The sequence below is a fragment of the Somniosus microcephalus genome, unplaced genomic scaffold (assembly GCF_052327205.1).
Source record: "Somniosus microcephalus isolate GS21.2 unplaced genomic scaffold, FLI_Smic_1.0 scaffold185, whole genome shotgun sequence".
Lineage (NCBI taxonomy): Eukaryota > Metazoa > Chordata > Chondrichthyes > Squaliformes > Somniosidae > Somniosus > Somniosus microcephalus.
Window position 1 is genome coordinate 267,620 of NW_028225372.1, and position 143,756 is coordinate 411,375.

Here is a 143,756-nt window from a genome sequence, read left to right on the forward strand (position 1 = left end):
TCTTATGTTTACGGGATGGTTTCCTGGACCAATATGTCGAGGAACCAACCAGAGATCAGGCCATCTTAGACTGCGTATTATGTAACGAGAAAGGATTAATTAGCAATCTTGTTGTACGAGGCCCCTTGGGTCGGAGTGATCATAATATGATCGAATTCTTAATTAAGATGGAGAATGAAATTGTTGACTCAGAGACTAGGGTCTTAAATTTAAATAAAGGAAACTACAATGGTCTGAGGAACGAGTTGGGTAGCATTGATTGGGGAATGTCACTCAAAGGGTTGACGGTGGATAGGCAATGGCAAACATTCAAAGACCGCATGGATGAACTACAGAATTTGTTCATCCCAGTTTGGCATAAAAATAAAACAAAAAAGGTGACTCAACCGTGGCTAACAAGGGAAATTAGGGATAGCATAAGATCCAAGGAGAGGACATATAAATTGGCCAGAAAAAGCAGTAAACCTGAGGATTGGGAGCAGCTTAGGATTCAACAAAGGAGTACAAAGGGATTAATTAAGAAGGGGAAAATAGAATATGAGAGTAAGCTTGCAAGGAACATAAAAACTGACTGTAAAAGCTTGTATAGATATGTGAAGAGAAAAAGAACATAAGAACATAAGAAGTAGGAGCAGAAGTAGACCATACGGCCCCTCGGGCCTGCTCCGCCATTCAATAGGATTGTGGCTGATCCGAACCTTAGCCCTGCCGAGGACGCCTGGCCGGCGAACTGGCAAGAGTTGGAGGCCAAAGTCACCACTCGCTTAGGACGCTGGACAGGACTGCTCCGAGTGTTGTCCTACAGGGGTCAAGCGCTGGTCATAAACCAGCTGGTGGCCGCCATGTTGTGGTACCGGTTGGTCACTTTGATCCCTCCCCCTGCGCTTGTCGCCAAGATGCAGAAGAAGCTCATCGACTTCTTCTGGGACAAAAGGAAGCACTGGGTCTCTGCCGTGGTTCTGAGTCTCCCGCTTAGGGAGGACGGTCAGGCGCTGGTGTGCCTTCGCACCCAGGCTGCGACTTTCCATCTTCAGACGCTGCAGAGGTACCTGTACGTCGAGAATCCTCCGAGATGGTGTGCGCTGGCGACGTCTTTTTTCCGCCAGCTGCACGGCCTCAATTACGACATGCAGCTCCTGTTTGTGAAAGTGGGCGGCACGCGTGCCAGCCTGCAGGAGCTGCCTGTCTTTTACCAGGAACTGCTATGGGTTTGGAACTACGTCGCTTCCAGGCGGAGCTCTCCCCCATCAGGAATGGCGGCTGTCCTTCGGGAGCCGCTGCTCAGGAATCCGCACCTCCACGACCGCGGGTTCAGGCGGCTGGCGGAGGGCAGGGCTGTGCCTGGCAAGGTGACCAGAGTCGGGGACCTGCTCGATGGTGGAGGAGCGGGCTGGATGGCGCCGGAGGAGTTGGTGCGGCGCATGTCTTGGGCCAACGTCCAGCTCGCGGTCAAAGCCATCGTTGAAAGCGACACTGCGCCCCGGTGCCACAAGGTGTATCGAGGCGGCTCAAGCACGTGGGGCAATCCCGTCCGAGCTTTCCCCCGTTCGGACGGAATTCCTCATCGGCGCCCGGCCCCGAAACTCCCCTCGGGAACCGGCGCCTCACAACTTGAGCCGTCTCGAGGAAATACCCTCCGTGCCTTTTTCATTCCACACGGAGGTGTTTCCTGTACGGGCTGCTCCTGCACACTCTCCACTTTGCCATCTTCGCCTGCCGTCCGGACACGCCTTGGCGTGCCGTCTTGCCTTGAGGCGGAGGTCCCCAATGGAGGGCTCTCTATGCGGGAGTCCTCCCTTGTTCTATTGGGGACTTGACCTGGAGGGTGTTGCACGGAGCAGTCCCGTGCAATATATTTTTAAATAGGTTCACGGACTCCCAGGCCGCCTGTTTTTTCTGCGGCCTGGAGGAGTCCATTTTTCATATATATACGGAGTGTGAGAGGTTGCAGCCCCTCTTCCATCACTTGAAGGGGCTGCTCCTCGATTTTTGGGTGCACTTCAGTCCCACGCTCTTGATCTACGGTCACCCGGTGCGGAGGGGAGCGGGCAGGTTGGAGGACCTCCTCGTGGGTCTATTCCTGGGCCTGGCTAAAAAAGCCATCAATTGGTCCAGGTAGCGGGCGCTCGAGGGGGTCGTCCAGCCGGATTGCCTGCCTCTCTTCCGCGGCCATGTTCGTGCCCGGGTGGCCCTGGAGATGGAGCACCCGGTGTCCGCCGGCACGCTCGAGTATTTCCGCAACCGGTGGGCGCCGCGGGGACTGGAGTGCATAATTGATTTGTACAACCAAATTTTAATTTGACTTGTTAAGGTTTATTTAAAGTTTTATTAGTTACAGTCTATTTGTTTATGTTTGGTTCAACCAAAAGAGTGCCCCTCTGGATCCTTTGGATTGGTGGGAGTCTTACTTATAAGAGCTGGGTTTTACTCATAAGGGCTGTGTCGGTGATGAATGATGGTTGCCCTGTGTTAATATTATGTTCTGTTCTTACTTAATAAAAGCCTTGAATTTTAAGCCTTAACCTCTTGGATTCAGACCATTGTTCGGCACTTCAATTTTATTAAGTAACAACTTTTGGAAGATGGATCGATTATTGAAACCAGAGCGTTTGGATATCGCTCCCCATTCGGCAGATGCGTCGAAGAAATTTACGCATTGGCTTCGATGTTTTGAACACTTCATCGCATCATTCACTGATCCGACGGTTAACAAGTTGGGTCTTTTAACCAACTTGGTAAGTCATCAAACTTACTTCATAATTGAAGATATTACTACTTATGAAGAGGCCCTGGCAGCCCTTAAAGCCCAGTACCTTAAGTCGGTCAACGAAGTATACGCCAGGTATCTTTTGTCTACTCGCAGGCAATTACCCGAGGAATCTCTGGACGATTTCCTGCAGGACCTTAAGGCTTTGGCTAAGGATTGCAACTACAAGGCTGTCTCTGCCATAGTGTATCAGGAAGAAGCCATCCGTGATTCTTTCATACCTGGTCTCCGATCTAGTTATATTAGACAGAGATTTCTCGAGAATGACTCGTTAGTTTTAAAAACGGTCGTCGCTACTGCTCGATCATTAGAGGTAGCCCAGAAGAATTTAGAAGTGTATGCATCAGCCCATGCGTCTCTTTCAGCCTCGTGTGCTCCGAGTATGGAGGCATCCATAACACCAAAGGAGCCTCCACTTAATCCTATTGTTGCGGCTGTACCCCATGGGTCTAAGTGTTATTTTTGTGGCCAATCTAAACATCCCAGGCAAAGATGACCAGCCAGAGAGGCTACCTGTTTTAAATGTAAGAAACGGGGACATTTTAGTAAAGTGTGTAAGGGTAATCCTGTACCCGATGTTTTCTCTGCTGTTGCCTCGGTTACGGTTGACCAGCCCATACCGAGTTCCTTGTCGAAATCTATGATGGACATCAAGATTAATGGTCGTCCTACTGGGTGTTTGATAAACTGTGGCAGTACTGAAAGTTTTATACACCCCAACCTTGTTAACTCCTGTTCATTGAAGGTGTATCCTACTCGAAGTGAAATCGTGATGGCGTCTATGTCCCTTACTTCGGAGGTAACTGGACATTGTAAAGTCACATTGACCATTAAGGATACGGAGTATAAGGACTTTAAACTCCTCATATTACCTCAGTTGTGTGTGAACTTAATTTTAGGCTTGGACTTCCAGTGTCAGCATGAGAGCGTCACCCTTAAGTATGGTGGATCCCAGCCTCCGCTCACAGTCTGCGGCCTTTCTACTTTAAAAATAAGTCTGCCTTCTTTGTTCATGAACCTTGCTCCTAATTGTAGACCTATAGCGACTAAGAGTCGACGGTATCATTCAGAAGATAAAAAATTTATAAAAGAGGAAGTGGAAAGGCTTCAACGGGAGGGAATCATCGAACACAGTAATAGCCCGTGGTGTGCCCAGGTGGTGGTGGTTAAAACTAATGAAAAGAAAAGACTTGTGGTTGATTATAGCCAGACTATAAACTTGTATACCCAATTAGACGCCTATCCTTTGCCTCGTATTTCTGAGATGGTGAACCAGATAGCTCAGTACCGCGTGTTCTCCACCATTGATTTAAAGTCTGCCTACCATCAACTCCCCATTAAAATAGAAGACCGACCTTATACGGCCTTCGAAGCTAATGGGCGCCTGTACCAATTCCTTAGGGCGCCCTTTGGAGTGACGAATGGGGTATCCATCTTCCAACGGGAGATGGATTGTATGGTGGATGAATACGCATTGGAAGCAACATTCCCGTACCTGGACAATGTTACTATCTGTGGGCGCGACCAATGGGAGCATGATCAAAATCTCACGAAGTTCCTAGAGACTGCAAAGAGGTTAAACCTGACCTACAACGAAAACAAGTGTACCTTCAATACTACACGTTTGTGTATTCTTGGTTGCGTTGTGGAGAATGGGGTAATTGGGCCGGATCCTGAAAGATTACGCTGTAGGAGTCTACGTACTCCTAGCAAAAAACACTGAACTCGGAGAGGTTCAACAGAAAAGGTTTAATTGTTGAGACTGCATGTTGAACACAAAAATGGCGTCAGAGACTACACCAAGTCCGACTGCCTTTCATCAGTCCACAGCTTCGACTGCTCCTCCCCCGCTCTGGGCTTAACTATGTTGCAGATCGAGTTTCTTAAAGGTGTGATCCTTCTTAAAGGCATGACGCCTGATTTATAGTCTACAGACCGAAAAGCGGATTGTGTCCTTTCTGTGATCGGTACGCCACACAGCTCCCCCAGAATCCGCTAGTAGGGAGTGTACGAACCGGCATGGCGGCTTGATAGCACGTCCGGAACGGCTCTTGGCGGTTGGTGTCGGGAGCGGGGCGGTCGGACGCGTCGGGCTCTTAGGCAGTCTGCCCCGCGGTGGGGGTTGGCCCACTTGAACGGGTTCGTCGGGTTCTAGGTGCGCCAGCTTGAGCCGGTCAAACGACACCTTGTCAGTTCTGCCGCCCACTTCGAGGAGGAAGAACTTGTTCCCCGTCTGGAGTACCTTGTAGGGTCCGTCGTATGGGGGCCATAGAGGTCCTCGGTGGGCATCATGGCGCATGAAAACAAATTTGGCCATGTGCAGGCTAGGTGGTACATAAGAACATAAGAACATAAGAAATAGGAGCAGGAGTAGGCCAATCGGCCCCTCGAGCCTGCTCCGCCATTCAATAAGATCATGGCTGATTTGATCCTAACCGCCAATCCCCTATCACAGAACCATCTCCTGAATCTAACAGTATTAGACACACAAAATAGGAGCAGGATCAGGCTACACGGCCCCTGGGCCCGCTCCGCTACCCACAGTGCCATGACCAATCCGAACCTAGACTCATGTCCAAATTCCTGCCCGCTCCCCGGAACCCTTAATTCCCTTGACTTCTAGGAATCTGTCTATTTCTGTTTTAAATTTATGTAATGATGTAGCTTCTACAGCTTTTTGGGGCAGCATATTCCATGGACCTACCACCCTCTGAGTGAAGTAGTTCCTCCTCATCTCAGTTTTGAAAGAGCAGCCCCTTATTCTAAGACTATGCCCCCTAGTTCTAGTTTCACCCATCATCGGGAACATCTTCCCCGCATCCACCCGATCCAACCCCTTCACAATCTTATATGTTTCAATAAGATCGCCTCTCATTCTTCTGAACTCCAATGAGTAGAGTCCCAATCTACTCAACCTCTCCTCATATGTCCATCCCCTCATCCCCGGGATTAACCGAGTGAACCTTCTTTGTGCTGACTCGAGAGCAAATATGTCCTTTCTTAAGTATGGACACCAAAACTGTACGCAGTATTCCAGGTGCGGTCTCACCAATACCTTGTACAACTGAAGCAATACCTCCCTATTTTTATATTCTATCCCCCTAGCAATGAAAGCCAACATTCCATTGGCCTTCTTAATCACTTGCTGCACCTGCATACTAACCTTTTGAGTTTCGTGCACCAGGACCCCCAGATCCCTTTGTACTTCAGTACTTTCCAGTTTCTTGCCATTAAGATAATAACTTGCTCTACGATTTTTCCTGCCAAAGTGCATAACCTCACACTTTCCAGTATTGTATTCCATCTGCCAAATCTCTGCCCACTTACTTAGCCTGTCGATGTCCCCTTACAGGTTTTTTATGTCCTCCTCACTCACTACTTTCCCTCCCATCTTAGTATCATCTGCAAACTTTGATATGTTACACTCGGTCCCCTCCTCCAAATCGTTAATATAGATTGTAAAGAGTTGGGGACCCAGCACTGACCCCTGCGGAACACCACTAGTTACTGATTGCCAGTCTGAGAATGAACCATTTATCCCAACTCTCTGCCTTCTGTTAGATAGCCAATCCTCTATCCATGCCAGAATATTACCCCCAATCCCGTGATTTTTTATCTTAAGCAATAATCTTTTGTGTGGCACCTTGTCAAATGCCTTTTGGAAGTCTAAATACACTACGTCCACTGGTTCCCCTTTATCCACCCTATACGTTACTTCCTCAAAGAACTCCAGCAAATTTGTCAAACATGACTTCCCCTTCATAAAACCATGCTGACTTTGTCTTATTAAATTATGATTATCCAAATGTCCTGTTACTGTCTCCTTAATAATGGACTCCAAAATTTTACCTACCACAGATGTTAGGCTAACCGGTCTATAGTTTCCAGTCTTCTGTCTACTGCCCTTTTTAAACAAGGGTGTTACATTAGCAGTTTTCCAGTCTGCCGGGACCTTTGCTGAGTCCAGGGAGTTTTGGAAAATTATTACCAATGCATCCACAATCCCTACCGCCACTTCCCTCAAGACCCTAGGATGTAAGCCATCAGGTCCAGGTGATTTATCCGCCTTGAGTCCCATTATTTTACCGAGTACCACTTCCTTAGTGATTTTGATCGCGTCTAGCTCCTCCCCTCCTTTAGCCCCCTGTTTGTCCAGTGTTGGGATATTCTTAGTGTCTTCTACTGTAAAGACTGATGTAAAATATTCATTCAGTGTTTTTGCCATCTCCATATTTCCCACCATTAATTTCCCGGTCTCATCCTCTAAGGGACCAACATTTACTTTAGCCACCCTTTTTCTTTTTATATAACTATAAAAACTCTTACTATCTGTTTTTATATTTTTTGCTAATTTACTTTCATAATCTATCTTCCCTTTCTTAATCAATCTTTTTGTTATTTTTTGCTGTCTTTTAAAGTTTTCCCAATCCTCTATCCTCCCACTAGATTTGGCTACCTTATATACCCTTGTTTTTAGTCGAATACTATCCTTAATTTCTTTAGAAACATAGAAACATAGAGATAGGAACAGGAGTAGGTCATTCGGCCCTTCGAGCCTGCTCCGCCATTCAATGAGATCATGGCTGATCTTCGTCTGAGATCATAGCTGATCTTACCAGTTCAGTACCCCGTCCCCGCCTTTTCTCCGTAACCCTTAATCCCCTTAGCCTTCAGAAATATATCCAATTCTCTCTTGAAAATATTTATTGAATTAGCCTTCACAGCCCTCTGTGGCAGGGAATTCCACAGGCTCACCACTCTTTGAGTGAAGAAATTCTTCCTCATCTCTGTTTTAAATGATTTGCCCGCTATTTTTAGACTGTGGCCCCTCGTTCTGTGCTCCCCTGCCATTGGAAACATTCTCTCTGAATTCAGCCTGTCCAGGCCTGCCATAATTTTATATGTTTCGATGAGATCCCCTCTCAATCTTCTAAACTCCAGTGAGTACAAGCCCAAACTATTCAATCTCTCCTCGTAGGTCATTCCCGCCATTCCAGGTATCAGCCTGGTGAATCGCCGCTGCACTCTTTCCATGGCAAGAACATCCTTCCGCAGATGGGGCGACCAAAACTGTACACAATACTCCAGATGCGGTCTCACCAGCACCTTGTACAGCTGTAGTAAGGTATCCCTATTCCTATACTCGAACCCCCTTGATATGAAGGCCAACATACCATTTGCCTTCTTAATCGCCTGTTGCACCTGCATGCTCTCCTTCAGTGACTGGTGCACAAGAACACCCAGGTCCCTCTGCACTTCCCCATCTCCCAAGCTATTGCCATTTAGATAATAATCCACCCTCCTGTTTTTACCCCCAAAGTGGATAACCTCGCATTTATCCACATTATAGTGCATCTGCCACGTATCCGCCCATTCCCCCAACCTGTCCAAATCGCACTGTAGCCTCCTGACATCCTCATCAGAGCCCACCCCTCCTCCTAGTTTAGTGTCGTCAGCGAATTTGGAAATATTGCATCCAATTCCCTGATCCAGATCATTTATATATATTGTGAACAGCTGGGGTCCCAGGACAGATCCTTGCGGCACCCCGCTGGTCACAGCCTGCCACTCCGAAAACGAGCCGTTTATTCCAACTCTCTGTTTTCTATCCGCCAGCCAGTTCTCTATCCACGTTAATACTTTGCCCCCAATCCCATGAGCCTTAATTTTGCATGATAATCTTTTGTGTGGAACCTTATCGAAGGCTTTCTGGAAGTCAAGGTACACCACATCCACTGGCTCTCCCCCATCTATTTTACCAGTTACTTCCTCAAAAAATTCCAGCAGATTAGTCAAACACGATTTACCCTTTGTAAATCCATGTTGACTCTGTCCGATCCTTTCCCCATTTGTCAAGTGCTCCGCTATTTTATCCTTAATAATGGACTCTAGCATTTTGCCCACAACCGATGTAAGGCTTACTGGTCTATAATTCCCTGCTTTCTCTCTACCCCCCTTTTTAAATATTGGGGTAACATTAGCTACCCTCCAATCCACGGGTACTGTTCCCGAGTCAATGGAGTTCCGGAAGATGATCCTTAGAGCATCTGCTATCTCCAGGGCCACCTCCTTAAGTACCCTAGGATGTAGTTTATCAGGCCCCGGGGATTTGTCGGCCTTCAGTCCCCTCAACTTACCCAACACCATATCCCTAGAGATACTAATTTCTGTCAGCTCCTCCCTCTCATTAGTCCCTATGCTTGTCGATATTCCTGGGAGGTTATTTGTGTCCTCCTTTGTGAATACAGAACCAAAGTATGAGTTTAATTGGTCTGCCATTTCCTTATTCTCCATTATATATTCTCCCGAATCGGACTGCAAGGGACCGACTTGGGATTTTACCAGTCTTTTCCTCCTGATATACCGATAAAAGCTTTTGCAGTCTGTCTTTATGTTTGCTGCAAGTTTACTTTCGTATTCTATTTTCCCCTTCCTGATTAATCCCTTTGTCCTCTTTTGCTGTATTCTGTACTGCCCCCAATCTTCCGGTCTGGTGCTTTTTTTTGCCAGTTGATATGCCCTTTTTTTTGATTTTATGCTGTCCCTAATTTCCCTCGTTATCCACGGTTGAGTCACCTTTTTAGGTTTATTTTTATGCCAAACCGGTATAAACATGTTCTGGAATTCTTCCATTCTATCTTTGAATGCTTGCCATTGTCTATCCACTGTCAATCCCCCCAGAAACACCACCCAATCAATCTTACCCAATTCCCGTCTCATACCCTCGTAATTCCCTTTATTTAAGTTCTGGACCTTAGTCTCTGATTCAATTTCCTCACTCTCCATCTCGACTGAGAGCTCGATCATATTATGATCGCTCTGACCCAAGGGGCCTCGTACAAGAAGATTGCTGATAAGTCCCTTCTCATTGCACAATACCCAGTCTAAAATGGCCTGATCTCGAGTCGGCTCCTCGACATATTGGTCCAGATAACCGTCCCGAAAACATTCCAGGAATTCCTCCTCCTCAGAATTTTTACTAATTTGGGTAGTCCAATCAATATGTAAATTAAAGTCACCCATGATGACAGCTGTGCTCTTATCGCACGCTTCTCTAATTTCCCTTTTTATGCCTTCCCTCACCTCCATATTACTATTTGGAGGCCTATATATCACACCCACTAACGTTTTCCTCCCCTTGCTATTTCTCATTTCTACCCATACAGATTCCATTTCATCCGAGTTAATATCCTTCCTTTCCATTGCATTAATCCCCTCCTTTACCAGCAATGCTACCCCACCTCCCCTACCTTTTTGCCGATCCTTCCTAAATATTGTATATCCCTGGATGTTAAGTTCCCAGCCTTGCCCACCCTGCAGCCACGTTTCTGTAATCCCAATCAAATCATACTTGTTTACCTCTATTTCCACAACTAATTCATCCACCTTGTTCCTAATGCTTCTAGCATTAAGATACAAAGCCTTCAGGCTTGCTTTTTTCACACTCTCATTATGAATTAGTTTGGCCCTTTGTGTTTCTCTCCTTTGCTTATTGCTTCTCACCTTTCTACCATCTATTTCTAACTTCATATGACTTCCCTCTTTTCCACTACCTAGGTTCCCATCCCCCTGCCAAATTAGTTTAAATCCTCCCGAACCGCCCTAGAAAATATTACCCCGAGGACATCGGCTCCCTCACAGTTCAGGTGTAGACTGTCCCCTTGGTACAGGTCACTCCTCCCCAAGAACTGGTTCCAATGCCTCAAGAATTTAAATCCCTCTCCCTTGCACCACTGCTCAAGCCACGTATTTAGCTTATCTATCTTACTCTCTCTAAACTTACTTAGCCACGGATGGCTGTCTTTTCTTTTACACCCTTTTCTTCTCAGTGGAATATATTTTTTTGGGAAGTTGTAAAATAACTCCTTAAATGTACACCACTGATCATGTATCGTCTTACCCTTTAATCTATTTTCCCAATCCACTCTACTCAATTCCGCTCTCATACCTTCATAGTTTCCTTTATTCAAGCTTAGCACGCTTGTTTGAGATCCAACCTTCTCACCCTCTAATTGAATATGGAATTCAACCATGTTATGGTCACTCATTCCAAGGGGATCCTTTACTAGGACATTTTTAATTAATCCTGTCTCATTACACAGGACCAGATCTAAGGTTGCTTGTCCCCTGGTCGGTTCAGTTACATACTGCTCAAGAAACCCATCCCTAATACACTCAATGAACTCATCCTCAAGGCTGCCCTGCCCAATTTGATTTGTCCAATTAATATGATAGTTGAAATCCCCCATAATTATGGATGTTCCCTTATTACAAGCCTCAACTATTTCCTGATTGATACTCCGTCCAACAGAGTTGCCACTGTTCGGAGGCCTATAGACTACGCCCACTCGTGTTTTTTTCCCCTTATTATTCCTTACCTCCACCCAAACTGTTTCATTATCCTAATCTTTTGACTCAATATCATTTCTCTGTATTGCAGTGATTCCTTCCTTTATTAACATAGCCACCCCACCTCCCCTTCCTTCCTGCCTGTCCTTCCTGATCGTTAAATAACCTGGTATGTTTAATTCCCAGGCATTGTCACCCTGCAGCCATGTTTCTGTAATGGCCACAAGATCATACCCATATGTAGTTATTTATGCCATTAACTCATCTATTTTGTTATGAATGCTACGTGCATTCAGATAGAGAACTTTCAAAGATGTTTTGTGACACTTAGTTCCTGCTTTTGCCCTTTTTATTTCTTTACCTTTTACTCCATACCTTCTGCCCCTTCCTGACACGCTCTGGTTTTTAATTTCCCCACTGCTACCTAAGTCTGTGACCTTCTCTGGGTTGCTGGTTCGCCGTGGCGGCCGGTGGGTACCGGAGCGAACTGTTGTGCTCGGTTGGCGAAAGCGCGGCATTGCTGGTCAGCCGACCAGGGGGTCGTGGCGGTGGGCAGGAACTCTCCAGGTACGCGCAGCGGCTGGCCGTACACGAGTTCCGCCGCCGAGGCTTGCAGGTCTTCCTTGACCGCGGAGCATAGGCCAAGTAGCACCCACGGGAGGCGGTCGACCCAAGCCTCGTCCTCGAGGCTGGCGCGGAGGGACGCCTTCATGGACCTGTGGAATCGCTCGCACAGTCCGTTGGCTTGGGGGTGGTAAGCCGTGGTGTGGTGAACGGCCACCCCGAGGTTTCGGGCGATGGCAGCCCACAGATCAGAGGTGAACTGCGGGCCTCTATCCGACGTCATCACAGAATCACAGAAACCCCACAATGCAGATAGAGGCCATTTCGGCCCATCGAGCCTGCACTGACACATATCCCACCCGATCCCCGTAACCCCTACACCAACACATATCCCACCCTATCCCCGTAACCCCACGTATTTAATCCCCCTAACGCTAAGGGTCAATCTATCATAGCCAATCAACCTAACCCGCACATCTTTGGACTGTGGGAGGAAACCGGAGCACCCGGAGGAAACCCACGCAAACACGGGGAGGATGTCTGTGTGGAGTTTGCACAGTCACCCAAGGCCGGATTCGAACCCGGCTCCCTGGCGCTGGTCATGTCGGAGGGGACGCCGAACCGAGCGACCCAGGTACCGATGAACGCCCTCGCGATGTCGGCGGTGGTGGTGGACGTCAGTGGAATGGCCTCGGGCCAGCGGGTGGTACGGTCCACGATTGTCAGCAGGTGCGTGTGACCTTGTGATGGCGGCAGGGGACCGACGAGGTCGATGTGGACGTGGTCAAACCTTCTTTCTGGCACGGTGAACTCCTCGAGTGGGGCTTTGATGTGCTGGTGGATTTTGGCACGCTGGCAAGCTATGCAGGATCTGGACCAGACGCGCACATCTTTGCGCAGGCCGCGCCAGACAAATCGGTTGGCCACCAGTCTAATGGACGTGCGGGTGCTGGGGTGTGAGAGGCCGTGGACGATGTCGAACACCCGTTTTCACCAGGACGCCGGGACTACGGGGCGGAGTTGCGCCAAGGAGGTGTCGCATTTGACTGTGACGGCGGACGGGCCGCAGGCGACATCGGTCAGTCGCAGCCTGGGAGGGTTGTGGGCGCGGAGAGCAGATCGGGGTCGGTGCGTTGCTCCGCTGCCAGTTGAGCATAGTCCACTGCCAGGTGGGCGCCGTGGATGGCGAGGCGGGATAGGCAGTCGGCCACCACGTTGTCTCGACCGGAGACGTGCCGGATGTTCGTGGTGAATTCGGACACCGCGGCGAGCTGGCGTTGTTGCCTGGCTGACCACGGGTCCGCAGATTTTGCCATCGCGAATGTCAGGGGTTTGTGGTCGACAAACGCGGTGAAGGGGCGGCCCTCCAGAAGAAATCTAAAATGGCGGACTGCCAGGTACAGTGCGAGGAGCTCGCGGTCAAAGGTGCTGTATTTGGCCTCCGGGGGGCGCAGTTGGTGGCTGAAAAAGGCCAGCGGTTGCCAGGCCCCGTCGACCCACTGTTCGTACACGGCGCCGACCGCGTGGTCGGAGGCGTCCGTGGTGAGGGCCACCCTGGCGTTGGGCTGTGGGTGAGCGAGCATGGTGGTGTCGGCGAGCGCCTTTTTGGTCGAGTCGAAAGCGGTCAACATGTCCGCCGACCACTCGATCGTCATTCTGTCTTTCTTACCCTGGAGGGCTTCGTATAGGGGCCGCATGAGGGAGGCCGCTCCGGAAATGAAGCGGTTGTAAAAGTTGATCATCCCCAAGAACTCCTGGAGGCCTTTGATGGTGGTGGGCCGGGGGAACTGCTGGACAGCTTGCACCTTGGCGGGCAGGGGAATGGCTCTGTCCTGCGTGATGTGGTGGCCGAGGAATTCGATCCTGCTGAGGCCGAATTGGCACTTGGCTGGGCTGATGATGAGCCCGTGCTCACTGACCGCTGGAACAGGGTGCGGAGGTGCTCGATGTGAAGCTGCTTGGAGGAACTAGCTACCAGGATGCCATCCAGGTAGACAAAGAGGAACTTCAGGTCCTGGAGGACCGAGTCCATGAGCCGCTGGAAGGCCTGGGCCGCGTTTTTGAGGCCGAAGGGCATTCGGAGGAACTCTAATAGCCCAAAAGGGGTGATTATGGCCGTTTTGGGAATGTCCGTGGGGTGGACTTGCACCTGATGGTAACCGCGCACCAGTTCGACTTTGGAGAAGACTGAGCGGCCGGCCAGTCTAGCCAAGAAGTCTTGAATGTGCGGTATGGGGTACCAGTCCGGCATGGTGGCGTCGTTTAGGCGCCGGTAGTCCCCGCAGGGGCGCCATCCCCCATCGGGTTTGGTGACGATGTGGAGTGGGGAGGCCCAGGGGCTGTTGGAGCGGCGGATGATGCTGAGCGGTTCCATTGTGGCGAACTCGGCCCGCGCGATCTCCAGCTTGGCTGGGTCCAGCCTGCGGGCGTGGGCATACACCGGTGTGCCTGTGATGGGGATGAAGTGTTCTAACCCGTGCTTAGCAACTTTCGCGGAGAAGGTCGGGTTGGTGAGGGCTGGGAACTCAGACAGGAGTGCTGAGTAGTTGTCCGTTGAGCGGGCGCGGCACTGCCACGCCATTTCGGCGGGTTGGGAGGGGGCCATAGCGCCCGGGATAGGTGACATGGTGTTCATGTCCACGAAGCGGCGCCGAGGCTTGTTGACCAACAGGCCGTGGGCGCACAGGAAATCCGCACCGAGGAGCGGGGAGAGCACCTTGGCGGTGATAAACTCCCAGTGGTAGCGGCGGCCTGCGAGGTCGATGGTGACGGTGCGGGTGCCGTACGTCCGGATGTCGGTGCCGTTGGCGACAGCCAGCGCAGGGCCGCAGCCGCCTCACTGGATCTCGAGGGTGGACGTGGGGATGATGCTGCGCTGCACACCCGTGTCGCATAGGAAACGGCGTCCGGAGGCGCTGTCCGTAACGTACAGCAGCGCGCCTGCTTGCCCCACGGCCATAGTGTAGGCCAATGTGGGGGCAGTTGGAAACGTGCAGGGATGGCTGCAGCGGCGTGCCCGTGCACCAAACCGGGTATGGAAGTAGCAGTAGCCCTGGGTCGGAGGGCTTGGGGGACGTGGGGGCCTCGTGGCCGAGATGTGTGGCCACGCGATAGAGGGTGGAGCGCGCGCCGACGCTGCGGAGGCCAGGTCAGGGGTGACGGCGTGGTTGGAGCCGGCGGACAGGAGATTATCGGCTTCATCGGCCAGGGCCTCAAGGTCCATGAGGCTGGACGCCACAATCGCCGGGCGGATGCTGGGAGGTAGTTGGCGGATAAAGAGCGTGCGGAAGAGGGAGCCGGGCGGTTTCTCGTCGGTCAGAGCAAGCATGTGTGAGAGCAAGTCTGATGGCGTGGAGTCACCGAGGCCCGGGAGGTCGAGGAGGTGGCAGTTGCGCAAAAATTGGGAGGCTGTGAATTTTTTAAGGAGCGCGGCCTTGAGATGTGCGTACTTGCCTTCCTCCGAAGGGTTTTGTAGTGTTGTCCAGACTTTCGTGATTGTGGAGCTGCTCAGGGAGGTGAGGAGGTAGTCGTACATCGTTGCGTCGGCGGTGATGCCGCGGAGTCGGAATTGCGATTCGGCTTGAAGGAACCAGGCGGTGGCTAGGTTCTCCCAGAACTCCGGCAGCTTCACAGAAACTGCGTTTGTGTCAGCCATGGTTACGCTTAGGAGTCGTCCTGAGCGTCGGGGTCACCAATGTAGGAGTCTACGTACTCCTAGCAAAAAATACTGAACTCAGAGAGGTTCAACAGAAAAGGTTTAATTGTTGAGACTGCATTTTGAACTCAAAAATGGCGTCAGAGACTACACCAAGTCCGACTGCCTTTCATCAGTCCACAGCTTCGACTGCTCCTCCCCCGCTCTGGGCTTAACTATGTTGCAGATCAAGTTTCTTAAAGGTGTGATCCTTCTTAAAGGCATGATGCCCGATTTATAGTCTACGGACCGAAAAGCGGATTGTGTCCTTTCTGTGATCGGTACGCCACAACGCCCACTTAAGGAATTACCTTTACCTCACACTGTAAAAGCTTTAAGAAGGTGTCTGGGATTCTTCTCGTACTATGCCCAGTGGGTGGCTAACTACTCAGATAAAGTCCGACCTCTTATTAAGTCGACGTCTTTTCCGCTGTCGGCGGAAGCTCAGGAGGCTTTTTTTAATATCAAACGGGACATTGAGAAGGCAGTGGTATGTGCCGTGGATGAGAAGATCCCTTTTCAAGTGGAAAGTGATGCATCTGATTTTGCGTTGGCAGCAACTCTTAACCAAGCTGGTAGACCAGTAGCTTTCTTCTCTCGTACATTGCAAGGACCAGAAGTTCGACATTCTTCAGTGGAAAAGGAGGCACAGGCAATTATTGAAGCAGTCAGGTATTGGAGGCATTATCTCGCTGGCCGACGTTTTACTCTCATTACTGACCAGCGATCTGTGGCCTTTATGTTCAATACTAAGCAGAGAGGCAAGATCAAAAATGATAAGATTTTAAGATGGCGAATAGAACTGTCAACATATGACTATGATATTCAGTACAGGCCTGGAGTATTCAATGAGCCATCGGATGCTTCGTCACGAGGAGTATGTGCTAGTCTGGGTATAGATAAGCTTCAAAGTCTCCACGACGCACTCTGCCACCCTGGGGTTACCAGAATGAACCACTTCATTAAGTCTCACAATCTACACTACTCTATTGAGGAGGTCCGGACAATGACCAGAACCTGTCGTGTTTGTGCTGAATGCAAACCCCGCTTCTATAAGCCGTCCGAGCCAGCTCATCTTATTAAAGCAACTCGACCATTTGAGCGTTTGAGTCTCGATTTTAAAGGTCCCCTTCCATCGAGCGACCGTAATGTCTATTTTCTTAATATTATAGACGAGTACTCTCGGTTCCCTTTTGTTATCCCCTGTCCGGATGTGACCAGTGCTGTTGTAATTAAATGCCTCTGCCAACTGTTTTCTTTGTTTGGCATGCCTAACTATATATATAGTGATAGGGGTTCTGCCTTTATGAGCGAAGAATTGCGACAGTTTTTGCTATCGAAAGGGATTGCAATGAGTAGAACTACCAGCTATAACCCTCGTGGTAATGGGCAGGTCGAGAAAGAAAATGCGACAGTGTGGAAGGCTATCGTACTGTCTCTGAAGTCGCGAGGCCTGCCGACCTCTCGCTGGCAGGATGTCCTGCCAGACATGCTGCATTCCATAAGGTCTCTTTTGTGTACAGCGACGAATGCCACCCCTCATGAAAGGATGTTTAGCTTTCCAAGAAAAGCTACCAATGGAGTATCGTTACCCACATGGTTGACGACCACGGGCCCTGTGCTGTTGCGCAGACATGTGAGAGGCCACAAGACTGATCCACTGGTGGAGGAAGTACAACTCCTTCATGCTAATCCCCAGTATGCGTATATTCAATATCTGGATGGGCGAGAGGATACGGTCTCTATTAAAGATCTTGCACCCGCTGGAGCTCAAAAAGAGTTTGACTCTGAGAGTAGTTTTTAATCATGGTATTGGACCTTTAGAGACACAAACTCTCAGTGTGGAAAACACTGATCATTCTGGGACTTTGAATGAACCGGAGTTAGTACCCTGGGAGGAGCCTCAGCAAGAGTTACGTCGTTCCCAGAGGACTATTAGACCTCCTGACAGACTGAATCTATAGCAGGGGGTGAATGTGATGAAATAACTGTGTTCTGGCATTTGTATTGGCTGTTGTGTTGTACTTGTTAATGTCTGGAATGTTTTACAGGTGTAATCACTAATGCTCTTCCCTAGCCCGGCCCCTCTGGATTGGTGTGAGTCTTACTTATAAGAGCTGGGTTGTACTCATAAGGGCTGGGTCGGTGATGAATGATGGTTGCCCTGTGTTAATATTATGTTATGTCCTTACTTAATAAAAGCCTTAACCTCTTGGATTCAGACCGTTGTTTGGCACTTCAGTAAGGGTAAACCGGGAGAGCTTCTTCTCCCCTCTGATATAAAGGGTTGACGTCCGCCTTATTCCCTATCAATCACTCAGAGTCCTGCGAGGCCTCCCGCCTGATCCATTACACCAAACGCCAGACCATCTCCTCCCGGGAGATCCAGACCGCCGTCCGCCTCCTGCTGCCCGGGGGAACTGGCCAAGCACGCCGTCTCGGAGGGGACGAAAGCAGTCACCAAATACACCAGCTGCAAATAAAGCCTCTCGTTCCTCCCACCTTAAAAACTCAACCCAAAGGCTCTTTTCAGAGCCACTCACGAGATCCAGAAGGGACTATTTATTTTCATTTGACTAATGACATTTGAAATATGGACAGCATAAAGAATGAAACTCTTTTAAAAAATGTTTTATCATCCTTTCTTTATTTAACCCTCACTTTCATTTTTTGTCGTATGTTCAGATTTTGCTGGTGTGTTTTCGTAATACAGTATATCGTTAATTTAAAATAGATTGAAATTTAACAAATATATAACAAAATGATGCATTGTCACTGCCCTGTTTTGTACAAAGCACTCATTTATAAGCAGGTCGCTGAAAAGCTCAAATGAAATTAAATCTGTCAATTCAGGAACCAGTCATTTTAAAGGATCAATTTGCCATAATTCAAATTTAATAATGAATTATTCAGTCTCACAGATGCCATTTTAATGATTATTCAGTCCCACAGACGCTATAATTTTAATTAAAATGATTATTCAATCCCACAGATGACAATCTTTAGCAGTAATGATTATTATTTAGTCTCACAAATGCCATAGTTTTAATTATTCAGTCCCAGATACCATAATTTTAACGATTATTATTCAATCCCACAGATGCAATAATTTAAACAATAATGATTATTATTCAATCCACATGCAATAATTTAAACAATAATGATTATTATTCAATCCCACAGATGCAATGATTTTAATAACTGGCTAATATTCAGTCCCACAGATGCAATGTTTTTAATAACTGGTTAATATCCAGTCCCACAGATGCAATAATTTTAACAATAATGATTATTATTCAGTCCTACAGATGCAATGATTGTAATGACTGGTTAATATTCAGTCCCACAGAGGGCCATCACTTTAACAATAACCAGTCTGATTCACAGACGAGCTCTTATTCTATAAGCCGCCTTTTCCGTTGGTGTCCGAGGTTGGAGCGGATTGAAAAACGCGCCAATCAGAGGCGGAGATTTGCCGTGTTTTCAGCCAATCAGAAAGCGCGGCTGGGCGGGGCCGGCGGCTGCTATAAAAGCCGCAGCCCGGAGTGGGAAGGAGTAGTTGGAGACCAGAGTTAGAGAGGAGTCCCCCCCCCCCCCCGGGGGAAGGACAGCCCGGAGTGGGGAGGAGTAGTTGGAGACCAGAGTTAGAGAGGAGTCCCCCCCCGGGGGAAGGACAGCCCGGAGTGGGGAGGAGTAGTTGGAGACCAGAGTTAGAGAGGAGTCCCCCCCCGGGGGAAGGACAGCCCGGAGTGGGGAGGAGTAGTTGGAGACCAGAGTTAGAGAGGAGTCCGCCCCCCGGGGGAAGGACAGCCCGGAGTGGGGAGGAGTAGTTGGAGACCAGAGTTAGAGAGGAGTCCCCCCCCCCCCGGGGGAAGGACAGCCCGGAGCGGGGAGGAGTAGTTGGAGACCAGAGTTAGAGAGGAGTCCGCCCCCCCGGGGGGAAGGACAGCCCGGAGTGGGGAGGAGTAGTTGGAGACCAGAGTTAGAGAGGAGTCCCCCCCCCCCGGGGGAAGGACAGCCCGGAGTGGGGAGGAGTAGTTGGAGACCAGAGTTAGAGAGGAGTCCCCCCCCCCCGGGGGAAGGACAGCCCGGAGTGGGGAGGAGTAGTTGGAGACCAGAGTTAGAGAGGAGTCCCCCCCCCGGGGGGAGGACAGCCCGGAGTGGGGAGGAGTAGTTGGAGACCAGAGTTAGAGAGGAGTCCGCCCCCCCCCCCCGGGGGAAGGACAGCCCGGAGTGGGGAGGAGTAGTTGGAGACCAGAGTTAGAGAGGAGTCCCCCCCCCCGGGGGAAGGACAGCCCGGAGTGGGGAGGAGTAGTTGGAGACCAGAGTTAGAGAGGAGTCCGCCCCCCCGGGGGAAGGACAGCCCGGAGTGGGGAGGAGTAGTTGGAGACCAGAGTTAGAGAGGAGTCCCCCCCCCCCCCCCGGGGGAAGGACAGCCCGGAGTGGGGAGGAGTAGTTGGAGACCAGAGTTAGAGAGGAGTCCCCCCCCCCGGGGGAAGGACAGCCCGGAGTGGGGAGGAGTAGTTGGAGACCAGAGTTAGAGAGGAGTCCCCCCCCCCGGGGGAAGGACAGCCCGGAGTGGGGAGGAGTAGTTGGAGACCAGAGTTAGAGAGGAGTCCCCCCCCCCGGGGGAAGGACAGCCCGGAGTGGGGAGGAGTAGTTGGAGACCAGAGTTAGAGAGGAGTCCCCCCCCCGGGGGAAGGACAGCCCGGAGTGGGGAGGAGTAGTTGGAGACCAGAGTTAGAGAGGAGTCCGCCCCCCCCCGGGGGGAAGGACAGCCCGGAGTGGGGAGGAGTAGTTGGAGACCAGAGTTAGAGAGGAGTCCGCCCCCCCCCGGGGGAAGGACAGCCCGGAGTGGGGAGGAGTAGTTGGAGACCAGAGTTAGAGAGGAGTCCCCCCCCGGGGGAAGGACAGCCCGGAGCGGGGAGGAGTAGTTGGAGACCAGAGTTAGAGAGGAGTCCCCCCCCCCCGGGGGAAGGACAGCCCGGAGCGGGGAGGAGTAGTTGGAGACCAGAGTTAGAGAGGAGTCCCCCCCCCCGGGGGAAGGACAGCCCGGAGTGGGGAGGAGTAGTTGGAGACCAGAGTTAGAGAGGAGTCCGCCCCCCCGGGGGAAGGACAGCCCGGAGTGGGGAGGAGTAGTTGGAGACCAGAGTTAGAGAGGAGTCCCCCCCCCCCCGGGGGAAGGACAGCCCGGAGTGGGGAGGAGTAGTTGGAGACCAGAGTTAGAGAGGAGTCCGCCCCCCCGGGGGAAGGACAGCCCGGAGTGGGGAGGAGTAGTTGGAGACCAGAGTTAGAGAGGAGTCCCCCCCCCCGGGGGAAGGACAGCCCGGAGTGGGGAGGAGTAGTTGGAGACCAGAGTTAGAGAGGAGTCCCCCCCCCCCGGGGGAAGGACAGCCCGGAGCGGGGAGGAGTAGTTGGAGACCAGAGTTAGAGAGGAGTCCCCCCCCCCGGGGGAAGGACAGCCCGGAGTGGGGAGGAGTAGTTGGAGACCAGAGTTAGAGAGGAGTCCGCCCCCCCGGGGGAAGGACAGCCCGGAGTGGGGAGGAGTAGTTGGAGACCAGAGTTAGAGAGGAGTCCCCCCCCCCCCGGGGGAAGGACAGCCCGGAGTGGGGAGGAGCAGTTGGAGACCAGAGTTAGAGAGGAGTCCCCCCCCCCCCCCCGGGGGAAGGACAGCCCGGAGTGGGGAGGAGTAGTTGGAGACCAGAGTTAGAGAGGAGTCCCCCCCCCCCCCCCGGGGGAAGGACAGCCCGGAGTGGGGAGGAGTAGTTGGAGACCAGAGTTAGAGAGGAGTCCCCCCCCCCCCCGGGGGAAGGACAGCCCGGAGCGGGGAGGAGTAGTTGGAGACCAGAGTTAGAGAGGAGTCCCCCCCCCCCGGGGGAAGGACAGCCCGGAGTGGGGAGGAGTAGTTGGAGACCAGAGTTAGAGAGGAGCCCCCCCCCCCGGGGGAAGGACAGCCCGGAGTGGGGAGGAGTAGTTGGAGACCAGAGTTAGAGAGGAGTCCCCCCCCCGGGGGAAGGACAGCCCGGAGTGGGGAGGAGTAGTTGGAGACCAGAGTTAGAGAGGAGTCCCCCCCCGGGGGAAGGACAGCCCGGAGTGGGGAGGAGTAGTTGGAGACCAGAGTTAGAGAGGAGTCCCCCCCCCCGGGGGAAGGACAGCCCGGAGCGGGGAGGAGTAGTTGGAGACCAGAGTTAGAGAGGAGTCCCCCCCCCGGGGGAAGGACAGCCCGGAGTGGGGAGGAGTAGTTGGAGACCAGAGTTAGAGAGGAGTCCCCCCCCGGGGGAAGGACAGCCCGGAGTGGGGAGGAGTAGTTGGAGACCAGAGTTAGAGAGGAGTCCCCCCCCCCCCCCGGGGGAAGGACAGCCCGGAGTGGGGAGGAGTAGTTGGAGACCAGAGTTAGAGAGGAGTCCCCCCCCGGGGGAAGGACAGCCCGGAGTGGGGAGGAGTAGTTGGAGACCAGAGTTAGAGAGGAGTCCCCCCCCCGGGGGAAGGACAGCCCGGAGCGGGGAGGAGTAGTTGGAGACCAGAGTTAGAGAGGAGTCCGCCCCCCCCCGGGGGAAGGACAGCCCGGAGTGGGGAGGAGTAGTTGGAGACCAGAGTTAGAGAGGAGTCCCCCCCCCCGGGGGAAGGACAGCCCGGAGCGGGGAGGAGTAGTTGGAGACCAGAGTTAGAGAGGAGTCCCCCCCCCCCGGGGGAAGGACAGCCCGGAGTGGGGAGGAGTAGTTGGAGACCAGAGTTAGAGAGGAGTCCCCCCCCGGGGGAAGGACAGCCCGGAGTGGGGAGGAGTAGTTGGAGACCAGAGTTAGAGAGGAGTCCGCCCCCCGGGGGAAGGACAGCCCGGAGTGGGGAGGAGTAGTTGGAGACCAGAGTTAGATAGGAGTCCCCCCCCGGGGGAAGGACAGCCCGGAGTGGGGAGGAGTAGTTGGAGACCAGAGTTAGAGAGGAGTCCGCCCCCCGGGGGAAGGACAGCCCGGAGTGGGGAGGAGTAGTTGGAGACCAGAGTTAGAGAGGAGTCCCCCCCCCCGGGGGAAGGACAGCCCGGAGTGGGGAGGAGTAGTTGGAGACCAGAGTTAGAGAGGAGTCCGCCCCCCCCCCCCCCCCCCGGGGGAAGGACAGCCCGGAGTGGGGAGGAGTAGTTGGAGACCAGAGTTAGAGCGGAGTCCCCCCCCCGGGGGAAGGACAGCCCGGAGTGGGGAGGAGTAGTTGGAGACCAGAGTTAGAGAGGAGTCCCCCCCCCCCGGGGGAAGGACAGCCCGGAGTGGGGAGGAGTAGTTGGAGACCAGAGTTAGAGAGGAGTCCCCCCCCCGGGGGAAGGACAGCCCGGAGTGGGGAGGAGTAGTTGGAGACCAGAGTTAGAGAGGAGTCCCCCCCCCGGGGGAAGGACAGCCCGGAGCGGGGAGGAGTAGTTGGAGACCAGAGTTAGAGAGGAGTCCCCCCCCGGGGGAAGGACAGCCCGGAGTGGGGAGGAGTAGTTGGAGACCAGAGTTAGAGAGGAGTCCCCCCCCCGGGGGAAGGACAGCCCGGAGCGGGGAGGAGTAGTTGGAGACCAGAGTTAGAGAGGAGTCCCCCCCCCCCGGGGGAAGGACAGCCGCCGCCCGGGGGAAGGACAACCGCCGGCCGGCACGTTGGGCAACAAGGGCTCGCGGGTGGGCGGGGCTATGACCTCACCCGCGCGCTGAGGCGGTTGAACGGCCGATCAGGAGCCACGTGACCCCGGAGCTGGCGGCGGTCTTTCAACACAGTGGGCGGGGCCCCGAGGCGTTGCGATTGGTGAGCGCAGCTGTCAATCTACGAGTCGCAGCCAATAGAAGAGACGGACTTAGTGAGGAACTTTAAGCGTGGGCTGCGTGCCCGCAGTGCGCATGCTCGGTGCTGCTCGCAGTCCCCGGATGAGGCTCCGGTTTGAGGAAGGAGATAAAATGGCGGCGGGACTGAGGAGCGGCGGATGGTGCGGTGAGTGTGGATCAGAGAATCTCCGGCATTTACAGCAGCGCCGGCGTCTCTCCGGCAATCTCTGGGAACCTGGGGGCGAAGCGGGCGCGGGGCGCGGGGCCCGGGGGGGGGGGTGGAAGCGGGCACCTGGTTGGGGGGGGAGCGGGCTGTGTGGGGTGTTTGGGTTGACGTGCGCTCCTTGCGCTGCCTGCGTTTGTCTTCCGATTGCTCCCGCGAGGAGACTCGGTGTTTGGTGCCTTCCCGGATGCTTCTTCTCCACTTTGTGCGGTCTTGGGCCAGGGATTCCCAGGTGTCAGTGGGGATGTTACACTTTTTCAAGGAGTCTTTGAGGGTGTCCTTGAAGCGTTTCCTCTGCCCACCTGGGGCTCTCTTGCCGTGTCGGAGCTCCGAGTAGAGCGCTTGTTTTGGGAGTCTCGTATCGGGCATGTGGACAATGTGACCCGTCCATCGGAGCTGATCGAGCGCGGTCAAAGCTTTGCTGCTGGGGATGTTGGCCTGAGCGAGAACACCAACGTTGGTGCGTCTATCCTGCCAATAGATTTGCAGGATCTTGCGGAGGCAGCGTTGGTGGTACCTCTCCAGTGCTTTGAGGTGCCTGCTGTACATGGTCCATGTCTCTGAGGCATACAGCAGGGCGGGTATCACTGCTGCTCTGTAGACCATGAGCTTAGTGCAGGGTTTGAGGTCCTGGTCTTCAAACACTCTCTTCCTTAGGCGACCGAAGGCTGCACTGGCACACTGAAGGCGGTGTTGGACATCGTCATCGCCGTCTGTCCTTGTTGACAGTAGGCTCCCGAGGTATGGAAAGTGGTCCACGTTGTGAGACTATGCCCCGAGACTATGCCCCCTAGTTCTAGACACTCCAGCCCGGGGAAACAACCTCTCGGCATCTACCCTGTCAATCCCCTTCAGAATCTTACATGTTTCAATGAGATCACCTCTCATTCTTCTAAACTCCAGAGAGTATCGGCCCATTCTACACAATCTCTCCTCGTAGGACAGCCCTCTCATCCCAGGAATCAATCTAGTGAACCTTCGTTGCACCGCCTCCAAGGCAAGTATATCCTTCCTTAGATAAGGAGACTAAAACTGTGCACAGTACTCCAGGTGTGGTCTCACGAAGGCCCTGTACAATTGTAGCAAGACTTCCTTACTCTTATACTCCAACCCCCTTGCAATAAACGTCAATATGTCACTTGCCTTCCTTATTGCTTGCTGTACCTGCATGCTAGCGTTCTGTGTTTCTTGCACGAGGACACCCAAATCTTTCTGAACACCAACATTTGAAAGTTTCTCACCATTTAAAAAATATTCTGTTTTTCTATTCTTCCTACCAAAGTGAATAACCTCACACTTCCCCACGTTACATTCCATCTGCCACCTTACTGCCCACTCACAGTCTTATCTATATCCCTTTGCAGAGTCTTTGTGTTCTCCTCACCTCCTACCGTCCCACCTAGATTTGTATCGTTGGATACATTACACATTGTCCCTTCATCTAGGTCATTAATGTAGATTGTAAATAGCTGAGGCCCCAACACTGATCCTTGTGGCACCCCACTAGTTACAGCCTGCCAACCTGAAAAAGATCCATTTATCCCTACTCTGTTTTCTGTCTGGTAACCAATCCTTGATCCATGCTACTGTATTACCCCAACCCCATGAGCCCTAATCTTATGCAATAACCTTTTATGTGACACCTTATCGACTGCCTTTTGGAAATCTAAATATACTACATCCACTGGTTCCCCTTTATCTACCCTGCTAGTAACATCATCAAAAAACTCTAAATTTGTCAAAAACTATTTCCCTTTCATAAAACCATGTTGACTCTGCCTAATCATGTTATGATTTTTCTAAGTGCCTGGATACCACTTCCTTAACAATGGATTCCAGTGTTTTCCGAATGACTGATGTCGGGCTAACTGGCCTGTCGTTCCCTGTTTTTTCTCTCCCTCCTTTCTTGAATAGCGGTGTTACATTTGCGACCTTCCAATCCGCTGGGACCATTCCAGAATCTTGGGAATTTTGGAAGATCAAAACCAATGCATCCACTATCTCTTCAGCCACCTCTTTTACAACCCTAGGATGTAGGCCGTCGGGTCCAGGGGATTTGTCGGTTTTCAGTCCTATTAGTTTCTCAAGTACTTTTTCGCTACTCATATGAATTACGTTAAGTTCCTCACCCTCATTAGACCCTTGGTTCCCCACCATTTTTGATATGCTTTTTGTGTCTTCTACTGTGAAGACAGATACAAAATATTTGTTTAACGTTTCTGCCATTTCCTTATTCCCCATAATCATTTCTCCTGTCTCAGCCTCTAAGGGACCAATGTTTACTTTTGCTACTCTCTTCCTTCCTACATACTTGTAGACAATCTTACAATCTGCTTTTAGATTTCTTGCTCGTTTTCTGTCATTGCATTTTTCCCCTTTTTTATCAATTTTTGGTCACTCTTTGCTGGTTTCTGAAACTCTCTCAATCCTCAGGCTTACTATTATTCTTTGCAACATTATAAGCTTCTGTCAATCTAATGCTATCCTTACCTTTAGTTAGCCATGGTTGGATCACTTCCCGTGGAGTTTTTGTGTTTCAATGGAATGTATTTTAGTTGAGAATTATGAAATATTTCTTTAAATGCTAGCCACTGCTTATCTACCGCCATACCTTTTTAATCTATTTTTCCAATCTACCTCAGCCAACTTGCCCCTCACACCTATGTAATTGGCTTTATTTAAGTTTAAGACACTAGTTTCGGACTTAGGCAAGTCACTCTCTCAAAATTAATGTGAAGTTCTAACATTATGATCACTCTGCCCCAGTGGATCGTTTACTATGAGATTGCTAATTAACCCGGTCTTATTACACAATACAAGTTCTAACATTGTTGGTTCCATGACATTTTGTTCCAGGAAAATGTCCCGAATGGATTCCATGAACCCGTCCTGCAGACTCTTGCTCCACAGCCCTGTAGGTTACGGCTCTTCAAGTGTACACCCAAGTACTTTTTAAATGTGCTGAGGGTCTCTGCCTCTACCACCCTTTCAGGCAGTGAGTTCCAGACCCCTATCACCCTCTGGGTGAAAAAAATTACATCTGCTCTGCACCCTGTAGTGGATGGACTGGGGAGAAAGGTCTTTACTAGCCGAGGCATAGAATATAAGAGCTGGGAGGTAATGAGTGAACTGTATGGCTAGGCCGCAGCTAGAATACTGCGTGCAGTTCTGGTCACCACATTACAGGAAGGATGTGATTGCACCAGAGGGTGCAGAGGAGATTTATGGGGATTTTGCCTGGGCTGGGGAATTTTTGCTATGTGGAAAGATTGGATAGGCTGGGGTTCTTTTCTTTGGAACAGAGAAGGCCAAGGGGAGACTCGATTTGAGGTGCATCAATTTATTAGGGGCCTAGATTGAGTGGATAGGAAGGACCTATTTCCCTTAGTGGAGAGGTCAATAGCCAGGGGGCATAGATTTAAAGCAGATGGTCAAAGGATTAGAGGGGTTTTAAGGTGAGTTTTTTACACCCAGAGGGTGGTGGAGGTCTGGAACTCACTGCCTGAAAGGGTGGTCGAGGCAGAGAACCTCATCACATTTAAAAACTGCTTGAAGTGCCGTAAGCTACACGGCTACGGACCAAGTGCTGGAAAGTGCGATTAGAGTGGATAGATCTTTGTCAGCCGGCTCGGACAAGATGGGCCGAATGGCGGCCTTCTGTGCAGTAAGTTTCTATGATTGTGTAACCCGGGGAGGATGGGTCCAGTGAGATCAGACAGTGTGTAACCCGGGGAGGATGGGCCCAGTGAGATCAGACAGTGTGTAACCTGGGGAGGATGGGCCCAGTGAGATCAGACAGAGTGTAACCCGGGGAGGATGGGCCCAGTGAGATCAGACAGTGTGTAACCTGGGGAGGATGGGCCCAGTGAGATCAGACAGAGTGTAACCCGGGGAGGATGGGCCCAGTGAGATCAGACAGTGTGTAACCCGGGGAGGATGGGCCCAGTGCAGACTGTGTGTAATCCGGGGAGGATGGGCCCAGTGAGATCAGTCAGTGTGTAACCCGGGGAGGATGGGCCCAGTGAGATCAGTCAGTGTGTTACCTGGGAAAGATTGCCCCAGCTTCGGTTTGCCTAAAGCACAGGGAAATTGTACATTTCTATCCAGAACCTTGGTGATTTGCTGGAAGCCCAGGCGGGCATGGCGGGGATCTGAGAAAAGGGACAACATCAGACCGAAGGACTCTGACCCCAAACTTTTATTTTTATGAAGCAGAAGAAATGTCTATATTACATTACTTCACACTGTTGATATTGTTCTTTTCTGTCCTGCCATAATTAGATTTCCTGGTGAAAGACTGAGTGATTGAGAGGTTCACAGCGGAGAGTAAACCGGGATTGTAGACTGAGGAACGACAGCAGGTGAACCAACACAGGATTGTGAGCACCAACCGGAGAGAACTCTTCCGATTCAGAGATCGATTGGGGAAAAAGGTCAGAGAGTGTCCCATTGACTCAGATACACACTGGTCCTGGAGATGGACTGGGGAGAAAGGTCAGAGTGTCCCATTGACTCAGATACACACTGGTCCTGGAGATGGACTGGGGAGAAAGGTCAGAGTCCCATTGACTCAGATATTGAAATAAAGAGTTAATTATTTACAACTAAAACAATACAAATATAATATTTCAACAATTTTAAAACATTACTACCAATTTAAAAGTCCATTTTCAGTCGGTCGACCGGATATCTTGTTCGTGTCGACCTTGTTAACTCTGGTGAAATTCCTTGCCCTCCCACACCAGGAGACACTGAAGTATCTTCTGCAGGAAGGCTATCCATATCCCGATTATCAACGGTTTCCGGATTGGAAATCCCATCAGGAGGTAAACTGGGACGGTCATGAACATCCATCGAAGGCTGACTAATAGAAGTATAATTATCTGCAATAGGATTGGAAATATTTGTAGTATCTGTAACGACATCCACATTATCTGAATCATGACTATTGTTAATATCCTCAGAAGAGGGCTGGCCACCACAAGGAGCCAAGTCTTTAATTGAAACAGTACTTTCTTTCCCATCTTGGAATCGAATATGAACATATTGGGAATTTGCCTCCAACAGCTCCACCTCCTCCACTAAAGGATCATATTTTGGCAATCTAACATTGTGTCGAAGCAGCACAGGTCCCTGCATAGTAAGCCATGAAGGTACCGAATATCCCGTAGTAGATCTCCGCGGATAATTAAAGAGCCTTTCATGGGGGGGTCACATTAGTAGCCGTTGAAAGCAATGATCTAATGGAATGCAGGGCATCAGGCAGTACCATTTCTCACTGTGTATTCTTAAGGTTCCGGGATGTCAAAGCCAACATAACTGCCTTCCAGATCACCCCATTGTATCGTTCGCACTGTCCATTACCCTGGGGATTATACGGGGTAGTTCTGCTAGTAGAAATTCCCCGACTCTGAAGGTATTCCTTCAACTGGGAAGACATAAAAGAACTTCCCTGATCCAAATGGATATACGCAGGCATCCCAAAGATGACAAAAAGTTGAGTCAGACATTTGATAACTGTAGCAGCTGATACATCTGCGCAAGGAAAAGCAAAAGGGAACCTTGAAAACTCATCCACAACAGTAAATATATATCGATTTTGAGTCGTTGAAGGAAGAGGCCCCTTAAAATTGACGCTCAAACGTTCAAAAGGAGAAGTAGCCTTTATAAGATGAGCTCGTTGAGGCTTAAAGAAATTCGGTTTACACCGAGCACAGATAGAACATGATGAAGCCATCCGCTTGACGTCTTCAACTGAAAAGGGCAAATTCTTACCGCGTACGAAGTGTATCATCCTCGTAACCCCAGGATGGCATAAGGCATTGTGAAGATTAATAAGCGTATCTCCGTGAATCACAGAACAATAAGCCCTCGACAGCGCATCAGCAGCAACATTATCCTTCCCCGGACGATAAACTATATCAAAATGGTAGCATGCCAACTCAATCCTCCACCTCATTATTTTATCATTCTTGATCTTTCCAAAATGTTTGACATCAAACATAAAGGACACAGATTTTTGGTCAGTTACCAACGTAAAATGTCGCCCCGATAAATAATGTCTCCATTTACGCAGTGCTTCTACTGTTGCATACGCTTCTTTCTCTATTGAAGAATGTCTTTTTTCACTATTGTTCAAGGTACGTGAGAAAAAGGCCACAGGTCTTCCATTTTGGTTCAGAGTAGCCCCAATTGCAAAATCAGAAGCGTCCGTCTCAATCACAAAGGGAACCTGCTCATCAATAGAATGCACAACTGCTCCAAGGATATCCTTTTTAAAATTATCAAAACACGTCCTGGCCTCCCATGATAGAGGATATGTCGTAACCCGAATAAGGGGCTGGATCTTCTGTGAAAAGTTTGCAATCCAATTAGAATAATAAGAAAACAGTCTAACAACTCGTTGCAAAGCCTTAGAATTAGTAGGACAAGGTAAATCAATCAATGGTCGCAGACGTTCTGGGTCTGGTTTAATCTTGTTTCCCGAGATAATATACCCCAGTAGATTTACCTCAGTGGTCGAAAAGATACACTTCTCTTTATTGAAAGTTAAACCAACTTTTTCCGCAGCTTGAAGGAATCTTTCTAAATTAGAATCATGCTCCACCCTTGATTTGCCACACACCGTGATGTCATCTAAGTATGAAAAGGTGTCGGAGAGAGAGTTATCACTTATAAAAGCATCCATTGCCCGTTGAAAACAAGCAACACCATTAGTAACACCAAATGGTATTTGGCAAAACTGATACAGCTTTCCGCCAGCCTCAAAGGCCGTATATGGTTGGTCCCTCTTAACAATAGGAATCTGATAAGCACTCTTTAAATCAATAGTGCTAAAAACCTTATACTGAGATACTTTGTTGATAAGCTCATCAATCTTAGGCAAAGGGTACGCATCTAATTGAGTATACCTATTAATAGTTTGGGAGTAGTCTATCACCATTCGTTTCTTATGTCTCTCGTTAGTGGTGACAACTACCTGTGCCCGCCAAGGCGAACAACTAGGTTCAATGATCCCTTCCAATAAAAGACGTTGAACTTCAGAATGAATAAATTCTCTATCCTGACTGCTATACCTTCTTGACTTGGTAGCAATTGGCTTACAATCCGGCATCAAATTGGAAAAAAGTGATAATGGAGAAATGGAAGAGGTTAATCCACAAATAGATAAAGGTGGCTTAGTCCCTCCAAACGAAAGACTGAGAGACTCGTGTAATTGAAGCACATCATGACCAATCAAAATATCCGCACAGAGATTAGGCAGAACAGATAGGCGTATATCAGTATACGTATTACCTAGAAGAATCAATTTCACAAGGCAACAACCAGCTACTTGTGAAGTGAGAGTCGTCTGAGCCATACACACCTGATAAGTAACAGGCGAAATTTTCAAACGCTTCTCCTTCACAAACTGAAGACTTATAGATACGGGCAGTACCGAGAGTTTTGTAAGGGCCTTCACTTCTAACCCATTAACTTGGGCCGTAACTATAGCTTTGTTTAGGCCATGAGCAAATGCAGCAGAAATTGATGCAATAAACGCCCTATCTAAAGGCTGAATAGTCGCAGAGGAGGTAATTGAACCTGATGATTTACAAACACGTGCATAATGACCTCTCTTGCCGCATTTACTACACACAGCCTCCCGAGCAGGACACTTCAGACAAGGGTGCCGGACGTTCCCACAAAAATAACACTTCTGAATCCTAGAGGCAACAGCCGCCGAAGTAGAAACTGTTTCAGAATCTAGTAAACCACTCCTATTAAGTGCACATAATTCCTTTTCATCCGGAACTGCCGAAACCACAGTCGCAGGCCGTTTAAAAAGAGCATAAGAATCCAAACTTCTCTGAGCCACATCCAATGTAGAGGCTTGCTCGAAAGCACTCTTACGATCCAAAGTCTTCTTTTCTAACAACCGCTGATGAATTGATCTAGACAGTAATCCATTAATAAGAGCATCCCGTACCGATTCTTCCTTATATTCTTCAGCCGTCACGGTCTTATAATTACAGTTAGCACTAAGGTGCCGAAGTGCTTGTAAATAAGTATCCAAAGATTCTCCCACCTGCTGCCTACGGGCAGATAGAAGGTGACGTGCAAATACCTCATTCTTTGGTTTAACAAAAATCTTTTCCAATGTAGAAATAGCCAATTCGTAAGTTTCACAGTCCAAAATATACTTATACACATCCGCAGCAATGTAGTTGATCAGCATATTCAGCTTATTTAGAGACTCTTGATCCAACACACCCAAAAGGTTTTTTAATGTACGATACCAGTGTTTCCATTTATCATCCACTCCTGCAGAATTAGGGTCAGCATTGAATCGTTCCGGTTGAAGATATCGCTCCATTCTGACTTAAAGTTAATAAATTGAAATAAAGAGTAGATTTGCCTTTCTAAATCTAGGCTTTATTAACTTTAAAAATCCAGTAGCAGATCTTTCAACACCCAGTCCCAACCAAGGCTGTAGAGAACTGAATTTAAGATGGCCACCACAAATCACATGACATCAACTACCAATGAGTTTACAGCATATATCTCAAGGCAGGAAAGAAACAACCAATTACAATACTTCTTACTAAACATAAAGAATAATCACCACAGATACACACTGGTCCTGGAGATGGACTGGGGAGAAAGTTCAGAGAGAGTCCCATTGACTCAGATACACTCTGGTCCTGGAGATGGACTGGGGAGAAAGGTCAGAGAGAGTCCCATTGACTCAGATACACACTGGTCCTGGAGATGGACTGGGGAGAAAGGTCAGAGAGAGTCCCATTGACTCAGATACACACTGGTCCTGGAGATGGACTGGGGAGGAAGGTCAGAGAGAGTCCCATTGACTCAGATACACACTGGTCCTGGAGATGGACCGGGGAGAAAGGTCAGAGAGAGTCCCATTGACTCAGATACACACTGGTCCTGGAGATAGACTGGGGAGAAAGGTCAGAGAGAGTCCCATTGACTCAGATACACACTGGTCCTGGAGATGGACTGGTGAGAAAGGTCAGAGAGTCCCATTGACTCAGATACACACTGGCCCTGGAGATGGACTGGGGAGAAAGGTCAGAGAGTCCCATTGACTCAGATACACACTGGTCCTGGAGATGGACCGGGGAGAAAGATCAGAGAGAGTCCCATTGACTCAGATACACACTGGCCCTGGAGATGGACTGGGGAGAAAGGTCAGAGAGTCCCATTGACTCAGATGATGTCCCCACACTATTACTGCAGATTTGGTTTCCCCAATCCATACATAGCTTAAAATCCCCCATGATTACTATATTACCCTTGCTACATGCACCTCTAGTTCCCTGAATTATACGCCGCCCTACATTACAACTACAGTTTGGGGGCCTATAATCACCTCCAACCAATGTTTTCTGCCCCTTGCTGTTTCTTGGCTCCACCCAAACTGATTTATTTACTTTATTTTTGGAGCTAAGATCATTTCTCCCTACTGTCTTTATCCCATCCTTTATCGATATGAGACCAAAACTGTGCCCGGTACTCCGGTGTTGTTTCACCAAAGCCCTGTCCAATTGTAGCAAGACTTCCTCACTGTTGTATTCCAACCCCTTGTAATAAAGGCCAACATGCCATCCGCCTGCCCAATTGCTCGCGGTACCTGCATGCTAACTTTGTTTCCTGTACGAGAACACCTAAATCTCTCTGAACACCAACATTTAATCATTTTTCACCATTTAAAAAAGGTTCTGTTTTTCCTACTAAAGTGAATACGCACACATTTCCCCACATTATGTTCCATCTGTCACCTTACTGCCCGCACACTTAGACTGCCCATATCCCTTTGCAGGCTCTGTGTCCCCATAGCTTACTGTCCCACCTAGCTTTGTATCAGCAGCAAACTTGGATCCATTGCACTCGGTCCCTTCATCTAAGTCAGTAATATAGATTGTAAATAGCAGAGGCCCCAGCACTGATCCTTGTGGCACCCCACTAGCCTGCCAAGCTGAAAATGTCCTGTTTATCCCTACTCTCTGTTTTCTGTCAGTTAACCAATCCTCTATCAATGCTAATAGTCATAACGGCACAGAAGGAGGCCATTCGGCCCATCCAGTCCGTGCCAGCTCTCTGTAGAGCAATCCAGTCAGTCCCATTCCCCCGCTCTATCCCCGTAGCCCTGCAAGTTTATTTCCCTCAAGTGCCTGTCCAGTCTCCCCTTGAAAACATCGAGTGTCTCCACTTCCGTCGGCAGCGAGTTCCAGGTCCTCACCACTCGCTGTGTAAAAAGGTTTTTACTCACATTCGCCCCCTGTACCTCTTGCCCAAAACCTTAAATCTGTGTCCCCTAGTCCTCGTACCATCCATTAGTGGGAACAGCCTTTCCCTGTCTAGCCTATCCAAACCCATCATAATCTTGTACACCTCGATCAAATCACCCCTCAACCTCCTTTGCTCTAATGAAAACAGATCCAGCTTCTCCAACCTGTCCTTGTAACTAATATATTCCCCTCACCCCATGAGTCCTTATCTTGCACAGCAACCTTTTATGTGGCACCTTATCAAATGCCTTTTGGCAATCCAAATATTTGACATCCACCAGTTCCCCATTATCTATCCAGCTAGTTGCATCCTCAAAAAACACTAATAGCATAAAACCATGTTGACTCCGCCTGATCATATGATTTTCTAAGTGCCCTCTTACCCCTCCCTTAATAATGGATTCCAGCATTTTCCTGACGCCAGGCTCACTGGCCTGTAGTTCCCTGCTTTCTCTCTTCCCCCTTTCTAGAATAGCGGGGTTACTTTTTCTGCCTTCTAATCCGCTGGGACTGATCCAGAATCTAGGGAATTTTGGAAGATCACAACCAATGCATCCACTCTCTCTTCAGCCACCTCTTGTCGAACCCTAGGATGTAGGCCATCAGGTCCTGGGGATTTGTCGGTTTTTAGTCCCATTAGTTTCTCAAGTACTTTTTTTCTCGCAGGAACTGAAAGTAATTGATGTCAGTCCTTTCATTAGTCCCTTGGTTCCCTGCCATTTTTGGTGCGTTATTTGTGTTTTCTACTGTGAAGACAGATACAAAATATTTGTTTAAAATCTGCCATTTCCTTATTTCCCATTATAATTTCTCCTGTCTCAGCCTCTAAGGGACCAATGCTTACTTTTGCTACTCTTCATGTTTACTTACTTTCAGAAGCTCCTACAATTTTTAAATGTTTCTTGCTGATATACTCAGTCGATTTTTCTCCCTTTTTATCAACTTTTGGTCATCGTTTGCTGGTTAACAGAATTAAACTTCCCAATGCAATTTCACACGCTAAAGATCTGCTTCTGTAAATAGCATTCAGGTACATTTATCGTTTATTACTCGCTCAGGAACAAAGAGTTCGAGGTTGATACCATAGAAACTTGGGACCAGACAGCCCAGAATGAGGCCATTGGGCACAACGTGCCTGTACCGGCTCTTTGAAAGAGCAGACCAATGTGTCCCACTCCCCTGCTCTGTGCCCAGAGCACTGCTAATGTTCTCCCCTTCGTGTGTTTCACTAATTCAGGTTTAAAAGTTACTATTGCCTCTGCTCCCATCACTCATTCAGACATTGCATTCCAGATCATAACACGATGCCTAAAAACAATCTTATCTTACCTCCCCTCTGGCGTTTTGTCAATTACATTAAATCCGTCTCCTCTGTTTACCGACCCTTCTGTCAGTGGGTACAGTTGCTCCTTATTTACTCTATGGAAACACCTTCATGATTTTGAGCACCTCTATTAAATCTCCCAATTAACATTTTTCTGCTCTAAAGAGAACCTGCGAGGAGTTGGCAGCAGCAGCGAGGAGGCATAAATACAGCGGGAGGCCGAGGACAGCGTGGACCTGCGAGGAGTCGGCAGCAGCAGCGAGGAGGCATAAATAGAGCGGGAGGCCGAGGATAGCGCGGACCTGCGAGGAGTCGGCGGCAGCAGCAGCGAGGAGGCATAAATACAGCGTGAGGCCGAGGACAGCGCGGACCTGCGAGGAGTCGGCAGCAGCAGCGAGGAGGCATAAATAGAGCGGGAGGCTGAGGACAGCGCGGACCTTCAAGGAGTCGGCAGCAGTGAGGAGGCAGATACAAGTCTGGCGAATTCCAAAAGTACAACAAAATCGAGGAGAGACGTCACAGGACTGCAGGAAAGAGTCTGAGAGCGGGAGCAGTCAAACTACAACTGCAAAACCGCTAAAGTGACGTCGCAACCAGGGAAGGAGCTGATTGGGAAGTAGGACCTGATGAATATTTCTACAGTCCTGTCGTTAAAGTAAAAGTAAGGTTTCTAGTTTAGCGTAAGTAGTGTTTAAAGGGAAGTAAGGTCCCTAGTGTATTTAATATTCTTTAAAGGGAGTAAATTAAGGGTAGGACATGGCAGGGCAGCTCGGCAGTGTGGAGTGCTCCTCCTGTGCTATGAGAAGTCGGGGACACTTTCGGTGTCCAGGGCGAACATGTGTGCAGGAAGTGTCTCCAGCTGCAGCTACTCGAAATCCACGTTTCTGAGCTGGAGCTGCGGCTGGAGTCACTGTGGAGCATCTGCGAAGCTGAGATCTTCATAGCTCGTCTAACGAAGTGGTCAGACGGAGTAAAAGAATTGGAAGGTAGTGCAGGGTCTATCTCCCTCGCCAACAGATTTTCCGTTTTGGATACTGCTGGGGGAGATGCTTTCTTGGGAATGCAGCAAGAGCCCAGTCCGTGGCACTACGAGTGGCTCAGCTGCACAGGAGGGGAGGAAAAAGAGTGGGAGAGCAATAGTGATAGAGGATTCTATCGTAAGGGGAACAGATAGACGTTTCTGTGGCCGCAGATGTGACTCCAGGATGGTATGTTGCCTCCCTGGTGCCAGGGTCAAGGATGTCACTGAACGGCTGCAGGGTATTCTGAAGGGGGAGGGCGAACAGTCAGAGGTCGTGGTTCACATTGGTACCAAGGACATAGATAGAAGCGGGATGAGGTCCTGCAACAAGAATTTAGGGAGCTAGGTAGCAGATTAAAAAGCAGGACCTCAAAGACTGTAATCTCTGGATTACTCCCAGTGCCATGTGCTAGTGAGTATAGGAATAGGAGGATAGAGCAGATGAATGCGTGGCTAAAGAGTTGGTGCAGGAGGGAGGGCTTTAGTTTCTTTGATCACTGGCTCTGTTTCTGGGGAAGGTGGGACCTGTACAAGTCGGACGGTTTGCACCTGAACCGGAACGGGACCAACATCCTTGCAGGGAGGTTTGTTAGTACTGTTGGGAGTTTAAACTAACTTGGCAGGGGGATGGGATACGGAGTGGAGCTACAGTAGAGGGTGATGCACAGCCAAATATAGAGGAAAAAACAAGTCAGCCTGGAAGGCAGAGCAAATATGTAACGGCACAAGGGAGCATGGCAAGGCTGGATGGCATTTATTTTAATGCAAGGAGTCTTGCGAGTAAGGCAGATGAATTCAAGGTGTTGATGAACACATGGGAGTATGATATTGTTATCACAGAGACATGGTTGCGGGAGGGGCAGGACTGGCAGCTCAGTATTCCAGGGTATAGAATCTTCAGGCAAGACAGGGGTGTAAAAGAGGAGTGTGTGTTGCAATATTAATCAAGGAGTCAATTACTGCTGTAAGGAGAGATGATATCTTAGCAGGTTCTCAATGATTTATCTCCAGAAGGTTCCTGAACACCGGCGCTAGACTGATTCGCCTGTCGTTCATTGGTTTACCACACGCTCCATTTTTAAACGAGGGGGTAACATTTGCAAATCCCCAGTCCTGTGGCACCACTCCCCTATCCAAGGAGGATTCAAAGATTGTGGCCAGAGCCTTCCTTCTCTCAGTAACCCAGGATGTATCCCATCCAGACCATGACACTTCCACTTTGAGCGCTGTCAACTGTTTCACTACATCCTCTTGGTCTATTTATATCCTGTCCAATTTCACTACCACCCTCTCCTTCACTGTAACATTAGCAGCATCCTCTTCTTTAGTGAAGGCAGATGCAAAGTACTCATTCAGTACCTCAGCCATGCCCACTGCATCCACCAGAAGATTGCCCTTTTGCTCCTTAATCATCGCACCTTTCCATTGACTCTCCTTTTAGGCTTTACATGTTTAAGAAAGATTTTAATGTTCCCTATTCTATTCCCACTAATCTTTCCTCAGTTTTTCCGTGCCCCTCTTAGTTTGTTTTTGATTTCTCCTCTGTACTTTCTGTATTCAGCTTGATTCCCTACGGTGCTGCTGTTGTTGTCGTGTGTTTATTATACCAGAGTCTGCGTGTGTCAAACAGCAGAAAACTCCATCTTACAAGGTCTCAAATTGGGTTATAACTTAATGCCGGCGAATAACATCAACTTAAGTTTGGAGAAATTACTGATCCGGGACTGAATCACTTTCACATTTCCCCAGTGGGGAAAGGGAAGGACGCTGACTGAGAGTTTGTTAGACACACAGCGGGACACGTGCACACGTGGAGAATTATAATTGTAAAACAGCAGTCAGATCAAACCAGTTATGTATTTAAGACGTTTGCAGATATTGTAAGACCCCTAAAGATATTACGTCACCAATCTGCTTAAAGTGACCCCACTGTTAATATTAGTGGAGCAGTGGTGAATGTCCTCCCCTCCTACAGTGCTCATTAGTCAAGTGCTGACACCATGAGCCATGTCCTCGGCTTTATTACAGGAGGAATAGCGAATAACAGCAAGGAAGTGATGTTCAACTGTTAGAACAGACTGGTTAGGCCTCAGCTGGAGTCTGGTTTTCAATTCTGGGCACCACACTTTAGGGAGGATATCAAGGCCTTGGAGACAGTGCAGAAGAGATTTGAGAGAATTGCACTAAGGATCAGGGACTTCAGTTCTGGGGAGAGGCTGGTTTGTTCTCTTTAGAGCAGAGTTGGTTAAACGAAGATTTTATAGAGCTGTTGAAACTCATGATTGGTTTTGATGAGTAAATAAGGAGGAACTGTTTCCATTGGCAGAAGGGTCAGTAACCAGACGATGCAGATTTAAAGTGAGTGGAGAAAGAGCCACAGGCGAGGTGAGGTAACATTGTTACACAGCGAGTTAGTGTGATCTGGAATGCATTGCCCGAGAGGGTGGTGAGGTAACATTGTGTTACACAGCGAGTTAGTGAGATCTGGAATGCATTGCCCGAAAGGGTGGTGAGGTAACATTGTGTTACACAGTGAGTTAGTGAGATCTGGAATGCATTGCCCGAAAGGGTGGTGAGGTAACATTGTGTTACACAGCGAGTTAGTGTGATCTGGAATGCATTGCCCGAAAGGGTGGTGAGGAAACATTGTGTTACACAGCGAGTTAGTGTGATCTGGAATGCATTGCCCGAAAGGGTGGTGAGGTAACATTGTGTTACACAGCGAGTTAGTGTGATCTGGAATGCATTGCCCGAAAGGGCGGTGAGGTAACATTGTGATACACAGCGAGTTAGTGAGATCTGGAATGCATTGTCCGAAAGGGTGGTGAGGTAACATTGTGTTGCACAGCGAGTTAGTGTGATCTGGAATGCATTGTCCGAAAGGGTGGTGAGGTAACATTGTGTTACACAGCGAGTTAGTGTGATCTGGAATGCATTGCCCGAAAGGGTGGTGAGGTAACATTGTGTTACACAGCGAGTTAGTGTGATCTGGAATGCATTGCCTGAAAGGGTGGTGAGGTAACATTGTGTTACACAGCGAGTTAGTGTGATCTGGAATGCATTGCCCGAAAGGGTGGTGAGGTAACATTGTGTTACACAGCGAGTTAGTGAGATCTGGAATGCATTGTCCGAAAGGGTGGTGAGGTAACATTGTGTTACACAGCGAGTTAGTGTGATCTGGAATGCATTGCCCGAGAGGGTGGTGAGGTAACATTGTGTTACACAGCGAGTTAGTGTGATCTGGAATGCATTGCCCGAAAGGGTGGTGAGGTAACATTGTGTTACACAGCGAGTTAGTGAGATCTGGAATGCATTGTCCGAAAGGGTGGTGAGGTAACATTGTGTTACACAGCGAGTTAGTGTGATCGGGAATGCATTGTCCGAAAGGGTGGTGAGGTAACATTGTGTTACACAGCGAGTTAGTGAGATCTGGAATGCATTGCCCGAAAGGGTGGTGAGGTAACATTGTGTTACACAGCGAGTTAGTGAGATCTGGAATGCATTGTCCGAAAGGGTGGTGAGGTAACATTGTGTTACACAGCGAGTTAGTGTGATCTGGAATGCATTGTCCGAAAGGGTGGTGAGGTAACATTGTGTTACACAGCGAGTTAGTGAGATCTGGAATGCATTGTCCGAAAGGGTGGTGAGGTAACATTGTGTTACACAGCGAGTTAGTGTGATCGGGAATGCATTGTCCGAAAGGGTGGTGAGGTAACATTGTGTTACACAGCGAGTTAGTGAGATCTGGAATGCATTGTCCGAAAGGGTGGTGAGGTAACATTGTGTTACACAGCGAGTTAGTGTGATCTGGAATGCATTGTCCGAAAGGGTGGTGAGGTAACATTGTGTTACACAGCGAGTTAGTGAGATCTGGAATGCATTGCCCGAAAGGGTGGTGAGGTAACATTGTGTTACACAGTGAGTTAGTGAGATCTGGAATGCATTGTCCGAGAGGGTGGTGAGGTAACATTGTGTTACACAGCGAGTTAGTGAGATCTGGAATGCATTGCCCGAAAGGGTGGTGAGGTAACATTGTGTTACACAGCGAGTTAGTGAGATCTGGAATGCATTGTCCGAAAGGGTGGTGAGGTAACATTGTGTTACACAGTGAGTTAGTGTGATCTGGAATGCATTGCCCGAAAGGGTGGTGAGGTAACATTGTGTTACACAGCGAGTTAGTGAGATCTGGAATGCATTGTCCGAGAGGGTGGTGAGGTAACATTGTGTTACACAGCGAGTTAGTGTGATCTGGAATGCATTGCCCGAAAGGCTGGTGAGGTAACATTGTGTTACACAGCGAGTTAGTGAGATCTGGAATGCATTGTTTGAAAGGGTGGTGAGGTAACATTGTGTTACACAGCGAGTTAGTGTGATCTGGAATGCATTGCCCGAAAGGGTGGTGAGGTAACATTGTGTTACACAGTGAGTTAGTGAGATCTGGAATGCATTGTCCGAAAGGGTGGTGAGGTAACATTGTGTTACACAGTGAGTTAGTGAGATCTGGAATGCATTGTCCGAAAGGGTGGTGAGGTAACATTGTGTTACACAGCGAGTTAGTGTGATCTGGAATGCATTGTCCGAAAGGGTGGTGAGGTAACATTGTGTTACACAGCGAGTTAGTGTGATCTGGAATGCATTGCCCGAAAGGGTGGTGAGGTAACATTGTGTTACACAGCGAGTTAGTGTGATCTGGAATGCATTGCCCGAAAGGGTGGTGAGGTAACATTGTGTTACACAGCGAGTTAGTGAGATCTGGAATGCATTGCCCGAAAGGGTGGTGAGGTAACATTGTGTTACACAGCGAGTTAGTGAGATCTGGAATGCATTGCCCGAAAGGGTGGTGAGGTAACATTGTGTTACACAGCGAGTTAGTGTGATCTGGAATGCATTGCCCGAAAGGGTGGTGAGGTAACATTGTGTGACACAGCGAGTTAGTGAGATCTGGAATGCATTGTCCGAAAGGGTGGTGAGGTAACATTGTGTTACACAGCGAGTTAGTGAGATCTGGAATGCATTGCCCGAAAGGGTGGTGAGGTAACATTGTGTTACACAGCGAGTTAGTGTGATCTGGAATGCATTGTCCGAAAGGGTGGTGAGGTAACATTGTGTTACACAGTGAGTTAGTGAGATCTGGAATGCATTGCCCGAAAGGGTGGTGAGGTAACATTGTGTTACACAGCGAGTTAGTGAGATCTGGAATGCATTGTCCGAAAGGGTGGTGAGGTAACATTGTGTTACACAGCGAGTTAGTGTGATCTGGAATGCATTGTCTGAAAGGGTGGTGAGGTAACATTGTGTTACACAGCGAGTTAGTGTGATCTGGAATGCATTGTCCGAAAGGGTGGTGAGGTAACATTGTGTTACACAGCGAGTTAGTGTGATCTGGAATGCATTGTCCGAAAGGGTGGTGAGGTAACATTGTGTTACACAGCGAGTTAGTGAGATCGGGAATGCATTGTCCGAAAGGGTGGTGAGGTAACATTGTGTTACACAGCGAGTTAGTGAGATCTGGAATGCATTGTCCGAAAGGGTGGTGAGGTAACATTGTGTTACACAGCGAGTTAGTGAGATCTGGAATGCATTGTCCGAAAGGGTGGTGAGGTAACATTGTGTTACACAGCGAGTTAGTGAGATCTGGAATGCATTGTCCGAAAGGGTGGTGAGGTAACATTGTGTTACACAGCGAGTTAGTGTGATCTGGAATGCATTGTCCGAAAGGGTGGTGAGGTAACATTGTGTTACACAGCGAGTTAGTGAGATCTGGAATGCATTGCCCGAAAGGGTGGTGAGGTAACATTGTGTTACACAGCGAGTTAGTGAGATCTGGAATGCATTGCCCGAAAGGGTGGTGAGGTAACATTGTGTTACACAGTGAGTTAGTGAGATCTGGAATGCATTGTCCGAGAGGGTGGTGAGGTAACATTGTGTTACACAGCGAGTTAGTGAGATCTGGAATGCATTGCCCGAAAGGGTGGTGAGGTAACATTGTGTTACACAGCGAGTTAGTGAGACCTGGAATGCATTGTCCGAAAGGGTGGTGAGGTAACATTGTGTTACACAGTGAGTTAGTGAGATCTGGAATGCATTGTCCGAGAGGGTGGTGAGGTAACATTGTGTTACACAGCGAGTTAGTGTGATCTGGAATGCATTGCCCGAAAGGGTGGTGAGGTAACATTGTGTTACACAGCGAGTTAGTGTGATCTGGAATGCATTGCCTGAAAGGGTGGTGAGGTAACATTGTGTTACACAGCGAGTTAGTGAGATCTGGAATGCATTGTCCGAAAGGGTGGTGAGGTAACATTGTGTTACACAGCGAGTTAGTGAGATCTGGAATGCATTGTCTGAAAGGGTGGTGAGGTAACATTGTGTTACACAGCGAGTTAGTGTGATCTGGAATGCATTGCCCGAAAGGGTGGTGAGGTAACATTGTGTTACACAGTGAGTTAGTGAGATCTGGAATGCATTGTCCGAAAGGGTGGTGAGGTAACATTGTGTTACACAGCGAGTTAGTGTGATCTGGAATGCATTGCCTGAAAGGGTGGTGAGGTAACATTGTGTTACACAGCGAGTTAGTGAGATCTGGAATGCATTGTCCGAAAGGGTGGTGAGGTAACATTGTGTTACACAGCGAGTTAGTGTGATCTGGAATGCATTGTCCGAAAGGGTGGTGAGGTAACATTGTGTTACACAGCGAGTTAGTGTGATCTGGAATGCATTGCCCGAAAGGGTGGTGAGGTAACATTGTGTTACACAGCGAGTTAGTGTGATCTGGAATGCATTGTCCGAAAGGGTGGTGAGGTAACATTGTGTTACACAGCGAGTTAGTGTGATCTGGAATGCATTGCCCGAAAGGGTGGTGAGGTAACATTGTGTTACACAGCGAGTTAGTGTGATCTGGAATGCATTGTCCGAAAGGGTGGTGAGGTAACATTGTGTTACACAGCGAGTTAGTGAGATCTGGAATGCATTGTCCGAAAGGGTGGTGAGGTAACATTGTGTTACACAGCGAGTTAGTGAGATCTGGAATGCATTGTCCGAAAGGGTGGTGAGGTAACATTGTGTTACACAGCGAGTTAGTGTGATCTGGAATGCATTGCCCGAAAGGGTGGAGGAAGCAGATTCTGTTGTAACATTGAAAAGAGAATTGGATAAATACTTGAAGGGAAAACATTTACAGGGCTATGGGGAAAGAGAGGGACAGTGGTAATAATGGGATAGCTCTTCCAAAGAGTCAGCACCGGTGTGATGGGCTGAATGACCTCCTTCTGTGCTGTATCATATTATGGGTCTATGATGTAGCCTCGCCCAGTCAATGGAGGTGCCTGATGGGCTGAATGACCTCCTGTGCTGTATCATATTATGGGTCTATGATGTAGCCTCACCTGGTCAATGGAGGTGCCTGATGGGCTGAATGACCTTCTGTGCTGTATCATATTATGGGTCTATGATGCAGCCTCGCCCAGTCAATGGAGGTGCCTGATGGGCTGAATGACCTTCTGTGCTGTATCATATTATGGGTCTATGATGCAGCCTCGCCTAGTCAATGGAGGTGCCTGATGAGGCGATCTCAGCACAGAGATTTCAATCCACCAGCATATCCCAAGAAGCAGATATTGAAACAATCCAATCTGCCTCCAGCGCTACAGTAATCGGTCACTATGCACCAGAAGCAGCATCATCGGTTCAATATTGGCCAACAATATATGTGTTGATAGAAAGACAAAAGTTAACCCATTGCTGGAGGTTTGCGATCTGCGATCAGGGAGCTAGGACAGAAAGCACACGAGGATCAGTTTTATGGGATGGACAGTGGAGGCCATGACATGGAAAAGAATGCCAGATGAGACTATATCGAATGCTGTGGGAAGGTGAATGATGGACAAGGAAGGGTTACACACCATGGTCACAGTCACAGAGATTGGAGTTTGTGACAGTTCGGGGCAGATTAGATTTACATCGAAACTGCAGCAGAGAAACAGTCCATTCGGCTCTAGTGGTCTATGCTGTGTTTATACTCCACGGGAGCCTCCTCCCACTCTCATTGTATCTTGACACCGTATCCACATATACGTTCGAGGGCGTTAGACTCGCGACACCAATATTAAATAACATTCAGAACGCTGGAGAACCCACCCTCCTGGAGTGGATTGAGCGAGTTTGTCGCACTCCCCTCACTTCAGAAAGAAATGAGCTCATTCACGTTGGACCTAAAAAGGATCGATCAGAGAATGTTCTAAATGGTTAGAAGTTAGGAACTGTGGATGGGCAGAGAGAACTAGGGGTCCACGTAACCTTAACCGCAGAGCGAGGCCGTTCGGGGTGATGTTAGAAGTTAGGAACTGTGGATGGGCAGAGAGAACGAGGGGTCCACGTAACCTTAACCGCAGAGCGAGGCCGTTCAGGGGTGATGTTAGAAGTTAGGAACTGTGGATGAGCAGAGAGAACGAGGGGTCCACGTAACCTTAACCGCAGAGCGAGGCCGTTCAGGGGTGATGTTAGAAGTTAGGAACTGTGGATGGGCAGAGAGAACGAGGGGTCCACGTAACCTTAACCGCAGAGCGAGGCCGTTCAGGGGTGATGTTAGAAGTTAGGAACTGTGGATGGGCAGAGAGAACGAGGGGTCCACGTAACCTTAACCGCAGAGCGAGGCCGTTCAGGGGTGATGTTAGAAGTTAGGAACTGTGGATGGGCAGAGAGAACGAGGGGTCCACGTAACCTTAACCGCAGAGCGAGGCCGTTCAGGGGTGATGTTAGAAGTTAGGAACTGTGGATGGGCAGAGAGAACGAGGGGTCCACGTAACCTTAACCACAGAGCGAGGCCGTTCAGGGGTGATGTTAGAAGTTAGGAACTGTGGATGGGCAGAGAGAACGAGGGGTCCACGTAACCTTAACCGCAGAGCGAGGCCGTTCAGGGGTGATGTTAGAAGTTAGGAACTGTGGATGGGCAGAGAGAACGAGGGGTCCACGTAACCTTAACCGCAGAGCGAGGCCGTTCAGGGGTGATGTTAGAAGTTAGGAACTGTGGATGGGCAGAGAGAACTAGGGGTCCACGTAACCTTAACCGCAGAGCGAGGCCGTTCAGGGGTGATGTTAGAAGTTAGGAACTGTGGATGGGCAGAGAGAACGAGGGGTCCACGTAACCTTAACCGCAGAGCGAGGCCGTTCAGGGGTGATGTTAGAAGTTAGGAACTGTGGATGGGCAGAGAGAACGAGGGGTCCACATAACCTTAACCGCAGAGCGAGGCCGTTCAGGGGTGATGTTAGAAGTTAGGAACTGTGGATGAGCAGAGAGAACGAGGGGTCCACGTAACCTTAACCGCAGAGCGAGGCCGTTCAGGGGTGATGTTAGAAGTTAGGAACTGTGGATGAGCAGAGAGAACGAGGGGTCCACGTAACCTTAACCGCAGAGCGAGGCCGTTCAGGGGTGATGTTAGAAGTTAGGAACTGTGGATGGGCAGAGAGAACGAGGGGTCCACGTAACCTTAACCGCAGAGCGAGGCCGTTCAGGGGTGATGTTAGAAGTTAGGAACTGTGGATGAGCAGAGAGAACGAGGGGTCCACGTAACCTTAACCGCAGAGCGAGGCCGTTCAGGGGTGATGTTAGAAGTTAGGAACTGTGGATGGGCAGAGAGAACGAGGGGTCCACGTAACCTTAACCGCAGAGCGAGGCCGTTCAGGGGTGATGTTAGAAGTTAGGAACTGTGGATGGGCAGAGAGAACGAGGGGTCCACGTAACCTTAACCGCAGAGCGAGGCCGTTCAGGGGTGATGTTAGAAGTTAGGAACTGTGGATGGGCAGAGAGAACTAGGGGTCCACGTAACCTTAACCGCAGAGCGAGGCCGTTCAGGGGTGATGTTAGAAGTTAGGAACTGTGGATGGGCAGAGAGAACTAGGGGTCCACGTAACCTTAACCGCAGAGCGAGGCCGTTCAGGGGTGATGTTAGAAGTTAGGAACTGTGGATGGGCAGAGAGAACGAGGGGTCCACGTAACCTTAACCACAGAGCGAGGCCGTTCAGGGGTGATGTTAGAAGTTAGGAACTGTGGATGGGCAGAGAGAATGAGGGGTCCACGTAACCTTAACCACAGAGCGAGGCCGTCCAGGGGTGATGTTAGAAGTTAGGAACTGCGGATGAGCAGAGAGAACTAGGGGTCCACGTAACCTTAACCGCAGAGCTCGGCCGTTCAGGGGTGATGTTAGAAGTTAGGAACTGTGGATGGGCAGAGAGAACTAGGGGTCCACGTAACCTTAACCGCAGAGCGAGGCCGTTCAGGGGTGATGTTACAAAGCATTTCTTGAGACACCATGTAGTGGAAATCTGGAACACTCGCCCTCAAGAAGCTGTTGAGGTTCGGTCAATTGAAAATGACAAAACTGTGATTGATAGATTTGTGTTAGCCAATGGTATTTAGGGATATGGAACCAAGGCGGGGAGATGGAGTTAAGATACAGCTCAGCCATGATCGAATTGAATGGAGGAACAAGCTGGAACGAATCAATGGCCTACTCCTGTTCCGATGTTCCTGTGCCTCTATTTATAAAGCCAATGCTCCCATATACGTTTCTAAAAGCCTTATCGTCCTGTCCTGCCACCATCAAAGATTTCTGTATCTATACCCCCAAGTTTTACTGTTCCTGCAACCCCTTTAAATTGTACCAGTTGGTTTAAATTGCATCGCCTCATTCTTCCTTCCAAAATGCAGCATTTCACACTTCTCTGCATTAAACTTCACCGGCCATATGTCTGCCCATTTCACCAGTGTCTCTATTTCCTCCTGAAGTCTTCTGCTGTCCTCCTCACGGTTTACGACTTTTCCGAGATTCGTGTCATCGACAAACTTTTAAACTATGCCATGTATACCCAAGTCCATGTCACTGAAATAAATCAAAGAGCAGTGGTCCTAATCCCGCCCCCTGGGGACACTGTAAACTTCCCTCCAGTGTGAACAATATCGGTTCACAACTACTGTCTGTTTTCTGTCCCTTCACCAATTTAGTATCCACGCTGCCACTGCTCCTTTAATATCATTGGCTCCAATTTTGTTCACCAGTCTATTATGAGGTACTTTATCAAAGGCCTTCTGAAAGTCCAGAAACAGAACATCAACTGCACTACCTTCATCAACCCTCTCCTATTTCATCCATTGGCTCATTCAAGTCAGCCAGGTTAGATTTGCCTTTAAATAAAATCCATTTTGTCTGTCGCTAATAAACCCATGTTCTTCCAAGTGACGGTTAATTGTGTTTCGGAAATAACACCGATGTTAAGCTGAGTGGCCTGTAGTTATTTGGTTCATCGCGCTCTCCTTTTTTGAACAGTGAAGTAACGTTTGCAGCCCTCCCGTCCTCTGGCACCTTTCCCATATCTAAGGATTGGAAGATTGTGGCAGAGCGGGTGACATTTCTACTTTGAGCCCTGCCAACCAATTTAGTACATCGTCCGAATCGATTTATATCCTGTCCAATTTCTCTACCACCTCCTCCTTTACTGTACGATTGGCAGCATCCTCTCCTTTAGTGAATACGGAGCCAAAGTGTTAATTTAGTACCTCAGCCATGTCCTCTGCTTCCACAAGATTGCCTTTTTGGTCAGTAATCGGCCCCACCTTTCCTTGGGCTATTCTTTCACGCTTTATATGTTTATAAAAGGCATTAGTGTTCCCTATTATGTTACCACTCATCATTTCTCACACATTCTCCCTGCCCCTCTGTTGCTTTTGTGTGTTTATTACACTAGTGGCAGCGTTTGTAAAATTCAGTACTTTGCTGTTTCACTAAGACTCAAACTGGTACTGAATTAACAATCGCTTTTACATTTCCACAGTGGGGAAAGGAAAGGCTGCTGATTGATAGTTATAATGCACGGGCACACACACAAATGGAGAATTATGATTGTAAAACAGCAGTCAAATCCACCAGTTGTATATTCATGGTGTTTTCTGAGATCCCAGAGGTTGGGTGATTGGGCAGAAGCGTGGCAGATGCAATATAACGTGGATAAATGCGAGGTTATCCACTTTGGTGTCAAAAACAGAAAGGCAGACTGTTATCTGAATGGCAATAGATTGGGAGAAGGGGAAGTGCAACGAGACCTGGGTGTCCTTGTGCACCAGTCGCTGAAGGTAAGCATGCAGGTGTAGCAGGCGGTGAAGAAGGCAAATGGTATGTTGGCCTTCATAGCAAAAGGGTTTGAGTACAGGAGCAAGGATGTCCTGCTGCAGTTGTACAGGGCCTTGGTGAGACCACACCTTGAGTACTGTGTGCAGTTGTGGTCGCCTTATCTGAGGAAGGATGTTCTTACCATGGAAGGAGTTCAGCGAAGATTCACAAGGCTGATCCCTGGGATGGCAGAAATGACGTATGAGGAGAGATTGGGTCGATTGGGCTTATACTCGCTGGAGTTTAGAAGAATGAGTGGGGATCTCATCGAAACTTATAAAATTCTGACAGGTCTGGACAAATTAGATGCAGGTAGAATGTTCCTGCTGGTCGGAGAGTCCAGAACCAGGGGTCATAGTCTAAGGATAAGGGGTAAGCCATTTAGGACAGAGATGAGGAAGAATTTCTTCACCCAGAGAGTGGTGAACCTGTGGAATTCTCTACCACAGAAGGCGGTTGAGGCCAAGTCTTTAAATATATTCAAGAAGGAGTTAGATATATTTCTTAGAGCTAAAGGTATCAAGGGATATGGGGAGAAGGCAGGGACCGGGTACTGAATTTGGATGATCAGCCATGATCTCATTGAATGGCGGAGCAGGCTCGAGGGGCCGAATGGCCTACTCCTGCTCCTATCTTCCATGTTTCTATGTAAACGGAGCAGGCTTGGGGTTTGATGTGGTAAAAGGCAAACGAGATGAGAACGGAAGTAATCTAGAGTAAGAAAAGGCCCGAAAATTAAACAGTCTGGAACAGAACATCAATTTGTCTTCTCTTATCATGGAGAAATCAAATATGTGACACACTGTGTTTGAAACAAAGCTTATTTATTCACTGAAATAACAACAGAAAATGCTGGAAATACTCAGCAGGCCAGGCAGCATCCGTGGAGAGAGAAACAGAGTTAACGTTTCAGGTCTGGGACCCTTCATCAGAACTGGAAAAAGCTGGAGATGTAACAGATATTACTAAGGTAAGAGGCAGGAAAGTTATCCTGGGTGGATCTGAAACACGAAGGGTGGAAGTTCAGTTGGAATCCACGTGGAATAAGTTGGAACTGGAGACAGTTGCTGAGGAAAGAGATGTGGCTGTGAAACCGAGTCTTGGAAAATGTTGCAAATGGGGATGGCAAAATCATACAGCATGAAAAATGGGAGTAAGGGTCAAAGTCTGAAACAGTTCGGGGGAGAGCAGCAGCAGCGGAGGTGAGCCCGGTATAAAAACCGGCGCCAAGGCAGAGGCCCGACCAGTTCGGGGGAGAGCAGCAGCAGCGGAGGTGAGCCCGGTATAAAAACCGGCAGGGGCCCGACCAGTTCGGGGGAGAGCAGCAGCAGCGGAGGTGAGCCCGGTATAAAAACCGGCGCCAAGGCAGAGGCCCGACCAGTTCGGGGGAGAGCAGCAGCAGCGGAGGTGAGCCCGGTATAAAAACCGGCGCCAAGGCAGAGGCCCGACCAGTTCGGGGGAGAGCAGCAGCAGCGGAGGTGAGCCCGGTATAAAAACCGGCGCCAAGGCAGAGGCCCGACCAGTTCGGGGGAGAGCAGCAGCAGCGGAGGTGAGCCCGGTATAAAAACCGGCGCCAAGGCAGAGGCCCGACCAGTTCGGGGGAGAGCAGCAGCAGCGGAGGTGAGCCCGGTATAAAAACCGGCGCCAAGGCAGAGGCCCGACCAGTTCGGGGGAGAGCAGCAGCAGCGGAGGTGAGCCCGGTATAAAAACCGGCGCCAAGGCAGAGGCCCGACCAGTTCGGGGGAGAGCAGCAGCAGCGGAGGTGAGCCCGGTATAAAAACCGGCGCCAAGGCAGAGGCCCGACCAGTTCGGGGGAGAGCAGCAGCAGCGGAGGTGAGCCCGGTATAAAAACCGGCGCCAAGGCAGAGGCCCGACCAGTTCGGGGGAGAGCAGCAGCAGCGGAGGTGAGCCCGGTATAAAAACCGGCGCCAAGGCAGAGGCATACCAAATCAACAGCAGAGGAGAGAGGTAAAAAGTAATCCAAGTGTGACGTCACCAGGGAGCAGGTAAGTGATTGGTTGGTGAGTATTTCTCTCTTTTCAATACAAGCTTGAATTCTGTGGTGTTACACTTCTGTGGTGTTGTGGGGACAGTTGGTAAATAAAGCGCCCTAGAGTATACCTGTAACTGGGGTATTGAATAAATTTTTTAATTAATTAAAGGAGTAAGTCATGGGAGGAGAGCTCAGACCTGTGTTCTGCTCCTCTTGCTCCATGTGGGAAATCAGGGAAGCTGCCAGTGTCCCTGACGACCATGTGTGCGGGAAATGCATCCAGCTGCAGCTACTTGCAGACCGCATTGCGGCGCTCGAGCTGCAGGTGGATGAATTTTGGAGCATGCGCGATGCTGAGAGGCTTGTGGATAGCACGTTTAGCGAGTTGTTCACGCCTCAGGGCAGGGCGGCACAGGGGGTGACCACCAGGCGGAGCAACAAAGGCAGGCAGGTAGTGCAGGGAACCCCTGCGGGCATCCCCCTTTCAAACAAGTATACCGCTTTGGATACTGTTGAGGGGGATGACTCACCAGGGGAAGGCAGCAGCAGCCAACTTCCTGGCACTGGGGGTGCTCCTGCTGCCCAGGAAGGGGGGAAAAAGAGTGGGAGAGCAATAGTGGTAGGGGATTCTATAGTAAGGGGAACAGATAGGCGTTTCTGTGGCCGTAGACGTGAATCCAGGATGGTTTGTTGCCTCCCTGGTGCCAGGGTCAAGGATGTCACTGAGCGGCTGCAGGGCATTCTGGAGGGGGAGGGTGAACAGGCAATGGTCGTGGTCCACATTGGTACCAACGACATAGGTAAAAAGAGGGATGAGGTCCTGCATCAAGAATTTAGGGAGCTAGGTAACAGATTAAAGAGCAGGACCTCAAAGGTTGTAATCTCTGGATTACTCCCAGTGCCACGTGCTAGTAAGTATAGGAATGGGAGGATAGAGCAGATGAATGCGTGGCTAAAGAGTTGGTGTAGGGGGGAGGGTTTTACTTTCCTGGATCACTGGGCCTGCTTCTGGGAAAGGTGGGACTTGTACAAGTCGGACGGGTTGCACCTGAACCAGAGCGGGACAAATATCCTTGCGGGGAGGTTTGCTAGCACTGTTGGGGGGGGTTTAAACTAACTTGGCAGGGGGATGGGATACAGAGGGGAGCTGAAATAGGGGGGGATGTGCTGCCAATTATAGAGAAAAAAACAAGTCAACTTGGTAGACAGGGCAAATATATAAGGGCAAGGCTGGATGGCATCTATTTTAATGCAAGGAGTCTTGCGAATAAGGTGGATGAACTGAAGGTGTTGATAAACACATGGGAGTATGATATTGTTGCTATCACGGAGACATGGTTGAGGGAAGGGCAAGACTGGCAGCTCAATATTCCGGGGTACAGAATCTTCAGGCGAGACAGAGGGGGAGGTATAAGAGGAGGGGGTGTCGCAATATTAATTAAGGAGTCAATTACTGCAGTAAGGAGGGATGATATATTAGCAGGGTCCTCTAATGAGGCCATATGGGTGGAGCTTAAAAACAAAAAGGGGGCAAGCACTTTGCTGGGAGTGTACTATAGGCCTCCAAACAGTCAGGGGGAGATAGAGGAACAGATATGTAGGCAAATCTCAGAGAAATGTGCAAATAATAGGGTAATAATAATGGGGGATTTCAACTTCCCCAATATTAACTGGGATAGTCAGAGTGTGAAAGGCTCAGAGGGTGTAGAATTCTTAAAGTGCATCCAGGAGAGCTTTTTGAGCCAGCATGTAGAAAGTCCTACAAGAGAGGGGGCGGTACTGGACCTAATTCTCGGGAATGTGGCCGGCCAAGTGGAAAAAGTGCTAGTAGGTGAGCACTTTGGTGATAGTGACCATAATATGGTAAGATTTAAGGTGGCCATGGAAAAGGACAGGGATGGGCCGGAAATAAAGGTTCTAAATTGGGGGAAGGCCGATTTTAATAGGATAAGGCAGGATCTGGCCAAAATGGACTGGGATCAGCTACTTGTAGGAAAATCCGCATCGGAGCAATGGGAGGCTTTCAGAAGGGAGATTGAGAACATACAATGGCAACATGTTCCCGTAAAGGTCAAGGGTGGTTCCAAAAACCACAGGGAACCTTGGATGTCAGGGGATATACGGGAATGGATTAGGAAAAAAAGGAGGGCTTTTGGTAGATACAAAAGGCTAAAGACGGAGGAAGCCCAAGAGGAGTACAAAAAGTGCAGGGGGATACTTAAAAAAGAAATTAGGAGATCAAGGAGGGGCCATGAAATAACACTGGCAAGCAAAATAAAGGAAAATCCGAAGATGTTTTATAAGTATATTAAGGGTAAGAGGATAACTAGGGAAAAAATAGGGCCCATTAGGGACAAAAGTGGCAATCTGTGTGTGGAGCCGGAAGATGTAGGAGGGGTTCTGAATGAATTTTTTGCGTCTGTTTTCACTATGGAGAAGGACGATGTAGACATAGAAATAGGGCGGGGGGACTGTGATATGCTCGAACATATTAACATCGAGCGGGGGGAGGTATTGGCGGTTTTAGCTGGCCTAAAAATGGATAAATCCCCAGGCCCGGATGAAATGTATCCCAGGCTGCTGTGTGAGGCAAAGGAGGAGATTGCGGGGGCTCTAACACATATATTCAGGACCTCTCTGGCCACAGGGGATGTGCCAGAGGACTGGAGAACCGCTAATGTAGTACCATTATTCAAGAAGGGTAGTAGGGAAAAACCGGGGAACTACAGGCCAGTGAGCCTAACATCAGTGGTAGGAAAATTATTGGAAAAAATCCTGAGGGACAAAATGTGTCTCCACTTGGAGAGGCAAGGATTAATCAGGGATAGTCAACATGGCTTTGTCAAGGGAAGATCATGTCTGACTAATTTGATTGAATTTTTTGAGGGGGTGACTAGGTGTGTGGATGAGGGTAACGCAGTGGATGTGGTATACATGGATTTCAGTAAGGCCTTCGATAAAGTCCCGCACAGGAGACTGGTCAAGAAGGTAAGAGCCCATGGAATCCAGGGTGCCTTGGCACATTGGATACAAAACTGGCTTAGTGGCAGAAGGCAGAGGGTGATGGTCGAAGGTTGTTTTTGTGACTGGAAGCCTGTGGCCAGTGGGGTACCACAGGGATCGGTGCTGGGTCCCTTGCTGTTTGTGGTCTACATTAATGACTTGGATATGAATGTAAAGGGTATGATCAGTAAGTTTGCGGATGATACAAAAATTGGTAGGGTGGTAAATAGCGAGGAGGGTAGCCTCAGTCTGCAGGACGATATAGATGGGTTGGTCAGATGGGCGGAACAGTGGCAAATGGAATTTAACCCGGAAAAGTGCGAGGTGATGCACTTTGGGGGGACTAACAAGGCAAAGGAATACACAATGAATGGAAAGACCCTAGGCAAGACGGAGGGTCAGAGGGATCTGGGTGTGCAAGTACACAGATCCCTGAAGGCGGCGGAACAGGTGGATAAGGTGGTAAAAAAGGCATATGGGATACTTGCCTTCATTAGCCGAGGCATTGAATATAAGAGCAAGGAGGTTATGATGGAGCTGTATAAAACACTGGTTAGGCCACAGCTGGAATATTGTGTGCAGTTCTGGTCGCCACACTACAGGAAGGATGTGATCGCGTTAGAGAGGGTGCAGAGGAGGTTCACCAGGATGTTACCAGGGCTGGAGCGCTTCAGCTATGAAGAGAGACTGGGCAGGTTGGGTTTGTTTTCCTTGGAGCTGAGGAGGCTGAGGGGGGACATGATTGAGGTGTACAAAATTATGAGGGGCATAGATAGGATGGATGCTGAGGAGCTTTTTCCCTTAGTAGAGGGGTCGATAACTAGGGGGCATAGATTCAAGGTAAAGGGCGGGAGGTTTAGAGGGGATTTGAGAAAGAACTTTTTCACCCAGAGGGTGGTTGGAGTCTGGAACTCACTGCCTGAAAGGGTTGTGGAGGCAGAAACCCTCACAACATTTAAGAAGCATTTGGATGTGCACTTGAAATGCCATAGCATACAAGGCTACGGGCCAAATGCTGGAATATGGGATTAGATTAGACAGGGCTTGATGGCCGGCGCGGACACGATGGGCCGAAGGGCCTCTATCCGTGCTGTATTACTCTATGACTCAATGTTGAGTCCAGAAGGCTGTAAAGTGCCTAATCGAAAGATGAGGTGCTGTTCCTCGAGCTTTATTTATTTACTATTTAAACAGAATATTCATCTCCAGCGCAGATACAGGAGTTATTACGATCAGCAGAAACAAACCATGACTACCAGAATGAACATGGTTCAGTCCTCAATCTGATCACAGTAAATCATGTTCCATTCACTAATCTGGTCTTCTACCCAGCATTCCCCGCGGTGGACCACGTGCCGCACCCAGACTACAAGAGCCCAGCGTGCAGGCGCGGGAGGGGGCCGGTATATTGAGCATGCGCAGTGCGTTACTGGAGATGGAGGGGGGCTGAAGCCGGGAGCGCGATGGTGCAGCGGGTATAAATCGCGACGGAGGGAGTAATGGACCGGTAGGTGGGTGGAGAGGCTTCATAAACAACTCGTGCAGGAGGCAAGCTCCCAATAATAAGCTGAAGATCCCGTGTTTGCAGTTGTGGGGATTTCTTCCCCTTACAGGCCCAGGTTAACGGCAGCCATCTTTGTATAGGAGAGCGGAAAATTTCAGTGCGACGTCACCCTATGCCTGAAACAAAGAGCCTTGTGTCCAATGCGGGGAATGAAGGCCCACAGCCTCCCCTGGCCCCGGGCCCTGAACAAGGGACTGGAGAAACTCGCTGCCCTGCGGATCAGACAATCAGCCGGCGCTGGTCCCGCCCCTCGGGCTCTCCGATTGGTTGGAGGGCCCGCAGCCCGCTCGCTCCTCCAGCCCTGCCCACTGGGTGCCGCTAGTCCCGCCCCTCAGGCTCCCCGATTGGAGAACCCGCCGCCGGCTCGCTCCTCCAGCCCCACCCCGCTCGCTCCCTGTGGTGATTATTCTGTTTTATAAGAAGCATTGTAATTGGTTGCCTGTTTCCTGCCTTGAGATCTATGCTGTAAACTCATTGGTAGTTGATGTCATGTGATTTGTGGTGGCCATCTTAAATTCAGTTCTCTGCAGCCTTGGTTGGGACTGGGTGTGAAGATGTGCTGCTGGTGTTTTAAGGTTAATAAAGCCTAGATTTAGAAAGGCAAATCTACTCATTATTTCAATTTATTAACCTTTTGCTAGAATGGAGCGATATCTTCAACCGGAACGATTTAATGCTGACCCTAATTCTGCAGGAGTGGATGATAAATGGAAACATTGGTATCGTACATTTAAAAACTTTTTGGGTTTGTTGGATCAAGAGTCTCTAAATAAGTTGAATATACTGATCAACTACATTGCTCCGGATGTGTATAAGCATATCTTGGACTGTGAAACTTACGAATTGGCTATTGCTACATTGGAAAAGATTTTTGTTAAATCGAAGAATGAGGTATTTGCACGTCACCTTCTATCTGCCCGTAGGCAGCAGGTGGGAGAATCTTTGGATGCTTATTTACAAGCACTTCGGCGCCTTGGTGCTAACTGTAATTATAAGGCCGTGTCAGCAGAAGAATATAAGGAAGAATCGGTACGGGATGCTTTTATTAATGGATTACTGTCTAGATCAATTCGTCAGCGGTTATTAGAAAATAAGACTTTGGATCTCGAGTGCTTTTGAGCAAGCCTCTACATTGGATTTGGCTCAGAGAAGTTCGGATTCTTATGCTCTTTTTAATCGGCCTGCGACTGTGGTTTCGGCAGTTCCGGATGAAAAGGAATTATGTGGACTTAATGGGAGTGGTTTACCAGATTCTGAAACAGTTTCTACTTCGGCAGCTGTTGCCTCTAGGATTCAGAAGTGTTATTTTTGTGGGAACGCCCGGCACCCTCGTCTGAAGTGTCCTGCTCGGGAGGCTGTGTGTAGTAAATGTGGCAAGAGAGGTCATTACGCACGTGTTTGTAAATTAATTGCCTCCTCTGTGACTATTCAGCCTTTAGATAGGGCGTTTATTGCATCAGTTTCTGCTGCCTTTGCTCATGGCTTAAACAAAGCTATAGTTACGGCCCAAGTTAATGTGTTAGAAGTGAAGGCCCTTATAGATATGGGCAGTACTGAGAGTTTTATAAGTCTTCAGTTTGTGAAGGAGAAGCATTTGAAAATTTCGCCTGTTACTTATCAGGTGTGTATGGCTTAGACGACTCTCGCCTCACAAGTAGCTGGTTGTTGCCTTGTGAAATTAACTCTTCTAGGTAATACGTATACTGATATACGCCTATCTGTTTTGCCTAATCTCTGCGGATATTTTGATTGGTCATGATGTGCTTCAATTACACGAGTCTCTCAGTCTTTCTTTTGGAGGAACTAAGCCACCTTTTATCTATTTGTGGATTAACTTCTTTATCCATTTCTCCATTATCACTTTTTTCCAATTTGATGCCGGATTGTAAGCCAATTGCTACCAAGTCAAGAAGGTATAGCAGTCAGGATAAAGAATTTATTAATTCTGAAGTTCAACGTCTTTTATTGGAAGGAATCATTGAACCTAGTTGTTCGCCCTGGCGGGCACAGGTAGTTGTCACCACTAACGAGAGACATAAGAAACGAATGGTGATAGACTACTCTCAAACTATTAATAGGTATACTCAATTAGATGTGTACCCTTTGCCTAAGATTGATGAGCTTATCAACAAAGTATCTCAGTATAAGGTTTTTAGCACTATTGATTTAAAGAGTGCTTATCATCAGATTCCTATCGTTAAGAGGGATCAACCATATACGGCCTTTGAGGCTGGCGGAAAGCTGTATCAGTTTTGCCGAGTACCATTTGGTGTTACTAATGGTGTTGCCTGTTTTCAACAGGCAATGGATGCTTTTATAAGTGATAACTCTCTCTCTGACACCTTTTCATATTTAGATGACATCACGGTGTGTGGCAAATCAAGGGTGGAGCATGATTCTAATTTAGAAAGATTCCTTCAAGCTGCGGAAAAAGTTGGTTTAACTTTTAATAGAGAAGTGTATCTTTTCGACTACTGAGGTAAATCTACTGGGATATATTATCTCGGGGAAACAAGATTAAACCAGATCCAGAACGTCTGCGACCATTGATTGATTTACCTTGTCCTACTAATTCTAAGGCTTTGCAACGAGTTGTTGGACTGTTTTCTTATTCTAATTGGATTGCAAACTTTTCACAGAAGATCTGGCCCCTTATTCTGGTTACGACATATCCTCTATCATGGGAGGCCAGGACGTGTTTTGATAATTTTAAAAAGGATATCCTTGGAGCAGTTGTGCATTCTATTGATGAGCAGGTTCCCTTTGTGATTGCGACGGACGCTTCCGATTTTGCAATTGGGGCTACTCTGAACCAAAATGGAAGACCTGTGGCCTTTTCCTCGCGTACTTTGAACAATAGTGAGAAAAGACACTCCTCAATAGAGAAAGAGGCGTATGCAATAGTAGAAGCACTGCGTAAATGGAGACATTATTTATCGGGGCGACATTTTACGTTGGTAACTGACCAAAAATCTGTGTCCTTTATGTTTGATGTCAAACATTTTGGAAAGATCAAGAATGATAAAATAATGAGGTGGAGGATTAAGTTGGCATGCTACCATTTTGATATAGTTTATCGTCCGGGGAAGGATAATGTTTTTGCTGATGCGCTGTCGAGGGCTTATTGTTCTGTGATTCACGGAGATACGCTTATTAATCTTCACAATGCCTTCTGCCATCCTGGGGTTACGAGGATGATACACTTCGTACGCAGTAAGAATTTGCCCTTTTCAGTTGAAGACGTCAAGCGGATGACTTCATGTTCTATCTGTGCTCGGTGTAAACCGAATTTCTTTGAGCCTCAACGAGCTCATCTTATAAAGGCTACTTCTCCTTTTTGAACGTTTGAGTGTTGATTTTAAGGGGCCTCTTCCTTCAACGACTCAGAATCGATATATATTTACTGTTGTAGATGAGTTTTCAAGGTTCCCTTTTGCTTTTCCTTGTGCAGATGTATCAGCTGCTACAGTTATCAAATGTCTGACTCAACTTTTTGTCATCTTTGGGATGCCGGCGTATATCCATTCGGATCAGGGAAGTTCTTTTATGTCTTCCCAGTTGAAGGAATACCTCCAGAGTCGGAATATCTACTAGCAGAACTACCCCGTATAATCCCCAGGGTAATGGACAGTGTGAACGATACAATGGGGTGATCTGGAAGGCAGTTATGTTGGCTTTGACATCCCGGAACCTTAAGAATACACAGTGGGAAATGGTATTGCCTGATGCCCTGCATTCCATTAGATCATTGCTTTCAACGGCTACTAATGTGACCCCCCCCATGAAAGGCTCTTTAACTATCCGCGGAGATCTACTACGGGATATTTGGTACCTTCATGCCTTACTATGCAGGGACCTGTGCTGCTCCGACGCCATGTTAGACTGTCAAAATATGATCCTTTAGTGGAGGAGGTGGAGCTGTTGGAGGCAAATTCCCAATATGCTCATATTCGATTCCAAGATGGGAAAGAAAGTACTGTTTCAATTAAAGATTTGGCTCCTTGTGGTGGCCAGCCCTCTTCTGAGGATATTAACAATAGTCATGATTCAGATAATGTGGATGTCGTCACAGATACTACGAATATTTCCAATCCTATTGCAGATAATTATAATTCTATTAGTCAGCCCTCGATGGATGTTCATGACCGTCCCAGTTTACCTCCTGATGGGATTTCCAATCCGGAAACCGTTGATAATCAGGATATGGATAGCCTTCCTGCAGAAGATACTTCCGTGTCTCCTGGTGTGGGAGGGCAAGGAATTTCACCCAGGCTAAGAAGGTCGACACGAACAAGATATCCGGTCGACCGATTGAAAATGGACTTTTAAAATAATTTGATAGTAAGGTTTTAAAATTGTTGAAATCTTATACTTGTATTGTTTTAGTTATAAATAACTAATTGTAAATTGTAAAGGCTACCTAGGTTGGAGTATGTTTTAAAAGGAGGGGTGAATGTGGTGATTATTCTGTTTCATAAGAAGCATTGTAATTGGTTGCCTGTTTCCTGCCATGAGATATATGCTGTAAACTCATTGGTAGTTGATGTCATGTGATTTGTGGTGGCCATCTTAAATTCAGTTCTCTACAGCCTTGGTTGGGACTGGGTGTAAAGATGTGCTGCTGGCGTTTTAAGGTTAATAAAGCCTAGATTTAGAAAGGCAAATCTACTCATTATTTCACTCCCTATTGGTCGGAAGCTGCCGTCAATCAGGCCGCGGGCCCGGGTGACGTGTCCCCGAGGAGATCACGTGCACCGTCCAAGTGCCGCCGCTCGGTCCGGGGCCTCGCGGACTCTGAGGTTTTTCTATTTCTCTCGATTCTCTCCCGATCCACCCCGCGCCATTCTCCACCCAATCGGAGCGGAGAAAACACACTTCGCGTCACCGATCGCGACTCTGGAACCGACACCAAGGCCTTTCCCTGGAATGGCCCCGCGCCGACTCCGTCTGGCAGGATCCAAGTGCGCAGGCACAGCTCCAAGTGGGGGAGGAGGGTTGGTCTCTGGGCATGCGCGGTCATTACCCTTTGTGACCGGGAGGGGTCACTGTGCCGGACTCGGCCCAAACCACCGCTCCCAGTGCGCATGCGTGGGCTCTCGTCTGTCAATCAACCAACTGCCAGAAGAGGTCGCTGGTGAGACCAGTGAAGAAAGAAAGACTTGCATTTATATAGCGCCTTTCACCACCGGACGTCCCAAAGTACTTTACAGCCAATGAAGTACTTTTGAAGTGTAGTCACTGTTGTAATGTAGGAAATGTGGCAGTCAGTTAGTGCACAGCAAGCTCCAACAAACAGCACTGTGATAATGACCAGATAATCTATCATTTTTTATGTTGATTGAGGGATAAACATTGGCTCGGACACTGGGGATAATTCCCCTGCTCTTTCCCACATTACAACAGTGACTACTTCATTGTAGTACTTCATTGGCTGTAAAGCACTTTAGGATATCTGGTGGCACTATATAAATGCAAGTCTTTCTTTCCTGAAATAATGCCATGGGATCTTTTACATCCACCTGAGAGAGCAAACGGGGCCTCAATTTAACATCTCATCCGAAAGACGGCACCTCCGACAGTGCCGCACTCCCTCAGCACTGCCCTGCAGTGTCAGCCTGGATTTTTGTGCTCAAGTCTCTGGAGTGGGACTATGAACCCACAACTTTCTGACTCAGAGGCGAGAGTGCGGCCCACTGAGCCACTGGCTGACACTAAAGAGCAAGCAGTTCTGATGAATGGTCATCGACCTGAAATGTTAACTCTCACTCCACAGATGCTGCCTGACCTGCTGAGTAATAAAAACAGAAAATGCTGGAAATAAAGAAACGAGGGAGTGATTGCTGACGGGAAGAATGTTGGGTCGTCCTGCGCATGCGCACCTCCCTGGCGGCTGAGGCAAAACACTGACTCGCCCCCACCTGAGCCGCGCACGCGTACCAGATGTTGTGGCTCCGCATGCACGCCCGATGTTCCAACCGCAGGGTTTTGTGTGCTGAGCATACGTGTTGCGGACCGCTCGGGACGGGCGATTGTAGAGCAGGAGGGAGAGCGTGGGGGCCATGAGCACATGCGCGGGACTCAGTCAACAGAGCACTTTCTGCAGAGCCGGGGCCTTGTGGGTATTACAGCCGCCATTACTGCTGATCCTTTCAACCAACTTGTGCAGCAGCTGGGGCCTGAAAATCAGCTTCACTGCCCCTAGGTTCGGAAAGGGGAAAATTAAACAACAGTTTGCCTCTGATCCTTTTCTGATCTCAATTTACAGGGTTATAGAAGTGGAGCAGTTACAGGCGGGAAGCTCAGACCAAACATCACGTCAAGATCTGACAGAGTCGCTGGATTCATCAGGACCTGAATATCATCGGCCTTTGCACATGGAAGGAGAGAGCAGGGATCGCAACGCAGACAAACCGCACACGTGTTCAGTGTGTGGACGCGGATTCAGCCGATCGCCTGACCTGGTGAGACACGTGCACCGTCACACCAAGGAGAAACTGGGTAAAGGTGGGGACGGCGGGAAGGGCTTCAGTTCCCCGTCTGCATTGAAAGTTCAACGGCGCAGTCACACCAGGGACAGTCTGTTCACCTGCTCCGTGTGTGGAAAGGGATTTGTTTGTTCATCCCACCTGCAAACACACCAGCTTGTTCACACTGAGGAGAGACCATTTCAATGTCCTGACTGTGGGAAGAGCTTTAAAAGCCCCCAGGAGCTGAAGGGACACTGGCTCCTACACACTGGGGAGAGGCCGTTCACCTGCTCCGTGTGTGGGAAGGGATTCACTAATTCATCCCACCTGCTGGTACATCAGCGAGTTCACACTGGGGAGACGCCGTTCACCTGCTCCGTGTGTGGGAAGGGATTCGTTTGGCCCTCCGGCCTGCTGGTACACCAGCGAGTTCACACTGACGAGAGACCCTTTAAATGTTCTGACTGTGGGATGAGCTTTAAAAGCTCCGGGGATTTGAAGAGACACCAACACCTACACACTGGGGAGAGGCCGTTCACCTGCTCCGTGTGTGGGAAGGGATTCACTCAGTCATCCAACCTGCTGGTACATCAGCGAGTTCACACTGGGGAGACGCCGTTCACCTGCTCTGTGTGTGGGAAGGGATTCACTCAGTCATCCAACCTGCTGGTACATCAGCGAGTTCACACTGGGGAGACGCCGTTCACCTGCTCGGTGTGTGGGAAGGGATTCACTAATTCATCCAACCTGCTGATACATCAGCGAGTTCACACTGGCAAGAGGCCCTTTAAATGTTCTGACTGTGGGAAGAGTTTTAAAAGCTCCGGGGTCCTCAAGCTACACCAACACCTACACACTGGGGAGAGGCCGTTCACCTGCTCAGTGTGTGGGAAGGGATTCACTAATTCATCCCACCTGCTGGTACATCAGGGAGTTCACACTGGGGAGACGCCGTTCACCTGCTCCATGTGTGGGAAGGGATTCGCTCGGCCCTCCAGCCTGCTGGCACACCAGCGAGTTCACACTGACGAGAGACCCTTTCAATGTTCTGACTGTGGGAAGAGCTTTAAAAGCTCCGGGGAGTTGAAGAGACACCAGCGACTTCACACTGATCATAGAATCTAACAGCACAGAAGGAGGTGATTCGGCCCATCATGTCTTTGAAAGAGCTGTCCAATTTAGTCCCACACCCCAGCTTTATCCCCAGAACTCTGCAAACTAGTCCTCTTCAAGGACTCGTCCAATTACTGTTTGAAAGTTCCAGTGGAACCTGATTCCAGCATCCTTTCAGATAGTGCGTTCCACATCTGAACAACCCTCTATGAAAACAATTCTCCTCATTTCCCCTCTAGTTCTTTTAGCAACTATTTTAAATTTGTGACCTTTGGTTACCGACCCACTTGCCAAAGTGAACAGTTTCTCTCTACTTGCTCGATCAAATCCCCTCATCATTTTGAACACCTCTATTAGGTCTCCTCTTAACCTTCTCTGCTCTAAGGGGAACAATCCCAGCTTCTCCAGTCTCTCCACATAACTGAAGTCCCTCATCCCTGGTACCATCCTGGTCGACCTCCTCTGCACCCTCTCCAAGGCCTTGACATCCTTCCTAAAGTGTGGTGCCCAGAACTGTACACAAGACTCCAGCTGAGGCCAAAACCCTGGTTAGACCACACCTGGAGCACTGTGAGCAGTTCTGGGCATCACACCTTAGGAAGGATATATTGGCCTTGGAGGGAGTGCAGTGTAGGTTTACCAGAATGATACCTGGACTTCAAGGGTTAAGTTACGAGGAGAGATTACACAAATTAGGGTTGTATTCTTCGGAATTTAGAAGATTAAGAGGTCATCTGATCGAAGTTTTCAGGATATTAAGGGGAACAGATAGGGTAGATAGAGAGAAACTATTTCCGCTGGTTGGGGACTCTAGGACTGGGGGCATAGTCTAAAAATTAGAGCCAGATCTTTCAGGAGTGAAATTAGGAAACACTTCTACACACAAAGGGTGGTAGAAGTTTGGAACTCTCTTCCGCAAACAGCAATTGATGCTCGATCAATTGTTAATTTTAAATCTGAGATTGATAGGTTTTTGTTAACCAAAGGTATTAAGGGATATGGGCCAAAGGCGGGCGTATGGAGTTAGGTCACAGATCAGCCATGATCTCATTGAATGGCGGAACAGGCTCGAGGGGCTGAATGGCCTCCTCCTGTCCTATGTTCCTAACTAGTGATTTGTAAAGGTTTAGTGTAACTTCCTTGTTTTTGTATTCAATGGCCCTATTTACAAAGACAAGTATCCCATACGCTTTCTGAACCGCCTCACCAACTTGCCGTGGCACTTTCAAAGACTTGTGAATATGGACCCCCAGGTCCCTCTGCCCTTGCACCCCCTCAAACTAGTCCCATTTAGATTATACGGCCTCTCCCTGTTGTTTCTCCCAAAGTGCATCACTTCACACTTATCCTCATTTAATGTCATCTGCCTTGTGTCTGCTCATTTCACAGTCTGTCTCTGTCCTTCTGAAGTCTGCTACTACTACACTCACAAAACTTGGCAACATAGTAAATAGTATCATCCGTAAATAGAGTCATAGAGTCATAGAGTTTTACAGCACAGAAAGAGGCCCTTCGGCCCATCGTGTCTGCGCCGCCCATCCATCCCTGTCCAGTCTAATCCCATTTTCCAGCATTTGGTCCATAGCCTTGTATGCAATGGCATTTCAAGTGCTCATCCAAATGCTTCTTGAATGTTGTGAGGGTTCCTGCCTCTACCACCCTTTCAGGCAGTGAGTTCCAGCTTCCAACCACCCTCTGGGTGAAAAAGTTCCTCCTCAAATCCCCCCTAAATCTCCTGCCCCTTACCCTGAATCTGTGCCCCCTTGTTATTGACCCCCCTACTAAGGGGAAAAGTTCCTCTTTATCTACCCTATCTATGCCCCTCATCATTTTGTACACCTCAATCAGGTCCCCCCTCAGCCTCCTTTGCTCCAAGGAAAACAACCCCAGCCTGTAGAGTCTCTCTTCATAGCTAAGGCGCTCCATCCCAGGTAACATCCTGGTGAATCTTCTCTGCACCCTCTCCAGAGCAATCACATCCTTCCTATAGTGAGGCGACCAGAACTGCACACAGTACTCCAGCTGTGGCCTCACCAGCGTTTTGTACAGCTCCATCATAACCTCCCTACTCTTATATTCTATGCCTCTGCTAATGAAGGCAAGTATCCCATATGCCTTTTTAACCACCTTATCTACCTGCTCCGCTGCCTTCAGGGATCTATGTACATGTACACCAAGGTCCCTCTGACCCTCTGTACTTCCTAGGGCCCTACCACCCATTGTGTATTCCCTTGCCTTATTTGACCGTCCAAAATGCATCACCTCGCATTTTTCCGGGTTAAATTCCATTTGCCACTTTTCCGCCCATCTGACCAACCCGTTAATATCGTCCTGTAGCCTGAGACTTTCCTCCTCGCAATTTACCACCCCACCAATTTTCGTGTCATCCGCGAACTTACTGATCATACCCTTTACATTCTCATCCAAATCGTTAATGTAGATCACAAACAGCAAGGGACCCAGCACCGATCCCTGAGGTACCCCACTGGACACAGGCTTCCAGTCACAAAAGCAACCTTCGACCATCACCCTCTGCCTCCTGCCACTCAGCCAGTTTAGGATCCAACGCGCCAAGGCCCCCTGGATCCCATGGGCTCTTACCTTCTTGACCAGTCTCCTATGCGGGACTTTGTCAAAAGCTTTACTGAAGTCCATGTAAACCACATCCACAGCATTTCCCTCATCTACACAGCTAGTCACCCCCTCGAAAAATTCAATCAGATTGGTCAGACATGATTTACCCTTGACAAAGCCATGCTGACTATCCCCGATTAATCCTTGCCTCTCCAAGTGGAGACTAATTCTGTCCCTCAGAATTTTTTCCAATAATTTCCCTACCACAGATGTTAGGCTCACTGGCCTGTAATTCCCTGGTTTATCCCTGCTACCCTTCTTGAATAATGGTACTACGTTAGCTGTTCTCCAGTCCTCTGGTACATCCCCTGTGGCCAGAGAGGTTCTGAAAATTTGTGTCAGAGCCCCCGCAATCTCCTCCCTTGCCTCACACAACAGCCTGGGATACATCTCGTCCGGGCCTGGGGATTTATCCACTTTTTGGCCTGCTAAAACCGCTAGTACCTCCTCCCTCTCGATGCTAATATGTTCAAGTATGTCACAGTCCCCTTGCCCGATTTCTATGCCTACATCATCTTTCTCCACAGTGAACACGGAGGCAAAAAATTCATTTAAAACCCCACCTACTTCTTCTGGCTCTACACACAGCTTGCCACTTTGGTCCCTAATGGGCCCTACCCTTTCCCTGGTTATCCTCTTGCCCTTAATATACTTATAAAACATCTTAGGATTTTCCTTTATCTTGCTCGCCAGTGTTATTTCATGGCCCCTCCTCGCCCTCCTAATTTCCTTTTTAAGTATGCCCCTGCACCTCTTATACTCCTCTAGGGCTTCCACCGTCTTTTGTCTTTTGTAACTGCCAAAAGCCCCCCTTTTTTTCCTAATGCATTTTTGTATGTCCTTTGTCATCCAAGGTTCCCTTTGCTTGTTGGTCCCACCCTTGACCCTTACAGGAACATGTTGGTGTTGTACTCTCTCTATTTCCCTTCTGAAAGCCTCCCACTGTTTTGATGTGGATTTTCCTATAAGTAGCTGCTCCCAGTCCACTTTGGCCAGATCCTGTCTTATCTTATTAAAATCTGCCTTCCCCCAATTTAGAACCCTTATTTCCGGGCCGTCTTTGTCTTTTTCCATGACCACCTTAAATCTCACCGAATTGTGGTCACTATCGCCAAAATGCTCTCCTACAGACACGTCCACCACCTGCCCGTCTCCATTCCCTAGAATTAGGTCCAGCACCGCTCCCTCTCTTGTAGGACCTTCTACATGTTGGCTCAAAAAGCTTTCCTGAATGCACTTTAAGAATTTTTCACCCTCCAAGCCTTTCACACTCTGACTATCCCAATTTATATTGGGGAAGTTGAAATCCCCCACTATTATTACCCTATTATTTTCGCACTTCTCTGAGATTTGCCTGCATATCTGTTCCTCTATCTCCCCCTGGCTGTTTGGGGGCCTATAGTACACTCCCAGCAAGGTGCTTGCCCCCTTTTTGTTTTTAAGTTCTACCCATATGGCCTCATTAGAGGAACCCGCTAATATATCATCCCTCCTTACAGCAGTAATAGACTCCTTAATTAATATTGCAACACCCCCTCCCCTTTTACCCCCCCCTCTGTCTCGCCTGAAGATTCTATACCCCGGAATATTCAGCTGCCAGTCCTGACCCTCCCTCAACCATGTCTCCGTGATAGCCACAATATCGTACTCCCATGTGTTCATCAACAACTTCAGTTCATCCACCTTATTTGCAAGACTCCTTGCATTAAAATAAATGCATTCCAGCCCTGCCATATTCCCTTTTGCCTTCACATCTTTGCTCTGCCTTCCCTGCTGACTTGTTTTTTCCTCCGTATTTGGCTGTACCTCACCCCCTACTATAGCTCCACTCTGTATCCCATCCCCCTGCCGAGTTAGTTTAAACCCCCCCCAGCAGTGCTAGCAAACCTCCCCGCAAGGATATTGGTTCCCCTCTGGTTCAGGTGTAAACCGTCCGACTTGTACAAGTCCCACCTGCCCCAGAAGCAGTCCCAGTGATCCAGGAAACTAAAGCCCTCCCTCCTGCACCATCCCTTCAGCCACGCATTCATCTGTTCTATCCTCCTATTCCTATACTCACTAGCACGTGGCACCGGGAGTAATCCAGAGATTACAAACTTTGAAATTGTTCACCTATACCCAAGTCCAGGTCAGTTATATATAACAAGAAAAGCAATGGTCCTAATCCCGACCCCTGGGGGAGCCCACTGCATACTTCCCTCCAGTCAGAAAAACATCCCTCAGCACTGCTCACTGCCTCCTCTCCCTTAGCCAATTATATACCCAAATTACCATCAGCCCTTTAATTCCCTCTGCTTCTATTTTCAGAGTAAGTCTCTTGTGGTATTTTATCAAATGCCTTTTGAAAGTCCATATATACAACATCTGCTGCACTACCTTCATCAACCCTCTGTTACTTCATCAGAGAACTCAATCAGGTTAATCAGACACGATTTACCTTTAACAAATCCACACTGGCTGCCCCTATTAATCCACGCTTCTCCAAGTGAGAATTAATTTTGTCCTTGACAATGGTCTCTAGTCGTTAACCCACCACTGTAGGGGTCGCAAAATCCCCTCAGCCCCCGAAGATGGGGAAATATTAATCCACATCGTAGACGAAGACTTGTGTGCTTTAAATTGTCTCTGGGTTGGGCAATGTTTTAAAACAGACCCAGAACCGCAAAAGGCTGCGTTAAAAAGCTCGTAAGCTCGGCAGCGCTTGGACACTGGAATCAAAGAACTTTGTGAAAATCGCACACTTTCAGATTGTACATTTTATTAAAAGATGTACTCTTGAGTTTTGGACTGTTTAAATTGCCCAGGGCATAAAAATGGCTGAACGGACTTCATGGTAACAGAATTTTAAAAGGCAGCAGAAAAGGACAGACAGGCTGTTAGCATATGAAAAGCTCAGCGCTGCCCTGTAGTAAGTTTGAATGGAGACCGAGCTGTCAGTCACCCTGTGGTATTGGGCGGGTCCGGTAACCTACAAGCTGCTTGTTTACACTGGCTGATTCAAATGGGCCACTCCCCAATCATCGGACGGCAAGCACAATGGGTTGCTAACACACATCCATTCACTGAAATTGACTCTACTACGTGATGTCTCCATGTATGAATGGAGGAAGTTAAATGCCCTTCTCTTGTGTATTCGGACTTTTCAGCGCAAAATTGCGCACGGACCTTTTCGGCGCGAAAACAGCAGGGACTCCCAGGAAGTCCTCTGCCCCCTTTTTTGTCTCTTACTCTTTGGACTGCAGGTGAGCAAGGTTTTGACCCACTAGCAAGACAATCTAGGGAGAAGTAAAGGGGTGGTAATTTAAGGGAAATGTTGCTAAGATTGTACGGTTAACATTGTAGCCATTTATCCCTCGTTTTTGCCGTCTGCCTTCCCCTGTTAAGCAATTTTACCGTGATTACTTTGATCGTGTGGTGTAGTTTCTTTAGTTTTAATAAAATTTGACTTTCTTGCATCCAGACCATTTGTCCGTTTTTAATATATCATTAATTATAAGTTCCTCAAGTCAGAACTGGAGGGTGGGGGGGGTTTAGCAATTCAAAACCGCTGATTGGAATTGGTCACAGTGCAGTGGCAAAGGCTGCCTGACCAGGTAAATTACCGTAACCAGGTAAAGGATGCCCACCTACACCACTGACATTAGACTGATTGGCCTGTAGTTACCAGGTTTATCCCTCTTCCCTTTTTTCACCTGGGGACAGCGCGTCACAATCGGCCCCAGCGCACCTGAGTTGGAGAGGAGGCCCCGCCCCCTTGCCGCACCACCATTGGTTGGAGGACCAGGCCGCCCAGGTCAGTCCTCCCAGCTCAGCCCTCTTCCTATTGGTCAGAGCTCCCGTCAGTCCCAGGCCGGGCCAGTCTCCATCCACCTGATTGGGCCTCTTCCTCTGATGATGTCACAATCGGCGATCCGTTCGGTGTCCGCGGAGGTCCCGCCCGCCCGACTCTCAGGTTTGGTTTTTCTCATCTTTTACTTTATAATCTCGCTCTCCGCTCCCCCCTCACCTCGATTTAAATCGATTCCCCAACACTTGACTTTACCGCGGCCGCTGATTCCGCCTCTTCCCCGTGCCCGGCCTTCAGCCTCCTCCTCGGAGGCCCCGCGCAGGCGCACTGGCAGCCTGGTGTTGTGGTGAGGGGGCCGAATGAGCATGCGCGGCCCCGCCTCTCCACATTTCAAGGGACACCCACCCCCTCCACATTTAAAGGGACACCCACCCCCTCCACATTTAAAGGGACTCCGCCCCCCCCACATTTAAAGGGACATCCACCCCCTCCACATTTAAAGGGGCATCCACCCCCTCCACATTTAAAGGGGCATCCACCCCCTCCACATTTAAAGGGACACCCACCCCTCCACATTTAAAGGGACACCCACCCCCTCCACATTTAAAGGGACATCCACCCCCTCCACATTTAAAGGGGCATCCACCCCCTCCACATTTAAAGGGGCATCCACCCCCTCCACATTTAAAGGGACACCCACCCCTCCACATTTAAAGGGTCACCCACCCCCACTCTCATGTCCTCTACTGTGGAGGAGGAATTCCTGGAGTGTTTACGGGATGGTTTCCTGGACCAATATGTCGAGGAACCAACCAGAGATCAGGCCATCTTAGACTGGGTATTATGTAACGAGAAAGGATTAATTAGCAGTCTTGTTGTACAAGGCCCCTTGGGCCGGTGTGATCATAATATGATCGAATTCTTCATTAAGATGGAGAATGAAGTTGTTGACTCAGAGACTAGGGTCCTAAATTTAAATAAAGGAAACTAGGATGGTCTGAGGAGCGAGTTGGGTAGGATTGATTGGGGAATGGCAGTCAAAGGGTTGACGGTGGATAGGCAATGGCAAACATTCAAAGACTGCATGGATGAACTACAGAAGTTGTTCATCCCAGTTTGGCACAAAATAAAACAAAAAAGGTGACTCAACCGTGGCTAACAAGGGAAATTAGGGACAGCATAAGATCCAAGGAGAGGACATATACAGGAAACTTTCGTTTAACCGGAGGTTAAAAGTCCAGAAAGCTCTATCTACCAGCAAAATTCAGGAGCTGTTTTCTATAAGTTTTTTTACTTCTCGTTGCTTTTTTTTTCCCCAGTCAGGCTCTGCAAGGTCTGTAGCTAAGCAACAGCTTCAGCTAGAGACGCTTGCAGCTGCAGCTGACTGTTTTGAAGCTGTTGCTAAGCAAGAGGGTTTGTTGATTCACACGGAGCTGAAAAGCTCTGTATGTTTTAACATTCGCGCTGGTTTATACGGCTGTTTTGATCTAACAGCACCAGCTCGGTCCTGTCAGTGCCAGATAACAGAAAGTTTCCTGTAAATTGGCCAGAAAATGCGGTAAACCTGAGGATTGGGATCAGTTTAGGATTCAACAAAGGAGGACAAAGGGATTAATTATGAAGGGGAAAATAGAATATGAGAGTAAGCTTGCAGGGAACATAAAAACTGACTGTAAAAACTTTTATAGATATGTGAAGAGAAAAAGAACATAAGAAATAGGAGCAGGAGTAGGCCATATGGCCCCTCGGGCCTGCTCCGCCATTCAATAGGATCATGGCTGATCCAAACCTAGACTCACGTCCACTTCCCTGCCCGCTCCCCGTAACCCCGAATTCCCTTATCAGTTAGGAAACTGTCTATCTCCGTTTTAAATTTACTTAATGTTGCAGCTTCCACAGCTCTCTGAAGTAGCAAATTCCATAGATTTACCACCCTCTGAGTGAAGAAGTTTCTTCTCATCTCAGTTTTGAAAGGGCAGCCCCTTATTCTAAGATTATGCCCCCTAGTTCTAGTCTCACCCATCAGTGGAAACATCCTCCCCACATCCACCCGATCAAGCCCCCTCACAATCTTATATGTTTCGATAAGATCGCCTCTCATTCTTCTGAATTCCAATGAGTAGAGGCCCAACCTACTCAACCTTTCCTCATAAGTCAACCCCCTCATCTCCGGAATCAACCGAGTAAACCTTCTCTGAACTGCCTCGAGAGCAAGTATATCTTTTCTTAAATATGGAAACCAAAACTGTACGCAATATTCCAGGTGTGGCCTCACCAATACCCTGTATAACTGAAGCAAGACTTCCCTGCTTTTATACTCCATCCCCCTTGCAATAAAAGCCAAGATTCCATTGGCCTTCCTGATCACCTGCTGTACCTGCATACTAACCTGTGTTTCATGCACCAGGACCCCCAGACCCCTTTGTACTGTAGCACTTTGCAGTTTCTTTCCATTTAGATAATAACTTGCTCTTTGATTTTTTTCTGCCAAAGTGCATAACCTCACACTTTCCAACATTATATTGCATCTGCCAAATTTCTGCCCACTCACTTAGCCTGTCTATGTCCTTTTGCAGGTTTTTTATGTCCTCCTTACTCACTGCTTTCCCTCCCATCTTTGTATCGTCGGCAAACTTGGATACGTTACACTTGGTCCCCTCCTCCAAATCGTTAATATAGATTGTAAAGAGTTGGGGTCCCAGCACTGACCCCTGTGGAACACCACTAGTTACTGACTGCCAACCCGAGAATGAACCATTTATCCCAACTCTCTGTTTTCTGTTTGATAGCCAGTCTTCCACCCATGCCAGCATATTACCCCCAATCCTGTGATTTTTTATCTTGTGCAGACTGATTAAATGTTCTGACTGTGGGAAGAGATTTAAAAGGTCCCAGGATCTGAAGAGACACCAGCCTGGGCTGGGAAAGGGGGACATGAGACAACATTCTCCCTCTTACCCCCTTTCTAAACTCCAGGGTTTTAGAAGTGGAGCATTTACAGACAGGAAGCTCAGATCAAACATCACCTCAAGATCAGACAGAGTCGCTCGATTCATCAGGATCTGAATATCATCGGCCTTTGTACATGGAAGGAGAAAACAGCTGTAAGAACCGGGTTTTTCTGGTCCTCTTCTTGAGTTCCGTAGTACGAAGAATTCCAGGCTCGAGGGTTCGGAGAGTTAAAACAACATCATTTTATTCATTACTGTTCGGAGTGGTCATACAGCATATCGACAGTACATTCGTGTCCCGAGGGTCACACCGGGTTAGACACGTGGTGCCAGCATTTACGTCCCCGGGAGATGTCTGACCCTCTTGATGTTCCACACGCCTTCTGGCTAAGAGAGAGAGAAAATACCGGTGGGGAAGCCCCTATTATACCGTGGGACAAGGGTCACTACATCACTTTCCTGGCAACAAGTGTTTTGTTACATCACTTCCCTGGCAACAAGCGTTCTCCAATGGGAATCACTCAAGCCCTTTCGGTTTGACCATGATCTGGTCTTCAGTCTGGCAAGCAGGTCCTGACTTGTCTCACTGCTGTGGGCACTGAACAATGGCTAGTCAATCATTGTCTAGTCAGCAGTTAGGCCCTTTCAGTGGCCCTGATCTGGTCGTTGGCACTTCGTTAACACTTGGCCTCAGGCTGAGGCAGATTCTCTGTTCTGCTAGCTTTTGCACTTTGCACAGCTGGGGCTGCTTTTTAATCTAATCTAGACTTTCCTTGTGTGGAGCCATTTTTGTAAGCCAATTCATTGCCCATTTTATTCCCATTTCCACATCCAAACCATTTTTGTAAGCCAATTCATTGTCCATTTTATTCACGTTTCCACATCCCTCCCTTTGATTCTTTATACAATCTACAAGAATCATTATATACAAGGTATACTCTTGATAGTGCACTTTATCAAAAACACACCCTGTGTCTCCGTTTTGTTTGTGTTCTGGCCATGAACACAACCAAAAGGGTTTTCATTTCGAATTTACAGATAACTGTGCAGGACCGAACAGGCTTCCTCTGGGGGTTCCCCCTGCTTTGCTGTGTCTACTTCTACCCTAATTCGGGAGAGGCGAGGGGGTATAGTAGCTCCTGCACGACTTATACAACATTTGATACTATTTACAACAATAATAATTCCCAAAATTACACCACTTATAACAATCAAACCATACAGTAATTTCTGTCCCAATGTTTTCAGCCATGTAAACCATCCTTCACCCCCTCCGGCTTCAATGAAGTCGGCCAGTTGATTTTTAATCTTGTCTACAGCGTCTTGGATATTTTGTCTCTCACTATTGACGTTTGTAATGCATTTGTCTCCTATAATCATACACACACCTCCCTCTTGTGCCAAGAGGTAGTCCAAAGCATATCGGTTTTGCATGCTAAAAAGACGTAGGGTTGCCATTTCCTTATTTATGGCGGTTAATGCTTTAATGGTGCTATTGCCCAGGAGGGTGATTCCGCACATTAGATAATTCCTATTCTTGGCTGCTATCACTCCTGCGCCCCCTCCCAATGATATGGCCGATAGAATACCCCACCCTACTGAGCTACCCAGTGTGGTCGGATCTCGCCAATCTGCACAGAACTCCTCGGAGACTGCCCGGCGTTTCCGTCTGGATGGTGTACTGGTGGGGCAGGGAACAGCTATGGGGGCGATTACTCCTACTGCGAAGAGAGAGGGGAGTTTTGGCGTCGCTGTTGTATACGTTCCATTGAGGAGGAACGCAAACCCGTGCTTCGCTCGGTAACATTTGACCTCCCGGTTATTAACCTTCACAAACTGTGTATAATAATAGTTAAGGGGGTCATTTGAGTTTCCCCCAGACCCGGACAGCTGGAATGTATCAAATGGGAAGATCCATTTACCGGATGATACATGGGTCCCGTTACACTGACCACAAATGAATTGTCTTCCTGCTGTGACATTAAAGCACCTTTGTTCCTCGCATGTACAGGCCAGCTGGCCCCTGTGTACCTGACAGTGGTGTCGGGCACATTGTTGTTGTATGCAGGTATTGTCCTGGGTGACAAGGGCATATACGCATCCCCATCCCTTACCCGTAAAACACAGGGGATAGCTACCTGACGTTGTGCAATTCTCACCCATGAGCCCTCGGCAACCGGGGTCTGTTGAGCTTATTAGCTGCACGCATTGCCCCCGAACGCCCTGGCTATATCGACCCGTCTGGCCCTCGCATGTCTGTTTCGTTGTGTCGGCGGTATATAGTGGGAGGGGTTGCCAACCTGGTGTGGCTGCAAACAAGGATTCCACTGATGTGGCCAGGGGGTAGCATACACTCCGGTCTCCGTGTATCTGTAGGTGGGTCCGATAAAATAAGTTATTCTCTATGCCTCCTACCCATGTTAGAAAAGGGGTAAAGGAGATGGTTAGCAATATGTTGATGGGAATCATGATACACAATAAGTCCAATTTATTCTTCTTTTGGGGCTCCTGCCGTATCTCTTTTCACGTGTGACGCGTGTATCCAAGCCTTCTTTCCTTGTACTTTCACGGCTGCTCCTGTGGTCAACAGGATGACATACGGACCTTCCCACTTGTCTTCCAGGGGGGCTGGCTTTATTTTCTTTACCCAAACTTGTAGCCCGGGGACTAAACTGTGTCCTCCCGGTGGGGGTTCTTGCCAAGCTGCGCTGACCTGTTGGGAAGCAAAACTGACAGCATCTGTTAGATCTTTGCAATACTTTAGTACTGTGTCACTTAGAAGATGAATGTCAGCCCTACGTAGATCTATTGTTCCGGGTAGCGACATTGGTCTACCGGTAACGACCTCATAGGGGCTGAGTCCAGTGGTCCTATTCGGGGTGGCTCGAATACTACATAGGACAAGGGGTAGGGCCTGAGGCCATGGCACTCCTTCAGAGTGGTACTTAGTGAGCCGTTGTTTAATTGTCCTGTTTGCTCTTTCCACTTGTCCCGATGATTGGGGGTGGTATGGGCAATGCAATGACCATTGTATTTGTAGTAGTCTGCAAAGTTCTTTAATTATTTCCCCCGTAAAATGTGTGCCTTGGTCTGAGTCAATACATAAGGGCACGCCCCATCTAGGAATGTAATCTTTACACAAGACTTTCGCGGTTGCAGCAGCGGTGGCGCTTCGAACTGGGGTGGCTTCAATCCATCGTGAAAAGCAATCGACTATCACCAATACATCTGTATATCCCTGACATTTTGGCAAGGAAATATAGTCGACCTGTAAATGTTGGAAGGGCCCTGCTTTTAACATTGGTACTTCAATTTTTTGTCCAGGATTTACTTTCTGGCATGTCACACATTGCTCCACTATTCTTTGGGCTTGAGTTTGAAACCCTTTTGCCCACCAATTTCTCTGGAATCTGGCTGTCATTTGCTGTGCGGCTATGTGTCCACACGAGTGTATTTGTTGGGCCAAAAACGGCATCAGTTCCTTTGGGCTTCCTACTGCTCCCGTTTTGAGATGTTGCCATATGCCATCTTTATTGGGTTGCAACCCATTTTCTAACCATGTCCATTGTTCCTCCCTTGGGGTCTCTCTTTGCATTAGTAGGATGTCCCCTTGGTCGTTGTTTGTCGTGATATATCACACCTGAGGTGTTGGGGGGGGGTAATGGTACGGGCGGCGTATTTTGCTGCTTCGTCTGCCCTGGCGTTGCCCCTAGCTTCAGGGGTATCTTCTTTGTTATGGCCCTTACATTTTAGTATGGCCACTTCTTCGGGTAACTGGATGGCCTCCATTAATGCTGTTACCTCTCTTCCATTTTTTATGGGTGTACCTGCAGCTGTCAGAAAACCTCTTTGTTTCCATAATTGTCCAAAGTCATGAGCGATGCCAAAGGCATATCTAGAATCGGTATATATATTGGCCGTCTTGTCTCGAGCATAGAGACAGGCTTGGGTGAGGGCGACTAGTTCTGCCTGTTGTGCTGAGGCCCCTCCTCCCATACTTCCTGCTCGTACTACTGCGAATTCTGTTGTAACCGCCCACCCTGCCAATCGGGTTCCTTTTTCCACAAAGGATGACCCATCCATGTAAAGGACCATTTCGGGATTGTGTAAGGGTAGTTCCTGTGTCTCAGCCCTCTGCTGCATGGCGTCTAACAGGTTTACACAGTCGTGATCACTTTCTAGTTCTCCGGGGTTTGTCAGGGGCATCATGCTTGCTGGATTGCCCGGCCCGGATTTAGTAATGGTCAAATTATCTGTTTCCATAATCGTGGTCCATCGGGTCCATCGAGAGGCGGTCACTTGAGCTACCTTATTCATTCCTAACATGGCATGGACGGTGTGCGGGCATTGGACCACCAACTTTTGTGCTAAAACTACCGGGGCTGTAACTTCTATTGCTAGGCAGGTTGCTTGCATAGCTCTCAGACAGCTACCCCATCCTTGGGCCACCAAATCCAACTGGGTACTATAGTATCCTACGGGCCTGTGTCTATCTCCGTGGGCCTGGGTTAGTACTGCTGTCATATACCCGTCCTTTTCGTGTACATAGAGGCGGAATGGCATCCGCGCATCGGGAATGGCTAAAGCCGGTGCGCTACATAGGGCGCGCTTCAGTTCTTCGAACGTCCGCATTTGCTCTGGATTTAATGCGATCTGATCCCTGGAACCCGGATTGTCCTTTAGCAGTTTGGTCAAAGGCTGCGCTTTTTGGCTGTATGATTCTATCCAGAGGCGGCTGAAGTTACACAGGCCTAGAAATGATCTCAGGGCTTTTATGGTTCGTGGGCATGCGGCCATTTGAATTGTCTTTTTTCTATCCTCCGTCAGTCCCCTATTTCCCTTGGATATTTGTTGTCCTAGGTATGTGACTGTGGTTCTATTAATCTGTGCTTTATCCCACGTTGCTTTGTGTCCTGCCCGCTCTAGGTGCCCCAGGATTATCAGAAGGTCTTTTTGGTGTTGCTCTTTTGTCTTTGAGGCTATAAGGATATCATCTACATATTGGATCACCGTAGATTCCAGAGGGGGCAGTGTTCGTAGGTCCGTCTGTATCGCTCGGTGGTACACCGTAGGATTACTGTGGAAGCCCTGTGGCATCCTTGTCCAGGTGTACTGTTGTTGGTTTACCATAAAGGCGAACCACGGCTGCACCTCTTTGGCTAAGGGTACGGCCCAAAAGCCATTGGCCATATCTATTACTGAGAAGATTTCTTCCTCAGATCCCAAGGAGTTAAAGATAACTGATGGGTCCGCCACCAATTGGGTCTTTTGTTCTATGCACTCGTTGGCCTTTCGATAATCAATGGTCAGTCGCCATTGTCCATTGGATTTTACCACTGGCCACACAGGACTGTTGGAGGCAGAGTGTGTCTTAATTAACACCCCTTGTTTTTCTAATTGTTCGATTATAGGCAAAATGGCGGCGGGGCTTATAGGGTACTGTTTTGTGGAAGGTGGCGGCTTCCCTGTGAACGTTACGGGGTCTATCCGTAGGGTTCCGCACACATATTTATCTCGCGCCCAGATAGGATGGTCCTTCAGTCCCCACTCGTCCTTACTATTCTCTTTCACAGCTCTTATCCTGCGGGGGCTGTTTTGGATCGTCCAACCTATGTCTCCATTCCCAGTAAAGTGTAGGCTAAAGTCTAGCTTTGTCAATATGTCCAAGCCTATGATGGGGGCGGTGACGGGTCCAATCCATATATGTTCCCTTGTTTCATGGGGGCCGAAACACAAGGTCATTTTGTGGGTTCTATGTAAGATGATGTCTTCTCCACTGGCCCCTAAGGCTTTCTCAGTTTTCCCATCTAGCGGGCAGTCTTGGGCATATTGTGTGGGGAAGACCATCAATTCTGCTCCTGTGTCCAATAGGCAGTCTACTTTCAGTGGGGGTGAGTTATCTGTTTTTCCCACCAACAAAGTCATATAGAGGCCGTCCCTGGCTTGGGTGATTAAAGCTCTCAGTTGCCAAGGTACCTCTACCTTCGGGGGTTCGTTGGTGGGGTCTATTGGTTTTTTGCTTGCTGTCGGGCCATGCTGTCGAAGGTTTCCCTTCCGGTGGAGTTTGAGTTCCGGTACATTTCTACCATCGCCATCTCTCCAGGGCTAAGGGTCGGTGGGGAGGGGGTAATTGTCTGGGTGTCATACAGGCTGGCGGTGCCCAGGGTCTGCCACGGATTTGTGCCGGGTTGATTATCTGGGACTGCCTGTCCTTGCCATTGTCCTCCCCACCTCTTCCTCCGTTATTGCTTCTTCCTCTACCCCTGTTGCCCACTCGGCATGTTCTAGCCCAGTGTCCCTCTTTCCCACATTTGTAGCAAGTGCCTGGTTTCTTATCTGGGTTTCCCGCGGGGGGTGCAGAGCTTGCTCGCTCCGGGGGGTTTAGTTTCATGACTCGGAGATTGGCACAGTGTTCTCTATCCTGGGTTATGGCTTGTTGGGTCAGGTTCGCAAAAGAAACTGCGTTTGTTTTCCAGTTTGCCATTGTTAATTTTACCAATTTTGCCAGGTCAGGTCTCAAACCATTCATAAATGCGTTTTTTAATGGTTCATGGGTGCAGGCATCCACCTCTGCTTCGGTATTCTGTCCCATGCCAGAGTACTCTACCCACTGGTTAGCGAAATGAACGGCGAAGTCATTGGGGTCTTCTTTTTCTTTTTGGACACAGGAGGCTATTTTGGACCAGTCTGGATTGGTCGGGCCCCTTTCCTGTAGCCAATTTCTAATGGCCGTCCACCCTTCTGTCCTATCGGCTTCTGATTCTATCATAGCTAGGTCAGGGGGGACTATTAGGACTGGTGGAGCTGGAGGTGGTACGGCAGGGAGTGCGGCTCCGGCAGCTGGAGGTGGGTTGGCTGCTTGATGCGCCGCTAATGCCGCTTGGTGTGCTTGTCTGGCTGCGTTAAGTAGGGCGTTTGCTCGTCTGGTGACAGCCATATTTACTATTGCCGTCAGGGCGGCTGACTCTCTTGCGCTAACTACTACTGCTATAACCTGGCATCCATCAAATGGGTGCAGGTTATAGATTGTTCTTTTTCGTTCCAAGAACTGCCAGGCTTTTACTCTGCTTTTCTTTGGGTGTGGCATATCAGTTGCCCATTGATCTATATCTTTTGGGTTGGCCGGGTAGTAGGTATAAATTCGGAGATTTCGGCCGCCTACTTCATGTTTTTGTAACCTGATGGGGGCAAGGCGTGGGGGTGGTTTCTCGGTTATATCTTCTTCATCTGATGAGTCCGTAAGAGGAGTATTTATTTTAGCAATATGGGCTTTGTTTGATCGGGGTTGGGGCGTGGGCTGTTCATATGCCGGAGGGGCTGTAGGGGGCGCTGCAGGATAGGTAGGATACAAGGGCGTCGGGGTAATCATCACCACTTTTGGGCTTTCCCTGTGTGCCTCCCTTTCCTTCTTGATTTTTGCCTTCCACTTTTCTGCTCTTTCGTTTGCTTTTTCAAGGCATTTCTGGTGTTTCTCTAACTCGGTTTTGTATTTTGTTATTTGTTCACGGAGAGCTGTTTTTTGTTCTTTTTCTTTGGCCTCTGCCGCCTTCCGAGTTATTTCTCCTCTCTGCCTACACTGTTTCAAGGTGGCCAATACCCAGCCCGTTTTTCTTTTCCCTCCTTTCATACGGGTGGTCTTGCCCCATGCTCTTTTTATATCATCAAGGGACCATTGTCCTTTTGAGGCACCAAATTTTTGTTCGATATTATATTCATGTTGTGGGACATCGAATGTACTTTCTATATACTGTTTAAGTTGGATTACTATTTCTTCTAACGTGGTTTCGGGAGGGGCTTTGCCTCCTTTTTCCGTCGTTGGTTTTTTACTTGGTTCTGTCATGTTGCCACAGGTCGTAGACTTAACGAATAAGTTTATCGATAGATCAGAGTCCCGGACTCTGTCGCGTGCTAGCAATGGGACACTGTGCTCCATTAACCGCCAGCCAGAGGGTACGCTACCCGGTTGGTTCGTTCAATAAAGATCGCAGAGACAGGGTGCAAAAAGGGCACAATAAATTATAGTGCTTACCTTTTTCCCCTTTCTTGATGTCTTGCGATCCTGCCGACTACGCCAAGTTAGAACCGGGTTTTCCTGGTCCTCGTCTTGAGTTCCGTAGTATGAAGAATGATTTCAGGCTCGAGGGTTCGGAGAGTTAAAACAACATTTTATTACTTCCAACTGTTCGCAGTGGTCACATAGTATATTGAGGTCTTTTACAGTACATTCGTGTCCCGAGAGTCACACCGGGTTAGGCACGTGTTGCCAGCATTTACGTCCCCGGGAGGTGTCTGACTCTCTTGATGATCCACACGTCTTCTGGCTAAGAGCGAATACCGGTAGGGAAGCCCCTTTTATAGAGTGGGACAAGGGTCATTACATCACTTCCCTGGCAACAAGCGTTCTCCAATGGGGATCACTTAAGCCCTTTCAGTTTGGCCATGATCTGGTCTTCAGTCTGGCGGGCAAGTCCTGAGTAGTCTCACTGCTGCATATGCCTTCCTGAAGTACCGGATCGTGATTGGGCACCGCACAATAGCTAGTCAATCATCTTCTAGCTAGCAGTTAAGCCCTTTCAGTGACCTTTATTGCTCGTTAACACTTGGCCGCAGGCTGGGGCAGGTGTCTCTCTTTTCTGCTAGCTTTGCACTTTGCAAAGCTGGGGCTGCTCTTTAATCTAATCTGACTTTCCTTGTGCAAAGCCATTTTTGTAAGCCAATTCATCGTCCATTTTATTCACATTTCCACAGTACTCAGTAAGATAATGGGACTTAAGGCGGATAAATCCCCTGGCCCTGATGGCTTACATCCTAGGGTCTTGAGAGAGGTAGCGGTGGGGATTGCGGATGCATTGGTGGTAATTTTCCAAAACTCCCTGGATTCAGGCAAGGTCCCAGCAGGTTGGAAAACTGCTAATGTTACGCCCTTATTCAAAAAGGGACGTAGACAAAAAGCTGGAAACTATTGACCAGTTAGCCTAACATCTGTGGTTGGTAAAATGTTGGAGTCCATTATTAAGGAAGCAGTAACAGGACATTTGGATAAGCATAATTTAATCGGACAGAGTCAGCATGGTTTTATAAAGGGGAAGTCATGTTTGACAAATTTGCTCGAATTCTTTGAGGATGTAACAAACAGGGTGGATAAAGGGGAACCAGTGGATGTGGTGTATTTGGACTTCCAAAAGGCATGTGACAAGGTGCCACACAAAAGATTACTGCACAAGATAAAAAATCACAGGATTGGGGGTAATATACTGGCATGGGTGGAAGATTGGCTATCTAACAGAAAACAGAGAGTTGGGATAAATAGTTCATTCTCGGGTTGGCAATCAGTAACTAGTGGTGTTCTGCAGGGGTCAGTGCTGGGACCCCCAACTCTTTACAATCTATATTAACGATTTGGAGGAGAGGACCGAGTGCAACATATCCAAGTTTGCTGACGATACAAAGATGGGAGGGAAAGCAGTGAGTGAGGAGGACATAAAAAACCTGCAAAAGGACATAGACAGGCTAAGTGAGTGGGCAGAAATTTGGCAGATGGAATATAATGTTGGAAAGTGTGAGGTTATGTACTTTGGCAGAAAAAATCAAAGAGCAAGTTATTATCTAAATGGGGAGAAACTGCAAAGTGTTACAGTACAAAGGGATCTGGGTGTCCTGGTGCATGAAACACAGAAGGTTAGTATGCAGGTACAGCAGGTGATCAGGAAGGCCAATGGAATCTTGGCTTTTATTGCTTGGGGGATGGAGTATAAAAGCAGGGAAGTCTTGCTTCAGTTATACAGGGTATTGGTGAGGCCACACCTGGAATATTGCGTACAGTTTTGGTTTCCATATTTAAGAAAAGATATACTTGCTCTTGAGGCAGTTCAGAGAAGGTTCACTCGGTTGATTCCGGAGATGAGGGGGTTGATTTATGAGGAAAGGTTGAGTAGGTTGGGCCTCTACTCATTGGAATTCAGAAGAATGAGAGGCGATCTTATCGAAACATATAAGATTATGAGGGGGCTTGATTGGGTGGATGCGGGGAGAATGTTTCCACTGATGGGTGAGACTAGAACTAGGGGGCATAATCTTAGAATAAGGGGCTGCTGTTTCAAAACTGAGATGAGGAGAAACTTCTTCACTCAGAGGGTAGTAAATCTATGGAATTTGCTACCTCAGAGAGCTGCGGAAGCTGCGACATTAAATAAATTTAAAACTGTGATAGTTTCCTAACTGATAAGGGAATTAGGGGTTATGGGGAGTGGGCAGGGAAGTGGACGTGAGTCTAGGTTTGGATCAGCCATGATCCTATTGAATGGCGGAGCAGGCCCGAGGGGCCGTATGGTCTACTTCTGCTCCTACTTCTTATGTTCGTTTTCTCTTCACATATCTATAAAAGCTTTTACAGTCAGTTTTTATGTTCCCTGCAAGCTTACTCTCATATTCTATTTTCCCCTTCATAATTAATCCCTTTGTCCTCCTTTGTTGAATCCTAAACTGCTCCCAATCCTCAGGTTACTGCTTTTTCTGGCCAATTTATATGTCCTCTCCTTGGATCTTATGCTATCCCTAATTTCCCTTGTTAGCCACGGTTGAGTCACCTTTTTTGTTTTATTTTTGTGCCAAACTGGGGTGAACAACTTCTGCAGTTCATCCATGCGGTCTTTGAATGTTTGCCATTGCCTATCCACCGTCAACCCTTTGAGTGACATTCCCCAATCAATCCGACCCAACTCACTCCTCAGACCATCGTAGTTTCCTTTATTTAAATTTAGGACCCTAGTCTCTGAGTCAACAACTTCATTCTCCATCTTAATGAAGAATTCTATCATATTATGATCACTCCGACCCAAGGGGCCTTGTACAACAAAATTGCTAATTAATCCTTTCTCGTTACATAATACCCAGTCTAAGATGGCCTGATCTCTGGTTGGTTCCTCGACATATTGGTCCAGGAAACCATAATTCCTCCTCCACAGTAGTGGACATGAGAGGGGGGGAGGGAGTCCCTTTAAATGTGGAGGAGGTGGGTGTCCCTTTAAATGTGGAGGGGGTGGGTGTCCCTTTAAATGTGGAGGGGGTGGGTGTCCCTTTAAATGTGGAGGAGGTGGGTGTCCCTTTAAATGTGGAGGGGGAGGGTGTCCCTTTAAATGTGGAGGGGGTGGGTGTCCCTTTAAATGTGGAGGGAGAGGGTGTCCCTTTAAATGTGGAGGGGGTGGGTGTCCCTTTAAATGTGGAGAGGCAGGGCCGCGCATGCTCATTCGGCCCCTCACCACAACACCAGGCTGCCAGTGCGCCTGCGCGGGGCCTCCGGGGAGCAGACGGAAGGCCGGGCCCGGGGAAGAGGCGGTATCAGCGGCCGGGGTAAAGTAAAGTGTTGGGGTATCGATTTAAATCGAGGTGAGGGGGGAGCGGAGAGCGAGATTATAAATTAAAGGACGAGAAAAACCAAACCTGAGAGTCGGGCGGGCGGGACCTCCGCGGGCGCCGAACGGAGCGGATTGAGCTGCGCGGGGGGGCGGAGTGAGCCGGAGCAATGTGATTCTGACTGACGGGAGCGCTGGCCAATCCGAAGAGGGCTGAGCTGGGAGGACTGAACTGGGCGGCCTGGTCTTCCAACCAATGGCGGCGCGGCAAGGGGGTGGGGCCTCCTCTCCAGCTCAGGTGCGCTGGGCCCGATTGTGACGCGATGTCCCCAGGTGAGAGCAGCTCAGTCAGCACAGAGCTGGGGCTGGAATCTGGGAGAGGGGCTGCAGGCAGCACAGAGCTGGGGCTGGAATCTGGGAGAGGGGCCGCAGGCAGCACAGAGCTGGGGCTGGAATCTGGGAGAGGGGCCGCAGGCAGCACAGAGCTGGGGCTGGAATCTGGGAGAGGGGCCGCAGGCAGCACAGAGCTGGAGCTGGAATCTGGGAGAGGGGCCGCAGGCAGCACAGAGCCGGGGCTGGAATCTGGGAGAGGGGCCGCAGGCAGCACAGAGCTGGGGCTGGAATCTGGGAGAGGGGCCGCAGGCAGCACAGAGCTGGAGCTGGAATCTGGGAGAGGGGCCGCAGGCAGCACAGAGCTGGGGCTGGAATCTGGGAGAGGGGCCGCAGGCAGCGGGCCTGGCAAAGGGGCACAAGCTTCACAGTACAAGCTTCTTTCAAATGTAAAATTGTTTCCTACAAACAGCCTTGGTCACTCTGCAAAAAAAACTGTTTAACAATTCATCATAACTCTCCCTTGCTTTAGGAGAGGCGTAGAGTGCAACAGCAAGGAAGTTATGATGAAATTGTGTAAAAGACTGGAGTCAGCTGTGGCTCAGTGGATAGCAGAGTCAGAAGGTTGTGGGTTCAAATCCCGCTCCAGGGACTTGAGCATATAAAGCGAGGCTGACACTCCAGTGCGGTGCTGAGGGAGCGCCGCACTGTCGGAGGGGCAGTACTGAGTGAGCGCCGCACTGTCGCAGGGGCAGTACTGAGGGAGTGCTGCACTGTCGGGGGACAGTACTGAGGGAGCTACGCACTGTTGGAGGGACAGTACTGAGGGAGCGCCGCACTGTCGGAGGGGCAGTACTGAGTGAGCGCCGCACTGTCGCAGGGGCAGTACTGAGGGAGCTACGCACTGTCGGAGGGGCAGTACTGAGGGAGCGCTGCACTGTCGGAGGGGCAGTACTGAGGGAGCTACGCACTGTTGGAGGGACAGTACTGAGGGAGCTCTGCACTGTCGGAGGGGCAGTACTGAGGGAGCGCTGCACTGTCGGAGGGGCAGTACTGAGGGAGCGTTGCACTGTCGGAGGGGCAGTACTGAGGGAGCGCCGCACTGTCGGAGGGGCAGTACTGAGGGAGCGCTGCACTGTCGGAGGGGCAGCACTGAGGGAGCGCTGCACTGTCGGAGGGGCTGTACTGAAGGAGTGCTGCACTGTCGGAGGGGCAGCACTGAGGGAGCGCCGCACTGTCAGAGGGCTGTCTTTCGGAAGACACGTTCAGGTGGACATAAAAGATCCCATTATTTTGAAGAAGGGCAGGAGAGTTATCCCCGGTGTCCTGGCCATTATTTATCATGTAAATTGGCTGCAGTGTTTCCCACATTACAACAGCGACTACACTTCAGAAAGTACTTCATTGGCTGTAAAACCGTTGGTCGTGAAAGGCGCTGTATAAAGGCCAGTCTTTCTTTATTTTCTCTCCTGTATTTACATTAATTACTTATATAAACCTCTTTTACCGTCTCCTGCAAGGGGAGGAATTACAGATGGGCAGCTTAACGCAAACTTCACACCAAGATCTGACAGAGTCACTCGATTCATCAGGACCTGAATATCATCGACATATGGAAGCGGAAAGCAGCAATCAGAGTGCGGGCAAACTGCACACGTGTCTTGTGTGTGGATGTGGATTCAACCGAAGGTGCAGCCTGGGGAGGCACAAGTGTAACCAAAGCGAGGAGAGTCCGTGCAAATGTCGGGAATGCGGGAAGGGATTCAGTTGCCTTTCCAAGCTGGAGACTCATCAACGCAGTCACTCTGTGAAATGGCCGTTCACCTGCTCCGTGTGCGGGAAGGGATTCACTGCACAATCCGCTCTGCTGAGACACCGGCGAGTTCACACCGGGGAGAGGCCGTTCACCTGCTCAGTGTGCGGGAAGGGATTCACTACACAATCCATTCTGCTGAGACACCGGCGAGTTCACACCGGGGAGAGGGCGTTCACCTGCTCAGTGTGCGGGAAGGGATTCACTACACAATCCATTCTGCTGAGACACCGGCGAGTTCACACCGGGGAGAAGCCGTTTGCCTGCTCTCATTGTGAGAAGAGGTTTAACCAGTCTTGCCAGCTGTTGATACACAAGCGTGTTCACACCAGGGAGAGGCCGTTCACCTGTCCGTGTGTGGGAAGAGATTCACTCTCTCCTCCACCCTGCTGATACACCAGCTGGTTCACACTGACGAGAGGCCGTTCTCCTGCTCCAAGTGCGGGAAAGGATACACTCATCCCTCCTCTCTGCGGCTGCACCAGCGAGTTCACACTGACGAGAGGGCGTTCACCTGCTCCGAGTGCGGGAAAGGATTCACTCGTCTCACCTCTCTGCGGGAACACCAGCTGGTTCACACTGACGAGAGGCCATTCTCCTGCTCCGAGTGCGGGAAAGGATTCACTCGTCTCACCTCTCTACTGCTGCACCAGCGAGTCCACACTGACGAGAGGGCGTTCACCTGCTCCGAGTGCGGGAAAGGATTCACTCGTCTCACCTCTCTGCGAGAACACCAGCTGGTTCACACTGACGAGAGGCCGTTTAAATGTTCCGACTGCGACAAGAGTTTCAAATGCTCCAAGGGCCTGAAGAAGCATCGACGAACCCACACCAGGGAGAGGCCGTTCAGCTGCTCTCGCTGCGGGAAGAGGTTTGGTCAGTCATCGCACCTGGTGAGACACCAGCGACTGCACACCGGGGAGAGGCTGTTCACCTGCTCAGTGTGTGAAAAGGAATTCACCAGTTCAACTCGCCTGCTGAGACACCAGCGAGTTCACACCTGAGCACACTGTTCCCATTCTGCTGTTAATCACATGAAGGACTGTTCTGTGTTAATAATGGCAATTACGGGGTTGGTGGGGTGGGGGGCGGTTTGAAGATGCTGATAACCCCAGTAACTAGGCTGGAGTTTAAGAGGGCTCAGCCTCGGCTCAGTGGGCGACACTCTCACCTCTAGAACATAAGAAACATAAGAACATAAGAAATAGGAGCAGGGGTAGGCCAAGCGGCCCCTCGAGCCTGCTCCGCCATTCAATAAGATCATGGCTGATCTGATCCTAACCTCAAATCTTCTATCACTCTCCATCCACCCGAACCCATGTGATCTCCCGGGAGAGGCGAAAAACCAGATAAAAGACCCAATGGCCAATTTGGGAGAAAAAAATCTGGGAAATTCCTCTCCGACCCATCTAGGCGATCGAAATTCTTCCAGGAGATCACTCTGTCCCTATATTTTCTACAGTACTTACCTTCTGTAAAGGCGATCTCCACCCCAGCCAGGAACAGGAATAAAACCATCTCCTGAAATCCAACACAGAATTAGAACACAGTAGGAGCAGAACCAGGCTACACGGCCCCTGGGCCCACTCCACTACCCACAGGGCCATGACCATTCCGAACCTAGACTCATGTCCAATTTCCTGCCCGCTCCCCATAACCCTTAATTCCCTTTACTTCTAGGAAACTATCTATTTCTGTTTTAAATTTATTTAATGATGTAGCTTCCACAGTTTTCTGGGGCAGCAAATTCCACAAACCTACCACCCTCTGAGTGAAGAAGTTTCTCCTCATCTCAGTTTTGAAAGAGCAGCCCCTTATTCTAAGATTATGCCCCCTACTTCTAGTTTCACCCATCATTGGGAACATCCTCACCGCATCCACCCGATCAAGCCCCTTCACAATCTTATATGTTTCAATAAGATCGCCTCTCATTCTTCTGAACTCCAATGAGTAGAGTCCCAATCTACTCAACCTCTCCTCATATGACCACCCCCTCATCCCCAGGATTAACCGAGTGAACCTTCTTTGTACTGACTCGAGAGCAAGTATGTCTTTTCTTAAGTATGGACACCAAAACTCTATGCAGTATTCCAGGTGCGGTCTCACCAATACCTTGTACAACTGCAGCAATATCTCCCTGTTTTTATATTCCATCCCCCTAGCAATAAAAGCCAACATTCCATTGGCCTTCTTGATCACTTGCTGCACCTGCATACTAACTTTTTGAGTTTCGTGCACCAGGACCCACAGATCCCTTTGTACTACAGTACTTTCCAGTTTCTTGCCATTAAGATAATAACTTGCTCTATGATTTTTCCTGCCAAAGTGCATAACCTCACACTTTCCAGTATTGTATTCCATCTGCCAAATCTCTGCCCACTTACTTAGCCTGTCTATGTCCCCTTGCAGGTTTTTTATGTCCTCCTCACTCACTACTTTCCGTCCCATCTTTGTATCATCTGCAAACTTTGATATGTTGCACTCGGTCCCCTCCTCCAAATCGTTAATATAGATTGTAAAGAGTTGGGGACCCAGCACTGACCCCCACGGAACACCACTAGTTACTGGTTGCCAATCTGAGAACGAACCATTTATCCCAACTCTCTGCTTTCTTTTAGAGAGCCAATCCTCCACCCACGCCAGAATATTACCCCCAATCCCGTGATTTTTTATCTTGAGCAATAATCTTTTGTGTGGCACCTTGTCAAATGCCTTTGGGAAGTCTAAATACACTACGTCCACTGGTTCCCCTTTATCCACCCTGTATGTTAATTCCTCAAAAAACTCAAGCAAATTTGTCAAACATGACTTCCCCTTCATGAAACCATGCTGAGTTTGTCCTATTAAATTATGTTTATCCAAATGTCCTGTTACTGTCTCCTTAATAATGGACTCTAACATTTTACCAACCACGGATGTTAGGCTAACAGGTCTATAGTTTCCAGCCTTCTGCCTACTACCCTTTTTAAATAAGGGTGTTACATTAGCAGTTTTCCAATCTGCCGGGACCTTTGCTCAGTCCAGGGAGTTTTGGAAAATTATTACCAATGCATCCACAATCCCTACCGCCACTTCCCTCAAGACCCTAGGATGCAAGCCATCAGGTCCAGGGGATTTATCCGCCTTGAGTCCCATTATTTTACCAAGTACCACTTCCTTAGTGATTTTAATCGTATTTAGTTCCTCCCCCCCTAGAGCCCCCTGTTTGTCCAGTGTTGGGATATTCTTAGTGTCCTCTACTGTAAAGACTGATACAAAATATTTGTTCAGTGTTTTTGCCATCTCCATGTTTCCCACCATTAATTTCCCAGTCTCATCCTCTAAGGGACCAACATTTACTTTAGCCACCCTTTTTCTTTTTATATAACTATAGAAACTTTTGCTGTCTGTTTTTATATTTTTTGCTAATTTACTTTCATAATCTATCTTCCCTTTCTTAACCAATCTTTTAGTTATTTTTTGCTGTCTTTTAAAGACTTCCCAATCTTCCATCCTCCCACTAGATTTGGCTACCTTATATGCCCTTGTTTTTAGTCGGATACTATCCTTAATTACTTTACTTAGCCACGGATGGCTATCTTTTCTTTTACACCCTTTTTTCCTCAGTGGAATATATATTTTTTGGAAGTTGTAAAATAACTCCTTAAATGTACACCACTGATCATGTACCGTCTTACCCTTTAATCTATTTTCCCAGTCCACTTTAATCAATTCATCTCTCATACCTTCATAGTCTCCTTTATTCAAGCTCAGCACGCTTGTTTGAGATCCAAGCTTCTCACCCTCTAATTGAATATGGAATTCAACCATGTTATGGTCACTCATTCCAAGGGGATCCTTTACTAGGACATTTTTAATTAATCCTGTCTCATTACACAGGACCAAATCTAAGGTTGCTTGCCCCCTGGTCGGTTCAGTTACATACTGCTCAAGAAACCCATCCCTAATACACTCAATGAACTCATCCTCAAGGCTGCTCTGCTCAATTTGATTTGTCCAGTTAATATGATCATTAAAATCCCCCATAATTATAGCTGTTCCCTCATTACAAGCCTCAACTATTTCCTGATTAATACTCCGTCCAACAGAGTTGCAATTGTTCAGAGGCCTATAGACTGCACCCACTAGTGTTTTTTTCCCCTTATTATTCCTTATCTCCACCCAAACTGTTTCACTATCCTGCTCCTTTGACCCAATATCATTTCTCTGTATTATAGTGATTCCTTCCTTTATTAACATAGCCACCCCAACTCCTCTCCCTTCCTGCCTGTCCTTCCTGATTGTTAAATAACCTGGTATGTTTAATTCCCAGTCATGGTCACCCTGCAGCCATGTTTCTGTAATGGCCACAAGATCATACCCATATGTCGTTATTTGTGCCGTTAACTCATTCATTTTGTTACGAATGCTACGTGCATTCAGATGAAGAACTTTCAAATATGTTTTGTAACACTTAGTTCCTGTTTTTTCCATTTTTAGTACTTTACTTTTTACTCCATACCTTCTGTCCTTTCCTGACATGTTCTGTTTTTTAATTCCCCCACTGCTACCTAAGTCTATGACCTTCTCTGTTCTCATTTCTATTATTTGCTCTCTAGAAACCTCCCCCCCACTTATTAGTTTAAAGCCCTCTCTACAGCCCTAGTTATATGATTCGCCAGGACTCTAGTCCCAGCACTGGCCAAGTGGAGTCCGTCCCAATGGAACAGCTCCCTCCTGTCCCAGTATTGGTGCCAGTGTCCCAAGAAGCAAAACCCATTTCTCCCACACCAGTCTTTGAGCCACGCATTTAACTCTTTAATTTTATTTATCCTAGCCAAATTCGCTCGTGGCTCAGGTAATAACCCAGAGATTATTACCCTTGAGGTTCTGTTTTTTAATTTGACCCCTAGCTGCTCATACTCCTTTAACAGAACCGTCTTCCTTGTCCTATCTACATCGTTTGTACCAACATGGGCCATGACAACTGGATCCTCCCCCTCCCACTCCAAGTTTCTTTCCAGCCCAGAAGAGATGTCCTTAACCCTGGCACCGGGCAGGCAACACAGCCTTCAGGACTCTCGCTCTTGATTGCAGAGAACCCTATCTATCCCCCTAATGATGCTATCCCCTACCACTACAACATTTCTTTTTACTCCCTCCACTTGAATGGCCCCCTGTACCACGGTGCTGTGGCCAGGTTGCTCATCCTCCCTGCAGTCCCCGCTCCCGCCCTTACAGGGAGTAAGAGTCAGAAGGTCATCGGTTTGAGTCCCACTCTGGAGACTTGAGCACGTAATCTAGGCTGACACTCCAGGGCAGTACTGAGGGAGAGCTGCTCTATCAGCGGTGACATCTTTCGGATATGACGTTAAACCAAGGCCCCCTCTGCCATCTCGGGGGGGCGTAAAAGATCCCGTGGCCGTCATTTTGAAAAACGGAAGCGAGAAATGATCTCGACTCGGAAGATCAGGAAGTAGAATAAGGAGCTAAGGAATAACAAGGGGTAGAAAACACTGGTAGTAGTATATAGGCCCCCTAACCATAGCTAAACCGTTGGACAGAATATTAATCAAGAAATAGCAGGAGCTTGCAACAAAAATAATGAAATAATCTTGGGGGACTTTAATCTTCATATAGAATGGACAAATCAAATTGGCAAAGGTAGTCTGGAGGATGAGTTCATGGGATGCATTTGGGACAGTTTCCTAAAACAATATGTCATGGAACCAACCAGGGAACAGGCTATTTTAGATCATGTGTTGTGTAATAGAAACATAGAAACATAGAGATAGGAACAGGAGTAGGCCATTCGGCCCTTCGAGCCTGCTCTGCCATTCAATGAGATCATGGCTGATCTTCGTCTGAGATCATAGCTGATCTTACCAGTTCAGTACCCCGTCCCCGCCTTTTCTCCGTAACCCTTAATCCCCTTAGCCTTCAGAAATATATCCAATTCTCTCTTGAAAATATTTATTGAATTAGCCTTCACAGCCCTCTGTGGCAGGGAATTCCACAGGCTCACCACTCTTTGAGTGAAGAAATTCTTCCTCATCTCTGTTTTAAATGATTTGCCCGCTATTTTTAGACTGTGGCCCCTGGTTCTGTGCTCCCCGGCCATTGGAAACATTCTCTCTGAATTCAGCCTGTCCAGGCCTGCCATAATTTTATATGTTTCGATGAGATCCCCTCTCAATCTTCTAAACTCCAGTGAGTACAAGCCCAAACTATTTAATCTCTCTTCGTAGGTCATTCCCGCCATTCCAGGTATCAGCCTGGTGAATCGCCGTTGCACTCTTTCCATGGCAAGAACATCCTTCCGCAGATGGGGCGACCAAAACTGTACACAATACTCCAGATGCGGTCTCACCAGCACCTTGTACAGCTGTAGTAAGGTATCCCTATTCCTATACTCGAACCCCCTTGATATGAAGGCCAACATACCATTTGCCTTCTTAATCGCCTGTTGCACCTGCATGCTCTCCTTCAGTGACTGGTGCACAAGAACACCCAGGTCCCTCTGCACTTCCCCATCTCCCAATCTATTGCCATTTAGATAATAATCTACCCTCCTGTTTTTACCCCCAAAGTGGATAACCTCGCATTTATCCACATTATAGTGCATCTGCCACGTATCCGCCCATTCCCCCAACCTGTCCAAATCGCACTGTAGCCTCCTGACATCCTCATCAGAGCCCACCCCTCCTCCTAGTTTAGTGTCGTCAGGGTTAATTAGCAATCTCATATTAAAGGATCCTCTGGGGCAGAGTGATCATAATATAATAGAATTTTATGTTAATTTTGAGAGACACTTGCCTCAGTCCAAAACTAGAGTCTTAAACTTAAATAAAGCCTATTGCATAGGTATGAGTGGCGAGTTAGCTAAGGTAGATTGGAAAAATAGATTAAAAGATATGGCGGTAGATAAGCAGTGGCTAGCATTTAAAGAAATATTTCATAATTCTCAACAAAAATACATTCCATTGAGAAACAAAAACTCCACAGGAAAAGTGATCCAACCGTGGCTAACTAAAGAAGTTAAGGATAACATTAGATTGAAAGAAGAAGCTTATAATGTTGCAAAGAATAATAGTAAGCCTGAGGATTGGGAGAGTTTCAGAAACCAGTAAAGGTTGACCAAAAATTGATAAAAAGGGAAAAGATAGAATGAGAGAAAACTAGTAAGAAATATAAAAGCAGATTGTAAGAGTTTCTACAAGTATGTAAAAAGGAAAAGAGTAGCAAAAGTAAACGTTGGTCCCTTTCCTACATTGCAACAGTGACTCCACTTCAAAAAAAGTACTTAATTGGCTGTAAAGTGCTTTGAGAAGTCCGGTGGTCGTGAAAGGCACTATATCAATGCAGGGAAGCAGCTAGCCTCTGTATGATTGAGAGCTGACCATGTGGGGAATTGGTCACAAGAACCTATCTCCTCCTCATCATTGTCCTCCCTCTAGCCCCCCATTCACACCAGCTGCTACCTTATCTCACTGTACTTTGAGTTGTATGTCACGATGCTGATGAAAAGGAATAAAGCTGCCCATGTAAGTCCTGTATGTAATAGTAAGACCAACAGGCTGGAGTGTGTAGTCAGGATCTGTCTTATCTCAGGGTTGAGAAGATATCAATAAACAGCTAAAACCTGTTTTTTTGTGTTGTCATCTCAATCCCTCACTATGTTACTGCTTTGTACCACAGTGCAGCCCCTGTACTTTCCAACATACGTACACATGTACAGAGCTGCGAGAACACTGAATGTGGTGTGTAATGAATGGCCGAACAGGCGGCTGAAGGTAAGATGGGCAGAGTAGTGTACGGTATGTGTCAAACCTGGGGACTGGGTGGTTGGACCGTGTGTCATCTACTGCCCCCGGATATTCCTCATTTGACTTGTGCTGGTCAGATTCATTTTTGTAATTGAGAAATCCTGCCAAACATTGTTTTTAACATTGCAGACCCTTCAGTACAAGGCAGGCGTGCGCATACTGGCTCTGCATATTCCGGAACATGAACCCATCTATCGTAGAGGTAAAACAGCTTATCTTCCACTGTGAATTCAAATATTTTACTGGAATGATTAATCAGATATTTGAGCTGTTGGTTCACAGGTAATAGATTCTGCTTGGACTGTGTTGTAATAGGTTTAGCCTATGTTTCTATAGGGACAGGGTACTGAGTTTGGATGATCAGCCATGATCTAATTGAATGGCGGAGCAGGCTCGAGGGGCCAAATGGACTACTCCTCCTCCTATCTTCTATGTTTCTATGTTAGAGGCTGAGGCAGCAGAAATTATTATGGGGAATAAGAAAATAGCAGAAACATTAAAAAAATTTCTTCGCAGTAGAAGACACAAAAAGCACAGCAACAATGGTGGGGAACCAAGGGTGTAATGAGGGTGAGGAACTTAACGTCATTAATATAAGTAGAGAAAAGGTACTCGGAAAACTAATGGGACTAAAAGCCGACAAATCCCCTGGACCTGGCGACCTACATCCTAGGGTTGTAAAAGAGGTGGCTGAAGAGATAGTGGATGCATTGGTTTTGATCTTCCAAAATTCCCTAGATTGTAAGAACATAAGAACATAAGAAATAGGAGCAGGAGTAGGCCAATCGGCCCCTCGAGCCTGCTCCGCCAATCAATAAGATCATGGCTGATCTGATCCTAACCGCCAATCTACTATCACAGAACCATCTCCTGAATCTAACAGAATTAGACTCACGAAACAGGAGCAGGATCAGGCTACACGGCCTCTGGGCCCGCTCCGCTACCCACAGGGCCATGACCGATCCGAACCTAGACTCATGTCCAAATTCCTGCCCGCTCCCCGTAACCCTTAATTCCCTTTACTTCTAGGAAACTGTCTATTTCTGTTTTAAATTTATGTAATGATGTAGCTTCTACAGCTTTTTGGGGCAGCATATTCCATGTACCTCCCACCCTCTGAGTGAAGTAGTTCCTCCTCATCTCAGTTTTGAAAGAGCAGCCCCTTATTCTAAGACTATGCCCCCTAGTTCTAGTTTCACCCATCATCGGGAACATCCTCCCCGCATCCACCCGATCCAACCCCTTCACAATCCTATATGTTTCAATAAGATCGCCTCTCATTCTTCTGAACTCCAATGAGTAGAGTCCCAATCTACTCAACCTCTCCTCATATGTCCATCCCCTCATCCCCGGGATTAACCGAGTGAACCTTCTCTGTACTGACTCGAGAGCAAGTATGTCCTTTCTTAAGTATGGACACCAAAACTGTACGCAGTATTCCAGGTGCGGTCTCACCAATACCTTGTACAACTGAAGCAATACCTCCCTATGTTTATATTCTATCCCCCTAGCAATGAAAGCCAACATTCCATTGGCCTTCTTAATCACTTGCTGCACCTGCATACTAACCTTTTGAGTTTCATGCACCAGGACCCCCAGATCCCTTTGTACTTCAGTACTTTCCAGTTTCTTGCCATTAAGATAATAACTTGCTCTACGATTTTTCCTGCCAAAGTGCATAACCTCACACTTTCCAGTATTGTATTCCATCTGCCAAATCTCTGCCCACTTACTGTCTATGTCCCCTTGCAGGTTTTTTATGTCCTCCTCACTCAGTACTTTCCCTCCCATCTTAGTATCATCTGCAAACTTTGATATGTTACACTCGGTCCCCTCCTCCAAATCGTTAATATAGATTGTAAAGAGTTGGGGACCCAGCACTGACCCCTGCGGAACACCACTAGTTACTGATTGCCAGTCTGAGAATGAACCATTTATCCCAACTCTCTGCCTTCTGTTAGATAGCCAATCCTCTATCCATGCCAGAATATTACCCCCAATCCCGTGATTTTTTATCTTAAGCAATAATCTTTTGTGTGGCACCTTGTCAAATGCCTTTTGGAAGTCTAAATACACTACGTCCACTGGTTCCCCTTTATCCACCCTATATGTTACTTCCTCAAAGAACTCCAGCAAATTTGTCAAACATGACTTCCCGTTCATAAAACCATGCTGACTTTGTCCTATTAAATTATGTTTATCCAAATGTCCTGTTACTGTCTCCTTAATAATGGACTCCAAAATTTTACCTACCACAGATGTTAGGCTAACCGGTCTATAGTTTCCAGCCTTCTGTCTACTGCCCTTTTTAAATAAGGGTGTTACATTAGCAGTTTTCCAGTCTGCCGGGACCTTTGCTGAGTCCAGGGAGTTTTGGAAAATTATTACCAATTCATCCACAATCCCTACCACCACTTCCCTCAAGACCCTAGGATGTAAGCCATCAGGTCCAGGTGATTTATCCACCTTGAGTCCCATTATTTTACAGAGTACCACTTCCTTAGTGATTTTGATCATGTTTAGCTCCTCCCCCCCTATAGTGGTAGAATGGTCCCAGCGGATTGGAAGGTCGCAAATGTAACACCGCTATTCAAGAAGGGAGGGAGAGGAAAAACAGGGAACTACAGGCCAGTTAGCGTGACATCAGTGTAGGATAGGGTGCACCTGTAGGATTTAGTAAACATTATTAAGATTCGATAACCATTCTAATATAACTATAATATGTGAAATTGTATGTTAAGAGCCTAAAAGCCTGTATAAAATGGAGAATGGCTGAGAGCAAAGCAGGATGGGATTATGCCAACCTGACTAAAAAGCTCTGTTTAAAATTACTGAAGTAATGGAATGTTGTGTTAACTTTACGGAGACGAGGAATTCAGCAATATTATGCTTAAAGAGATAAAACTAGAGAGGTAGATAAGAGTTGGAGACGTCCTTCATTGGTCCAGCTATTGGATGGACCGACTGTTTTGTCAACATTCTGGGGAGTGTTCTGTGAAAAGTGAAGATCTGAGATAAGGGTACTTTGTTATGCATGGAGAAAAAGTCAGAAGGATCAAACAAGGTCATAAGATGGGTAAAGAGGGGAACAAGACTTTTTACCAGATGTTAGAGGGTAATTACTGCCATGTCGGCAAAATGAGAGGGAAATGGGTATAAAGATACAGGTTTTGAACATCGAAAGCACGCACTGTGTAACCAGAGATTGATAGGAGCTTCGGTCAACAGAACACAGCAAGATACATCAGGAGACTTGCGCCGCGGACACTCGGAAGGAATGCCGGGGTTTGAACGAACAGACTGTGACTATCTTCTTGTTAAGTACTACTTCTTTGTACCGGATGTTTAATGCTTAATAAACCTGTTTTACTGATACACACTATACCTGGACCCAGAGTGGTTTGTGTAGTCATGGACACATTATTATAAGAGCTTTTGAAAGCTACATCAGTCATCGGGAAAATGCTGCAATCCATTGTTAAGGAAGTTGTGTATGTACCTTTAAGAGAGAACTGACTTTTTATACTGTAGTACCGGCAGTGACCACACCTGTATATAAAGCCATAGCAGGCTTCTGTACTTTCAGTTTAAGCTTACCCTCTGTTCAGTAAATACCTGTTATTATTGTTCTCCTGCAGTCGTGTATTATTGATATGCGGACACTACACTGGTGACGAGCAGGTTCGAACTCACCTGCAGTACTGCATCACCTCACGGGGATCTTTCCCTGAAAAGAAGCTTCTTGGAGGTCGAAGTCAGAGCAATGGGCGTCGACCGCGGGCAACCGCCCAGGGATCCATCGGAGTTCGGAGAATTACAGGGGAGGCTGTGGAGAGCTGGGCTTGGCTCCCCAGTCAAGGTGATCCAGCAAATCGTGCTGGTAGCAGGTAGTGTGCTGACCCTTCCGGACTGCGGCGGGCTCGAGCGGCTCTGCAAAGGGGCTGTGCAGCGTCGTCGGGAGGAAAAGAGAGAGAGGGTGGCGCGCACAAGAACCGGGCAGCGTAAAGAAAATAAAACGAGGGGAAGGAAAAGTGAGACGCGCCGAAGCCGCGGGTCGCCGCCATTACCCTGTAGAATGCTAGGAGTAGCGTGGCAGCAAGGGGAAGAAGGAAAAGCGCGGGAGGCACCATTTTATTCCATTGGGGAAGAAGAAAAAGCGCGGGAGGTGCCATTTTAAACCACCCAAGATGCCAAAGAGTGGCAGTATCACTGCTTTCGACAACGAGGTAGAAGACTGGACCACGTATGTGGAAAGAATTGAAGTGTACTGCAAGGCAAATGAGGTGGCCGATGGAAAGAAGGCGTCGGTATTATTAAATTTGATGGGCGCAAGAACGTACGGCCTATTACGGAATTTAATTACCCCAGCTAAACCAATGGAGAAAAGTTTTGAAGAGATTGTTAATATCTTACAGGAACACCTAAACCCTACACCACTGCTGATAGCAGAAAGATTCAAGTTCCATAAAAGAAACCAGCACAAAGATGAGAGCAATGCTGACTATCTTATGGAACTACGCAAGTTATCGAAGCACTGCCAGTTCGGAGCAGGACTGGCAGACACCTTAAGGGATAAGTTTGTCTGCGGGCTCCAGAGTGAAGGAACCCAGAAATGACTACTTTCGGAAAAGGACCTGACGCTAGAACAGGCTTTCAGCGTGGCAGTATCCTACGAAGCAGCAGCACGGGGAGCTGCGGAAATACAACAGAAACAACAAGAATACAGCGCTAACGAAATGGTGTATGGAGCAGAAAAGTGCTATCGCTGCGGCAGAACAACCCATGATCAGAAGGACTGCTGGTTTAAGGACAAAGTATGCAGGCAATGTGGGAAAATGGGACACATAGCAAGAGTCTGCAGGTCGGGAAAGAAAACCAACACTAAAAGAACTACTAAGGAAAAGTACAAGAAAGTAAAAAAAATGACAGACAGTAGTTCAGAAGGTCAGGAGAGTGATAATGACTCCGGGAGCAGGAGACTAAGTTGTCTAAAGTTACACAACGTGATCGCAAAGGAGGATCACCGAACCATTTGGGTCACCCTCATGATAGCAGGGTCCCAAGTAAAGATGGAATTGGACACAGGATCAGCCCTAACTGTCATGAATCAACGAGACTATGAGCGGCTATTCTCACACATACCCTTGAAGGACACGTCCATTGTATTGAAGACATACACGGGGCAAAAAGTCTACCCCAGAGGAAAAATAAGGGTGCCAGTTAAATACAACGGCAAGGAAACACAGAAACTATATATATATACTACAAGATGGAGGACCACCATTATTGGGACGTGAATGGATCCAAAAAATACAATTGGATTGGCATTCCATTCAGGCGCTAACTGTGACTGACAAAAAGGATGATGACGTCACACCTGGACGACTGTCAAAAATTCTAACTGACGCGAAAGAGGTGTTCCAACAAGGACTTGGGACTCTAAAAGGAGTAACGGCAACGATAAAAATCGAAGATAACGCAAACCCAAAATTTTTTAAGGCCAGACCGGTACCGTACGCGATCCGCCCAACCGTTGAAGCAGAGCTGGAGAGTCTGGAGCGTTCGGGTGTGCTGTCCAAGGTGGACTGGAGCGAGTGGGCCACACCCATCATTCCTGTAATGAAGAAATCATTAAGCAGCACGCCTGGGGAGCCGAAGAAGGTTCGCATCTGTGGGGACTTCAAGGTAACTGTGAACCCAGTCCTGCACACAGTACAATATCCACTTCCACGGAAAGAAGATATTTTCGCCTCACTATCTGGAGGGAAATGCTTTACGAAGATTGATCTGGCCCAAGCGTATCTACAAATGGAGGTGGAAGAAGCATCTAGGAAATACCTCACGATAAACACTCACAAAGGTCTTTACCAGTACAGCCGACTGGTATTTGGGCTAGCATCAGCCCCGGCTATTTGGCAGAGGGCGATGGAACAAGTCCTGCAAGGGATCCCGGGGACCCTGTGTTATTTGGACGACATCCTGGTTACGGGCGAAAATGACAGTGAACACCTTGCCAACCTGGAGCAGGTGCTCACTAGATTGCAGGAATATGGGCTACGAGCCAACCGTCCCAAATGCGAGTTCTTCAGGAGACAAATCTCGTATTGTGGCCACATGATTGATGAGGAAGGGTTGCATAAGTCGCCGGACAGGATTGAGGCTGTAGTCAAGGCTCCAGCACCAGAAAATGTGTCGCAACTGAGGTCGTTCCTTGGGTTGGTGAACTACTACCATAAGTTCTTGCCGAATTTATCTACAATTCTGCACCCACTGAACGCCCTCCTTCAAACTGGTGTAACATGGAAATGGAGTGATGAGTGTAAGCGTGCCTTTCAGGAATGTAAATGCCAAATCACTTCAAAAGAAGTATTGGCCCACTACAACCCAACACTACCAATTCGGTTGCCATGTGATGCGTCACCTTACGGCATTGGAGCGGTGCTGTCACACAAATTCCGTGATGGTTCAGAGAGGCCAATAGCCTTTGCATCGCGCTCGCTAACCTCAGCCGAGCGTAACTATGCCCAGATTGGCAGGGAGGCCCTCAGCCTGGTGTGGGGGGTGAAGAAGTTCAATCACTATCTGCACGGGCAGAAATTCACCCTACTGACTGATCATCAACCCCTGGTCTCAATTTTTAACCCAAAGAAGGGCGTTCCGGTGATGACGGCGCAACGGCTGCAAAGATGGTCACTTTTTCTAGGGGCACATCAGTATGACATAGAGTACAGAGGTACAAAACAACATGGAAACGCTGATGGGCTGTCGCGCCTACCATTGCCTACGGCGGAAGAAGCACCTGCAGTGGACCCGGTGGAGATATTCCATGCGACCATAGTCGAATGTTTGCCTGTTACAAATGCAAGTATTGAGAAGGAAACCCGAAATGACCCGACACTCTCTTGGGTCTATGATTTGATGGAGAAGGGATGGCCAGCATATGGTGACTCACTGTTGCCAGCATTCTCACCAAGGAGGGAACAGCTGTCAGTGTGCCGGGGAACCTTGATGTGTGGATCCCGAGTGGTAATTCCACCCAAGTTGAGAGATAGAGTACTCAATGAGCTTCACGAGGGTCATCTGGGAGGGGTAAAAATGAAGAGCCTAGCCAGGGCGTTTGTGTGGTGGCCGGGAATCGATAAAAAAATTGAGGATATGACCAAGAGATGCACAGGATGCCAGAAGGTCCAAAACGCTCCACCACAGGCCCCGCTACATCCATGGGAGTGGCCCTCATCTCCATGGCAACAGGTACACATTGATTTCATTGGTCCATTTATGGACTCAATGTTTCTAATCGCTGTGGACGCCCATTCGAAATGGCCAGAGGTCATTAAAATGTCCACCACCACGGAGAAAACTATTGCAGTCCTAAGGACCATCTTCGCCAGGAATGGGTTGCCAGAACAGATCTGTTCCAACAATGGCCCACAGTTTGTGTCTGAGGATTTCCGGAGGTTCCTGAAGAATAATGGGGTGAAACATTACACATCTGCCCCATATCATCCAGCCACAAATGGATTGGCTGAGAGGTTTGTTCAGACCTTTAAAAAGGCCATAAAAAGCAATGTATAATGACGACATACCACTGCAACACAAGGTGGATAACTTCCTGTTTGCTTACCGGAATGCGACACATGCAGTAACCAACCAAACTCCAGCCGTACTGTTTTTCAACCGGAGACTAAGATGTCGCTTGGATTTGCTCAAACCAAACATAAGACGAGATGTTGAGGATAAGCAGTTCCAGCACATAAATGAGAAGCCAACCAGGAGCTTCAAGATAGGGCAACCAGTCTTGGCCCGCGACTACCGAACAGAAAAATGGCAGCCAGGAACGATATGCACACAGCAGGGACCACTATTGTACACAGTGGACGTTGGAGAGAGCATCATGAGACGCCATGCTGACCAGATTCTAGAGTCACAGGAACAAGCCAAACCCATACCACGAGCATGTGCACCTGGTAATGAACCCGAAGTACAGTTTGCGTCTACCTCAGAAGCAGTGGTATTGGAAGCTGACGAACCAACCAATGACAATGAGCCAGAATCGACTCCGCCACAAGAACAGGATACTTGAGAAAGGTGCTATCCAGTCAGGATCAGGAAGCCTCCTCAAAGACTGAACTTATAAATGATTATTTCAGTTGATGTATATAGTACAGAGAAAATTGTAATTGTAATTAGTTATTATTTAGTTGTTAAATGAATGTTATGTACTGTTTATCTAAAAGGGGAGGAATTGTTGTGTATGTACCTTTAAGAGAACTGATTTTATACTGCAGTACCGGCAGTGACCACACCTGTATATAAAGCCATAGCAGGCTTCTGTACTTCAGTCTTAAGTTACCCTCTGTTCAGTAAATACCTGTTATTATTGTTCTCCTGCAGTCCATGTATTATTGATACTTGGACACTACAGTGGGACTAGCTGAAGTGCTCTTGCAGAGAGCCGGCACGGGCTCGATGGGCCAAATGGCCTCCTTCTGTGCTGTAATTCTATGATTCAATGAGTTCTTTGACGAAGTAACAGGGAGGGTTGATGAGGATAATGCGGTTGCTATCTTGGATATGGATTTTCAAAAGGTGTTTGACAAAGTACCACATAATAGACTTGTTCGTAAAATTAAAGCCCATGGGATTAAAGGGACAGTGGCAGCGTAGATACAAAATTGTCTGAGGGACAGAAAACAGAGAGTGGTGGTGAACGGTTGTTTTTCAGACTGGAGGGAAGTTTACAGCGGTGTCTTCCCGGGGTTTGGTATTAGGACCAATGTTTCCCTTAATTTTTATTTTTGGGTGCACGGTCCCTTTAACGGGCTGTGCAGCCCATTCAAAATTTCACGTGCGAAATCGTTCAGCCGGTGAATGGCCTGTGCAGGGCCTCCAGGCATAGTGGGAGTGTTGGTTTGGACCACTGCTCTTTTTGAGATATATTCATGACCTGGACTTGGGTATACAGGGCATCATTACAAAGTCTGCAAATGAGATGAAACTCAGAAATGTAGTAAACAATGAGGAGGATAGTAACAGACCTCAGTGGGACACAGACAGGCTGGTAAAATGGGCAGACACATGGCAGATGAAATTTAATGCAGAGAATTCTGAAGTGAACATTTTGGTAGGAAGGATGAGGAAAGGCAATATAAACTAAATGGTACAATTTTAGAGGGGTGCAGGGATTTGGGGGTGTATGTACACAAATCTTTGAAAGTGGCCAAACAAGTTGAGAAGGCTGTTAAAAGACATACGGATTCCTTGGCTTTATTAATAGAGGCATAGAGTACAAAAGCAAGGAAGTTATGTTAAACCTTTATAAGACACTGGTTAGGCCTCAGCTGGAGTATTGTGTCCAATTCTGGGCATCACACTTTAGGGAGGATGTGAAGGCTTTGAAGAGGATGCAGAAAACATTTACTAGAATGGTACCAGGGATGAGGGACTTCAGTTATCTGGAGAGACTTGAGAAGCTGGAGTTGTTCTCCTTAGAGCAGAGAAGGTTAAGAGGAGATTAACAAGCATAATGTATCCAAATTTGCTGACAATACAAAGCTAGGTGGGATCGTAAGTTGTGAAGAGGACAGGAGATATAGACAGGTTAAGTGATTGGGCAAGAAGTTGGCAGGCAGAGTATTTTTTTTGTTTATGGGATGTGGGCATCGCTGGCATGGCCAGCATTTATTACCCATCCCTAATTGCCCTTGAGAAGGTGGTGGTGAGGCTTGCTGGGCCATTTCAGAGAGCGGTTAAGAGTCAACCACATTGCTGTGGGTCTGGAGTCACATGAAGGTCAGACCGGGTAAGGACGGCAGATTTCCTTCCCTAAAGGGCATTAGTGAACCAGATGGGTTTTTACAACAATCCGGTAGTTTCATGGTCACCATTACTGGAATATCTTTTTATTCCAGATTTATTTAATTAGCTGAATTTAAATTCCCCAGCTGCCATGGTGGGATGTGAACTCATGTCTCTGGATCATTAGTCCAATAATGTACCACTATGCTATCGTACCGTATAATGCAAGGAAGTGTGAAATTATCCACTTTGGTAGGAAGAATGGAAAAGTGGAATATTTTTTATAAGGTTAAAGGCTAGTAACTGTTGGGATTCAGAGAGATTTCGGTATGTTATGTTAGCCTTTCTGGCAAGGAGGTTGTAGTATAAGAGTAAGGAAGTCTTGCTGCAATTATATAGGGCTTTGATGAAACCACACCTGAAGTACTGTGTACAGTTTTGATCTCCTTAGCTGAGGAAAGATATAATTTCCTTAGAGGGAGTGCCGCGAAGGTTCACCAGACTGATTCCTGGGATGGGGGATTGTCCTATGAGGAGAGATTGAGTAGACTATGCCTATATTCCCTAGAGTTTAGAAGGATGAGAAGTGATCTCATTGAAGCGAATAAAATTCTTACAGGGCTTGACAGGGTAGATCTAGGGAGGATGTTTCCCCTGGCTGGAGAGTCTAGAACCAGGGGTCATAGTCTCAGAATAAGGGGTCGGCCATTTAGGACTGAGATGAGGAGAAATTTCTTCACTCAGAGGATGGTGAATCTTTGGAATTCTCTACCCCAGGGGGCTGTGGAGGCTCAGTCATTAAGTATATTCAAGACAGAGAACGATAGATTTTTGAATATTAATGGAATCAAGGGATATGGGGATAGTGCAGGAAAGTGGAGATGAGGTCGAAGATCAGCCATGAATGGCGGAGCAGGCTCGAAGGGTCAAATGGCCTAGTCCTGCTCCTAATTCTTATGTACTTATGATCGTGGGGAGTGTGGGTGGGATATTGGGGCATGCGGGTGGGATCATGGAGAGTATGGGTGGGGAATGAGGAGTGGGATTGTGGGAATGGGATTGTGGGAAGTGGGGTGTGCTTTGTGGGTGGGATCATGGGGAGTGTGGGTGGGGTGGGGATGGAGGGATGGGGAGTGGGGGTGGGAAGATGGGGAGGGAGGATGGGGGGATGGGGAGTGTGGGTGGGGAGTGGGAGTGTGGGTGGGAAGTGGAGATGGGGCGTGTGGTTGGGGAGTGGGGGTGGGGAGTGTGGGTGGGAAGTGGATGGGGAGTGTGGGTGGAGATGGGGCGTGTGGGTGGGGAGGGGATGGGGAGTGTGGGTGGGGAGGGGATGGGGAGTGTGGGTGGGGAGTGGGAGTGTGGGTGGGAAGTGGAGATGGGGCGTGTGGTTGGGGAGTGGGGGTGGGGAGTGTGGTTGGGGAGTAGGGTTGGTGAGTGTGGGTGGGGAGGGGATGGGGAGTGTGGGTGGGGAGGGGATGGGGAGTGTGGGTGAGGAGTGGGAATGGGGATGGGGAGTGTGGGTGGGGAGTGTGGGTGGGGAGTAGGGGGTGGGGGGTGGGGAGGGGGAGTGGGGGGTGGGGAGTAGGGGTGGGGAGTGTGAGTGGGGAGGGGGGTTGAGCTATTTTGCTCACTGAATCAGCACCAATCGTTTGGATTCCTTTCAGTATCAGAATCTGAAGAATAAAAAAGATGCTGTGATGCGGTGAGTGATCAATATTGTGAATACGGTGGACTTGGTGAGTATGGAGACTATGTTCACACTGATGGCAGGTTAACCTTCCTCTTCCACGCCTCTGTTAATGACTCCTCCTGCTAACAGCCGGGTCAAAATGAAATTGCCATTAAATGCGGTATTGTGGTCACTCTCAGTGCTTGAAACCTTTGGCCTCAGACATGCCGACTCACTGGCTCTCAGCACCCCCGAAAATCGCTGAGGCCTTCACCCTAAGTCTGAAATATCTCGGTGGTCTGAGCCCTCTATATGTGAGTGATCTTCTACAGCTGTATTGCCCACACTCTGAAACTGGATAACTCTCTCATTGCAGAAAACCTCAGGTATTGCCATGCTGTGCTTTGCCACTCTCACCCAAAACCACTCTGTACCTCTCGCACCCTTCAAAAGCAGCTAAACACCATTTTCTTTGTTTGCTGTGCCTCCTTTTCTTATTTGCCTCCCTCTCCCGGTGTCCTCTCTCTCAATCTCCCTGTCCTGCTGTCTGCTCTCTCTTTCCTAAGAGTATTTCCTAAATAGTGAAAGATTGGGGAATGCAGATGCTCAAAGGGACCTGGGTGTCCTTGTACATGAGTCACTGAAACATGGCCACAGTAAATAATAATTCTAATAGGTCTAAGAGCGTTAAAAAAACAAGCCTGAAGGCTTTGTGTCTTAATGCGAGGAGCATTCGTAATAAGCTGGATGAATTAGCTGCGCAAATAGAGGTAAACGAATATGATTTGATTGGGATTACGGAAACATGGCTCCAGGGTGGCCAAGGCTGGGAACTCAACATCCAGGGGTATTCAATATTCAGGAAAGATAGGCATAAAGGAAAGGGAGGTGTGGTAGCATTGCAGGTTAAAGAAGGGATTAACACAATTGTAAGGAAGGATATTAGCTCTGATGATGTGGAATCTGTATGGGTAGAACTGAGAAATACCAAGGGGCAGAAAACAGTGGGAGTGGTATATAGACCTCCAAACAGTAATGCGGAGGTTGGGGATGGCATTAAAAGGGAAATTGGAGAAGTGTGCAATAAGGGCACAGCAGTCATTATGGGTGACTTTAGATTGGGCTAACCAAATTAGTAACAATACTGTGGAGGAGGAATTCCAGGAGTGTTTACGGGATGGTTTCCTGGACCAATATGTCGAGGAACCAACCAGAGATCAGGCCATCTTAGACTGGGTATTATGTAATGAGAAAGGATTAATTAGTAATTTTGTTGTACAAGGCCCCTTGGGTTGGAGCGATCATAATATGATCGAATTCTTCATTAAGATGGAGAATGAAGTAGTTGACTCAGAGACTAGGGTCCTGAATTTAAATAAAGGAAACTACGATGGCCTGAGGCATGAGTTGGGTAGGATTGATTGGGGAATGTCACTCAAAGGGTTGATGGTGGATAGGCAATGGCAAACATTCAAAGACCGCATGGATGAACTACAGAATTTGTTCATCCCAGTTTGACATAAAAATAAAACAAAAAGGTGACTCAACCGTGGCTAACAAGGAAAATTAGGGATAGCATAAGATCCAAGGAGAGGACATATAAATTGGCCAGAAAAAGCAGTAAACCTGAGGATTGGGAGCAGTTTAGAATTCAACAAAGGAGGACAAAGGGATCAATTAAGAAGGGGAAAATAGAATATGAGAGTAAGCTTGCAGGGAACATAAAAACTGACTGTAAAAGCTTTCATAGATATGTGAAGAGAAAAAGATTGGTGAAGTCAAGCGTAGGTCCCTTGCAGTCAGAATCAGGGGAATTTATAATGGGGAACAAAGAAATGGCAGACCAATTAAATACATATTTTTGTTCTGTCTTCACAAAGGAGGACACAAATAACCTCCCAGAGATGTCGGGGAACATAGGGTCTGATGAAAGGGAGGAACTGAAAGAAATCAGTATTTGTAGGGAAATGGTGTTAGGGAAATTGACGGGATTGAAGGCCAATAAATCCCCAGGGCCTGATAATCTACATCCTAGGGTACTTAAGGAAGTGGCCCTAGAAATAGTAGATGCATTGCTGATCATCTTCCAACCTTCGATGGAATCTGGAACAGTACCCATGGATTGGAGGGTAGCTAATGTTACCCCACTATTCAAAAAAGTTGGTAGAGAGAAAATGGGGAATTACAGACCGTTAAGCCTGACATCGGTAGTGGAGAAAATGCTAGAGTCCATTATAAAAGATGTAATAGCAGAGCACTTGGAAAACAGTGACAGGATCGGACAAAGTCAACATGGATTTACAAAAGTTAAATCATGCTTGACTAATCTACTGGAATTTTTTGAGGATGTAACTGGTAAAATAGATAAGGGAGAATCAGTGGATGTGGTGTATTTGGACTTTCAGAAGGCTTTCGATAAGGTCCCGCATAAGAGATTAGCGTATAAAGTTAAGGCACATGGGTTTGGGGGCAAGGTATTGACTTGGATAGAGAACTGGTTGGCAGACAGAAAGCAAAGAGTTGGAATAAATGGGTCTTTTTCCGAGTGGCAGGCAGTGACTAGTGGGGTACCGCAGGGATCGGTCCTTAGACCCCAGCTATTCACAATATATATTAATGATCTCGACAAGGGAACTAGATGTAATATCTCCAAATTTGCAGACGACACAAAGCTGGGTGGGCGTGTGTGCTGTGAGGAGGATGCCGAGAAACTCCAGGATGATTTGGACAGGTTGGGTGATTGGGCAGAAGCATGGCAGATGCAATATAACGTGGATAAATGTGAGGTTATCCACTTTGGAGGCAAAAACAGGAAGGCGGATTATTATCTGAACGGCAATAGATTGGGAGAAGGGAAATGCAACGAGACCTGGGTGTCCTTGTGCACCAGTCGCTGAAGGTAAGCATGCAGATGCAGCAGGCGGTTAAGAAGGCAAATGGTATGTTGGCCTTCGTAGCGAGAGGGTTTGAGTACAGGAACAAGGATGTCTTGCTGCAGTTGTACAGGGCCTTGGTGAGACCACATCTTGAGTATTGTGTGCAGTTTTGGTCGCCTTATCTGAGGAAGGATGTTCTTGCCATGGAAGGAGTTCAGCGAAGATTCACCAGGCTGATACCTGGGATGGCAGGAATGACGTATGAGGAGAGATTGGGTCGATTGGGCTTATGCTCGCTGGAGTTTAGAAGAATGAGAGGGGATCTCATTGAAACTTATAAAATTCTGACAGGACTGGACAGACTAGATGCGGGAAGGATGTTCCCGATGGCTGGGGAGTCCAGAACCAGGGGTCACAGTCTAAGGGTAAGGGGTAAGCCATTTAGGACAGAAATGAGGAGGAATTTCTTCACCCAGAGCGTGGTGAACCTGTGGAATTCTCTACCGCAGAAGGCAGTAGAGGCCAATTCATTAAATATATTCAAGAAGGAGTTGGATATATTTCTTAAGGCTAAAGGGATCAAGGTGTATGGGGAGAAAGCAGGGACCGGGTACTGAATTTGGATGATCAGCCATGATCGCATTGAATGGCGGAGCCGGCTCGAGGGGCAGAATGGCCTACTCCTGCTCCTATCTTCTATGTATCTATGACAAATTTGACACCGATCCAAATAAGGATAAATTAGGGCAGGTGTCCAAAAGATTGGTCAAAGAGGTATGTTTTAAGGAGCGTCTTAAAAAAGGAGAGCGAGGTAGAGAGGCGGAGAGGTTTAGGGAGGGAATTCCAGAGTTTAGGGCCTAGGCAAGAGAAGGCACGGCCATCAAAAGTTGAGCGATTATAATCAGCGATGCTCAAGAGGGCAGAATTAGAGGAGCGCAGATATCTCGGGGGTGGCGGGGGTGAATCTGAAGGAGATTACAGAGATAGGGAAGGGGACGAGGCCATGGAGGGATTTGAAAACAAGGATGAGAATTTTGATATCGAGGCGCTGCTTAACCGGGAACTATTGTAGGTCAGCGAGCACCGGGGTGATGGGCGAATGCGACTTGGTGCAGGTTAGGACACGGGCAGCCGAGATTGGGATGACCTCAAGTTTACGTAGGGTGGAATGTGGGAGGCCAGCCAGGAGTGCTTTGGAATAGTCAAGTCTAGAGGGAACAAATTCATGGATGAGGGTTTCAGCAGCGGATGAGCTGAGGCAAGGGCCTGTATCTCTTGTCCAAAACCTTAAATCTGTGTCCTCTAGTCCTTGTACCATGAACTAGTGGGAACAGCCGTTCCCCGTCTAGCCTATCCAAACCTGTCATCATCTTGTACACCTCTATCAAATCACCCCTCAACCTCCTTTGCTCTAATGAAAACAAATACAGCATCTCCAACCTGTCCTTGTAACTAACCAGTGAGAGAAACTGAGGAACAGAAAGCAGATAGAGAGAAATACAAAGACAGAGATCAAAAAACGAAGAACGAGAGATAAAGGAGCAGAAAGAGAATAAAGGAGAGGTGGAGAAAGGTACCGAGAAAGATTGAGAACTAAAGATAAAAATACAGAGCGATTAAAATCGGGGATGCGCAAGAGGCCAGCACTGGAGGAGCGCAGAGATCTCAAAGGGCTGTAGGGATGGAGGAGGTTACAGCGATAGGGAGGGGCAAGGCTATGGAAGAACTTGAAAACGAGGGTGAGAATATTAAAATTGAAGTGTTGCCAGGCCGAGAGTCAATGTAGGTCAGCAAGGGACTTGGTGCGAGTTAGGAGTAACAAAGGCATGGATGAGGGTTTCAGCACCTCGCTCTGTAATTTCACATCAAATACTCACTGGGTCGGTCCAGCATTGTGAGGTACAGGTTCATGCTCTCTCAATGCTACCCATAAAACATCAGCTGGGCAAGTACAGCACGGGTTAGATGCAGATTAATCCTCTGAGCATCTATACTGTCTAGCCCCCTCAGAATCTTATATGTCTCAATAAGATCACCTCTCATTCTTCTGAGTATAGGCCCAACCTGCTCAACCTTTCCTCATAAGACAACTCTTTCAGCTCAGGAATCAACCTAGTGCACCTTCTCTGAACAGCCATCCATGCAAGTACATCGCTCCTTAAATAAGGTGACCAAAACTGTACGCAGTACTCCAGGTGTGGTCTCGCCAACGCCCTGTACAGTTGTAGCAAGACTTCCCTACTTTTATACTCCATGCCCCTAGCAATAAAGGCCAACATTCCATTTGCCTTCCTAATTACTTGCTGTACCTGCATGCTAACTTTGTGTTTCATGTACGAGGACACCCAGATCCTTCTGTACCACAGCATTCTATCGTCTCTCTCCATTTAAATAATATTTTGCTTTTCTATTCTTCTTCCCAATAAGATGCTTTAGACTGGGAATCAGTTTAGTGCCTCCTCCTCCTCTGCACCCTTTCCAAAGCCTTAATATCACCCACCATGTGAGGAGACCAAAACTGGACACAGTATTCCAAGTGTGGCCTGACTAAGATCTTGTACAAGGACAAAACAGTATGCCTAGTCTTGTACTCAATTTTCCTATAGATACAACCCCAAACCCTATTTGCTCTAGCTATTGCTAAACTTTGCTCATGATCTTTAAGGATGTATGCACTAGAATGCCCAAGTCTCTTTCTATCTCCGCCATCTTTTAATGCCTTTCCCTGAAGGGTGTATGAATGTTGAGCATTTGCCCTGCCCACATGCATAACATTGCGCGTATCTAAGTTATATATCATTTTCCAGTCTTGAGCCCAATCACCCAGCACATTAAGATCTGCCTGAAGCAGACGAGCATCATCTACAGTTCTAACACTCGCACAGATCTTGGTATCATCTGCAAATTTGCAGATTGTGCCCAAAACACCTACATCCAGATCATTAATAAAAGTAGTAAAGAGGAACGGTCCCAACACTGATCCCTGCGGGACAGCACTGGTGACCGGTCCCCAAACAGATCCAAATCCATCTAGAACTACTTTTTGCCTACGTCCTGTCAGCTAATTCTGAATCCAGCTCAATATATTACCACTTTGATCTTATAGAGAAGCCTCTTATGCGGTACCTTATCAAAAGCTTTTTGGTAATCTAAGTAGACAATGTCCACTGGACTTCCCTCATCACCAACTTTGTAACTTCTTCAAAAAATACAATTAGATCTGTAAGACATGACCGGCTTTTTATGAAGCCATGTTGGGTGTCTCTAATATGGCCCTCTCTATCCAAGTATTCATATATTGCATCCCCAATGATTCCTTCAAGCATCTTCCCTATTACTGATGTTAAACTAATGGGCCTATAGTTACCCGGGTCTGTCTTGTCACCTTTTTTTAAAGATGGAGACTACATTAGCCTCCTTCCAGTCTATAGGAACCATTCCAGAGTGCAGTGAGCTATTAGAAATACAGGCTAGGGCTGGCACAGCACATGCCCCATCTCCCTGAGGACTCTCGAGTGGATATCATCCAGCCCGGCTGCTCCATCTATTTCCAAGTTCTTAATTCTTTCTAAAACAATCTGTTCATCTATGTTAATACTGGTTTTGTTAGTAAAATTGTTAAATTCTAATAGTTGAGCATCATCTTCAAGGGTGAAGACCGATGCAAAGTACTCATTTAATATTTCCGCCACACCCAATGAGTCCTTTGTAACCTGTCATTGAACACTCTTCAATGGCCCAATACAGACTTTGATAGTTCTCCCACTCTTCACAAGTGAAAAAGCTTTTCCCATTGCTTCCACAGTTGTCTACAATCCTTTTTTCCATGAGCCAGTCAACCACCTTGGCTTTTTCTGACCACATTTTCTTCTTTTTGACTTTGGGTTCATATTTGTTTTCCACATTTTTTAGCTTGTTCTTAAAAACTTTCCATTTATATTCTATTATATTATATTAAGGGATAGATCAATAGAGATGCAGTGGCAGATATTTAAGGGGATATTTCAGAATACACAGAATATATACATTCCAACGAAAAAGAAAAATTCCAAGGGGAGGACCCACCATCCGTGGTTAAGTAAAAAAGTTAAAGATAGTATCAAACTTAAAGAAAAAGCATATAATTGCACAAAGATGCGTGGCAGGTCAGAAGATTGGACAGAATATAAAAAACAGCAGAGAATGACTGAATGAAATGATTAATAAGGAGAGAAAAATTAGAGTATGAGAGAAAGGTAGCTAGATATATAAAAACAGATAGTAAGAGTTTCTATAAATATTTCAAAAAGAAAAGAGTCAACAGAGTGAGCACTGGTCCTATAAAAACTGAGTCTGAGGAATTGATAATGGCAAATAAGGAGATGGCAGCTGAATTGAACAGGTATTTTGCATCGGTCTTCAATATAGAGGATACAAGTAAAATCCCAGTAACCTCCCTCACACTGTCACTCAGTAACCCTCTTCCCAGCACCCTGTGTTACTGACTGTATCTCTACTGATGTTAATCCAGCTCCCTCACACTGCCACTCAGTAACCCTCTTCCCCAGCGCCCTGTGTTACTGACTGTATCTCTACTGATGTTAATCCAGCTCCCTCACACTGCCACTCAGTAACCCTCTCCCCCAGCGTCCTGTGTTACTGACTGTATCTCTACTGATGTTAATCCAGCTCCCTCACACTGTCACTCAGTAACCCTCTCCCCAGCACCCTGTGTTACTGACTGTATCTCTACTGATGTTAATCCAGCTCCCTCACACTGCCACTCAGTAACCCTCTTCCCCAGCGCCCTGTGTTACTGACTGTATCTCTACTGATGTTAATCCAGCTCCCTCACACTGTCACTCAGTAACCCTCTCCCCAGCACCCTGTGTTACTGACTGTATCTCTACTGATGTTAATCCAGCTCCCTCACACTGCCACTCAGTAACCCCTCTTCCCCAGCGCCCTGTGTTACTGACTGTATCTCTACTGATGTTAATCCAGCTCCCTCACACTGCCACTCAGTAACCCTCTCCCCCAGCGCCCTGCATTACTGTATGTATCTCTACTGATGTTAATCCAGCTCCCTCACACAGTCACTCAGTAACCCCTCTCCCCCAGCGCCCTGCATTACTGTATGTATCTCTACTGATGTTGATCCAGCTCCCTCACACTGCCACTCAGTAACCCCTCTCCCCCAGCACCCTGCATTACTGTATGTATCTCTACTGATGTTAATCCAGCTCCCTCACACAGTCACTCAGTAACCCTCTCCCCAGCACCCTGCATTACTGTATGTATCTCTACTGATGTTGATCCAGCTCCCTCACACTGCCACTCAGTAACCCTCTCCCCAGCACCCTGTGTTACTGACTGTATCTCTACTGATGTTAATCCAGCTCCCTCACACTGTCACTCAGTAACCCTCTCCCTCAGCACCCTGTTTTACTGACTGTATCTCTACTGATGTTAATCCAGCTCCCTCACACTGTCACTCAGTAACCCTCTCCCCCAGCGCCCTGTGTTACTGACTGTATCTCTACTGATGTTAATCCAGCTCCCTCACACTGTCACTCAGTAACCCCCTTCCCCAGCGCCCTGTGTTACTGACTGTATCTCTACTGATGTTAATCCAGCTCCCACACACTGTCACTCAGTAACCCTCTCCCCCAGCACCCTGTGTTACTGACTGTATCTCTACTGATGTTAATCCAGCTCCCTCACACAGTCACTCAGTAACCCCTCTCCCCCAGCGCCCTGCATTACTGTATGTATCTCTACTGATGTTGATCCCCTCTCATTCTTCTAAACTCCAATGAGTATAGGCTCAACCTTTCTTCATAAGACAACCCCTTCATCTCCGGAATCAACCTCGTGAACCTTCTCTTAAATAAGGAGACCAAAACTGTATGCAGTATTCCAGTTGTGTTCTCACCAATGCCCCGTATAGTTGTAACAGGACTTCCCTACTTTTATACTCCATTCCCTTTGCAATAAAGGCCAACACTCCATTTGCCTTCCTAATTACTTGCTGTTCCTGCATGCTAACTTTTTGTGTTTCATGTACGAGGACACCCAGATCCCTCTGTACCTCAGCATTTTGTAATCTCTCATTTTGCAGCAAATGTTGGTACAGGGTAAATCTCTCTCTACACTGTGCCATCAAACTCTCCCAAGTCAAGTACAGCACGAGTAAAGCTCCCGCTACCCAATCCCACCAAACACACCCAGGGCAGGTACAGCATAGACCTTCCCTTTTATTCTTTCCTCCCATTCCCCCCTTTCCCTGCCTCTATATTTGCTTAAAAACTGTTCCATCTGTAACATTTTCCTGTTCTGATAAAAGGTCATCGACCTGAAACAGTAACTCTGTTTCTCTCTCCACAGATGCTGCCTGACCTGCTGAGCAATGTTCCCTGTAAGGTGCGTGGGTGCACGGCAATCTGTAAGGTCCCGTGCACTGAAATTCATAGGCTGCGCAGTGAGCTGGAGCGGTGATGCAGTGATGTGGGAGCTTTACTCTGTATCTAACCCGTGTTGTTCCTACCCTGTGTGTTTTTGATGGGCTGGTTTAAAGAGAGCTTTACTCTATCGATTCTGTAGCAAGTCCGGGGATTCAGTGCATACACAGCGCAGACGGAAACACGGAACTTGCGGGGCCTCTACCAAGGCCTAAGTCGTGGTTACGGAGACCATGATTTCAGGGCCATTATCTTTGTTTGATGTAATCCTTCACTCCTGTGTATACAGACAGTGAGTCTCACGGCTTAAAATTCATTCAAATCTCAGTAAGAATACCCAGAACAGACTTTAATTGTCTTTTATTTGCTGCATTTTTCTAAGGTGAACCCAGATATCTGCAGACCAACATTCGTCCACATGTGAGCCCCTCCTCTCCATTTAAATCAAATCACGGTAACACTTTATTATTTAATCTACAATCACTGAGGTTCAGTATTGAAATATACCAGGAGATCCAGGCACGTTTTGATAAAGCAGATTTACAATGAGTTCAGTGGGGAAACAACAGCAATTCCTTTCGGCTCACTGGACTCACTGAAGGGAGTTTCTGTTCCACAGCAGCAGGTGTACAAACCAGAGTCCGACAGACCCCCTCACTATAACTGTGAACATTATTTCATAAATAATGTGAGGGAACTTTAAACACAATCCGTGCTGTTACTATGCTGGGAGTGTGTGATTCGACTGTGTGGAACTTTCTTTAATCTGTATCTAAACAGTGATGTATCTGACCTGTGAGTGTTTCATGGGGCGGTGTAGAGGGAGCTTTACTCTGTATCTAACTGCTGCTACAGCTACCCTAAGAGTGATTGATGGGACAGTGTAGAGAGAAATTTACTCTGTATCTAACCCATGCTGTACCTGCCCTGGGAGTGTGTGATGGGACAGTGTAGAGGGAGTTTTTACTCTGTATCTAACCCATGCTGTACCTGCCCTGTGACTGTTTGATGGGAAAGTGTAGAGGGAGCTTTACTCTGTATCTTACCCGTGCTGTACCTGCCCTGGGAGTGTTTGATGGGACAGTGTAGAGGGAGCTTTACTCTGTATCTAACCCGTGCTGGACCTGCCCTGGGAGTGTTTAATGGGACAGTGTAGAGGGAGCTTTACTCTGTATCTAACCCGTGCTGTACCTGCCATGGGAGTGTTTGACGGGAAAGTGTAGAGGGAGCTTTACTCTGTATCTAACCCGTGCTGGACCTGCCCTGGGAGTGTTGAATTGGACAGTGTAGAGGGAGCTTTACTCTGTATCTAACCCGTGCTGTACCTGCCCTGGGAGTGTTTGATGGGACAGTGTAGAGGGAGCTTTACTCTGTATCTAACCCGTGCTGTACCTGCCCTGGGAGTGTTTGACGGGACAGTGTAGAGGGAGCTTTACTCTGTATCTAACCCGTGCTGTACCTGCCATGGGAGTGTTTGACGGGAAAGTGTAGAGGGAGCTTTACTCTGTATCTAACCCGTGCTGGACCTGCCCTGGGAGTGTTGAATTGGACAGTGTAGAGGGAGCTTTACTCTGTATCTAACCCGTGCTGTACCTGCCCTGGGAGTGTTTGATGGGACAGTGTAGAGGGAGCTTTACTCTGCATCTAACCCGTGCTGTACCTGCCCTGGGAGTGTTTGACGGGACAGTGTAGAGGGAGCTTTACTCTGTATCTAACCCGTGCTGGACCTGCCCTGGGAGTGTTGAATTGGACAGTGTAGAGGGAGCTTTACTCCCTATCTAACCGGTGCTGTGAAATCGCTGCCGCGAGTAGATGTCATTTAAACTGGCCGCCACAGATAGATATCTCTAAAAATGGCCAGGCAGATGGATAATTCTTAAAATAGCTGCCGTGGATGGATATCTCTTAAAATGGCCGCCACTGTTCCCCATAACCCTTGACTCCCCTGTAGCTCACGTTTCTGTCTATCTCAGCCTTGAAAGGCAGTTAAGAAGGCAAATGGTATGTTGGTCTTCATAGCGAGAGGATTCGAGTACAGGAGCAAGAATGTCTTACTGCAGTTGTACAGGGCCTTGGTGATACCACACCTTGAGTATTGTGTGCAGTTTTAGTCGTCTTATCTGAGGAAGGATGTTCTTGCCATGGAGGGAGTGCAGCGAAGAATCACCAGACTGATACCTGGGATGGCAGGAATGACGCATGAGGAGAGATTGGTTCGATTGGGCTTATATTCGCTGGAGTTTAGAAGAATGAGAGGGGATCTCATTGAAACTTATACAATTCTAACAGGACTGGACAGACTAGGTGCAGGAAGGATGTTCCCGATGGCCTGGGAGTCCAGAACCAGGGGTCACAGTCTAAGGATAAGGGGTAAGCCAATTAGGACAGAGATGAGGAGGAATTTCTTCACCCAGAGAGTGGTGAACTTGTGGAATTCTCTACCACAGAAGGTAGTTGAGGTCAATTCATTAAATATATTCAAGAAGGAGTTCGATATATTTCTTAAGGCTAAAGGGATCACGGGATATGGGGAGAAGGCAGGAACAGGGTACTGAATTTGGATGATCAGCCATGATCTCATTAAATGGCGGAGTGGGCTCGAGGGGCCGAATGGCCTACTCCTGCTCCTATCTTCTATGTTTCTCTGAATATATTCACTGACTCAGCCTCCACAGCTCTCCGGGGTAGAAAATTCCAAAGATTCACGATCCTCTGAGAGAAGAAATTCCTCCTCATCTTCATCTTAAATGGGCGACCCCTTATCCTGAAACTATGCCCCCTAGTTCTAGATTGACCCATGAGGGGAAAATAACTCTCAGCATCTACCGTGTCAAGCCCCCTCAGAATCTTGTATGTTTCAATAAGATCACCTCTCATTCTTCTAAACTCCTATGAGTATCGGCCCAACCTGCTCGACCTTTCCTCATAAGACAACCCTTTCAACTTGGGAATCAGCCTAGGGAACCTTCTCTGAACAGCCTCCAATGCAAGTATATCCCTCCTTAAATAAGGTGACCAAAACTGTATGCAGTACTCCTGGTGTGGTCTCGCCAACACCCTGTACAGTTGTAGCGAGACTTCCCTGTTAAGTCTGTGTGTTCCAGTTGTATTAAGGTTAATTACTGACACAGACTACAAGAATAAAGTTCAACAGGTCTTTACTAGTTGGAGGTCAGGACTATACTAAATACAATATCACTACACAGTACTTATATACCGGTGGTCACCACCGGTATTACGTATACAGCAGCCAGAGAAAGTAGTACATCTCTTAAGGTGGAACAGGCTTAAGTTCTCTTAAGGTGGAACAGGTTACATACACCACAATCCTCCCTTTTTAGCTTAACAGTCATATCCCCATTTAACATAACATAATAACAAATATACATATATAACTTCAGGTATAAACAGTGCAAAGGTTCAGTCTCTCAGGAGGCCTTCTGATTTGGTTTGGATAACGCCTTTCAGTGGTCTCTGATTCTTGTTGCTGAGGTGACTCTTCTTGTTGGTTTCCTATGTATTGGACGTCGTCATCAGGTACAGTCCCTGCCGAGGTAGATGCTTCAGGTTCATTAACGTCTTCCACAGTTGTCTCTGTCGCAACCATGGGTTCGACCCTTGCTCTTGATTCTACCAGTTGATCCGCATGACGCCTTATCACATTGTTACCAATATCTACTGTGTACATCAGAGGTCCTTGTCTGGCCCGAATTGTTCCGGACTGCCATTTTTCGTTTCCATAGCCCCTTGCCAACACTGGTTGTCCTACGTCGAAACTTCGAGTGGACTTGTTATTAATATGCTGGAACTGTTTGTTTTCCACTTTCCTCCGCACATTTGGTTTTAACAAGTCCAACCTGGACCGCAACCTTCTGTTATAAAACATCATGGCAGGACTTTGGTTAGTCACTGCATGAGCGGCGTTTCGATATGCCATTAGGAAATTGTCCACCTTGTGTTGTAACGGAATCTGATCATCGTTCATGGCCTTTATTGCCTTTTTGAATGTTTGGACAAATCTCTCGGCCAACCCGTTTGTCGCCGGATGATATGGGGCAGAGGTATAATGTTTCACCCCATTCTTCTTTAAGAATTTTTGGAATTCTTCCGACATGAACTGTGGTCCGTTGTCCGAACATATCTGTTCTGGCAATCCGTTCCTTGCGAATATTGTTCTTAACACCGCAATTGTCTTTTCTGAAGTAGTGGTATTCATCTTGATCACTTCTGGCCATTTGGAATGTGCGTCCACCGCAATTAGGAACATGGAGTCCATGAATGGACCAGCAAAGTCAATATGTACGCGTTGCCATGGGGCTGAAGGCCATTCCCATGGGTGTAGCGGTGCGATCGGAGGTGCATTTTGCACTTTTTGGCACCCAGCGCAGCTTTTTGTCAACTCCTCTATCTGTTGGTCAATGCCCGGCCACCATACATAAGCCCTAGCAAGACTTTTCATCTTAACTCCCCCCAGATGACCTTCATGCAGTTCCTTTAGAACTCTTTCCCGTAACTTGGGAGGAATAATCACTCTTGTCCCGTACATCAAAGTACCATGGCAGACGGACAGCTGGTCTCGCCTTGCCGAGAATGCCGGTAACAGAGGATCACCATGTGTTGGCCATCCTTTCACTGTCACCTCGTAAACTCGGGACAGTGTCGGGTCATTCCTGGTTTCTCTTTCAATACTTGCATTGGTGACTGGTAAACAGATGATGGTCGAATGAAATAACTCAACAGGGTCAACTTTCGTCGTCTCTTCTGCTTCAGGTAGTGGCAGGCGCGACAGCCCATCAGCATTGCCATGCTGCTTTGTACCTTTGAATTCTATTTGATATTGATGTGCTCCTAGGAAAAGGGACCATCTCTGGAGTCGCTGTGTTGTCATCACCGAAACACCCTTCTTAGGGTTAAAAATGGATACCAACGGCTGATGGTCTGTCAGAAGTGTGAATTTTTGGCCCTGCAGGTAATGATTAAACTTCTTCACTCCCCATACAAGGCTGAGAGCCTCCCTATTGATCTGCGCATAGTTGCGCTCAGCGGAGGTCAATGATCTGGATGCAAACGCGACTGGCCTTTCCGTGCCATTTGGCAACTTGTGTGAGAGTACTGCCCCAATACCATATGGAGAAGCATCACAAGCCAACCGAATAGGCAGTGTCGGGTTGAAGTGAGCCAACACTTCCTCTAAGGTGATCAATTCTTTGCTTTTGTGAAATGCCTTCTTACAGTTTTCGCTCCATTCCCACGGTACCCCCTTCTGTAAAAGAGCGTTCAGCGGGTGCAGTACCGTGGATAGATTCGGTAGAAACTTATGGTAATAGTTAATCAATCCCAGAAACGACCTCAACTGAGAGACATTATCCGGAGCGGGAGCCTTTACAACTGCCTTTATCTTGTCAGGAGACTTATGAAGCCCCTCCCAGTCAATGACATGACCACAGTATGAGATCCGCTTCTGAAAGAACTCACATTTCTGCCGATTAACTCTAAGTCCATAGTCTTTCAGTCTGTTGAGCACCAGTTCCAAGTTTGCGAGGTGTTCTTCACCACCATCACCTGTAATCAGAATATCGTCCAGGTAACATTGTGTGCCTGGAATTCCCTGTAATACCTGCTCCATGGCCCTCTGCCAAATTGCCGGAGCCAATGCCACTCCAAAAACCAGCCTATTATACCGGTACAAACCTCTATGCGTGTTGATCGTGAGGTACTGGCGTGACTCTTCTTCAACCTCCATCTGCAAGTACGCCTGCGCCAGGTCTATCTTGGTGAAGTGTTTCCCGCCAGACAACGAAGCAAAAATATCCTCAATCCGCGGAAGCGGATACTGCACCGTGTGAAGCACCGGATTAACGGTGATCTTGAAATCTCCACAGATGCAAACCTTCCCTGGTTCTCCTGGCTTGTTGCTCGAAGGACGTTTCATAACGGGAACAATGGGCGTAGCCCACTCACTCCAATCTACCTTAGACAGTACACCTGAACGTTCTAGCGCTTCCAGTTCCGCTTCTACAGTAGGTCGTATTGCATAGGGTACCGGTCTGGCTTTGAAAAATTTTGGTTGTGCATGTTCATCAATCTTGATGTTTGCCGTAATTCCTTTCAGTGTTCCCAGTCCTTGCTGGAACACCTCTTTAGCATCATCCAATATTTTGGACAATCGTTTAGGTTTGACATGTTTCCCCGGAATCTACCGTTAGTGCTTTTAAGGAGTGCCAGTCCATATTCATTTTCCTAATCCACTCCCGTCCCAGTAGCGGTGGACCTCCTTCAGGTAGCACATATAAGTCCATTACTTGGCTTTCTTCGCCCTTGTGGACCACTTTTACCTCTATCTTTCCGATGGGGTACACTCTTTGCCCCGTGTATGTTTTCAATATAATCTCCGTATCCCGTAGGGGAATATGTTGGAATAACCTTTTGTAATCTTTCTTATTCATGACCGTCAATGCCGATCCAGTGTCCAATTCCATCTTTACTTGGACTCCTGCTATCTGAAGAGTGACCCAAATTGTCTGGAGATCTGCATCCTTACCAACGTTGTGTACTCTTAAGCTACCCAGTTCATTACTGCTAGCGTCTGAATCTGACTTCTGTTCATTCGAACTGGTCTTTGTCACTTTGTGCACCTTTATGTATTTTCCTTGTGGTGACTTTTTGTTGCTGGTCTTCTTTCCTGACCGGCATACTTTAGCTATGTGGCCAAGCCTGCCACACGTTCTGCATTCTTGGTTTTTAAACCAACACTGGTTCTGATCGTGTGTTGTCTTTCCACAACGATAACATTTTACAGTACTCAAACCCAATTTATTTGTACTGAGTTCCGGCGACCGTAGCTGCATTACTGCCGTGCCTCTCGCTGCGGCTTCGTGTGCTGCTGCCACAGTGACCGCTTTCTCAAGCGTCAGCTCATTCTCCTCGAGCAGTCGCTTTTGTGTATCTTCTTTTAATAATCCACGCACAAATTTATCTCTTAGCGCTTCTGTCAGTCCCGTTCCAAACTGACAATACTTTGCTAGCTTACGCAATTCCATTAAATATTCAGCATTGCTTTCATCCTTCAGCTGCCTTCTGCTGTAAAATTTAAATCATTCCGCTAGCATCAGCGGCGTGGGGTTTAGATGATTTTTCAGGACAGTAACAATCTCCTCGAATGTCTTATCCGCCGGTTCATCTGGTGATAAAAGGTGTTTCAATTGCCCGTATGTCTTTGCACCCATTAAGTTCAATAAAGTTAGTGCTTTCTCTGCATCTGGGATTTTATTTGCTTTACAATAATTTTGTATGCCTTCTACATACATGGCCCAATCCTCAATGTCGCTATCAAAGGTATCAATGTTCCCATGTTTAGGCATCGTTGCAATTTATTTTATCCCAAGATGGTGGCTTCCCGCTCTTGTCTTCCTCCTCCGCCTACAAAATGGCGGTTTTCCCGCGCTTGGCGGTCTTCACCCACTGGCTGCAATGGCGTTTGGCGTGCCGCTGCTGCTCCCCTTTCCCAGCGGTTAGTAACTCCCCCGACGCTGTCTCCGCTTCACCGCGGCTCCCTCGGGCATTCGCGCTTCCCCGATGTCGCGCCTCGCAGCCCTTCTTGCAGCCCGGTTATTAGCACCGGCTGCGTTCGCCTTCACCACGGCTCTCGCGCCTTCAGTCGCCCCAGATGCTGCGCCTTTTTGGCCTGAAAGCGGCCCGGCCCTTATCACCAGCTGCGATCGATCTCACCGCCCTTATTCCTCCGTCTTCCTCCCCCCATCTGTACAGCCAACGCGGCTGACTTTCTGCTCGCGTCGCTGACCGGCTTATCTGCCACCGAGGTAGAAAGAAGATAGCTGACTGCCGCTGATGGAGGCTTCGAGTTCAGGATGTCTTCTGCACTCCGGGTTCTCGATGCCTGCCGCGCGATGTGTCTTCCAGCAGGGTGATGAGGGTGGATGCCTCTCTTCGACGCCCATTCTGTGGACGAAGCCGCCGTGGATATAAACTGCCGCAGGGTAAGAATCGGACTTGTCGCCACTGTTAAGTCTGTGTGTTCCAGTTGTATTAAGGTTAATTACTGACACAGACTACAAGAATAAAGTTCAACAGGTCTTTACTAGTTGGAGGTCAGGACTATACTAAATACAATATCACTACACGGTACTTATATACCGGTGGTCACCACCGGTATTACGTATACAGCAGCCAGAGAAAGTAGTACATCTCTTAAGGTGGAACAGGCTTAGAAGTATGGGGCCCGCTCAATCACCATAGCTACACTAAATGGGAAAAACACACAATAGAAGCCCTACATGCAGAATTTTGCCGAAGCATCCTTCGCATCCAAAGGAAAACACCAACAAATGCATGCAGAGCCGAACTAGGCAGATACCCACTGATAATAAACATCCAAAAACGAGCACTAAACTTCCTAAATCACCTCAAATCTAGCTCCCCAGACACCCTTCATTTTAAAGCCTTCCAGACCCAAGAGCTAAACCCAGAAAAGAGTCCCCTGAGTCAGCTGCTACTGAAACTAAGTACTCCTACTCAGCCAGACCCTGACCAGTCCCAGACCAACACTGCCGTCCAAACACCAATCCGAGTGAACCAAATCATTAAACAAAGCAAAGAAACCTACCTGGAACTTTGGAACAAAGTAACCAAAAGCCAAAGCAGATTAGAATGTTACCGGGCCCTAAAAAGAGAATATAAACTGGCAGACTATCTCTCGACCATCAGAGACACAAAACAGAGACAGACCCTCACCAGGTACAGACTAAGCGACCACCAACTGGCAATTGAAAAAGGAAGATACAAGAAATCCTGGCAGCCTAGAGAGAATAGAATATGTGATCAATGTCTGGCCGGCGAGATTGAGACAGAGATGCATTTCCTCCTGAAATGCGAAAAATTCAACACATCAAGAAACATATTATTTGACAAGCTCAGCCAAACAACCCCAGATTTCAAGGAATTGGATGACCTGTCAAAATTAAGATTAGTCCTGGGAGAAGGAGACAGACTATACCTTGGTGCCAAATATGTAACAACATGTCACAACCTGAGGACTGTTTAAAATTAATACTGAATGTACCCAATGATGTACAAAGACTGTTTAAATTAATACTGTTTAAAGTAATATTGTATGTACCCAACGAAGGTCAAAATTGTTTGACACCTACAGAATGTTGGAAAACTGTACTTTTTGTTATGTAAGCTTTGGCAATATGGTTACCTGTAAACTTTCATGCCAATAAAGCATTTGAATTGGATTGGAATTGGCTTAAGTTCTCTTAAGGTGGAACAGGTTACATACACCACATTCCCTACTTTTATACTCCATCCCCTAGCAATAAAGGCCAACATTCCATTTGCCTTCCTAATTACTTGCTAACTTTTTGTGTTTCATGTACGAGGACACCCAGATCCTTCTGTAGTCTCTCCATTTAAATAATATTTTGCTTTTCTATTCTTCCTCCCAAAGTGGATAACCCCACATTTCCCCACATTATACTCCATTTGCCAAATTCCTGCCCACTCACTTAACCTATCTATACCCCTTTGCAGACTTTGTGTCCTCCTCACAACTTGCTTTCCCACCTATCTTTGTATCGTCAGCAAATTTGGCTACAGCACACTCGGTCCCTTCATCCAAGTCATTAATGTAGATTGTAAATAGTTGAGGCCCCAGCACTGATCCCTGTGGTACCCCACTAGTTACAGTTTGCCAATAGAAAGTTGCAGCACGGAAGGAGGCCATTTCGGCCCATCGTGTCCGTGCCGGCCAACAAAGAGCAATCCAGCCTAATCCCACGTCCCAGCTCTTGGTCCATAGTCCTGCAGGTTACGGCACTTCAAGCGCACATCCAAGTACTTTTTCAATGTGGTGAGAGTTTCTGCCTCTCCCACCCTTTCAGGCAGTGAGTTCCAAACCCCCACCACCCTCTGGGTGAAGAAATTTCCCCTCAAATCCCTTCTAAACCCTCCACCAGTTACTTTAAATCTGTGCCCCCTGGTTTTTGACCCCTCTGCTAAGGGAAATAGGTCCTTTCTATCCACTTTATCTAGGCCCCTCATAATTTTATACACCTCAGTAAGGTCTCCCCTCAGACTCCTCTGTTCCAAGGAAAACAGACCCAGCCTATCAAATCTTTCCTCATAGCTAAGATTCTCTACTCCCGGGAACATCCTTGTACATCTCCTCTGTACCCTCTCTAGTGCAATCACATCTTCCTGTTAGCTGCACACATTAAGGGCTATTCAACTATGGGAGGCACATCAGGCAAGCACATGGCTGCATTCATTAAGGGCCCACTCCTGCCCTGGGAGTGTTTGACGGGACAGTGTAGAGGGAGCTTTACTCTGTATCTAACCCGTGCTGTATCTGCCCCGGGAGTGTCTGATGGGACAGTGTAGAGGGAGCTTTCCAACCACGGGTTAATTGAGTGTTAATGGAAACAAGAGTTATGTAATGATTGTTAAAAATTGCAGGAAGCTACTTTAGAAGAAACCACTCTTCGTTTATTGAGAAAGACACAGAAAAATACTCCGATAATGTACAATTCGATTTGGTTTGAATGTTTGAAATAGCAGATTAAAAATTGTGAGTACAATGAAGTTTGCTTCCCGCTATTATTTACGAAGTACCTAAAATAATTCAACACTCCTCGTGATAAGAGCAGGGATTAATATTGTGGAGAATGTTTGAGGGAAAAACATCAGAAGCAAAATTGGTAAATTATAAATCTTTACATCAACATATGAGTGAACATTTCCAAGTCAGTCTGATGTCTTTCTTCCTGGACAGCAAAACCAATGTTTATTTCTGTTAAGTCATAGCTTTTCCTGCTTTTTGTTTATAGTTCAGTGACACAAATTGTGTGTATATTTGTAAATTGTAAAATAACAAAAATAAATCACATTTCTGTGACATTTTTATGTCTTAAACGATTCAAGTTGTGGCTCGGAATCTGTACTCTTTTTTTCTCTTTCTTTCTTCTGTCTCCTCCTCTTCCTCCTCCAGTTCTCATTTTTTTCTTTCTTTCTTTCCTTCTTTTTCTTTCTTTCTTTCTTTCCTTCTTCTTTTTCTTTCTTTCTTTCTTTCCTTCTTCTTTTTCTTTCTTTCTTTCTTTCTTTCTTTCCTTCTTCTTTTTCTTTCTTTCTTTCTTTCCTTCTTCATTTTTTTCTTTCTTTCTTTCCTTCTTCTTTTTCTTTCTTTCTTTCTTTCCTTCTTCTTTTTCTTTCTTTCTTTCTTTCCTTCTTCCTTTTCTTTCTTTCTTTCCTTCTTTTTCTTTTTCTTTCTTTCCTTCTTCTTTTTCTTTCTTTCTTTCCTTCTTCTTTTTCTTTCTTTCTTTCCTTCTTCTTTTTCTTTCTTTCTTTCTCTTTCCTTCTTCTTTTTCTTTCTTTCTTTCCTTCTTCTCTTTCTTTCCTTCTTCTTTTTCTTTCTTTCCTTCATTTTTTTCTTTCTTTCTTTCCTTCTTCTTTTTCTTTCTTTCTCTTTCTTTCCTTCTTCTTTTTCTTTCTTTCTTTCTTTCTTTCTTTCCTTCTTCTTTTTCTTTCTTTCTTTCCTTCTTTTTCTTTCTTTCTTTCTTTCCTTCTTCTTTTTCTTTCTTTCTTTCTTTCTTTCTTTCCTTCTTTTTCTTTCTTTCTTTCCTTCTTCTTTTTCTTTCTTTCTTTCCTTCTTTTTCTTTCTTTCTATCTTTCCTTCTTCTTTTTCGTTCTTTCTTTCTTTCCTTCTTCTTTTTCTTTCTTTCTTTCTTTCCTTCTTCTTTTTCTGTCTTTCTTTCCTTCTTCCTTTTCTTTCTTTCTTTTTCCTTTTTCTTTCTTTCTTTCCTTCTTTTTTCTTTTTCTTTCTTTCCTTCTTTTTCTTTCTTTCTTTCTTTCCTTCTTCTTTTTCTTTCTTTCTTTCTTTCTTTCCTTCTTCTTTTTCTGTCTTTCTTTCCTTCTTCCTTTTCTTTCTTTCTTTCTTTCTTCTTTTTCTTTCTTTCTTTCTTTCCTTCTTTTTCTGTCTTTCTTTCTTTCCTTCTTCTTTTTCTTTCTTTCTTTCTTTCTTTCCTTCTTCTTTTTCTTTCTTTCTTTCTTTCTTTCTATTTCTTTCTTTCTTTCTTTCCTTCTTCTTTTTCTGTCTTTCTTTCTTTCCTTCTTCTTTTTCTTTCTTTCTTTCTTTCTTTCCTTCTTCTTTTTCTTTCTTTCTTTCAATCCTTCTTTTTCTTTCTTTCTTTCTTTCTATTTATTTCTTTCTTTCTTTCCTTCTTCTTTTTCTTTCTTTCTTTCTTTCCTTCTTCGTTTTCTTTCTTTCTTTCCTTCTTTTTCTTTCTTTCTTTCCTTCTTCTTTTTCTTTCTTTCTTTCCTTCTTCTTTTTCTTTCTTTCTTTCTTTCCTTCTTCTTCTTTCTTTCTTTCTTTCCTTCTTCTTTTTCTTTCTTTCTTTCTTTCTTTCTATTTCTTTCTTTCTTTCTTTCCTTCTTCTTTTTCTGTCTTTCTTTCTTTCCTTCTTCTTTTTCTTTCTTTCTTTCTTTCTTTCCTTCTTCTTTTTCTTTCTTTCTTTCAATCCTTCTTTTTCTTTCTTTCTTTCTTTCTATTTATTTCTTTCTTTCTTTCCTTCTTCTTTTTCTTTCTTTCTTTCTTTCCTTCTTCGTTTTCTTTCTTTCTTTCCTTCTTTTTCTTTCTTTCTTTCCTTCTTCTTTTTCTTTCTTTCTTTCCTTCTTCTTTTTCTTTCTTTCTTTCCTTCTTCTTTTTCTTTTTCATTCTTTCCTTCTTCTTTTTCTTTGTTTCTTTCCTTCTTCTTTTTCTTTCTCTTTCTTTCTTTCCTTCTTCTTTTTCTTTCTTTCTTTCTTTCCTTCTTTTTCTTTCTTTCTTTCTTCTTTTTCTTTCTTTCCTTCTTCCTTTTCTTTCTTTCTTTCTTTCATTCTTCTTTTTCTTTCTTTCTTTCCTTCTTTTTTTTTCTTTCTTTCTTTCCTTCTTCTTTTTCTTTCTTTCTTTCTTTCCTCCTTCTTTTTCTTTCTTTTTCTTTCCTTCTTCTTTTTCTTTCTTTCTTTCTTTCCTTCTTCTTTTTCTTTCTTTCTTTCTTTCTTTCCTTCTTTTTCTTTCTTTCTTTCCTTCTTTTTTTTCTTTCTTTCTTTCCTTCTCTTTTTCTTTCTTTCTTTCCTTCTTCCTTTTCTTTGTTTCTTTCTTTGTTTTCTTTCTTTCTTTCTTTCCTTCTTCTTTTTCTTTCTTTCTTTCCTTTCTTTCTTTCCTTCCTTCTTCTTTTTCTTTCTTTCTTTCTTTCCTACTTCTTTTTCTTTCTTTCTTTCTTTCCATCTTCTTTTTCTTTCTTTCTTTCCTTCTTCTTTTTCTTTCTTTCTTTCTTTCCTTCTTTTTCTTTCTTTCTTTCTTTCTTTCCTTCTTCTTTTTCTTTCTTTCTTTCTTTCCTCCTTCTTTTTCTTTCTTTCCTTCCTTCTTCTTTTTCTTTCTTTCTTTCCTTCCTTCTTTTTCTTTCTTTCTTTCTTTCCTTCTTCTTTTTCTTTCTTTCCTTCTTCTTTTTCTTTCTTTCTTTCTTTCTTTCCTTCTTTTTCTTTCTTTCTTTCCTTCTTCTTTTTCTTTCTTTCTTTCCTTCTACTTTTTCTTTCTTTCTTTCCTTCTTTTTCTTTCTTTCTTTCCTTCTTCTTTTTCTTTCTTTCTTTCTTTCTTTCTTTCTTTCTTTCCTTCTTCTTTTTCTTTCTTTCCTTCTTCTTTTTCTTTCTTTCTTTCTTTCCTTCTTCTTTTTCTTTCTTTCTTTCTTTCTTTCTTTCCTTCTTCTTTTTCTTTCTTTCTTTCCTTCTTTTCTTTTCTTTTTCTTTCTTTCCTTCTTCTTTTTCTTTCTTTCTTTCCTTCTTCTTTTTCTTTCTTTCTTTCTTTCCTCCTTTTTCTGTCTTTCTTTCCTTCTTCTTTTTCTTTCTTTCTTTCCTTCTTCTTTTTCTTTCTTTCTTTCTTTCCTTCTTCTTTTTCTTTCTTTCTTTCTTTCCTTCTTCTTTTCCTTTCTTTCTTTCTGTCCTTCTTTTTCTTTCTTTCTTTCTTTCCTTCTTCTTTTTCTTTCTTTCTTTCTTTCTTTCCTTCTTCCTTTTCTTTCTTTCTTTCTTTCCTTCTTCTTTTTCTTTCTTTCTTTCTTTCCTTCTTCTTTTTCTTTCTTTCTTTCCTTCTTTTTCTTTCTTTCTTTCTTTCTTTGTTTCTTTCCTTCTTCTTTTTCTTTCTTTCTTTCTTTCTTTCTTTCCTTCTTCCTTTTCTTTCTTTCTTTCATTCTTCTTTTTCTTTCTTTCTTTCTTTCCTTCTTCTTTTTCTTTCTTTCTTTCTTTCCTTCTTCTTTTTCTTTCTTTCTTTCTTTCCTCCTTCTTTTTCTTTCTTTCTTTCTTTCCTTCTTTTTCTTTCTTTCTTTCTTTCTTCTTTTTCTTTCTTTCTTTGTTTCTTTCCTTCTTCTTTTTCTTTCTTTCTTTCTTTCTTTCTTTCTTTCTTTCCTTCTTTCTTTCCTTCTTCCTTTTCTTTCTTTCTTTCATTCTTCTTTTTTTTTCTTTCTTTCTTTCCTTCTTCTTTTTCTTTCTTTCTTTCTTTCCTCCTTTTTCTTTCTTTTTCTTTCCTTCTTCTTTTTCTTTCTTTCTTTCTTTCTTTCCTTCTTCTTTTTGTTTCTTTCTTTCTTTCCTTTTTCTTTCTTTCTTTCCTTCTTTTTCTTTCTTTCTTTCTTTCCTTTCTTTCCTTCTTCTTTTTCTTTCTTTCTTTCCTTCTTCTTTTCTTTCTTTCTTTCCTTCTTTTTCTTTCTTTCTTTCCTTCTTCTTTTTCTTTCTTTCTTTCTTTCCTTCTTTTTCTTTCTTTCCTTCTTCTTTTTCTTTCTTTCTTTCCTTCTTCTTTTTCTTTCTTTCTTTCTTTCTTTCCTTCTTCCTTTTCTTTCTTTCTTTCTTTCCTTCTTTTTCTTTCTTTCTTTCTTTCTTTCCTTCTTCTTTTTCTTTCTTTCCTTCTTCTTTTTCTTTCTTTCCTTCTTTTTCTCTTTCCTTTTTCTTTCTTTCTTTCTTTCCTTCTTCTTTTTCTCTTTCTTTCTTTCCTTCTTCTTTTTCTTTCTTTCTTTCTTTCCTTCTTCTTTTTCTTTCTTTCTTTCCATCTTCTTTTTCTTTCTTTCTTTCTTTCCTTCTTCTTTTCTTTCTTTCTTTCCATCTTCTTTTTCTTTCTTTCTTTCTTTCCTCCTTTTTCTTTTTCTTTCTTTCCTCCTTCTTTTTCTTTCTTTCTTTCCTTCTTCTTTTCTTTCTTTCTTTCTTTCCTTCTTTTTCTTTCTTTCTTTCTTTTTCTCTTTCCTTCCTTCTTCTTTTTCTTTCTTCTTTTTCTTTCTTTCTTTCTTCTTTTTCTTTCTTTCTTTCTTTCCTTCTTCTTTTTCTTTCTTTCTTTCTTTCCTTCTTCTTCTTCTTTCTTTCTTTCCATCTTCTTTTTCTTTCTTTCTTTCCTTCTTCTTTTTCTTTCTTTCTTTCTTTCCTTCTTTTTCTTTCTTTCTTTCTTTTTCTCTTTCCTTCCTTCTTCTTTTTCTTTCTTTCTTCTTTTTCTTTCTTTCTTTCTTCTTTTTCTTTCTTTCTTTCTTTCCTTCTTCTTTTTCTTTCTTTCTTTCTTTCCTTCTTCTTCTTCTTTCTTTCTTTCTTTCCTTCTTCTTTTTCTTTCTTTCTTTCTTTCCTTCTTCTTTTTCTTTCTTTCTTTCTTTCCTTCTTCTTTTTCTTTCATTCTTTCCTTCTTCTTTTACTTTCTTTCTTTCTTTCCTTTTTCTTTCTTTCTTTCCTTCTTTTTCTTTCTTTCTTTCTTTCTTTCCTTCTTTTTCTTTCTTTCCTTCTTCTTTTTCTTTCTTTCCTTCTTCTTTTTCTTTCTTTCTTTCTTTCCTTCTTTTTCTTTCTTTCCTTCTTCTTTTTCTTTCTTTCTTTCCTTCTTCTTTTTCTTTCTTTCTTTCTTTCCTTCTTCCTTTTCTTTCTTTCTTTCTTTCCTTCTTTTTCTTTCTTTCTTTCTTTCTTTCCTTCTTTTTCTTTCTTTCCTTCTTCTTTTTCTTTCTTTCCTTCTTTTTCTCTTTCCCTTTTCTTTCTTTCTTTCTTTCCTTCTTCTTTTTCTCTTTCTTTCTTTCCTTCTTCTTTTTCTTTCTTTCTTTCTTTCCTTCTTCTTTTTCTTTCTTTCTTTCCATCTTCTTTTTCTTTCTTTCTTTCTTTCCTTCTTCTTTTTCTTTCTTTCTTTCCATCTTCTTTTTCTTTCTTTCTTTCTTTCCTCCTTTTTCTTTTTCTTTCTTTCCTCCTTCTTTTTCTTTCTTTCTTTCTTTTTCTCTTTCCTTCCTCCTTCTTTTTCTTTCTTTCTTCTTTTTCTTTCTTTCTTTCTTCTTTTTCTTTCTTTCTTTCTTTCCTTCTTCTTTTTCTTTCTTTCTTTCTTTCCTTCTTCTTCTTCTTTCTTTCTTTCCATCTTCTTTTTCTTTCTTTCTTTCCTTCTTCTTTTTCTTTCTTTCTTTCTTTCCTTCTTTTTCTTTCTTTCTTTCTTTTTCTCTTTCCTTCCTTCTTCTTTTTCTTTCTTTCTTCTTTTTCTTTCTTTCTTTCTTCTTTTTCTTTCTTTCTTTCTTTCTTTCCTTCTTCTTTTTCTTTCTTTCTTTCTTTCCTTCTTCTTCTTCTTTCTTTCTTTCTTTCCTTCTTCTTTTTCTTTCTTTATTTCTTTCCTTCTTCTTTTTCTTTCTTTCTTTCTTTCCTTCTTCTTTTTCTTTCATTCTTTCCTTCTTCTTTTACTTTCTTTCTTTCTTTCCTTTTTCTTTCTTTCTTTCCTTCTTTTTCTTTCTTTCTTTCTTTCCTTCTTCTTTTTCTTTCTTTCCTTCTTCTTTTTCTTTCTTTCCTTCTTCTTTTTCTTTCTTTCTTTCCTTCTTCTTTTTCTTTCTTTCTTTCCTTCTTTTTCTTTCTTTCTTTCCTGCTTCTTTTTGTTCTTTCTTTCCTTCTTCTTTTTCTTTTTCTTTCCTTCTTCTTTTTCTTTCTTTCTTTCCTTCTTCTTTGTCTTTCTTTCTTTCCTTCTTCTTTGTCTTTCTTTCTATCCTTCTTCTTTTTCTTTCTTTCTTTCCTTCTTTCCTTCTTCTTTTTCTTTCTTTCCTTTTTCTTTTTCTTTCTTTCCTTTTTCTTTCTTTCTTTCCTTCTTCTTTTTCTTTCTTTCTTTCCTTCTTTCCTTCTTCTTTTTCTTTCTTTCCTTTTTCTTTTTCTTTCTTTCCTTCTTCTTTTTCTTTCTTTCTTTCTTTCTTTCTTTCCTTCTTTTTCTTTCTTTCTTTCTTTCCTTCTTTTTCTTTCTTTCTTTCTTTCTTTCCTTCTTCTTTTTCTATCTTTCTTTCTTTCCTTCTTCTTTTTCTTTCTTTCTTTCTCTCCTTCTTCTTTTTCTTTCTTTCTTTCTTTCCTTCTTCTTTTTCTTTCTTTCTTTCCTTCTTCTTTTTCTTTCTTTCTTTCTTTCCTTCTTCTTTTTCTTTCTTTCCTTCTTTTTCTTTCTTTCTTTCTCTTTCTTTCCTTCTTTTTCTTTCTTTCTTTCTTTCCTTCTTCTTTTTCTATCTTTCTTTCTTTCCTTCTTCTTTTTCTTTCTTTCTTTCTCTCCTTCTTCTTTTTCTTTCTTTCTTTCTTTCCTTCTTCTTTTTCTTTCTTTCTTTCCTTCTTCTTTTTCTTTCTTTCTTTCTTTCCTTCTTCTTTTTCTTTCTTTCCTTCTTTTTCTTTCTTTCTTTCTTTCCTTCTTCTTTTTCTATCTTTCTTTCTTTCCTTCTTCTTTTTCTTTCTTTCTTTCTCTCCTTCTTCTTTTTCTTTCTTTCTTTCTTTCCTTCTTCTTTTTCTTTCTTTCTTTCCTTCTTCTTTCTTTCTTTCTTTCCTTCTTCTTTTTCTTTCTTTCCTTCTTTTTCTTTCTTTCTTTCTTTCTTTCCTTCTTCTTTTTCTTTCTTTCTTTCTTTCCTTCTTCTTTTTCTTTCTTCCTTCCTTCCTTCCTTCCTTCATTCCTTTCTTCTTTTCTTCTTTTCTTCTTTCTTTCCTCCTCCTCCTGTTCTCTTTTTTCTTTCTTTCTGTCCTCTTCTGTCCACTTCTGTCCTCTTCTGTCCACTTCTGTCCACTTCTGTCCTCTTCTGTCCACTTCTGTCCACTTCTGTCCACTTCTGTCCACTTCTGTCCTCTTCTGTCCTCTTCTGTCCTCTTCTGTCCACTTCTGTCCTCTTCTGTCCACTTCTGTCCTCTTCTGTCCACTTCTGTCCACTTCTGTCCTCTTCTGTCCTCTTCTGTCCACTTCTGTCCTCTTCTGTCCTCTTCTGTCCACTTCTGTCCTCTTCTGTCCTCTTCTGTCCACTTCTGTCCACTTCTGTCCTCTTCTGTCCACTTCTGTCCACTTCTGTCCACTTCTGTCCTCTTCTGTCCTCTTCTGTCCTCTTCTGTCCACTTCTGTCCTCTTCTGTCCACTTCTGTCCACTTCTGTCCTCTTCTGTCCTCTTCTGTCCACTTCTGTCCTCTTCTGTCCTCTTCTGTCCACTTCTGTCCTCTTCTGTCCTCTTCTGTCCACTTCTGTCCTCTTCTGTCCTCTTCTGTCCACTTCTGTCCACTTCTGTCCTCTTCTGTCCACCTCTGTCCACCTCTGTCCACCTCTGTCCACCTCTGTCCACCTCTGTCCACCTCTGTCCACCTCTGTCCACCTCTGTCCACCTCTGTCCACCTCTGTCCACCTCTGTCCACCTCTGTCCACCTCTGTCCACCTCTGTCCACCTCTGTCCACCTCTGTCCACCTCTGTCCACCTCTGTCCACCTCTGTCCACCTCTGTCCACCTCTGCCCTCTTCTGCCCTCTTCTGTCCACTTCTGTCCACTTCTGTCCACCTCTGTCCACCTCTGTCCACCTCTGTCCACCTCTGTCCACCTCTGTCCACCTCTGTCCACCTCTGTCCACCTCTGTCCACCTCTGTCCACCTCTGTCCACCTCTGTCCACCTCTGTCCACCTCTGTCCACCTCTGTCCACCTCTGCCCTCTTCTGCCCTCTTCTGCCCTCTTCTGCCCTCTTCTGCCCTCTTCTGTCCTCTTCTGTCCTCTTCTGTCCTCTTCTGTCCTCTTCTGTCCACTTCTGTCCTCTTCTGTCCACTTCTGTCCTCTTCTGTCCACTTCTGTCCACTTCTGTCCTCTTCTGTCCACCTCTGTCCACCTCTGCCCTCTTCTGTCCTCTTCTGTCCACTTCTGTCCTCTTTTGTCCTCTTCTGTCCACTTCTGTCCTCTTCTGTCCTCTTCTGTCCACTTCTGTCCTCTTCTGTCCACTTCTGTCCACCTCTGTCCACCTCTGTCCACCTCTGTCCACCTCTGTCCACCTCTGTCCACCTCTGTCCACCTCTGTCCACCTCTGTCCACCTCTGTCCACCTCTGTCCACCTCTGTCCTCTTCTGTCCACTTCTGTCCACTTCTGCCCTCTTCTGTCCACTTCTGTCCACTTCTGTCCTCTTCTGTCCACTTCTGTCCTCTTCTGTCCACTTCTGTCCTCTTCTGTCCACTTCTGTCCACTTCTGTCCACTTCTGTCCTCTTCTGTCCACTTCTGTCCTCTTCTGTCCACTTCTGTCCTCTTCTGTCCACTTCTGTCCTCTTCTGTCCTCTTCTGTCCACTTCTGTCCTCTTCTGTCCTCTTCTGTCCACTTCTGTCCACTTCTGTCCTCTTCTGTCCACTTCTGTCCTCTTCTGTCCACTTCTGTCCACTTCTGTCCTCTTCTGTCCACTTCTGTCCACTTCTGTCCTCTTCTGTCCACTTCTGCCCTCTTCTGTCCACTTCTGTCCACTTCTGTCCACTTCTGCCCTCTTCTGTCCTCTTCTGCCCACTTCTATCCTCTTTCTCTTTTTCTTTTTCTTCCTCTTCCTCCTCCTCCTCCTCACCCGAGGCGGGTCTGTGAGGAGCCACTTGGTCCTGAGGAATCTGCAAGCCATGATGCTGTGCCATGTTGTGAAGTACACAGCAAACCACGATGATTCTGGAGACCCTGGCTGCTGAGTACTGTAGGGCTCCACCTGATCTATCCAGGCATCTGAAGCGCATCTTCAGCAATCCGATGGTTTGCTCAATAATGCATCTGGTGGAAGTGTGGCTGGAGTTGTAGCGCTGCTCAGCTTCGTTGGTTGGTCTCCTCAACGGCATCATTAGCCATGTCCTCAGCGGCTAGCCCTTGTCTCCAAGTAGCCATCCCTGAAGTTCGTCTGGCGGCCTGAATAGCGGAGGCACAGTAGACTGGCGCAGTATGAGGGAGTCATGGCAGCTGCCGGGGTACTTGGCACAAACATGCAAAATCTCCTTCTTGTGGTCACACACCAGCTGAACGTTAAGGGAGTGGAAGCCCTTGCGGTTGACAAAAACTCCTGGATTGCGATGGGGTGCCTTAAGGGCCACATGTGTGCAGTCAATGATGCCCTGCACCCTTGAAAAGTCTGGTTTGACTCAGCACTCGCACAGGTACTTCTGGCTTCAGGCCAGAGCTTTGCAGTTGGATTTAACTTTCAGTGCCATAGCCTTGAGTCGCCACATATAATGGGGGCTGCAATGGGTGGAAACGTTGGCTTACTGCATTGCATTCAAAGGGCTCAGAGACGCCGTGAGAGAGTGCCAGTCATGGCCAGATGGAGAAGGGCCAACAGGCATCAGCACAGGAGGCCTTACCCACCCAGGGTATATCGCCAGCAGTTCTCATATCTGAACATGTCTGAGGAGCACTGTGTTCGGAGGCTGCAATTCAGAAGGGAGGTGGTCACTGAGATCTGCCACTTGCTTCGCAGAGATCTGCAGCCACAGCTGAGGAGTAGGATGTCTCTGTCGGTGGCAGTGAAGGTGACAGTGGCTCTCAACTTCTATGCCACCGGCTCCTTCCAATCCGCTACTGGGGACATTGCCAACATCTCCCAGTTCGCAGTACATTGCTGCATCTGCCAGGTGACCAATGCCCTTTTCAGAAGGAGACGTCAGTACATCTCCTTCCCCATGACCCTGGACAAGCAGCAAGAGCGTGCAATGGGATTTGGAGGAATAGCGGGCTTCCCCATGGCCCAGGGCGCCATTGACTGCACGCATGTGGCTTTGCGGGCACCTCTACAGAATGCCGAGGATTACCGCAACCGGAAGGGCTACCATTCACTCAACGTCCAGTTGGTGTATGACCACAGGCAGCTCATACTAGCTGTCAATGCCCGCTTTCCAGGCAGCAGCCACGATGCCTTCATCCTGCGCCAGACTTCTGTGGCAGACATTTTCGAAGCCCAGGCTCACCCATGAGGATAGCTTCTTGGGGACAAAGGCTATCCTTTGTGCACCTGGCTGATGACCCCGCTCCGTGCACCCAGCACCCCTGCTGAAGAGCGATAATGACAGCCATCAAGCTACCAGGAACATCATTGAGCACACAATCGGCGTGCTCAAGCAACGGTTCCGCTGTCTGGATCGTTCCGGAGGAGCCCTGAGCGAGTCTCCCATTTCATTGTAGTGTGCTGCATGCTGCACAACCTGGCTATCCTCAGGACTCAGCCACTGCCAGCAGACATTGGAGGACCACCAGAGGAGGAGGAGGAGGATGATGAGGAGCACCAAGATGGGAGGGAGGCACAAAGTGCAAGGGCTGTCCGTCGGCAGCTTATTGCAACTCAGTTCTAGGCCCCCTCTCAGGGAATGGCTTGTGCCAATGAAAGAACATGAATGGAGCCGCTCCGCAAGCCCTCAGCCGGTCAAGGCAACAAATAGTTCAAACTGCAAACATGGACAATGTGATTAAATAAAACTTTTTACTGTGCAAACTCTGTGCCCTTCCCGCATGACAAACTAATTCAGATAAACCCCCCAAAAAACAAACAGTCAGAGACATAGCTGGCTCTCACAACCTTCAGAAAATGAAAAAAACAGTTAAACAAAAATGACCATGATCTTCGGCCTTCATACAAAAAACAAACACTACAGTCTCGGCCTTCATAAAAAACAAACAACAGTCTCAGCCTTCATAAAAAACAAACACAACAGTCTCAGCCTTTATAAAAAACAAACACAACAGTCTCGGCCTTCATAAAAAACAAACCTTCTCGGCCTTCATATATAAAAAAACCTTCTCGGCCTTCATATATTAAAAAAAACCTTCTCGGCCTTCATATATAAAAAAAACATTTGGCCACACCTTCTACTTTTTCCCCTGCGAGGGTGACCCACCTCGCTTCCGCGAGTGGCCCTTTCCCGCCCTGCAGCTCCTCCTCAATGGGACCCCAGTGGCTGCAGCAAGGCTGGGGAAGGCTGCTGAGAGTCAGATAGTGAGACGGCAGATGCCCTTGGGGGACGGCCTGGACCAGCTCTGGGCCTGGAGGGCCCGGCTGCTGACTGCTCCAACTCTGCTTGGGTGGCAGTAGTCTGTCCTACGGGTGGTGGCAGCTGCAGTGGAGGAGTGACAGTGTTGGCTGCAGGAATGCTGCCAACCTGACAGAGCACAGGCACTCCCTGGTCGGCTGATACACTGGCACTCGCACGGGCCAGCACTGCAGCATGTGCAGCAATCTGCTGAAGCACAGACTGCTGCGGTGCGGCGAGGGACCCGGCGATGCCTGGCCGATCCAGCAAGGGTGGCAGCAGTTAGTGCCCTTGTGGCCCTGATCTGTGTCTGCATCAGACCAGCCAGTGAATGCACGACTGAGCACTTGGCTGGAAGCCGCCTGTGCTGCCGCGAAGTCCTGCAGACTCCTTGCCTGTGCTGCACTGAATTCTTGCAGACTCCTGGCCTGTGCTGCCCCAAATTCCTGAGCACTCCTTGCCAGTGACTCTATGGAGTCAGGCATCCTTGCCACTGCAGCCATGAGCTCAGTGTGCCTGTGCTCAGCCTGGGCGCCCATTTCGCCAAGGAGCCACACCTCCTCTGCGCTCACCGTAGCAGGACTGGAGACCGCACTCATCCTCCGGGGAGAAGGCCGACGAGCTTCCCCACCCCTCCCGCATTGCTGCAGCCCGCTGGGCCCCGGAGCTTCACTCTCCTCAGACCCTTCCCCCCCTGCTCCCCTCCAGGGGAGACGTGTCCCCATCATGGCCATGGGCTGCCTCGGCTGAGGGTGGCACTGATGGGCTTCCTCTTCCTCCTCCTCGAATTCAGAATCACTGACAGTGGCAGCTTGAGGGCCCGCCTCCTCACCTGGTGATTCAGCATCTGAAAGCAGGGAGGCACAAGAGTTGCTTTAGAGTGAGGAGAGGGCGGCAGCGAGGGAGGCATGAGTGCTGCTATGCACTGCATTGGTTCGATAGTAGCAAAGGATGCTGGTGTGAGGCACAAGTGGAAAGAGAGAGGTCAAAAAGGTGATGACCTTACCATTGCTGTGCAGAACAGGGTCGGCATCTCCACTGGCGACGGGGCCAATCAGCCGGCCTGCCATAATGCGCTCCACATGCTGCTCCAGGTCGCTGAGCTCTTTCAGGTCAGGATGGCCTCTTCCGGTCCGTCGCTGCTGCCTGCGATTGTGGGCCAGCTTGCCCTGCAAGAGAAAGGACGGCCTCTAAGTACAGTGTCAAGCCCTGATCTTGCCTGCACTGCCTCCCATGGTGGAATAGCCCTGACAGTGTCAAGCCCTCATCTAGCCTGCACTGCCTCCCATGGTGGAATAGCCCTGACAGTGTCAAGCTCTGATCTTGCCTGCACTGCCTCCCATGGTGGAATAGCCCTGACAGTGTCAAGCCCTGATCTCGCCTGCACTGACTCCCATGGTGGAATAGCCCTGACAGTGTCAAGCCCTGATCTTGCCTGCACTGCCTCCCATGGTGGAATAGCCCCGACAGTGTGTAATGTGCTGAATGTGCAAGTGATTTTCATGAGAGTCCCATAGCTGTTGGATGAGGGCTGGGCATTGGGGCTTTCAGGTCCCTTTGGCCATAAAGTGAGGTGCACATGCAGGGATGAGGAGGATACTGGAAAGGGTACTCACCCTGACAACCAGAGTGAGGTCGTTGAACTTTTTCTGGATTGCACAGGAGTCCTGGCAACCATGCTGTTGGAGGTCACCCTGTTTGCCACCTCCCTCCCGGCTTTTCTATACTCGCTGGGCAGCGGCCTCCTGCCACTATCAGGGAAGAGGACAAGTCGCCTGCGCTCCACTGCGCCAACCAGTAGCCTCAGGGCACCCTCGCTGAAGTGCTGCGCTCGCTCCCTAGCCTTCTCCATAGTCGTGGACGTTGAAATGTTGAAGCAGCTATGTTCAGGGCTTGATTCAGGGCTGCAGTGTGCAGGGCGTGGCAGCCAAACAAGTCCACCCTCCCCCTTTAAGAGCTGACCGGCGCCAGCGTGTCTGCCTTCAATCAGCAACTCGCCGCACCTGCGCTGCGCCCGACCTTGGTGGTAGCGCCTCGGCACGCCGGCTTAGCGCCTTATGATAGTCGTGCATCGCCTGCTTTAGCGCAGCAGCAACCTCTTGGGGCGATGCAACTGAATATCGGCGAAGGTGGCGCTAAGTTGCGCCGGGCGCTAAATTTAGCGAACGCCCGGCTGTAACGCCCCAAACGTGGCTATACTGAATTTCTAGGCCTATATTTCTAGAATTGTCTCAGAGTAATTCTGTATAGAACCCACAAATTCTGTACATTCTTTTGTAAGGAGTTGCAGAATTCTGGGGGGTATTCCGGACCCTCATAATATCTGGAAGGTTACAGTCTAGTTCAACTTATTAAAAGTACTATCCAGAGGACGGTAACATCTTTAGGTGGTCCTTTCCTTTAGGGAGAGATAGCCTGAACCTTTAGACCCATTTAAGCATCTTATGGAATTCGGCTATCTCTAACTTAAGTTGCGGGTGAACATCTGGGGAATACGCCTGATCTGGAATAGACCAAAAGGGCTAGGACTGTAATTATCCCTTCAAGCTATGCCTCCTGGGTGGCGCAGGAAAGTGCCAAGGGCCTGCGGTTCACAGCTCAGGGAATATGTTTGCGCTTACGGCAGTAGAAGTGCAGGGAACCGGGTTACAGAGAGGCATAGAGGTCCTAGGGAAAGCCGTAATAAAGGCGAGTGATTTACAGTCCAAGGGGCGAGCATGTGACATGCTGGCTCAGGACTTGATTGACAGTGTTGAATCAGACATTGAAGACATCAGGTTTAGAATGGTGCCCTGGCATGCGCAGAAGGAAGTCAGCAGTCTCAATCTGATTAACTGGGAGGAAGATAGACAGGAGCTTAACTTTAACTTAACTTAGTTAAGGTGACTTTAACTTACATATAGATTGGACTAGCCTAATCAGTAAAAATAATGAGGAGGAGGAATTCCTTGAGTGTTTAAGGGATGGTTATCTGGATCAATATGTCGAGGAACCAACTCGGGAACAGGCTATATTGGACTGGGTACTGTGCAATGAGAAGGGACTAATCAGTAATCTTGTTGTACGGGGACCCTTGGGTCAGAGCGATCATAACATGATCGATTTCTCACTCGAAATGGAGAGCGAAGAAAGTGACTCAGAGACTAAGGTCCTGAATTTAAACAAGGGGAATTATGATGCCATGAGACGGGAACTGAGTAGGTCTGATTGGACAACGTTCCTGAGAGGACTGGAGGTAGATAAACAATGGCAAACATTTAAAGATAGAATGACAAAATTGCAAAAATTGTTTATACTAATCTGGCATAAAAGGAAATCTAAAAAGGTGACTCAACCGTGGATAACAGGGGAAATTAGAGACAGCATAAAATCCAAAGATAGGGCGTATAAAATAGCCAAAAAAAGCGCCAGAGCGGAAGATTGGGAACAGTTTAAGATAGAGCAAAGGAGGGCAAAGGGCATGATCAAGAGGGGCAAAATAGCTTACGAAAACAAGCTGGCGGAAAATATAAAAACTAACTCCAAAAGCTTTTATAAATATATCAAAAGGAAAAGACTGGTGAAAACCAAAGTTGGTCCATTGCAGTCAGATACGGGGGAATATATAATGGGAAATAAGGAAATGGCAGATCAACTAAATGCATACTTTGGGTCAGTCTTTACGAAGGAAGACACAAAAAACCTCCCTGGGATATCGGGAAAAATAGGGACATTGGCAAAGGAGGAACTGACGCAAATCAATATCTCTAAGGATATGGTGTTAAGGAAGCTAAAGGGATTGAAGGTGGACAAATCCCCAGGGCCTGATAACATGCATCCTAGGGTACTGAAGGAGGTGGCCCTAGAGATAGCAGATGCACTAAGGATGATTTTTCAGAATTCATTAGACTCGGGAACAGTGCCGATGGATTGGAGGGTAGCTAACGTTACCCCACTATTCAAAAAGGGGGGTAGGGAAAAAGCAGGTAATTACAGACCTGTAAGCCTTACATCAGTTGTGGGCAAAATGCTGGAGTCCATCATTAAGGATGAAATAGCGGAGCACTTAGCAAATGGGGACAGGATAGGACAGAGTCAACATGGATTTACAAAGGGTAAATCGTGCTTGACTAATCTATTGGAATTTTTTGAGGGAGTAACTGGTAGAATAGATGGGGGAGAGCCAGTAGATGTGGTGTACCTGGACTTCCAAAAGGCCTTCGATAAGGTCCCACATAAAAGATTAGCATGGAAAATTGAGGCTCATGGGATAAAGGGGAAAGTTTTGGCGTGGATAGGGAACTGGCTGTCAGATAGAAAACAGAGAGTTGGAATAAACGGCTCATTTTCTGAATGGCAGGCAGTAACAAGTGGGGTACCACAGGGATCTGTCCTGGGCCCCCAGCTGTTCACAATTTACATTAATGACCTGGATCAGGGAGTCGGATGCAGCATTTCCAAATTTGCAGACGACACTAAACTAGGAGGTGGGGTGGGCTCAGAGGAAGAGACCAGGAAGCTCCAGAGCGATTTGGACAGACTGGGCGATTGGGCGGATAAATGGCAGATGCACTATAATGTGGACAAGTGCGAAGTTATCCACCTTGGGTGCAGGAACGGGAGGGCAAATTATTATTTAAATGGCAATAGATTGGGAGAGGGGGAAGTACAGAGAGACCTGGGTGTTCTTGTACACCAGTCACTGAAGGCGAGCATGCAGGTGCAACAGGCGGTCAAGAAGGCAAACGGTATGCTGGCCTTCATAGCAAAAGGGTTAGAATACAGGAACAGGGATACCTTGCTGCAGCTGTACAGGGCACTGGTGAGACCACACCTCGAGTACTGTGTACAGTTTTGGTCGCCTCATCTGAGGAAGGATGTTCTTGCCATGGAGGGGGTGCAGCGGCGATTCACCAGGCTGATACCAGGAATGGCGGGAATGACCTATGAGGAGAGACTATGTAGTTTAGGGATGTACACACTGGAGTTTAGAAGATTGAGAGGGGACCTCATAGAAGTGTATAAAATTCTGACAGGTCTAGACAGACTGGATGCAGAAGGAATGTTTCCCTTGGCGGGTGAGAACAGAACTAGAGGACATAATTTAAGGATAAGGGCTAAACCATTTAGGACAGAGATGAGGGGGAATTTCTTCACTCAGAGAGTGGTGAACCTGTGGAACTCATTGCCACAGAGGGCAGTGTACGCCAGCTCATTAAATATATTTAAGAGGGAATTAGATATATTTCTACGGGCAAAAGGGGTTAAGGGTTACGGAGAGAAGGCGGGGACGGGATACTGAATTAAAGGATCAGCCATGATCTCATTAAATGGCGGAGCAGGCACGAAGGGCCGAATGGCCTACTCCTGCTCCTATCTTCTATGTATCTATGTATCTATGAGCTCTTGGTAACCCGACCAGCAGGTGGGGGGGGCTGTGGATGCATTTAGATTTCTAATGATGATGTCACGGGGCACAAGAATGGGACATATCGGGGGGATGTAAAGTAGAGTCGCTGGGAGTGGTCAGAGGCGAATCGGTGTACACTGGCTCGGCCTCCACTGGAGTATTGTGTCCAATTCTGGGCACCGCACTTTAGGAAGGATGTGAAGGCCTTAGAGAGGGTGCAGAAAGGATGTACAAGAATGGTTCCAGGGATGAGAGCCTTCAGTTAGTGAGCTTTACTCTGTATCTAACCTTTGCTGTACCTGCCCTGGGAGTGCTTGATGGGAGAGTGTAGAGGAAGCTTAACTCTGTATCGAACCCGTGCTTTACCTGCCCTGGGAGTGTTTGATGGGACAGTGCAGAGGGAGCTTTACTCTGTATCTAACCTGTGCTGTACCTGCCCTGGGAGTGTTTGATGGGACAGTGTAGAGGGAGCTTTACTCTGTATCTAACCCGTGCTGTACCTGCCCTGGGAGTATTTGATGGGAGAGTGTAGAGGGAGCTTTACTCTGTATCTAACCCGTGCTGTACCTGCCCTGGGAGTGTTTGATGGGACAGTGTAGAGGGAGCTTTACTCTGTATCTAACCTGTGCTGTACCTGCCCTGGGAGTGTTTGATGGGACAGTGTAGAGGGAGCTTTACTCTGTATCTAACCCGTGCTGTACCTGCCCTGGGAGTGTTTGATGGGACAGTGTAGAGGGAGATTTACTCTGTATCTATCCCGTGCTGTACCTGGCCTGGGAGTGTTTGATGGGACAGTGCAGAGGGAGCTTTACTCTGCATCGAACCCGTGCTGTACCTGCCCTGGGAGTGTTTGATGGGACAGTGTAGAGGGAGCTTTACTCTGTATCTAACCCTGTGCTGTACCTGCCCTGGGAGTGTTTGATGGGACAGTGCAGAGGGAGCTTTACTCTGTATCGAACCCGTGTTGTACCTGCCCTGGGAGTGTTTGATGGGACAGTGTAGAGGGAGCTTTACTCTGTATCTAACCCGCGCTGTACCTGCCGTGGGAGTGTTTGATGGGACAGGGTAGAGGGAGCTTTACTCAGTATCTAACCCTGTGCTGTACCTGCACTGGGAGTGTTTGATGGGACAGTGTAGAGGGAGCTTTACTCAGTATCTAACCCGTGCTGTACCTGCCCTGGGAGTGTTTGATGGGACAGTGTAGAGGGAGATTTACTCTGAATCAAACCGTGCTGTACCTGCCCTGGGAGTGTTTGATGGGACAGTGTAGAGGGAGCTTTACTCTGTATCTAACCCGTGCTGTACCTGTCCTAGGAGTGATTGATGGGACACTGTCGAAGGAGCTTTACTCTCTATCTAACCCGTGCTGTCCCTGCCCTGGGAGTGTTTGATGGGACAGTGCAGAGGGAGCTTTACTCTGTATCTGACCCTGTGCTGTACCTGCCCTGGGAGTGTTTGATGGGACAGTGTAGAGGGACCATTACTCTGTATCTAACCCGTGCTGTACCGGCCCTGGAAGTGTTTGATGGGACACTGTAGAGGGAGCTTTACTCTGTATCTAACCTGTGCTGTACCTGCCGTGGGAGTGTTTGATGGGACAGTGTCGAAGGAGCTTTACTCTGTATCTAACCCGTGCTGTACCTGCCCTGCGAGTGTTTGATGGGACAGTGTAGAGGGAGCTTTACTCTGTATCTAACCCGTGCTGTACCTGCCCTGGGAGTGTTTGATGGGACCGTGTAGAGGGAGCTTTACTCTGTATCTAACCCGTGCTGTACCTGCCCTGGGAGTGTTTGATGGGACAGTGTAGAGGGAGCTTAACTCTGTATTTAACCCGTGCTGTACCTGCCCTGGGAGTGTTTGATGGGACAGTGTAGAGGGAGCTTTACACTGTATCTCACCCTGTGCTGTACCTGCCCTGGGAGTGTTTGATGGGACAGCGTAGAGGGAGCTTTATTCTGTATCAACCCGGGCCGTACCTGCCCTGGGATTGTTTGATGGGACAGTGTAGAGGGAGCTTTACTCTGTATCTAACCCGTGCTGTACCTGCCCTGGGACTGTTTGATGGGACAGTGTAGATGGAGCTTTACTCAGTATCTAACCCTGTGCTGAGCCTGCCCTGGGAGTGTTTGATGGGACAGTGTAGAGGGAGCTTTACTCTGTATCTAACCCGTGCTGTACCTGCCCTGGGAGTGTTTGACGGGACAGTGTAGAGGGAGCTTTACTCTGTATCTAACCCTGTGCTGTACCTGCCCTGGGAGTGTTTGATCGGACAGTGTCGAAGGAGCTTTACTCTGTATCTAACCCGTGCTGTACCTGCTGTGGG

General features: G+C 47.2%; 2 protein-coding genes across 12 annotated transcripts; one reads left to right on the forward strand and one right to left on the reverse strand.

Moving 5' to 3' along the window:
- Positions 1–22,988: 22,988 nt before the first annotated feature.
- On the forward strand, positions 22,989–64,170 carry LOC147082082 (uncharacterized). Of its 11 annotated transcripts, XR_015076316.1 has the most exons (6): positions 22,997–23,324; positions 27,663–27,814; positions 35,163–35,658; positions 49,023–49,146; positions 55,378–55,455; positions 58,839–59,400. XR_015076316.1 is itself a non-coding variant. In XM_085980464.1 (5 exons), exon 5 carries the CDS (start codon positions 61,111–61,113, stop codon positions 62,326–62,328), a length of 1,218 nt encoding a protein of 405 aa, XP_085836590.1. In that variant the 5' UTR covers positions 22,989–23,324; positions 26,238–27,045; positions 27,663–27,814; positions 35,163–35,658; positions 61,002–61,110; the 3' UTR covers positions 62,329–64,170. The 11 variants fall into 11 exon arrangements, 4 of the variants coding, with proteins under 4 accessions (XP_085836590.1, XP_085836589.1, XP_085836591.1 ...); XM_085980464.1 differs by lacking the exons at positions 49,023–49,146; positions 55,378–55,455; positions 58,839–59,400 and adding exons at positions 26,238–27,045; positions 61,002–64,170 and having other exon boundaries at positions 22,989–23,324; XR_015076313.1 differs by having other exon boundaries at positions 22,999–23,324; positions 55,378–59,400.
- A 7,531-nt stretch (positions 64,171–71,701) lies between these two features.
- On the reverse strand, positions 71,702–73,618 carry LOC147082083 (syncytin-2-like). Its single transcript, XM_085980467.1, is given in 2 exon segments — positions 71,702–73,383; positions 73,385–73,618. Coding segments are annotated over 2 exon segments (774 nt in total). The 5' UTR covers positions 73,496–73,618; the 3' UTR covers positions 71,702–72,720.
- Positions 73,619–143,756: the final 70,138 nt, after the last annotated feature.

Bases quoted from the DNA above. Each gene is read 5' to 3' on its own strand.
- LOC147082082 (XM_085980464.1), top strand. From the start codon at position 61,111: ATGGAAGGAGAGAGCAGGGATCGCAACGCAGACAAACCGCACACGTGT.